The following is a 144,179-nucleotide window of genomic DNA, read 5'->3' as shown; positions in this document are numbered from 1 at the left end:
TCTGCAACTAAGTGCCACCTACTACCAGTCACCGAGTGCACGTCATTAAGTATAAACCACGTTATTTTCACACCGATAACTATCTACGGCCAACCGATGTGTCGAAATGGTACAGTCGCGATATATCGCGGCACATTCAAACTGACATCTAGATAACTCGTTGAAAAAATGTATTCTCGCAAATCGATACAACTTGCAAAAACTCTCTCTTATGTGGCACTTGATGAACATATCTGTAGAGTCATGCAGAAATCGATGTAATTTCACAATGATCACCCGACTGACAAATCAATCATGGGCAAATGTCAAAGTACTTCCCTATCCTCATGGCTGTCCATGATGGTGAAGAATTTACATGCCAACAACAAACGCCATAAATAAATTTGGTCGTAAAGCTCACGCCGTGGTCTGTTATTTATATATTATGGTTATTTAAGCATTGCATAAATAACGATTTTGACTTTACCAAAGATTTGTATTAAAGGACTATATGACATTACTATATTAATATTGTATTCTTTTATCAAGATATACTTTCTTAGTAAAAATTTAATTGTTATGTAAAACATACAAGAATATCTAACAGTTTTGTTATATTTTTGTAATTAACATTTTCTTCAATAATTTGTATTTTTATATTTTTTGAATAATAATTAATAATTTATCCGATTTTCTAATTTTATAATTCTACAAAACATTTCTCTTTTTTGACTTTTCTTGAAATTAATAGGTGCTTTCAATTAAAAATATTTTAATATATATTTGAAATATTAAAAGTAATAAATGGGAGATTAATAAATTTCAATTGTTTATATAAGATGAAGTGAGACACTGACGAAAGTTGAAACGTCGCGTAACAAACGGCGGTGAGTATACCAAAACATAAGAGGAAATGAATGAGAATGGAGCAAACAGGATGGCGTAGAGCGAACAGAATGAGTAGCGCGGAATTCGAGGGTGAAAGTGGGCTAGAATTCAGGGTAAGGGGTAGTTCGGCTAATGCGTGATGATTAAACTAACGGGTGCTACCAATCACCCTGCCACGAAAACCCTCTGATCTTCTCTGCTGCACGTTCAAACTCCGCCTCTGCTCATCTTTCGAATATTCATTCTCTTTTGTTTCTATTTTTTTCCTGCCGCCATCCTTGACACGCTTCCCACGAAAGTTTCTTTAAAATCATAGGATTTATAGTCAACTTATTAAGCATTAATTATATATATTTTTACAATATTATTTTAATGTACATTGTATAGAATAATAATAAAATTAAAAGATTAAATTGCAATTGTTTAAAACTTATTCGTTTAATAATAATTATGATCTCTTCCTTTCTCTCTCTCTCTCTCTCTCTCTCTCTCTCTATATATATATATATATATATATATATATATATATATATAGAGAGAGAGAGAGAGAGAGAGAGATATATATATATATATATATAGAGAGAGAGATATATATATATATATATATAGAGAGAGAGAGAGAGAGAGAGATTGATTTGCTTTTAAAGAAATATATATATATATATATATATATTTCTTTAAAAGCAAATTAATAGAAAAAAGAGAACAATAGAAAAAAATATGATTCAAAAAAATGATTTAAAATCGTAAAGTTTTCTTTTAGTTTTTCAATCTTTGTGTCAATGTCTCATGTCGAATTTATAGTTATATTTATCGAAGTGGCATAAAAGATATCAGAGAAAGTACGTCCCCTCGAGTGAGAGAGCGTCGAAGTCAAAGCAAGAACGATGATAGATGTGATATGTCAAAAATGTTCTATAAGTTTGTGACAAAATCTTTGGATAGATTTACATTACACATTTCTATTTTCTTGTGTATAATTGTGCAAACAAATTGGTACAAAGTGTAAAGCAGATTAGACAATAAAAAAATACATATTTTTTTCTTAAATTTAATTATTTATAATCTTTACATAAGATATGCTAATGAAAAGACAGCGTCATATCAGTATCATAGATTTGATACAATGAACGTATATAAAGCAAATTGCATAACTGATTACATAAATACATATATAAGTATGTGAAATTAGTTAAAATATAATAAATTTATGATGATAATTTAAGGATGAAAAAATTGCGTAATATAATATAATTTTTAAAGAATATAATTAAAATTATTATTTGTCAAATTAAAAAAAATAATTTTAATATTAAGCTCTTAATTTATATTTATGCATATAGTTATATTGCATATTGTTATTGCTTTTAACATCAAAGAATTACTGTTATTTTTTTCTTTCTACTCATAGCATATCCTATGTGAGGATTACAAACGTTCGTAGAACGAAGCTCTGAAAGGAGAATACGTCAGAAGAAGATGGGAACCGGAGGTAGAAAAAGATGAGGGAAGAAAGCGTCATCTGTGGTGGTTCCCAATCCTTTTTCGGCCGCAGTCTCCACGAGTAGGAAAGAAAAATGGTTCTCCTGGATTTTCGACCAGTTAGATTCTATCCCCTCTTACGTTTACCTCTGTTCAACCAGTTTTCAACGTAAAATGCTATGTCCATGGTTTTATAACATTTCAGAAATTATGAAATTTTTAAGAAATTCCTCATTTTTAATCTTATTATTATTATTTAATCTTTGTAGTCTTATTATCATTAATTTTTTATCTCGCAAAAAACTGCAATACTTGAAACTTTTTTTATTCCATACCATAATAATTCAAACGTCCAAAAAATTTATAAAATATCTCATAAATATCTTGAATTTTTATATTTTTTTAATAATTCAGAAGACGTCTCTTTCGTTTTTGATATATTTATAATCTGTGTGATATTTACTAATAAAAGCATATATATGTATAAATATGCAAGATAGATCAAAATTAAAATATTTGAATAAATATAGTTAATAGCTGTTAATAAACGCGATGGTGAGATATTTATAAGTATTTGAAAAAGATATAGTCATGATTGAAGTACAATATATACATTTGCAAGAATATTTCTCGCTCACGTCGAAACTTACAAAGTAATGTATCCACCACGTCGCAGTGTTTTCGTGGTAGTTACAGTGATGGGGAAAGAGCGAAGTAAAGCCAGCGAGTTCCCCGGCGTTGTTCGCTTGTGTCCCAACGCGTAACAAAAGCGTGATAAATCGAGTACATTAATTCGCATTTTACCTTTGTTTGCGTTATGGAATACAATATTAAATGGAATGGGCGCACAATAGATAATACTGGGCGCCATCATTTACGTTGGAGCGCCAAGCGGACAAGAGCGAGATGTTGCTTAAGTTGTCCAGGGGGTTGTCTGGAATTTCGCTTCAGCAATTGCCTGTTTACTTTACCGCTATTATATAAAATTTCTTCGTTTCACTTGACGATCGTTAAAAGTAATGCTCAATGACATTCCGATATTTAATGATTGCTTATTATTTTACTTATTATTTTAGATATTATTTAGATTATTTTAGATAATCTCAATATTTTTTCTCTTGGTATTTTTGCACAAGTTTGATCCTGCATTATTCATTATATCGACATATAACAACGAAATACATGTAAATATATATATATATATATATATTTCTATGTATAGAATTAAAACAGATTTCGCCATTCTTCTATAATATTGTATAAAATACAATTACAATTCGTTATAAGAAAGAATTTTAATTTGTATTTTATTTGTCAAACAATTGCCAATTTTTACTCTCTGGTGGATGACATTCTGCTCTGAGTCTGCCACCGAAACTTAAGGTCGGTGGAACTCGCTAGCTGCAGATGGTGTTGGCAGGCTTGGGTGACGCATGGATTCGATTTCTGGGAGCTCGTGATTCCGCTCGGTTAGCTCCCGCGTCACTCCCAGCAAACCCCATTACCCGATCCCTCGCCTCTGCCGTACCGCCATTTCTATCCCGCTCAGTGTCGTGGAATCTCGCTTCCTACGCAGCCTAACATAGTATTCACATACACCTAATGTACATACGAATTATGTCATTGCCACAATAGATAGACAGTTACGGGAAAGAAAGTCTTGAGGAATAAAAACAATAATAACATTTCAAACATATACCGTATATCTACAACTCTCTTTTGAAAAATTTAATTTAATTAAAACGATTCTCCTACATACCATTTTGTGAGACTTTTATGTATACATAAATTTTGGATATATCTAATTCTTGGCGTATATCTTATATAATCGTAAAAAATATAAACTAAGAAAGAATTACAATTCTATTAATTATACATTTTAGCGAAGTTAAGGCCATTCTTGAAAGTTTGATTTTTTTTTAAAATGAAGTATCTATACAATGCGTAGCGGAAGTAATTGCAAGCGACACGACTCATTATATGCACGAATAAACTCAACTTTCGAGACCAATCGATTATCTGCCCGCTCCCCGCAATGCTTGTCGTTTAGAATCCTCCACCACTTCCTGCCACCCCACCGATATTCATTACTCCCAGCAATGGTGAAGTAATTTAATTTGTTGCAAGATTTGTGGAATGTTAATGAAAACAGGACAGGCATCCCTATACCAATTTCTGATTAAACTTTAGAACGAATTGAATATTGGAAGATGTGGTAAAATAGTTTGCAACTTTCGATAGGCTATTTTCTTTTTCTCTTTGTAAAATTATATTATATAGTTACTATAATTTCTTGAGTAGCTATTAAAAAATCTATTTAATGTATAAATAATATTAATAAATTATTAAAAATAATAGAAATAATTTAATTAAAATAAACATAAAAACAGTATGATTTATAAAATTTTACTGTTTATAAAAGATATTGTTTAATAGATTTGTCTAAAATAATTTTCAATCTTAAAAGTAATTTGAGAACATATTAAATATAAAAGATATTAAATATAAGATATTCGAATGTAACATATAAATATAATATATAAATATACTATATAAATGATATTTTAACAATAGAGATTCAAGAGATAAATCTAATGTTTATCTTTGCTGGACCAAAGATTGTAGATACTAGTTTGCATGTCGATGTCTGGTTGCGTGTATGGGCGAGTTTGGGTCGAGAACAACGTAGCTCGACGTCCGGCAGTTCAGGAGGGTGGAACAGGGATGAGGGTACTCGCTCAACCCGGTAATGGAATACCTTCGCGAAGGAACGCAATCACGCTGATGTTTCGGAACCCCAAGGCTGCCACGAGGGATTTCTGCGTTCATGAACAGATCAGGCCTGCGCGTCCCTTCTTCCTCTTTACCACTTGTTTCTCTAATTCTTATGTTTTTCTTTATTTATCCAATATTTATTTCATTAATAAAATATAAATCACGAATATTATTGATTGTTAATATTATTTTTCTTCGCACGTATTAATATAACTATATTTTAAGTAAGTAAATAATGAGTAAATAATCTTGAGAAAATGAGAGTAATGTAAATCTATAGTACTTTTCTTGTAAAAGTTTTTTATAGCATTATAGTAATATTATTATCTTAACGTTCTGCTCAATTTTTGACGAATTTTGTACTTTCGTGATTATGAATCATCAAGTCGCTTAGAACCGCTTCTACCGACTTTTTCCTGGCATTTTTCTCCTTGCGTTGAGCAACACATAACCCATCTTATTCTTGAGATACCACTACACGCGAAGCGCGAAATCTTCCTTACTAAGACTCCGTCAAAGTTATGAATTCTTTCGAAAATCTTGGTGGTGATCCTTCGAAGTTGCGCGCTCGACAGGGATCAAAGAACTTGGCGTGGCAATGTCTGAAGGATGGAAAGGGGGTGGATCAAGTCGCCTTAGGATGAAGCTTCAGGCATCTCCAGCAGAAGAGCTGGACGACGACAAAGACAACGAAGAAGAAAAACAAAAGGGTAAAGGAGGAAAGAAGGACGAGGACGCGAGTATAAGATGAGGGTTTTTGGTGAGAGGGACACAGGAGGGGTGGCAGGGAGATCAGTGGAAAGGGATGAGAGAATCGTGGAGTTTGAGACGACGTTGAGGAAGGAAAGGGGAAGGCGCAAGCAACGCGGAATACAAAGCAGCGGCCGAAGAACTATCGGGTAAGAGGAGGGAAGAGTGGAAGAGGGACGAGATGGTGGAGAGGGTGCACAGAGCGCAGAGCGCCTTCCCAAAGACCAGACCTCCTGCTGTCTATTCAAACCGCATGTGATTTACCGCCGTGGATAATCTGTTAATATATTTATTTTGATTTTGTACACAACATGATTTTATTTCGTCGTCTTACGTGTGCACACTCTTTTTCCTTTATTCTACTTCAAATCTACTTTGAGAAAGAAGAACGGCAGCATTTATTTTCGAACAAAATTTGAAAAATGATTCTATCACTTTTTAAACTTAAATTAGAAGGAATAATATCGTTATGAAATAAAAAGCATTTAGAATAAATCGTGAAGTGAGATCTTAGATGTATGTTTACCAATATAATATTAATATTTTTTAATAAACTATGTAACAACTCAAAATTAAATGTATTTGTATAAATCAAATTTTGTACAAAATAAAAATAAAATGCTTATCTCTTTATTGTTATACATATTTTCTCGTTCTTAGAAAATACTTGACTACTCTTAGAAGTTAATTTCTTTTTATTCAGTCTAATCGTTTATATAAACAGATAACGCCTAAAACCATTTGCGGGATTCTGTCTATAAACTGATCCTCGATCATAGACGCTAATCAAAGGAACGCCAGATTTATCGTCCGCCATTCCACATTTGCACGGACACTGTGCACCCGTAGTTCCCGCAAGGACGGTTTGACGAAGGAGATGCGAGAGAAGGTCGAATCGAGGGCAAGGGGATGAACAGAGACGGTCCGTGCGACAGCCACGAGGGAACAGAGAACAGGGAGACGGGAAACACAAGCGGAGGGAACGAAGAGAGGAACGAAGGCCGCCATGATATCAGTCTTGCTTGCGCCGACAGTTCGTCATTTGTCACTGTCGCGGCCATTAATAACTCCGCCATTCTGTCACTGTGGATAATACGAGTAGGTCTCCGCACTTGGGCTGTTGTAGCTGTTGGATCTGGGTATGGGTGGTGTTCCGTTCAATTCAGTTCAGTTTAAGGGGTCGCTGCGACGGATTGGAAGGGCATGCTATTTAAGGGGATGTCACTCATATCGGACCATCATGGCGTGCAAGTCTCCGTGTCCAACTTGGCCGACGTCGCTGATGCGAATGATGTCCCGTATCTTCTCGGTTGAAGTGCGGATTTCTTTCCCTCCTTTTCAAGATATCCCATCGGACCTTTATCCGCCGGGATCAAGATACGCATTAGATCCGAGTCTCTGTACAGGGTTTCTATGCGAGTTATAGGCTGAAATTTCCGCACTGCGGTACCTCCCAAAAAGGAAAAAAAAAATTATGAGAATTCCTACATCACACTTGCACGCCAAACTGTCTCGCTAGAGTTTTTATTGTGTCCGAATTGCGAAAGGTGCGGAGAATTATTGTGAAAGCACCAACGTGTGGGCGTTAACGCCAGAGAGCTCGTGTGGTACAGACGAGAAGGGTTGGGGATGGTTCTGCAGCTTGTTGGTATTATATAAGCGTGCTCGACGAGCGGCCATTTCAAAAATGAAAAAAAATAACAAAAAAAGGTTACGTCCTGGGGTCTTCCATGATGCCCGTTGCCGACACGGCTTTTTAATTAGAGCCGGCAGCGCACCAACACCTGACATTGTGCAACACCAACTCCTTTATCAAAGTATCATTCTCGTTTCGTCGAATTTCAGCAAGAATGGTGTATGCATCAGGTCGATAAAAAAAGAGAAAAAAAGGGGAAAACATTTTATCGGTAACAACTTTCGATTGAACATTGATCGCTCTAGCTTTTCATGGATGAAAGGTAATCGTTTTACCAGTCCATTTTCCTGATGAAAGAAGAGAGTTATTATTTTTGAATGTAATACAAATTTGCAACTTTAATACAAAATAATTGCTTTTATCTTTTTTACGTAAAACTTAAACTTGTTTTTAAACTCTTACTGAATTTAATTATTACGTAACATTAATTAAGATTAATATATATTAGTATAATAGTATAAAATGTAAATCTCTTTTAGTATATAAATACATACTGGATGAAATTTAATTTAAAGAAAAAGGTAGAAATTATTTATATCAGATATTTCATACTTGACTCTGTTTCACTTGCCGTATGAAAGCTCAGCATGATTTATCATGGTTTGTGATTTTCTTAAAATTTTCGCCGCTCTTCCGAGGGTGGTTCGCAGATGAAAGACGGTGGTGGTAGTATAGGATTGGTTCATCGGGGCGTGTAGTGCGCGGGGAACCCCCCGTCGATTCAACGTTCGTCCGCGACGCGGAAGCGAAGGGAAATAAATTACACGGCGGCGTCCAGCGGCTACGTCTATTCGCTTCACCCTCCCGAGGCCTCGGCAAGACTCTCCCCGTGCCGCTTTCCCTTCATCCTTCTTCACGGTTCATCCGAGCTCCCTCCGTGACACTCACCCACCCGCAGATCATTCCTCATCCCACTTTTACCTCCAACCTCCCACTAGAGCGCGAGTTCGACCGGGCAATCCAACCGTTATTAATGCTCTTCAATTTTCAGACTTTACCGTTATCCCCCTGTAGAAACAAACGTGCGAGCAAATAATGTAATCAAGACCCATCTCTATCAATCCGATGCTGAATTACAGCATCCATTTTGACTTTTTCATAGACGATATATGGCACATTTTCAATTTTGATAAAGATTATCGTAACACATATGTAATTAATAATTGCTTTACTACTTGTCGGCGTTTTCCCGTTTGCCAACTTGTATTTTATTATAAATAATTAATATTGACATATTTCGGCTTGTCGTTATCTTGCGAAGCAACAAAAATAAAATAAAATAAGTCAAACTAAAACAAATTCCTTAAAAAGACACATTAAATTATATACATTATAATCTACTATATAATAATAATATATAATAATAATAATATATCGCTATTAATTTTTAACGTAGATAACTCGTTACATGTTAAGTTAATTTATTGTAAAGTTAATTTATTCATTTATGATCATTTTCCATAGTTTGGACTGTGGTAAGCGTAATAATTGATCATTTTCGATCAATTTCGATGTCCCGGTTGATTTGCGACTTTCGCCAACCTTTTTCAGTTTATATATTGATTGATTTTCTCATTATCTTTATAAAATATTGATCGTCAAATATTTGCGATGTCATTTCTCGGGCTTATTGCGAATGCAGCTTCTATTTTCGGCCGAGTTACAACAGTATCATTAAGATCTCATTATTCAAATTCGACCCTTGCATATTTAATGACGCACTGTATCCCCTTTGTACCGCGCATATAACTACTATATAAGAAGTGCTACTGAGATAAAGCATAATATTGCGATTCCTGGCAACGTAATGATGATGACCGGTTTGCTCCTGCGTGGATAGGTAGGTAAGGCCGGATACATAATATGCCGGATACATAATGTGAAAAGAACCCATTTTGTTCATGCCCAAAGCAGGCGCAAGTAAAACAACTGGTTACTAAATTTCAGTTATCAAATCTAAAGAGGCGGCTGATATAAAGATGCCAGAAAGGGAATTATTTCGCGACTCCGAATGATTGGCAGATGCACATTGTAAGAGATGATATAAAAATAAAATAATTAATATAGAATCACAAAAGAAGAACTTAAAATAAAGTTAAATGCTACGTACAGATTCATACATATAAGATTGCGAAAAGTCTTCTAAAAAGTTCTTATCTTTGTGCCAACTATATGTCTCTAGTTAAAAGTTTGTGATGGTATTTTAGGACATCGTAATTACTTTTCTTCAGTTGCAGAGCCAGAGTAGAAAGTAATTAATAGTTCTCCTTCCGTTGAATAAAATGTTCTCCGCGTCAGTGCGGTTGTAGGACAAAGATCATACAATTAATAAATTTGTATTAATTTTAATTTTTGACTAATTATATTTACACATAAATATGGACTATTTATAGCATATTTATAATTATAGTTAGCTACGTTATATCAATTGTCGAAACAAAATTATTGCTTCTATAAATAATTATAATTATATAATTATGGTTTTGTGATGGAATGAGAAAGTTTTTTAACATTTTTTAACATATTTATTCAAGATATAGATAAAATAGATAAAAAGAATTCTGAGATGGTCCGGTATCAATCAACTTGATATCTTTGTTCTTCGGCTTTATGACGCAAAAGGATAGACAAGCGTAGGTCAAATCGACCGAAGGTTGAGCAGCGTGGAAAAACAGAGGCATTCCTTTGTTATAGTAACAATCTGTCAAATGTCACCGCATTGGTTTTTCTCAACAGTTCGCGCTCGAACTCACGTCGCTACGAATCCGGTGTTTTGGGACCAGCTGCCGCAACCTACTTCATCCGACCTTTATCTTCCGTTCTTCCAGGCAGCTGATGGAGCTTTATACGAAATCCTACGAACTTTGACGAGGATCGACAGACTCAAAGGCAAACGCGGTAGAATCTGTCGCGTCGCTTCAATCTTCATGGCATATCTATAACCAACCGCCATTTTTCAAAAATGTCATCCAACATGATAGCTCTGGTCTTATAAGAGCTACCGACATAATATGGACAATTCAGCTTAAAGACGTTCGTGTATAATATAAAACAGACATGACTGACTAATAAATTAAATTATTTCAAATATAATAAAATTCAAAAATATATTTGAAAATAGAAAATAATTGAAAGATTATTTTTTATTTTTATAACATATTAGCCATTATTTATTGATTTTTATTAATATAAAAAGCATATAGTAGTAGACTAATAGAACTTTAACTTAGCTTTTTTCATTTACGAGAGATAGCAATATTCTTTTGTCGCTACGGCAAGATTAATATACAATGACGACTGGAGCGGCGTTTGTAAATGTTTGTATTTGTCACACGCAAGAATGCTTTAAGAACCTTTCACGCTCGTGTACCCAATAAGGTCGTGTTTCACCAAGCGAACAGTAAAAGTATCAAAGATTTATTTCAATAAAAGACAAAATTTTTTATACAAACATTATTTATTAAATCATTATAAAATAGATCAGCCTTCTGAAACTGAAAACTTAATAAATTTTGAAAAATTTTATTTTGAAAAAAATATACAGATTACGCTTGTAAATATATCATTATAATGTAAATATCTTTGCGATTTAAATCATCATTATCATATAGAAAAACATTACACTGCAGAATATATTTGTCATCTGCTACCACCGTATCATTGTTTCGCAACATTCAAAGTCATCTGATAAATGGCGTGTTTAAAAAACATCTCTTGTACCCGCGAACATTTTAGACGCTCTTTTGGGGTTGTGTTTGCTGAGCGCAAGAGTGTTTGGAAGCAGCCGCCTGTGCGACGAGTTTGCATAGGGGACACGGGGGCGAAATCGAGGGGTGCTGCTCTGCTGCCAACACAGGACAGAACCGTATGAGAGCGGAATACGTAATATGGGGAATATTCGGAGCTCTGGTTCGTAGAAGAGGGATCCGTGGGGTCGCGGGGGCAGATAGTGGGTGGAGGTGCTGAATGTGGGCTGCGGGGGCGGTCGAGAACTCCCACGGGGGGAAGACTGGAGAGGGTAACGAGCCGCGGCAATTAATATCGCCGGGTTTCCACAATGCGCTTGCAAATGAAAGGCCTTTGTGACGTATGATTGCGTTACCGAGTGAATAGTTGAGTAATGGCGGTCGGTGCTGCCACCGCCCGAATCGCGCGGACGATGCAAAAGCTCAGTCTCACTGCCAGCCGATAGTCAGACTATCCTCCCTCATAAGTTTCGTGAGAGTAATTTTGACTAAAGCTATTCACATAAGTGATTACTTTTATAAGAATTTGAAAAAATATTGCGCCATCTTTATAACGATAATCAAATAAATTAAAAGAAATAGAAACTATTGATTATTATTACTTTTGTTTTTCTTAGAAATAAAAGAAGAATATATCATAACAGTCTACTTATTAGATATCTATTATCTTTTTAAATTTTCATTTTTCGTATAATACCTTATATGACACGAATCTGGAACAGGACTATAAATATCCGTATATATATGCAAAATGGTTTAATGATATTATGACAATCAGTTTTGGATTACTACAGATGTACCATATATCTTGTGTTTTTAGTTAGGATTACGTTTAAGCTGTCGTTCAATACTTTCCAAATTTACTGATCGAGTGAAAAGTCAGAACCGTAAAAGCGATGCGTAATTCCGATCAGTACTCGTAGTCCAATCATACGTTCGGCAAACGTGTCAGATGGATGACGGGAATCCGCTGCAACGCAAGCTTATAATTTATCGGATCAAAAAAGGTAGGTGTAAAACGTATGGGTTTTGCATCAGACAACAAATAAATATAGGGATTTGTTGGTGACTCGTTGGCTAACAGATTTGTCGTATAACGTACAAGATTGCACGACGAGGCAAACATTTTTATAACAATAACGTATAAAAGAATTTTATCACTGTCATCGAAATTTTAACTGAAGACATAAGTATAGATGAATATAAATAAATCACACTTCATTGTTTAACGGATCAAATCAGTTAAGTGAATAAACGATTTATCATGTAACTTAACATTAATGCGATAATGAATTAATTTTTTATTAACAGAGCTCTTCAGAGCTATCTAACTTTATACTACGAGCACAGTTACGATGGCGGCAGATGACATATTACTTTCAGAGAGAATGTTCCCTCGCGCTTTCATCGAAAGTTCCAAATAGCGATCCAAAGAATCGCAAAATTGGATGTTTTCAGTTATTTTCAGAAAATCGACTATGAATAAATAATCTGGACCTAGAGCTTTCTATCCTCCATGATAGCGACGACGATGGTTGGAGGTATGGCGAACGTAATGCGCTACGCAGGAGCAACGGAGACGGGGGAAAAAGGGAGCAGCAGAGAGAAAAGCGAGGCCCACCGACTATGAGTAATATTGCGGGGCTTTTCCACCCCTGGGAGCGCGAGCCTGAACGTGGAGGGTGGCTCACAGGGGTGGAAGCCGGCGGGGGTTGGAAACGAGAGAGAGCCGCGAGGGGGTGCAACGGAGGGAGGAGCACCGATCCATCAGCGTCCCTCCACCCTCGCCTTTCCGCCACTCTCATTTTTCTCCACGGTCCGCGCTCCATCATTCCGCGTCACATCCGCCCTCTTTCGTCCCCCTTTCCTTCCTGCTTCCTCTCTGCCTCTGAAACGTAGCTACTTTACCCTCCTCGTTTTGTGCGCGCCGCCGGAGAGCAGGGCGCTGCTTTCCGACTCTGAAGACATCCCTGCCGGCGTGCGCTACTGATTGCTCTTTCCGAATTCATTACCGAGGCCCTTGTCAGAGGTTTGCCAGAGTTTAGGTACTAGACTGCTACCGTCAGTATGCAGATCTAGGTGAGTTCGCACAATCAGGACGAGTTTAACGTTGGTTCCGCGACATGCGTCGAGCATTGTTTAAGACAAGAGTTAAAATTAATTTTGGGAAGTTTACATCTCGATGTATGAATAAGAACAATTTTATAGGAATAATAAACGCGATAAATAAAAATTACAATCGATTAAATAAAAATTTTTATGATTAATCTGAAAGAAATTAGCAGTTTATACGTTGATACTAGAATTAATTATTTAAGCGATACGCGAAGAAGAATCTTCATTTAAATGAAGGAATAAAGGTATTTTATCAATATGCTTGCGTCACTCTGAGTTTAATAAATTCACGATACACATATATACACGATACATTTCGCCCACTCTAGGCAGTAATTATAATATCATCACTCTTGAATGGCCCACGGTCGGATCCCGATGTCGAAGTACATTTATTTTCATTCGAGTTTAATTAGCTGTGTGTGTGTGTGTGTGTATGTGTGTGTGTGTGTGTGTGTGTGTGTGTGTGTGTGTGTGTGTGTGTGTGTGTGTGTATTGCATGCTGTAATGGCGAGCAATTAAATTAATAAGAACAGGCATCCGTTAGTATATCCAAAATAATGTTCGCCATCTATCTTATCGTGCTACCGTCTTGGATCGCTTTGAAGCCGTATACATAACCGACTTCGTAAAATAATGTCTCTTGTTTCAAATCGTTTCCTTTTCGCTCGTCCACTGACATGCCGCTGATGCAAAAATGTTTCGGTTTCATTCGCGAACGAACGATTATACGCTCGCGGGCCCAAGTTACAACAATCAGGTGGGAAGAGGAGCCATTCAGATTCAAGGTACGATTTACCTGTTAATGGACGATCATCTTTTATACGTCACGGGGAATGTGTTTGGGAATGCATGTTGATGCGCAGTAATTCACTTTCGTACGTGTTAATATTGGCAGCTCGACGACGGAGAGAAATGCCCTAGACTAATGTACAGATAAATCTTGGCTGTTCTATTAAAGTGGTATACGCATTTAGCATTCGATCTTGCCACCGACAAATTCTATTATACGGCGCAAATAGCGCATTCACTCGGGATGACAAACTAAGTAATAGATTAGAGACTTGAAATACCGCAAAAAACCAGCGCCCGCATGCTTTGCGGCGTCTAGTAATGCCTTTATAATTATGTGGCGTAATATAAGAACGAAAATGCTATAATATCCCACTTCATAACGTAATATCAAATATTTTGCTGCGTATATAATAAATCATAGGCGCGCATTAGCGAAATTCCTGGCGCGTAATGTCTCCTTTTTCAAGTTGTAGCCGCGGAAATCACGGCGAGTTAACATGGACGATGCGCCGCCATGGTAACGATCATCAACATTATCATCATTATCGCTCCTTCTCTTGTCCCATTTCGCTTTATTCCGTCTGGTAGGAACATCGCACGTTGTTCGTGGTCATGGCTACTATGGCAAGAAATCGGTTAGATTTCTACAAAATTCTTTAATATTTCTCGTTAATCGATATTTGTAAAGACTATAAAAAAATTAATAAATATTATACATTATATATTACATTAATAAAGTATATAATATAACACATAAAATGAAAGAAAATAATTTTTTAAACAAATTCTAAATTTATATAATATATAAGAATGTGGCACTATTAAAATATTATAATTATAGAGCAATGATATTTTTCTTTATTCAATTACATTTATTGAATTTATAAAGCATGCAAACAATCAACGGGAATCAGCTAAAATGACTGGTCTGGTAAAGTTAAGATTCCAAGCGCTCTATAATCAAATGTACATTACCAGAATATCCTCCCCACGTCGCGTGCCTATAACCTTCTCTATTCTACTCTGTATTTCTGTAACGCAACTCACATACGATAGATACGTATTCCTTGAGTACCGCTTCTATATGTCTGTCTACAATATGACGTGAGCGGTCGTGTACCAATAGGCAATAACATGTCTACAGCGTATAAATCTCTGCATGCAAGTCAGCTATCACAGTCATATGTGTGAACTCGATCAGTTTCAAAAAATGAGATATACTGTGTCAAAAGTATCTAAAATAGTATTTATACAAATAATTTATTATATCTTCTTATTCTTGTTATGAAAAAAAAAAAAAAAACATGAATTGTAATACTTTTATTTGCAAGTGACACTAAAGATAATTCAATAAAATGATTACAGAATAAGTAGATATAATCAGCTAGAGCTGAATAATTTCCTTCAAGCATCGGTTTCATATATGTATCTACAATACGACGTGTTTCATCGAATTGGCGCCATATACCAATACACGATAACGTGTCTACGGTACATAAATTGTTGCACGCGAAGCAGCCATTATCATCGTGAACTTAGATCAGACATGAAGCGTTGAAAGAAACGTGATAAAATATTTTCAGGAAAGAATGGAAAAGGTTACGTGCTATAAAATCGTTGAGTGTTCTAGATATATCGAGCGCAAAACGTGTGATCTGCTATATATAGAATTTAAGAGAAATTTGACATTTTTGAAACATTTCTTAATCATTTTATGGAAATAAATTTCTTGATTTTTTTCTGTATAAGAGAAGATAATAAAATTTTGGATTGTTTATGTCATAAAAATTGTTAAAAAAAACGCATATCGAAAATTATGCAAAATTATTTCTAAAAACAGCAATTCTTTTCTCTCTCTCTTCCTTTTTGTTTATATTTACAAATTTTTATGTTATTATAGTATATTTTTGGAATTTTAATTTAGCTGATGTGCAGAATACACTTTTGAATACAAAGCATTATGTCATTATTGAAAAATACGAGTCATATTTAAGATTGATATTGTACACGCACTTTCTGGATTATAAGGACTAAATAAAAACGAAATTGTGCGTTGTTGAAGCGCAGTTTGAAAGGCATGGCGCGTGCGATCGCGTAGAAAGTTAGCCTGTAATTACTTCACGCAGGAAAAGATTCGGCCAATCCGGCGATTTCGCGATTAATTTCACTACCCCGCTTGGAAATTACTTTGATGATGTGCTTCGTAACTTAAGTTCATGGAACATCTTTTCTGCATGCTGCTACTTAACAATGTGCAAGTATAATGAGAACTGTTATTAAGCTGGCTTGTAATATTTTCTACATATTTAATAAGCAACTTTATTATTCAACGTACTGTAAAAATACTTATAAAACGACTTATGGACGATAACGTATCTTATCCAAGTTAGACTAATAATTATGTTTATATTCAGTGTCTATACAAAGGAGTTTGATTAAAGATAAGATTTGTTGTCTCTTTCTTTCTTCTTTTTCTTCTGCTAGAGTTTTTAGAAATAAGATTCACAAGCATTGCTTGCATTCTTTCTTCTTTCAAATTGCCTATCAGTTAACAACACAACGGCGTGCTCGAACAACAAATAACAGGTTAGCCATCGCGATATGAAATATGATTACTCCGGTTCGGCGTACGGATCGCATTGGTCAGCCGCGTTGGAGTTTTCAGCATGTCGGTTTGTCAGGGCGTGCCGGTATCCATGGATGGATCGGTAACACGTTCAGAATTTTCAACCGTGTCGCGCATTCAACGAGAGAGAGAAGCAGAGAAAAGGAGAAAGAAAGGAAGATAGAATGAGAGTAAGAGAAAGCGAGAAAGAGTAAAAGACCGACAGAGGAACAGAGAAAGAGGACGAACGTGTGAGAGAGTGTGAGATGAAGAGAAAGAGAGAGAGAGAGAGAGAGAGAGAGAGAGAGAGAGAGAGGGAGCGAAACAGAAAGAGAGATAGAGAGAAAGAGAGACAGAGGGAGAGTAGAGAAGTGATACGAGCAGGCATCGTGCGCACAGCACACGGAGTGTACACACAGCACGAACTTGTTCGGGTTGGGATAGAATAGGATAGGTGGGGTCGTTATTAATCTGGTGTCGAGTTGAGCACAAAGTTATATAGGAGCTCAGGAAATGAAACACGAGAAACCTCCCTCTCCGCCTCCCGCGGCCTTTCCCCTCTCTCCCCCCCCCTCCAGCCATGTCCACCTACTTCACCACTCTCCTATCTCCTCCTCTTTCCAACACCTCCATCCGAGGAGAGTCACCGCGTCCCCCTTTCTATCCCTGCAGTCCCTACGTCCAACTTTGAATGTATTACCGGACCACCACTAACCCTCTCCATCCCTTCCAGTCTCCGGTCAGATGGAGATATAACGATCACCGGCACATGAGCCATGGGCCCGCGGAGACATGCATATTTATGTCGCCTGCCTGTATTCTAAGGCCGCCGGTGACACTCGGCTTGTCCTTCCTGAACTCTTCCGCCGCGCGCAAACAATGGTAGTTGTGCAACTGTCGCGGTCAATGTGCTCGGGACAAATCCAGAAGCAGTTGCTTTGGACCAACGATTAATGTTCGATGTGTTATTAATGTGTTATAACGCATGGAGAACCTCCCCCTCTTTCACGATAAATTTTTTTCATTGGAATTGTAATATTCGATATGTTATATATTTGCGCAAAAAAGCCGTTTTAAAATGATGGTAGAATAATGATCGAGCGATCACAGAACCTACCCACGGAAGCGAGGTTCATCATTCTTAATTAATTCACTCCTTTGCCCCTAATTACGAATAATAAAAGATTAACAGAGAGAGTGTCCGAGTAAAAAAATCATGAAATATGAATGCGTGGGTTGTCACCCGGCTTTCAGGAGTTCTTTTGATATCCGACTACGCGCAGGGTAGAGCAATGAAATTAATCGGTTTTACACCGGCGTGGCGAGGGGGTTGGACTTGGAAATGTTGTTGGCAGCCCTCGGCCGCGGGCGGAGAAAAAGCGAGAGGGGTGTCCATGATTAAAATCGCATCAGACCGTCCTTGATGCACGAAATGCCCGCGTTACCGTGTCGCTGTGCCTCTTGAGTAGCCAGCGTGATCGGTGTACGTGCCCATATATATGTATACCACACCATCAAGTACGTGAGCGTTATCTCCCATGCTTTCGTCCTCTCTATCCGCCTTATTTCCAGTCAACTCCGTGCCAGCCGTCACAAAAACACGAAGCTTCGTTTGCCGCTGATGGGCTTATAATTGCGGAAACGTTGCTTGCTATGGCTGCCGCAGTGGTGGCATGAACGACTTGCATGCCGTCTATTTTATCTTCCAGACTGGATTGTCATTTCCTCTTTTTATAGAACATGTAACGTTAGCGAAACCTAATATCGGTAAAGACTTTGTCCATTTCGAGTAATTCTCGCGCTTCCGAGGGAAGCACTTTTTAATGTCTAAACGATTGTCTGAAATTTAATGCATGGGGGTTAGTTGAGCAGCGATTGTGACTCCAGCAGCAGTCGATCGCGCTTTTTCCCTGGGGTGACAAAAAAAGCGAAGGCGGGAGTGAAAGGCGCGTGTTCGGAGATCGAAAGAAGGAGAATGGGGAAGGAACAGAGTGAAGACAAATGCGAGGGCCATCAGAGCACCAAGCCATTTCTGCCTCATTGTGGACTCCATTTGCGACTCTTAGATTGTCGGTGAAATATCTCGCCGCGGTGATGGAAAAATCGCTAACGTAGGGAACTGGCAAAATAAAACTAGCGGCATTTCTCACTAGTAGGGACTTCGAGTACTTGCTATCCGGCACAGTAAGGAGAGTATCATTGCAAAAACGATAGAGTGACTCGGGATACAGCTTAACCGAAAGAAGTCAAATAAAACTTTAAAAAGGTTGATATAGATTCATGTTCGTTTTATATACACAATAAATATTCTGCTGCTCTATACATTATCTTTTATTTTAGAATTGCAACTTTTTTTATTCACTTCGAGTAATTGTACCTACTATACATATTTGATATTTAAAGTTATTAACAAAATAGTTATTAAGAAAATTAAAGAATGATTCTCTTGTATAATAATATTAATTATTTCTATACATTTCTACACAATTTCCGATAAGAAATTATATTATTATTAAATTACATCTACAATACGTATAAATTATAATGAGATTTTGTTTTAAAATGCGCATTGTAAAGTTTCGAATACGAGAGAAAGAAGCAGAAGAGAGTACCGGTAATAGATGACAACGTAGAAAGAAGCAAGCGGCATCTCTACTAGCACGATATAAAGAGACTTTTTTCACCTGGTGATGGATCGCTCGTGGCCAAACTGGTGTAACAGAAAGAAGAGAGGAAGAAATCACGAGCGAACGAAGGTTCCCTATGGGGATGTGGTGGCGTCATTAGGCTGGTCCGAGCGAGCTAATGCACCATCCGTCGGATTTCGCCGGAGGCCTTTGGAAAAACCAAGTGAGGTCAGCATGTAAGTCCAGCATGAAGAACGATGAGCGCGTAAATGGCGTCTGTAAAAGTTGCCAGTCTTAGAGATTCCTACTATTGCTCCATATTGAAAGAAATTCTTAATTTCAGAACATGGAGCTAAAGTGAAAGAAGCGCATCGTATAGCTATACATAAATAAAAACAGTGATATTAAATGCTTGATTATATAGATAAAATAAACTTTTCACGTGTAATAAACGTAAAAAAACAAACGAATTTTTAATCTTGTATTGTAATTAATTTTTGTCTGTTTATGTTATGTGTGTTTTTTCTCGCATGCTAAAGAAAAATATTAAATCTTATAATAGAACACAGAAAAAAATTATATTCTTGTTAAAAATGCCTGTTATCTACACGGTTATCTACAGCGAGATTTCAACGCGTGGATGCTACGTTTTCCTTCGACAATAGAACAATAAGTAAAACCGTGTGTTATTCGCGCGATCGAAAGACGAAGATAGCAGACGAATGGAGAAGAAAGGAAGGAAAAGATTGTCGGGGTTGCGTAGGGGGTTAAATGTTGAAGGGATACGAGGAGGAAAGTGTAATCCCAAACGATCAGCGTGCGGCAGATTCGGCCTTAATGAGCTCCCGCAATGATAAATGATACCGTGGGCCGCGCCTCTCTCTTACCGCGTTTATCCACCAGTCAGAATAGGGTGTATCCATGTACGGGGTACAGGTCGGCGTACTACACGATTCCTCTGCGCCTGTACCAACGTACGACGGCATCCATCCTACCAGCGAGAAGCTCCGATCTCTCGTTCTCGTTCCATCGCGCCGCGTGAAGCCTTCATCTCCGCCTACGATTCCTCAAACGCGGCCTCGGGATTGACCACGGAAGAATTCAAAATGGCAACTTTAAGCTCGGTCGGACCTGTCTCGCATGAGTGACAACTATTCATCCCTCGTCCTGAACGTTTCAATTGGAAACGTTCTTCGAGCATTTCAACGTGATTAATTTATGCGGAAAAAAAAATACTTTCCGCGATTTAAGATTTATTTTAAAATGACATAACATTTTTGAAAATAACATGAAATATTTTTACGCAAAAAAATTTCACAACTATTAAATAATTTTTAGAAAATTTAATCTTTTATAGTTTTTTCCTAAAACAATTTTTATCAACAATTAATATTTAATTTGTTAACTACAATATTTCCTTATATAGGTTATCGATGCAAGTTACGGAATTAAATGATTAAGAGAATATTCTTTTTTACGTAAAGAATATTATCTTTACGTAGGCTTGTCATTTCTCGAACGCTATTCATCATGCAGGGCTCATCCTTTTCTCAAAGATCGAAGCGCCTGTAGCTATTAATAGTCCACTTCTGAACTGACAACGAGTTATCCATTCTCAAGACATTTCAATTTTGAGATGGTCCCTTGGCTAGTCAAGAGACAAAGATAGAGATCAATTGTGTTCACTCTTTTAAAATTACACACTTTGAGGTAACGAATTCTTAAAAAGATACGAAACCCTCGTCAAATCTTACCTGGATGACACGCAATGTTAACAAACGTCAATAAAATAAGCAATTCTTTCCCTGTTTCTTGGGGATCATTTTTCAAAATGTCATATTTAAGAAAAGCAAACAATTTTTATTATTAGATTCGTTATCTTATTATTAAATTCTTATTATTAGATTTCGTTATCGCAGATAATACATTAAACTTAATTTATGATTTACTTATCCAAAAATTATAATATTATAATTATAGATATGTATCAATCAATAATCGTTATGTCCTTGTGTTTATCTAGTGACATTAATTGTCAATTATAATCTTAGTATACTATTTAGATCGCCATTATAACGTTCTTCTTAACCGCAGACAACATTCTGCGAATCAACCTGACGCAGCTGCCGTCGACGACTAGCTGACAGGTGATTTCGTCTCGGTGAAAGAAGGTGATTGCCTCATTACAGCGACTAACTATAAGCGGGTAATAATTCCACAACTTTGTTCTTTTCTTTTATTACTCGTGCAATAATTATATACAAGCAGTAAAGTAAGTGAGTTGTCAAGTACATAAAACTGGAACGCTCGTTGAAGGCTGAAATTTCTTTATCGAGAAAGAAAATCTTACATCGATGAGAGCGCGCGCATTTATAGCTACTCGCAATTTGTCTTTTTATTATTTATGCAGTTTTATTATATTATCGTATCATCACCTTATTATTATTACTATTAGTATATTTTAAATTAACCATTATTTATTGCCAGTGATCGCAAGATTTGCATTAATGTCTAATTTTATGACGACATAAAAAATTGAATTTTTTAGTGAGATATAAGAAATTATCTATATATATATATATATATATATATATATATATATATATATATATATGTCTATTTTTATGTAAATTATGGTATTTGCGTACATATTATATTCAAAAATTCACTCCTCACTGGATGTAAAAATTAATGGAAATATTAAAAAATGTAGGTATATCGAGAAATGTCTCGGCGAACGGTACCAATACGATGCGAGTCACGATGACAATTTCTAGCACTTGCCATCATTATGGTAGAAAAGCCGATCGCAATTTCCGGCGCATCGCCTTCCACCGCAACAACGTACAAAGAGCGAAGAATCTTTTCGTTCCTGTGAATGCCGTGCATTAATCAAGCGCCGCGGGCGCCTGACGTCTTAATCTGCTTAATCCTCGGTGGCCTACGCAACATCCTGCACGCCCACGATTCTATGTACGTACTAAACGCCAGGTACGTCCGCGATGCGGCCTTTGTCAGGACGTAAGGTTCTTGTCGTGAGATCGGTTATAACAACGTGCACGGTAACGGGACTCCGCAGTGGATACAAAGTTGCATGGCAGATGAGTAATCGGCGCGATATCGATATTCGCGTGGAATGGAACGACCGAACGTGTACGCGCGAGGAGAGTATTCATCGCTGGGGAGGAACAGTTATTCCGTGTGGATTCGAGAAATGATTAAAAATATGCGTGCAAGCGCACTTATTCGACTTCGCGGTAATGAGCTTGACTGTCACTCTATCTCTAAGATTAATATACATATAAAGTAAAAATAAATTTGATTGAATGTTATTTATATATATATATATATATATATATATATATATATATATATAAATATGTATATATGTATATATTAATGTCTATATGTATATATATTTGAATCTGGCGTGAAACGCGGCGCTCATAAACGGTTGCTTACAAAGTGGATAAGTAAATCCCGATAAATGGGTGCTTCTGCTTCACAAGTACATTTGTACTGTATTAACGAGCATGGATATGAATCCTTAATTAAAGAGTCCCTTTAAGAGAATCGTTTCTGAGAAACGAATTCAATGATTGGATGAATAAAAAAATGCCGCGAAAAATTGAACGGGAACCTAATCTTACATACTACCGACATCGTTTCGTGGGTGTCGTGCTTTCACTTCAAGGCAGGTTGACTGCAGGAGGCGATTGGTTCTCGCAGGGCTCCTCCCAGAAGCCATTAGGAGCCGAAACGGAGAAACAGCATTAATTTTAAAACCAATCCTGGAAGAGAAATCGAGCATTGGCCGCCATTCGTGCGAGTCCACGATGAGGAGAAAATCTTCCAAAAGAAGAGCCGTCTTAATTGCTCGATCGTTTTATCTCTCGCCTTTCGGAAACAAGCAATTCCCCTCGGTCAAGAAATTAGATCGCTTCTAATTTTTGAAATTAGGTTATCTCATCGGCCACATCATTTGACTACATATAGATAAAAAAGGTATTTTTTATAAAGAATTAATTTTCCATATCTTTACTACATATTTCTAAACAAAAACAAAATCTTAAATAACAAATTTCTGTAGAAGTTGTACAGTTATGAACCGTCTATTTCACGACCGTAACATTATTACTATGTATCATTATTATTGCAAATATTATTACAAATGCTACATTTCTATTTTTTTATAAATCAACATTTCTTTTAAATACTATTAAATATATAACAAAATGTAATAATGTAGTAATGTAGTAATGTAATTTTGTAATAAAAATGTTTTATTGATTTCTGTTAACACTCATACGTTCGGCTAGTTACTACTTTAATAACTGTAAGGTCGATCGTAAAATATTTAAGGAGCAACGAAGAAAATCGATGATAGAGGAAGAGGAAGCGTATAGTCGAGTACAAGAGAGATGAGGAGGGATAAGGAACAGAGACATGGAATAAGAAGAGAGTAAGGTTTAGGTAGCTACTCTCGGGTTGAAACGGAGGGAGCCGCCTTGTGTTTGTGCTCTCGCCGGGGAGCACAAAGAGAAATGGCGAGGTATTTATCAGTGCTCACCCCCTCTATACCCTTTTGTCCCCTTTTCCATCGGCCCTCCGTTTCTCTCTACCGATCTTGCCATCCTTGTCCGTCTCTCCTACTATTACCTTGCCTCCATTCTACATCCAAATCCATTCGCTCGGCTGCCAAACCCCTCTTTCCTCTCTTCCGTAAGCTCTCTGATGCCCTTTCGCGCACCACATATATGAGTACTCCATCTTCTCCTACAGAGGACTTTGACAGCTGTCTAATTCACGTTTCACATACGGTTACCTGGGTACGCGGATTTCCTCGTGTGTTTCCCACCCGTGGGCGGTTCTCGGACATTTCGATTTACCACACAACGAGGGTTGCAAACTTGTTTTTCAAACAAAAACTTTCGACGCATTTTGATTGGATTTTACTATAGCAAAGAAAAGTTAAACAATACATATCTACTTCAAATATCATACAAGAGGAATGAATTTGTAGCGGCTATTTTAATAACTTATCCATTTATTTACTTTACATCTTTTTTTTCTTCATTGAAAAAAATCCAAGATATTTATATTTTTGAAACATGCAAAATTCGTGAAAAGAAATTACAATTTGCTTGTAATTACATTATATAATTTGAGGACATATTTAATTTGAGGACAAAATAATGATATTACCTATTATTGAAAATAAGAAAGGTTGTCAATAACAGTTATACGTCATCATCTCAGTTACAATCTCCCTATTAGAAAAGATGTTTCAGTAACAGGCATTTTTATAGGTGACCTAAGATGAATGCAGTGATCCAAATCCATGGGGTGAATCGAAGTGGTATCCAAAATGATGTGAATGAATATACCGTGAAATCTATATTTGCTATGTAAGAAATACTTTCAAGTACCTGATGAACATAAAAAAAAAATATTCTCTAAATATACATTAATTACATTTTGCTATTTGGTATTGACAATTTCGATTCATCACAAGTTAACAAATAAAGAGTGGAACAATGGAATAAAAGAAAACCGGTATTTTTAAATCACCCTTTTTAAAGGGGTGGTTCACTAAATCGACTTTGCCGTACTATAATTTCTTATCCCTCCCGCATTGAAAACTCCCAGCTTTCTTATGTTCACCACCCTACTTTGCTAGAATTTCTCTTCGACCCTTGGTCTAACCCCAACCAACGAAAGGTCTTATCGGTTTCGATTATTGTTTGTTATCAGCATTTAAACATTTATGGTTCTTGGGCTTTGTTGCAAAATGCCCTGAAATAAATTGTGAGCCATTGAGCTTTAGAAAGAATGAGATATTGTCCGTTTATCGCAAGTATCACAATTCAATTATTCAATATTACATTATAGAAAATCTATTGTGTGTGTGCTTAGACATTATACTTTTAAAAACAATTTAATTTGTTCGTATGTATAAAAAGATAAATGTAAAAAAAATGATACGTAGAATATCTATTGAATAATCTAAAAAACGTAACGTAAACAATAAATTGATTCATACTGTATAGTCAACCTTACCATTGCAAAAATTCAAACAGAGTCATAAAACTGCGTGTTTGCATGGCGCTTATTTGCAGCGACATTAGCAAGGCCCATGCGCGAGTCAAAACATTACACAAAGTTTTTGGGAAGAGGTAGAGAAGACTAATAATCTCGAAATAATGTAAGCATAATAAATGGCCGGGCATTAGCGAAGCGCTCGGCAGCCGGCTCATATTTTCGGTGGCGCTGGGTTTGACGTAACATTACTCCAAAGTGCGTTACATATTACTACCATATATATGTATTTGTATTTTCGCTCGTGTACGCAACATATTCTTTATTCCAACAAGTCGTTCCAACACGATATTATATTTTGTTTTTCGTTTTCTTCAAATGGCTTCTACTAACAAATATTTTCCAATCAGGAATAGTAAAGATGAACATTTTTGCAGTATATATAAATGATATGTACATGTACATACACACACAATACGCGTGCGTGAGAAGACACACACGCACACATACACATACACACACACACATATATACATCACTTGATCATATTGTATAATCACGAAAAACTTCTGGTAATAAAATTATGAAAATAAATTCTGTGATTGATGTTAAATTTTCATTTGATCGAGAAATAATATTATACCAAATATTTGGAATAAATAATTAGAATATATTAATCAAATATTTATATTTTTTTTTTCTGTGTCAAAAGTCAATTATCTCCAGCATAAGAACTGCATTATTATTAATGTAATGGCATCGAGTTAATCTTTGCCAACTATACTTTGCGCATCTTTCAATGCATCTTTTTGTGATGTATTAAAGGTAACCGTCACATATGGTTACCTTTAAAATTTACTTAATTGTCCATAATTAATGCGCCTGTAATCAGTTAATAATTATACGCTCTTAACGAATTATACAAGCAGGAAATTATTTCTAGGTGCGCAAGTAATTATGTTAGGAATTTCTACGCCTTAATTGATTCGCGGAACTGCAGAAGCACTCAGGGTTTATATACCATATCGCGGAATCAAGCATTAAAAATTATTGCTTGGATTGATTACTTCCGGGTTGTTACGAAACACAAATTTTCCTTAGTGTGCTTCCCCTTCCTCCCTCTTTTTCTCATATTACAATTTATTTTATTTTGCGAAAAAAAAGCGAAAAAGAGTATAAAAGAATATTTTTTATTTAAAAAATGACTATTTTTTAAATAATTCCTTGCCTTATTCTGTAATTTCTATTACATTATTAATATAATTATTAATGTAATGTAATTACTAATAATTAAATTTTGATGTAACAAAAATTGAAGACTTTTATTTCGCTTGCGTTTCATATAAAAAGAATCATACAGTGGATGTTCGGAGAAACAGAAGAGCAAGAGAAAAAGAAGAAGGATAAGGCTTTCTCATAAAGTCGCGTTTGCATTACGCACGCGACTTCTTCGGCATGGTCGGAACGGAGGGCAGCCGAAGGAAAATAAGGCTGGGGAGGAGGTGAAAGAGGAAGGGAAGGCAACGGGGCACGCAGTCAACGACTATAGAGACTATCCGAGGTGCTGGTTGACAGCAACAAATGCCTCGGTGCAGGCAAGACGGGGAGCTCGCGCCCGGGACGCCGGTTGCAGGACCGGCTTGAGATATTACCAGGCAGATGCGGTCGCGCGCTGATCAAAGAAACGCTCCTCACTGAGAGAGATTAAATGGATGCTGGTGCGCGCCGGCAACCACCGCACTGTGGCTACAAATAATAAGTCGGAGAAGAAGAAGGAGACTGCGCACCGCTCGCGCGCGCGGGGCTCGGCTTGGTCGGGCCCTAACTCGGTCTTGATGCATTCCCATCTTGCGGAGCGTTGCTCCTGTTGCCAGCTCTGGCTACGGTAACTCTCACCCACGTCACGTCATAACATCATTACGCTCGCGATTGGTCATGAACGAATGATTCCCGTATTATTCCAACGTTGCGCGACATGTTACGAGACAAGCCAATGCATCTCGCCGAGACGTCGGATTTCAAAAGCACGTGTAAGTCCCGACTTCTTACATATTCCGGCGATACCTCATCTCCAAGAGGAAGCTTAAGATTATCGTAGCGCATAAGACAACGTTTGTTCCTGATGCAACGAAATCTGCATCAGGAACAAATGTTTTTCACAATAAAAATGTCAACTTGATTTGGTATCGAATATTATCAAATATCAACGTTTATATTAATACTTATTTTATATATATATATATATATTGCTAAAATATCTACGATTTTTTTAAACAATTTTGTAGACGGAATTCCAATCGATTCGAAGAAACGCATGGACGCAGCATCATCGATCGAATCGAAATGCGGATGCGACTCGAAAATAAGACCCGAGAATATCTTTGTAGCAAAAGAGAGATTCTCCCGCTTAAAATTCAATTAATTTGGCGGCGATGATTATCTAGTAGAATAATGAGAGAGTGCATCTCAACAAGTGTTATCATCGTCGGATCTTCCTGACATCCCCCTTATTTAAGAGATAACGATGGCTGTTCACTACAGTCACTCTTCTTGAATGGTGTTGTCATTCGTCGTTTACTCCCTACCGTTGTCTGGATATCTAGAGGGTCTCTAGATGCTGAGTAAACTAGCCAATGAGAGACCCTCGTGGTACTTCTTGCTTTCTTCCTCCTACACTGCTATTTCTCCTATGCCACGCTATACCTCTTTCTCGTTCCCTTTCCCTGCTTTTCTCTCTCTCTCTCTCTCTCTCTCTCTCTCTCTCTCTCTCTCTCTCTCTCTCTCTCTCTCATACCTCGCGCTGGATTTCTCGCGTTGAGATATGACTGCCACATTATCACCTGATTATGTTATCACTTTGCATCGCCCGTTCTTTTACCACACCGGCTGAGGGCACCGTCCATCACGGCCATAAGAATTTACCATTCGTAAACGCAAATTAAAACACAGTTTTTAATACCTGAAGAATATTAATTATACTACGTTTTATTCTTATCAACGCATTTCATTCCGCATTGAGGACAATTTATAATAACTCCATTACCGATATGCATCTGATAAAACAATAGAGTTTAATCAAATCAAATTGTCGTCGAGGACAAAGGACGACGAGAAAATTTCTCATCGCTATAACATTATTGCCTCAATCTTTTGCTTTATTCACCATTATTAAAATTCGCAAAATTTAAAGCTTCGAATGCGACCGAATATCCCGGAGGTTAACGCGGAATAAGCATAGACGGTAACTGGATCCGGTATAGTGTCGGGCAGACAGTTCAGGCGGGCATGGTACCGCTGCGGGACCATCAGGTCGCCCACAGCTCATCGCCGAGCGATCACATCTCATCGCCTCGCACCATCGCGGACTATTACAAACAGAGCTCCCTTTTGCACCTCGTCCTCTCGCTCCGCCGTACCCAATTCCGCCGTGCCCTCTTTCTCCATCGCACTCCGACTTGTTCGGGTCCGTGTTTCAACCCCATCGCGATTTCACCTCCGGTCCGACGTATCACTGGCGCTCTATCAACATATCCGACCGCTTAGCACCTACTTCCCAGGAGTGCGATACCGCTCGTAACTCATTTGAATTACACATTTCCCTCAGTCCTGCGAAATAATACGTACGAGAATCCGCATCAGCCGCGAGAATGCAAATGGTATCAGCCCGCGCGAACTGAACTGAGCGCTCTCGTCCCACTTGTAATCACCGATCGTGAATCCGCACAATTTTAACCGGGCCCAAGCGAGCATGGCGATACCGCACCGTTTGGATTTGATTCGACTCCACGGAAAGACTGTGCGATACCACAAACTGTAATCCAGTTGTATAATTGAATCGATGTTGAATAATTCACAATGAATCGTTGAAAATTAATCCGCTAATATGCTTTTACATCCAACTTCTGATAATATAGATCTGCTAAGAAAGATTTGCTGAGAAAAATAAGATAAAAATATTTTTAAAGGCATTTAACATTTTTAATTATTTAAAATTTTTCAAAGTATAAGATCTAACATTATTGAATGCAGCGCAAATTTACACGCTGTAATTATTTTATTAAATCAAATGGCGTAGAAACATTTGATAATATTTGATAATAAACAAATTTTTATGTAAAGAAATTTATGCAGTTATTAAATATTCACTTAATATTAATAGTAATATACGGTAGGTAACATTATAGTTACAATGGCTACATCTAATGAGATAAAGATATGTACGGTCTTGTAGCCTTCTCAAGAAAATTGCACATTCGGCTGACATGTTCTGCACGGAGTAAAAGGAATATTGATCATTAATGTAGCAAGTAGAAGCTGGCACATTAGAGATTCTAAGAATCTACGAGGAAACTTTGTGCTCCCAAGAGTATTGGTAACGTCGCTCGATCAAGAAACAGAACCGCGAAGGATATGTGAAAAGTGGTTTCTCGAGATTCTGCTGTCTACGGCTCCCTGGCGCCTCACTTTGCTAATCGTGGCCCATTAAAACGCCCTTCTTCCGCTCCTGAAATCATGAGTTTACCGCGCCGCCGCTTCCCCGCAAATTTTCTCGCCTTAATCTTTGCTGTAATGTCCTAACTTTCTAAACCTCAAAGACCAAGCGAACTTTCTCGGCTTGCAATAATGGAAGAATCGGACAAGTAAGGTGCTCTCATTTCTTGCAACAGTTCACGGTTATTGATTCTTCTCTGGTTGTATATCTAATCGTTCGATAATCCTCTTCCAGAATCTTTTAATTATTGAACCTGAAGAAAGATATGATAGCGGTATAGATTTCGCAAAATTTCGCAAAATAAAATAAACTTGCTTCAATATGAAATTGATAATGTTACAATCTATTGATATTGGATAATCCTCTTTTGTTTAATATATTAATATATATATATTTTATTATAATTAATGTGGTACAAGACAATCAAATGATATTTGAATTATTATTAAACTTTGTTGGTAAAGTATACATCTAACTGAGTCTTTTTGAGAATATCTGGAAATTTCGATATCGATCTCATTGATTTCATGACGTATATTATACGTAAAACTATCAGGGCACACAGAGTTTCTTCCTTAATTCCAAAGTTTCACATCCAAGAATTTCGGCCATCATCGAGTGGCGTTAAGCCGCATAATTCGATGAAATAAAGCGAGATCGGCAACGGGAGAAGCTTACTTGCAACGAGGACCAATTTCCGACGGCAAGAATTTCCCTAATTATTATTGACCATTAAGACGATGAGCGTTATTATTTTAACGTCCGTGTCTGCCGACCGGCCCCGGCTAATTTGCCTCCGTGAAATCGATTGTGCCGCGTGCGTTTGCACGTTCATAAATAATCAGAGCATGCTTATAAGATGAAAGATCGAGCAGCAACGCTAGCGTCAGACATTATAATAAATTCGCTCTTTCGCGACTCTCTAACGAATATTAATTAAATGGATGTCAATTATATTGATTATATTGAATCGAATATTTTCTCGAGTCTCTCGAATGAACAACAAGATTCCCAATTTCGTTGCGGCTTTCGATCAAGATTAAAGTATCGCCTACGCTACATATGTTGTCTCTCTCTCTCTCTCTCTCTCTCTCTCTCTCTCTCTCTCTCTCTCTCTCTCTCTCTCTCTCTCTCTCTCTCTCTTATATTTCTTCTTTATGATTATAGTAAATTGTGTGTAATATAAATTGTTTGAACGCTTATTTCACGGACAAAAATTATTAATGATTGCTTTTAACATGCGTTTAATCTAATATGTTGGATGGTTAACGAACAATCCGATAAATACGTATGTACAAAAGCGTCGCGTATTGATCGTTATCAAGCGCTCGTATAATCCTACGATTCTCATTAACCACCCACCGATACACAATCCGTGATAGCGTTTTACCAGCCACAGGACACGCTGAAACGTTTGACAGCAGTTTCACGCGATGCCCGACAGATGGCCATCGATTAGACCATCGCTGTTTTCAACCCTCTAAGCCACATCCTCTTAGCGGACCGTCCTCTTCTGGCCTGTCTTGTGGGTCTCAATTGGACGTGTGCCGGATGAATTACCGACGCGACGCAAAGACGAGGGGATAAACATCATGGCTCTCATCTAAATAAATATGTAGTACATTACTCCCTCTCTTTCCCCGTCAACTGTCAGAGAGAAGTGGTTTTTTTTTCGATTTAATTTGCTTTTACATCTTCTCATTTGTATGTTTAAAGTTGTCATAAATTTCGCGTAAATATTAAGACATTACAATCCAATAATAAACTAAATCGAAAATATTTATTATTATCGGATGCATAATCTGATACGAAAAATGTTTTAAATATATTTTGCAAATAAAGCCACTTTTTTGAGACATAATTAGTTATTTTACTTTTTTTTTTTATATAAAATCATTTACTTTAAACGATATGCTAAAGTTTTAATATTTGTGTTTTAATAATGCAATAAATACTGGTATGTAGCTGATTTAATTTGAATTTTGAATCCAAATGTGCAATGAAAATCTTATTGAATTTATCTAAAGGTTATTACTTGTTCTGAGATAATAAGACTTTAATGTTTATTAGGCATTCTTAATGATTATTAGGCATTCGTTATCGCGAAGTATTCTTTGCAGAGAATATAGCCTTCGAAGAATATATTTCAATAAACATACATGCCAGTTAAAAAGCTCTGTCAATATTTTATTGTGTTTTTTAATACGACAGAGAAATATTATTTTCTCACGCATTAAATATTCAGATAGTCGGTCTCAGGCTGGCGGAAGAATACGACGGCAAATTTCTTTGAAGATCCACCGAAAGCCAAAGACTTTAACTCCTCCCCCAAGGCGCTAGACCGCATGATTGCCGTAATTTTGACTCATTACAATTACGCTAATGCCCAGCTATCAATTAGCGGAGGCTAAAGAGGTTCGCATTAAATATAATAGATAATATCGTCGTCGTTGCGAATCGTTCGTTCGTTCATTCGTTTGTTATGCCTGGGGTCAGTGCGGGAATGAACGATGATAGTAGCGATGATGATTGCTATGAATTAAGTTTCCACGGTAAATCTTAATAACTAAATTATATATGTTTACAAGTAGCAGATGTTCTATTTTACAGGAAAACCAGAAAAATATTTTTTGAATATCTGACTCATTAGCTTAAAGAGAAAGATACATATATCTTTTCCTTTAAACTATATATATAACTATATATATATATATATATATATATGTGTGTGTGTGTGTGTGTGTGTGTGTGTGTGTGTGTGTGTGTGTGTGTGTGTGTGTGTGTGTGTGTGTGTGCATGTGTATTTATTATTTTTATTTGGTACATTAAATAAATTAATGTAACATATATAATTGATCGTATATATTAACTGTTAATTGCATTATATTTAGCTACAATTAATTTGAATAAAATTAATATTATCATATGCCGGATATGATATACAATTTTTATTTAAAAAATAAATTATTTAAATAAATTATATAATAAATAAAGATTATAAAGAAACAAGAAATAATTTTTGTATTCGCAAACTAATTAAATTGATATTCAATGTTGAAACGTAAATAACGAAATTCTACGCTGCACAAGCCATTAATTTTCAGTACGTATGAATGACGGGCGAGTATCAGAAGATGTTCTTTTTACCACAGTTGGAAGATAAACGGAGAGAGGGTTCAACGTTTCAAAGCACGTGCTATAATTCCATTCGGGCGAAGATCTCGCCGAGTGTAGCGGCATGTGCGGGGATGAACTTGATTTTCCTTGACTTGCCCGCCTCTTTTTGTGCTTTTGCATGTGTGCGATCGTGCATCCTTAAGTTTTATCTTCCAGCATCCGTATAGGTTTTTGTGTTTACCGCGTTGTGTCATGTGTTATAAATATACAAAATTGAATATTTTTTTTTTTTTCGAAAACGCGCGAGTTTTCTCGGTCTTATCGTAGTTAATGAATTTATCGTCATTTTAGATGGATGTCATATTCAATCATTTATTCGTATAAATGCCTTAGATGACGTTAATTCAGGTACTAAACGTTATTTCTTTGCGTTCTATCATCGACTCATATTTTGATGATTTATAGCTTCGCGTATGTGACGCAATACCCTCTCTTGAACCCATAAGTGCACGTTTAAACGATAAATCTTGGCAGTCAGGGTAGAAGGCCCTTTTCAGGTCTCCAGGTACGGTGCAGATTCGTGTCACTTGCTTATCGATACCTTCTCAAATATATTCTGTCCAATGATATTAAATTTATGGAATATACAAAATTTACAATTACATTTTTAATCTTGTACATTTTTAACCTTCTAACTCTTGTATCTAACTAAAAGAAAAGAAATTAAATAATCACCAATAAAGTTAAGTAAAAAATTATTTAAATCTCTTCGTAATATCTTATGTTTTGCTTAATATATCTAAACATATTATAATTTGTAAGATATTTCGTATCACAAAATATAAATTTTATAATTAGTCTATCTGTGTAATTGCTAATTAGCGTCAATGCGGCATTCCATAATACTGGCGATAAATCTGTGGCTTACAACTGGAGTATAAGTCAAATATAACAGTATTATATATCACTGAAACATTAATCAATAAACTGTAAATTTGCTTTGCAGCCTACGTAATAATAACAAGTTTTTATTAATTTTATCACAATTATTTTTCATATAAATTTAGTTCTATACATAAATATATGTCCATTTGTCTTCATGTGTATATAATGTATACACAAAATACATAAATATTTCCTTACGTAATTTCCTTACGTAATTTCATTCAAAGAAAAAACGTACGGTATCAATCGCACGACATATTTTTCGTCTGGCATTCGATGATGCCGCGATTTGACTTCAAGCATCCTGTGTAGGTAGGTATAGATTTTGCCGGGCAAGATTTCCAGTCAGCTCGAAGTCAGGATTGACGTCAGTTGGAGCGATTTATCAGAATAATGCACACGCCATTACCCTCGTGTCCCCACCTTAACCGAGATCTTGATTTCGCGCGAAGTTCCATGTAAGGCTACGGTTTTCTTTACTTACTCCTTCGTAACTTTCAATCTACGAGCTGCAATATTATTGCAGATCGTCTCTCGCGACAAAATGTAAAAAATGCGTCTCACATATTTAGGTGGTTTTGCCGAGATTCGTTGAATAATGTCGGTGTTGTAGTTAAAAGATTAAGATGGTAATGGAAAAGACGCAGCTACTGAGATTTATGATATTTTATTCTTCTGAAATAATTAATTGGAAATATTTACAGATATATGTCGGCTTTGCATTTTTTCATTTTTAATCTATCTCTAATCTTTTAATTCATATTCTATCTAAATCTTTCAATTGATTTTCTCATAATTACTTAATCACAATTATATAATCTACAATTATATAATTACTTTAACTATTATTAATTTAGTTTAAAAAAAATACACGGTTTGTTAATTTTATATTATAATTACTACATGTTAAAATTTTTTCCAGTCCGTACCGAATTACATTATGTGCATACGTGTTAAAATCCGAACGCTCAAGAGCAGTCAAACGAATGGGAATGTTGTCATGGACACAGTTACCGTGTATTTGTTTGGTCGTTTCGTCGACCGGATCATATTAATCTACTGCTAATGAGCAGTCTTGATCAGAAGTGGAGATGCATAGGTTTTATCTCCGAGATACAGAAAACGCCCTCATTATAAAGTCGGATGTACCTCGTGGTTAGCTTAATATTTAACGCGTCTCGTCGAATCACTTCATCACTAGATATTTTTTTAATCCGAAGAAAGAGAGATCCCGTTTATAAAGTTGTTCCTGTTTATAAACTTGAAAAGTAGTTCTCCACCAAAAGTAGTTTCTCTGCCGATTGCAAATAATTTAATAGAATTTGTTGTTTCACTTCAATTAATTTCAATTATTTCAATTAAGACAGAAATATAAACAATTTGCTTTATTATTTTAAGTTTCGATTATTTGTAATAATATATAACTTGAAAGATTCAGTTTAGAACTATATAGTATTTTAGACTTGGACAATTTTAAATACTATATAATTTTATATTAAATCTCTATTTGCATATGCGCTGATCATATCTTGTAACTGCGAAATCTATTTCAATAAAAGTGATAAAAATATGTTTGCTGAAAGATATGTTGTTTCTTTATATCGCTCTTTATGTTATTTTACGAAAAGAACAGCACATATTTTTTGTTGACTGGACGAGTTGCAATTATAGCGATTGATCTCGTTGGATTACAGAATAATTAGTTAATCACTCAGCGGTCGGTTGTTTTATTTAGATGTATGGGAGAACCCACATTAAGATCCAGCGTCTAACAAGCGATTTCATGGCCGATCCGAACTGGCTGAATCTTACCCTGGTCCCCATCCTTTCCTCTTTTGCACGCTTCTTCGTCTCTGTGGGACTTTTACACGTGCCGTACCATTAATCGTTCGATTAAGTCGCCTGATAACTCCCTCTCGAGCTCAAATCTTGTTCGCGTACCACCAGCCGGCGCCATAACTCCCTAGCTGTAAGCCGAGTTACGGCTTTAGAGAAACTGTATAGAGGAACAGCCCGTTGTGTTGTTGTAGGAACTACGACCGCCTACCTGGAACATCCAAGCCGCTTTTTCACACAGCGATTTTTTTTTTACCCCTGCAACGCATGTGTCGCAAAATTATTCTCGAGCTAAAGCACGGAGACAACATTCTAATAACATAAGAATATACTCTACAAGATTTAAAAGAAAAAGGCGTATTGTTGCTCTAAACGCAAATGTTTATTAAGATTTTTGAACATAAACATATGCAGCTAATACAGTTCTACGAGAATTTGAAAAGAACGCGCGACTCCTTCTCTTCTAGTGTATATTCATTATCCGTAGCGTGCACTCCACTGATAGTAGATATAATCTCTCTCAAAGGGTTAATTGTGCATATTCGTTCAAGATACATGAAAGAAAGAAGAACGAAAAGAATTTTAGATAAATATAAAAGCAAAGTGAAACTTAAATGTATATTTTTCTAAAAGTTGATGATTCATTATTCTATGAATTGCAGTAGGTACTTGTTATAAATGAGATAAGTGTTGCGTTTCCGATAGCTGCGTTTAACATTAAGCAAATCTGAAAACGAATATCGCCGGTTGAAAATAGTCTTTCGGAACGGAAGCAACAAATAATCGGTCGGAGGTGTGGATGTAAACTGTGCGCGACGCGTTCGTCATACAGGGGGAGAAAGAAATAGCAGAAGGAAGAGGACGAGAATGGATGGCAAGTGAAGATCGGAAGAGACAGGAAGAGATGGAAATATTCTTAGGAGAGTGTATACGTGGACGCGCCTCATATAATCCCGACGATGCCTCTCCAGTCTTCTCTCCGCCTTGAATATCATCCTTGATCTGCGTCGAGGAGTCATTTTCATGCCTACGAATGCCTGTCATTGCACGTGATTTTCATAAACATAAAACAAATTTCGTAAACTCAGAAAGTTTCTTTTCTACATTGGACAGATTTATAAATATAAATCATTGATATTTATGAGAATTTTAACTTTCTCGAATAAAATATACTTGACATTTTCAATGAATAAAATATACTTGACATATAACCAAATTAAAATTTTAATAATGAATAATGTAATATATTTTTTTTATGTTGTAATTTATGCTCATATAAAAAGATATTGTTCTTATTTATATTTATAATTTATTTTTTTTAAATTATTTAAGAAAAAAGAAAAAAATATTAACAAATTTTGTAGCTTTTTAAACAAAGAAAGTTATAAAGAAACATTTTTGTCTATCTATGTACAGTTATAATCACATGTTCGAATTTGCTATCCAAAGCAAACGTAGCGATGTCCGTATGTCGGACATCGCTACGATTTATTGCGTTGACACGTGTCTCTGTCGCATTTCATTCCTTCGTGGTTCCTCTCTCTTAAAGCGATTAAAATATATTTTTGAGACTAAAAGTTTAGTTTAATTTTTCAAATTTTCATGAATATTTTTCATATAATACATATTTATATTACAAGAGAGAATATATAGAAAATATTAATTTATTTTTTTGTCGAAAAAAAAGTTATTTTACAATCTAAACATTCATTGTTTTATGATCTCTTTTTACACATATTTTATACGTATTTGGTAATATTTTATACATACATTATCGTTTTACTTGATTTACATTAAACTTTATAAATCTTCTGATAAATTCGCAATCTCAGCAAAAAAACGTTATTCATACTTAATATAAACCTTATGAAATATCCTGCATAAAAAAGAATATAACTTTCCATTAATGTTCTATTGGCAACGGACAGAAAAGGTACAAAAAGATAAACGTCTAACAACGAGAGTTGAGTAATGGATTATATTCCTTCCTGATCGTGGGTATTAAAAAATGGTAAATGCTCTTAATGACGACATTAATAATTGTATTCACCAAACCGCCAGTATTGACCTGAAGACACCCATACGTGGCACGCCCGTAGAATACCCTTGTAACGATCTGGTTCACATTCATCTGGGCGGAGAGATCATTTGTGAATGAGCGAACATTCAATGGCCGCACTTTTGATCTCAGCGTTATTAATTATCCGCAAGTAGCTGTGAACGTTTCTTCCGATCTCTTCCTGCCCACCTGAATTTCGTAAATCATCTAAACCCCTGATTTGACGGGTTCATTGGCATCAACCGATTTTGTAGAGTACATTAGTCCAGTATTTATATATATATGTCCAGTATATATATATATATGTGTGTGTGTGTGTGTGTGTGTGTGTGTGTGTGTGTGTGTGTGTGTGTGTGTGTGTGTGTGTGTGTGTGTGTGTGTGTGTGTGTGTGTGTGTGTGTGTGTGTGTGTGTGTGTGCATACATACACATACTTTAAACGTCTAGGTAAACTTAATATTTAGGTATAACATGTGAATTTTTATACGAATATATTTTTTTAATTTTTTTATTATTAAAATAACTTGTACGCAACATCGACTAGCGGATGTAGACATCCTAAAGATTCCAGTTTGTTCCCCGATCATCGAATCGCACTAGATCATCGGCTTGAGATCGCTTAAGGCGGTCAGAAATCATTCGGTGACCCTTATCGCCTTATTAGAGGATGCACTCCCCATACTTTATACAATGGCTTATCTCTCGTACATGCGCGCCTTTATCTCGATCCGGTATCAATACGTTCCTTCGGACGCATGCCCTTCGGACCGGGTATACTTAACACAAACCGTCATTACTTAACGGGGAGTAATAAAGTTGTATTACCAATTAGCCATCGTACAAGCACGCGCATGAACAGCTCGCGCCGATAGTTGGTAGCTTATCGTAGTTGCAATCGTTTACTGCCTCGTTTCGATCTCGCGAGGAGGATAAAATCGCTGATCCGAACGGGTAATCATTGTTATCTTGCGAATGCAGCACTTGTTTCGAACGCAAGTATAGACCGTCACGATCGGCAGGTGAATGTAAATCGCGAACTTAGTCACCGTGAATATTAAATGGAAACCAATTTCCTCATTGCACAATGATGCGCAATAATTGTACAGTGTCTAAAGATGCTCGGTAAAAATCCACTCATCGTGCCGCTCAGTCGCAGCCCGAAAAAAAGAATGCGGAAGTACGTAGGGCACGGGACGAAGGGACCAGGTCTCGACTTGTAGTTTGGCAGAGCGATTTTTATTCACAACGGGTGGCGGTAACTGAGCAGCCGCAGGGGGTGACGAAGGGGGCGCGAGATGGAAAGACAAACAAATGGATAAGTGTGAGTGTGTCCAGGAACGTAATTAATGGGTAGTTTGGCGGTCGGCTGGACAGCTGTCCTCTTTTTTCTATGGCGACGGACGGAATCGTATAGCCGACGGAACGTCGCAGCAACCGAAAAGTGGAGAACGAGAAAGAGAAACGCGGAAACCTCCTCACCAGTCCAACTTAGACACGGCTCCAGACATAGCGGAAGGAACAAGATGGATTACCTGACACTACCGGACAAGATCAATTGAATTTCTATTTGGACGTAACCGAGCCCTCCTCTAGGTACCTCTTCCCCATCTTCTTCTCTTACGAATCCTCTCCGCACGAACGTTAACGTCTAATTCTTCTTCAAACTAGATACTACGACAATCTTTCTCGGTATCTTTTTCACGATGGCAAAAATCGTATTTGGTACTGATCTTGAATAAAAAAAAAATCCATCCTCGCATCGAACCTTTTGTTTAAAGGATATTTATTTTTTATGTAGATATAAATATAAGAAGTAAATATAAATAAACATTTCCTTGACAGTTATTAAATACGTCGGTTATATAATCGTTATTGCGTACAACACAATAACATAATAACTCTTTCAAGTTTTGCACAATACGTAGGCAACAAATAATATTGTGTCTATAATCAGCGTGTATTAAAGTTCTATTTAATATAACTTGTATTATATTTAAAATAAATTATAAACAACTTTTATTAACAAGTTTTCAAGTGATAGTGAACTTGATAACTTCCGCGATGGTCCTCTTAATTTTTTACACACGTAGTAACAACACAGAGTCACGCATCCTTCTTTTGCTGTCTCTGAGTAATAATAAATGACTTTGGTTGGAACTGTCTAATTACCTTCATGGACACCGCACAGATGTACGATGCAAGTACTGATAATCATGTAACTTTTTTGTTACTGGTTTTACTACGTCGGTTGAATTTAGCGTTCAGTTAATTAATAAAGAAAAATTGAAAAAATGTTGTTCAAATTAGCCAAGAGTAAGACACCTGGAATTTTTTTGTGGTTACAAATTCATTGTTTTCTCTTCAATTTTTTTGTCCTTTTTAAAATATTTTTTGATATTTAATATATTATTTGGTATTTAATATATTAATATTTAGTAATTTGTAGGAATATTTTTATGATAACAAATAATGCTTATTTATATTTTGTTTGTTCTTTTTTAATTAATTATATAAATAAAATGATACATTCTTTGTAGATCAATTTGACTTTTGAAGATATAAGCACAGAACTATTTCCATTATTTTCGCTACGTATACACACACACACACACACACACACACACACACACACACACACACACACACACACACACACACACACACACACACACACACACACACACACACACACACACACACACAGAGTACGTACTACACATACGTACGTACTACAATATTAAAAACTTAAAATGATTATAAAATGACTATAGACGTACAAAGATAATAGTACATACATATATAGATCTGGGCGTACGGTCCTAACATAACATAGTAATACGACATTAACGCATCGTCTGAATTTATAATCGTGCCATATTCGTCTATATGCGTCATTCGATCAAATGTCGTGTCATTGGTAATATATCGCGCGCAACAAATGTAAGTGTTTTTGCAGTCAATAACCGATTATAATTATCGCGCGTTCGCTGACCAATGCCGTTTATTGTCTTGCAAAACTATTTTTCTCGACAACATGTACAACTACAAATAATCGTGTAATTATATCTAATAACCGCGATGAAGAAGCGTAATGAACGGCGAGTAACGTCGGTCGTCACAGGCGACTGGCTGGTGTCAATCGGTTGTAATCTAGAACGTAAATGTAAATATCGAATATAACGCGTATGCATATTGATATAACGATACACAAATACATGAATTAGGGTGTTAATGAGCAAAACTCGGTGATGATAACTCGCTAAATGCCGGTACCGTTCGCGCAAACCACTTATTCCTACCCTCAGGAACTTACATCTGCATTTCGTACGAATGCATATCGCGGTGTCTGTATGGCAATGCCACGACTTCGGCCAACAAACCGAAGCAATGCATCGTTAGCCCGACTGGCTGGCAGATAAATGACGTGGTCGCCTCACATCTGACGTGAATGAAGCCACGATGGCTTACCGGCGTATACCTACATACGTATTTACGCGCGCGTGTGCGAGCCTATAGTCGGTGTGCCCGTACAACCTACGCCATTCCACCCGATGATCGCAATAACTACCTAATGGTACATTGAACGCCATCGTCTAGCCGTCGTGCAGCCTCGACTTTCCACACGCAGATTTCGTTTAGATCAATTAAACGTTTTGTCGATCCCGCAGCATTTTAGCGCGAAGTGACCGCGCGACGTCCGCGCGACCGTTTGGTCGGTCCCTGTTAACAAGCGTTGATGCACAGGTATAGCGAGCTATGTAATGATAATTGCAAACGCGTAGCATAGATAAGCAGGTTTAATAGAATGTTTCATCAACCTTGAAGTACTAACTCACTGGCGATCTAGATCCAGTTGATCTCGTGTGCGCATGCCAAAATGACTTTATTTAACGAGAATGGATTTCATCGGAAAAATATCGATCAGTAATCACTATTATTCTTCAGAGATCATATCCGGTCGTCGAAACGTATGATTTATGTAATGGTTTTCCCAACGCGCTTACATCACGGATTCCCGCGAGCGTTATTTTTGCATTCATTTACGCTGCAGCTTTCCTTTATCGATAGTTGTCTTATAAAAAAATCTTAAAAATTGTATAAACAGATAAATAAAATTTTATAAACAATATAAGATAAAAATAAAAATAAATCTATACCAATTTTTACATATACTTTTTGCATAATACATTTTACATATAATATACATTTTACATATTTTACATATAATTTTTGCATAATTTTCTGATATGATATTTTTTTGCCAATTATTCTCATAGATTTTTTGTTGTAAAAAACTAATTTTATTTTACTTGATAACCGGTATATTTATATTTATTGTACTCAATGATATAAGGTCTTGCATAAGGTTATGAAATCATTAGCGGTCAAATTAAGTGTCGTAATTAGATTATTATCAGTATCTTAATCGTGTGAAATTATTTTTCGACAGTCAGATGGCAGTTTCTTGAATGCATGAAGTATTTAACGTGCGTGCAAAATTTGGGAGTGGCCGTTACACACGATACGCAGCTTACAAGAGAGGGTGGAAGTTGTCTTCCCTAGCAGCAGAAGAATCCACTGGTTTCCGGTACACGCAAAAGTCTCATTAACTTTCGCCATCCGATATCCCGTTTTAAAATGGAGCTACTGTTCATCTACCAGTAAGAAACGGTAACCAACTAAGGAAAATATTCATACGTAATAAAGATTAATGCTGACCGCATCCGAAAAGCAAGTTTAATATTTTGCAAGTATTCATAGATTAATGGCTGATATCGCAGATAAGTCATTTTAATTCAAGATCTGTTGTATCATTTATAATTGATTGCATACCAAAACCCGGTTTTATCTTTCAGTTTGTGACATATAATCTAATTCATGGGTTTATCTTCGATATAAATTACCGATTAAAATTATGCTAATGTACATATAATGAGTTAACGTCACGTATACACCAATGATCGAGCGTGTGCCGCTTTAATTTACAACGTTATGACGGAACATCCTACGCACGCCGCGATGAGAAACGTCGACGATTCCACGGCGGATGAGCAGCTAGCGAAGCATCGTGACGTCGGTGGACTATCATCGTATCAATGCGGCGGAGATTGACAGTCCTGGCCGTGATAAATGATATTTCCAACGTCCTACTCCCCTCCCCCCCCTCCCCCGCTCTTCTTCCTCCCTCGTACCACTGCGGATCCATCCCCGCTGAGTTCGGCTCGGCACGAGGGTGCCCCGACCGAGCAGACTGAGTAGTGAGGAGGGAAGATATTCGCGGCGAGAAGTAAACACGTTACGCAAACAAATGCTGGATCGATAATATCCCCCCCTATCCCCTTTGTAAGTATATTCTATACGTAAGATTTTTGAAAAATATATCTAACATGTGAATATTTCTTTATTGAAAAATCTCGCGGCTTTTAATTAATTTATTGGATTTTCCAAAATTTTTCAATATAAAAAAACCTTGGGATATTAAACAACAAATGCGATACAGTGTATAATTAATTTGAAAAATTAAATGCTCTTAATTTGTCAATACTTGATGGATACATGACTTTTCGATTTTTATAATATGGATTATAATTAGGCCAAAATTTTTTTTTTCTTTTCTGTGAATATGTATACAATGATACTTGAAATCTTTATGTGTTTAAACATAAAGCTATTTTTGAAATGTTAATGTAAATATATTATAATGAAGAAAAATTCGTCACTTTATAAAAAGTTCTTACATCAAAATAAAAGTCAAAACTATAAAATATAAAAGCTATATAACTTCACAATTTATTTATATGTATGGTTCTGAATTTTATTTTATATAATCATTTTGATTTTTTAATAATATCATTAAGTATGTCGTGAAACGATGAATTTTACGAAGTTTTGCGATTTATATATTATTAACATAACAGTATACATTTTTTGTCAAAATGCTTGGTATATTTTTGACGTAATAATTAATCAGGTATTCTACCGGAAATAAGGAAAAACTACATATGAATAGGTCACGGAAAAATACAATGCCACATTTCTTTCTATATTTCAGCATCTTTTACGTAAGGTTACGAAGGCCGACAAAAGATGAACAATTGACCGAAAGTTTTACTACTCCGCCCGGAAAGGCACGTTCTTGCACAGCATGTTTCAGCACGTCTCAGCATGCTGCAAGGCCTTCAAGCTTTGATAGTTATTCATAGAAACAAGATTAGTAGACTCAAAATAACGTAGTCAGACTAACACATTGTCAAAGATTTGTAATCGATAATATGAAAATATTAAAATGTTATGCAAATTATTTAATTCTATTAACATTTTTAAAACAAGTATATATTTAAATTTTATGAAATAATCATGATAACAAAACTTTTTTAATAAATTGTCGCTTTTATATTGTATATAAAAACATGTATATACTATACAATTTGTCGCAGAATGGCATACCGCAAACGGAGTATAAATCAATCGTGCAATAATAGATACCGTCTGGCTTGATCTCGATACTCCCAATTTTCCCAAATGGCTACAAATGTCTCTTTCTCTCTCTCGTTTTTGCGAAAATTCCTTATTTCGTTGTTCACATGGCGGAGGATTGGATAGGGACGTGAGCACATATGTCACTCTATGAGACGTCATTCTACCAATATAGATTTATACAATCTACTATATTTACTAACAATTAATTCAAATATGTTTCATACATTCGGTATAATTTCATATTTTGTATGGTTTTGTATGGATTTAATTTTTATACGCAATATTTTTAAGCATTTATTATAGTATAGTCGTTTCAAAAATTAAAATTGAATTATTGAAAATTATATAATTTATTGTTATATTTCTATACATTTCTGTTTTGTATTGTTATTACTTATCATTTATTAATTAAATATTTATTTTTAAAATAATGAATGTCGCGACATATTACTTCAGCAATATAATTTAAATCGGACACTGTTATATAAATTTTTGTTTAGTTACGGAAATAATATAATTCAAATTGAACACTGTTACATAAATTTCACTTTTCTTTTTTCTTCCTTATTCTTTTTAAAATATTATAGAGAATTGAGAATTTATTGCCGTGGCTAAATTGTAAAAGTTTTTATTTTTTCTACCTTTCGTCTTTGTTTATGTGAAAAAGTTACAATGTTATTTTGGACAATAGACAGGTCATAGTAAATTTCTTAAAAGCATCTGGTGAAAGTTGAAGTATGCGTGAAATAGATCGTTCAATAGATATCTTGAGCTTTTCGAAAGAAAACGGTACATGGATTTCAAAAGATCCCAAAAGATATCATCCGTCGTGATACAAAATTGTGGAGATAAAAAATATGTAATAAAATTATTTTGTTTGCAATATTTCAAATTAGATTTTTAGATGATTTTGCCATATACATATGTATATGGCAAAATCAAGTAAATGTTATTTTATAATAATAAGATAAATTTAAGACATAGCAAAATAAATAAAATTTCTAAAATATATAAAATTAATAGTACTTTCATAAACAGAGTGTTAAACAAGAAATTGCAATTGAGTAAACATATTTTAACAAAATTAAATTAAATTAAATTAAATATTAATGTACGATATATATATGTACAAATATACATATACGTATACCACTCTATTTCAATTTTTATAAAGTGAATGGGATTTCTTGCGTATAATATATTATACATTGACAATATCGATGCAAGCCAGCGAAAATAAAGTCGGTAGCCAAAATCATTAACGAAATGCTCCCAACTCCGGAACCCTCGGCCCTTCCCACAAGTATCGCCCGTCGAGAATTATTATTTATTGCTATCGTCTCCCAGTCGGCTAACACAGAATGCATTTCACGTCCACACGCGTGAGAGCGCGGAGACATTCTTCTAGCATCGTTTGATTCACCGTGTACACCTAAATTTAACTGCATACGTGTGATGTGTATGATATGTGCACGCGTGTCCATTTGGATCGGCCGTTTAGAATCCCCAACCGTAGGATTGGTCACTATTTCAAACTCATCCATCAATCATTTTTTTCGACCGTGTTTTACTATTTATACTTTGTCCGCAAGGTCGTTTATTATCTTCCGTTAAGGATAATTGTTTTCTTTTAACCCTCTAACCCTATCGTTGACGCCTTGTCATCATCATGTTTAATTAATATGTCTTATTTAAGCATCCTGACGTTCTCGTTGCTTTGTAATTTGCAATGAACGCTCGGTTACTCGACAGAATTCTCTATGTGAATATGTTTGTAAATTAGAAGACTATTGTAAAAAAACTATTTATTTTTATTATGCGTTTTTATTTATTTTAATAATAGATTTAATAATAGATTTAATAAAAATATAAGAAATAAAAATTAAATAAATTTTACACATAATTTTGCGTATAAAGAAATTTATGCTAATAATCACTAATTTTAAAAAGAGATATATATATATATATTTATACAACTTTTAAATTAATATAAATTTTTATTATTTTTTCGTTACATATTTATTGCATTTTATATTATTTTAATCTTTTGTCAAACTTATATTCAATTTATAATAGTAGTTGAAAGTATTCATTACTTGCGTAGTTAAAATTGCAATTATTTTATTTACTTTACAAATAAATATTTTAAAATAAAAATTAGCCGATTCCACTGGAAATTGTTACTGGAGTAACGATTCTGTAGCAAAGATGTTCAATGCGTGCACATGGTAGCGCGTATTGTGTCAGGTCGGGTTGGAAGGGAGAGGCAGCATGGGGTTTTGTGTCAATAGCGTTAATAGTGGGAGGGGACTGCGGCATGAAGCAAAGCAGATCAAAAATCGAATATATTCGGGGGTGGTCTTAGTAGTGAATGAGAGAGCAGCTGACAAAGACAGAGCCCCCCTGCGATACCTCGATTTGGCAAGAGACGCCTATGGAAACTTTGCTAAGGGTAACATATCCCCTTCCATGTCTCCATAGATGTGGTCCTATGGTCACGTACCATACCGGTGAAAGCTCTGCCAGAGTTTTCGGTAGAAGCGTAAAACCTCTCTCCCCTTCCCTTTATACCAATAGACACCCCAGAAGAATAGTTCAAAAGTACACCGGACCTCAGCAGTTACATTTAACTAGCCATAGTGTATACTTCGATTTCGAAACGAAAAATAGTTGAACGAAATAGTGAACTTACAGCTTGTGTTAAAAATATTTTATTTCTTATATAATTACAAAAATGTGACAATTTAATATATATAAATTCATGTATAATTATTTATTTAATTATGCGATTGAAAATGAGCAACTGTCATTAAATTGTGATACTTGATATGAGTATACGTGATGTGCATTTATTTATAATAGAATAATAATGGATATGAGTTCAAACAGCTATCAGAGTGATTATCAGAATTTTAATCCGAACTACAGAAAGGATGTACTCTGTCAATCATTACAACAATCGTTTTATGAAACCTGCAATGAGTCTGAATCTTTATTGAAGAATACTTTATTGCTTGGCAAAGATGCAGTTGTTACGTCAAGTTATTACGAAAATTCATACGCGAACATGAATTTATCTTCTTATCAAACCACATCAAATGATCAAATTGTTTCGTATAATCAACAAAGCTCTCCTACTTCAAATTCTGTATCTTCTACATCCTCCTCTGAAGCCTCGGAACAATTCTCAACTTGGCAACAATTTAGCGATTTACAAGGACATCTCTCTCAACAACCGAATATATATAATCAATGTAACCAAAGTTATTCGAAAAACGCTGTGCAATTATGTGATTATACTTCATGTGTTCCTGGACCGTCCACTATTTCAATGCAATGTGAACAGATCAAACCAAAACTTGAAACAGTTTCTAATGTTCAACAAGAATTGCAGAAATACAATTATAATAGAAGCAATGATAACATCAGGCAAAAGAGACTCGATACATCTTACAAATATAAGGAGACACAAAAACGCACTTATTACAACACCGCACATTATCAATGGATGCATAAAAGAACTAATGGTGAATTATTTTATTATATAATATATACATGTAATGTTATAAATGTCGTTAATAAAGAAATAATCTTTATTTACTTTATTTTTTACAAATAACTTATAGATATTTTATATAAGTTTTCTCCTATTTCAATCATGTAATTTAGAATATTTACAAAAAATAAATAGTAAAATATAGCTTATATGTCAAAAATGTATGTAGCAGTAAAAGTATTAAAAGATTATTTTAATATATATGTGTGTGTGTGTGTGTGTGTGTGTGTGTGTGTGTGTGTGTGTGTGTGTGTGTGTATTAAAATAATATATATATATATGTGTGTGTGTGTGTGTGTGTGTGTGTGTGTGTGTGTGTGTGTGTGTGTATATATATTGCTTTAAGAATATTTTTTATTCTAGAAAAATGAAATAATTATTAATAATTTAGATATTCAGATAATCTTTTATTTAACAGATATTTTTAATATTATTAACGGGAGAAATAGAATTAACGGGATCGCTTGTGAGAATTTACATTGAATTTGAGAACTTGTATTGAATTTTTTTAATTGTTATAATAAATGAATTAAATAAATAAAATCCACATAAAATAAGCTTGAATTTATGAAATTCATTCTTAATAGAAATTGCTTATTAATATGGGAAAATTATTGATTGCAGCTAATCCAGGAAGTGTAACCGAACAAAAACGCACAAGACAAACTTATTCGCGTGAGCAAATCTTAGAACTGGAGAAAGAATATCATTATTGTAATAAATATATTACAAAATGCGGCCGTCACACGTTAGCTGATAAACTTAATTTGACTGAGCGTCAAATTAAAATTTGGTTTCAAAATCGACGAATGAAGGAAAAAAAGGAATTATCAAATAATCCATCTACAAATACGGGCATCTCAACAGTATCCAAACCACTAGCAATGACAGCCAACGTTCAAATGAAAATTCACGAAAGACAAGTATTAAATCCAATGCAAATGCAACAGCAATCAGTAGTGTCAAAACCTAATATGCAGGTGAAAATTCGCGAAAATCAAATATTAAATCTAGAGCAACAAATGCAGCCACAACAACAGCAACAACAAGTTTATGAAGGAAATCAGAATTATGTTACTAATCATTCAAATTTATGGTCTAACTCGAATAATTTTGTTGTTGAAGATAATAACAAAACAATGGTAAGACAGTCTCCATTCCCATTTTATTAATAATACAAATTATTTCCAAATATGTTTAAAAATATAATTTCTAATTAACATGTGTTTTCAATAAAAATATTCGATATTAAAACTCAATCCTAATTAAATAGCGCATGCTAAGTTACTTCCAAATACAGTTTTAGTTTTATTTATTAATTTTAATTAATAAATATAATATACTTTATTTATTAATTCTAATTAATACATAACATTTTTTATCAACTTTAAGAGATACAAATTAATAAAATGTTAACAGAATCTATCTAAAAATATGCTTATTTTAAACATTATTTTATACATACAGAGAAATAGTGTTAACATAAGACATATATTTTAACATAATAATTAGAATTGCAGCTATTATTTTCCAAACACTTCCTCTTTTTTAAAATACATTTTATATGATATAAATTACGGAATAAATTATTTTATTATTTTTTGAATATAGTAATGCCATTATTATATATAAAAGTATAAGTATTTACAAATTGAAAACGTAATGTTCATATATTGAAATTGACTTATAATAATAATTATGGTGCTATTCAACATTTTTCATTAAATAAAATTTTGATCATATAAATATCAGATATGAAATTTTAAAAGATATAAAATTCAGATATAAAATTTTTAAAAAGTTTTTTGTAAAATGAAAAAATTAAAGGCGTTTTAATTAGTCAATAGTCAATAGTTTTACATTAATATAAACCGAGTATTAATGTGACGCAATAATTTTAATTAGGCAATAGTTTAAATGTAAATATCATTATTAATCGGATTATATATTAATTTTACTTTATCGAAATATTTTTGTATGACGTATGCAATATTCAGAAATTTTATTTATCTGTCAAAATGCAAAGATATAAAATTAACGTGATTAGTTTATTTATTATATATTATTATTAAACCGGGACATATATAATCTAAATTTTATTGGATACAAAAATTGATTTTACTATTTTTTATAACACAATTTTTTATAATTTTTATAGCAAAAACTTTTTATTACAAAAAAATTTTTAATATTGAAAAATATTATAATAAATATTTTTAGATATTGTAACAATAATTTGTAATTATTTTACATAATATCAAATTTTATTGCGAACATTTGCATGTAATAGTGGCTTTATATCACATATGCAATATAACAAGTATTTGCGTTTAAAATCAATATAATTATATACTCAAGTCAGACTTACATTGATATTTTAAAGTTAACCGAGATAGTCTTAAGAAACGAACTTATAGCGAACTCAGGACAAAGTTGGTCCTTCACGCCAGTTTGTAAAGAGGGAATGCCGCCACGGCCGAGATCGGGGCTGCTGACCTTGCACTATGATTTATGGCCAAGCTAAACAACGAGTATCCTATAGCTCAGGTACACGAAAGCTTGTCCGTTCACATGGCATTTTCTTCTAAGCATTCTTTTCCTAATTTTGCATCTCGGCGGTAGATTTTTCCTATGAGTATTGCATACGTCATCCAAAAATATTTTGACGTATAAAGTAAAATTCATATCTAATCTGATTAATGATAGTATCGGCGTTTAGGCCTTTATCGTTTAATAGAATAGAATATTGATCTCATTTTCATTTACTTTTTTTTTATATTTTCATGATTTACAAATAATATCAAAATTTTATATTACTTTAAGTTCAAACACAAATGGTATATATAATTTTTTCTGTATTGTAAATAACATTATATGACGTAAAAATCTTGTATAAATAAATAAAAAAAAATATATATATATATTTATACATACAGAGAAACTGTACACAAATAATATATATATAAAAATTTATATATATAAAGTATTATACGTATATATATATATATATATATATATATATATATATATATATATTTATGTATTACTTGTATATTAATAATTTTTAATTTTGTTTATTTAAAAAATAGAAAACAAAATTAAAAATTACTATATTTCTATATTTCTATATTACTAAATTTCTATTTATTAATATTATAATTTTTATATTAATAGATATATGTGAGGTGTGTGTGTGTGTGTGTGTGTGTGTGTGTGTGTGTGTGTGTGTGTGTGTGTGTGTGTGTGTGTGTACAAAGTCTTCCATAACAAATTTTAAAACAATTTTATATGTAATTATATATATTAATTATAAAATATCTATACTTGTACATTAGAAATAGTGTTAATTTGAAGCCATTTGGCAAACATAGAACGTTAGAATTTAGGGGATGACCAAATAGAGTGGGGAGAACAGCTATGCAGCTGCGCCGTTCACACAAGATGGTTGAAAGAAGAAGCGTGCGTGAATGAGTATTCTTCTTTTAATCTTGTTTTTCAATATTTTAAGTGTTTTTCGCGCAAGAATCTTTTCTCTTAAATTTTCATGGTTTTGGAAAGTGGATAGAAAAATTGTGTAAGTGAACAGTGCTGACATAAAAGAGTCTACTATCAGTTTTATTGGCTTTATATAACTTGTATTAATAGTGGAATAGATTTTATAGTTGAATAATAAGAAAACATTCAATATTTGTCTTCCATTTATATGATATTGTAGAAATATTAATAAATTAATTTAATATAAATAAATTAATAAATTAAAGGATTATTTACACACACACACACACACACACACACACACACACACACACACATATATATGTATACAAAATATAAATTATAATTACATTAAATTATTAATTCAACACAATGCTTATATCTACTTTCTAAATACACAATTAAAAATATAATAAAACTTTGTTTTATTATAACAAATACACAATATCAACTTTACAGTACAATACAGAAAATTAAAAGAAAATAATAATTAAAATTATAATTATATAAAATTGTTAAAAATATACAAGTAACTTTATAATTGTAATATTGAGAATGTAAATGTATTATATATTGTACCAATATATTATATATTGTATCATTACGTTATGTATTTAACATTAAACATGTTAAATATTTTTTATTTTATATAACAAGATATTAACAAGAAGAATTAATTTTCTATTTATAAATAACATGTATTTATAAGTATATATATATATATATATATATATATATATGTGTGTGTGTGTGTGTGTGTGTGTGTGTGTGTGTGTGTATGTATGTATATTTGGATATGTATATATGTATGTATGTTTGTATGTATATATATATATGTATATATGTGTATATATGTATATATATATATATATATATGCACACACACACACACACATACGCGCGCGCGTATAAAGTAAATATATATATATATGTGTATGTATAAATATAAATATAAATGTTTAAACATGTACTTTATAAATAGATTTACACACACACACACACACACACACACACACACACGCACGCACGCATATACATATATATATATATATATATATATATATATGCGAAATAAATCTTTTTAAAATATCTTGAAGGTAAATTCTCGATTATAAACTATATATTTTGACAATTTTATATAATTATAGTTTACGTTCTTCGATTAACATATATAAAATACTTATTTATTATTATTTGTTAATTTATTTGTACTAACAAGGAGATGGCACGAATTGGAAAATCGGTTTTAACTCAAAAAATTTCTATAAGTAGCTCAAAGTGTCTTTATTAATTAAATATTAATTAGGTATATCAGTATCAGTACATATACTTTGTTTTTCTATAAAATGTTAATAAAATTATTCAAAATCAAATCACAATCTTATGAAAAATTTTTTGTGTACATTTTCGAAATTTTATTGTAACTATTGTAGTAATAGAGTGCGAGCGTAATTCAAATTTCACATGCAAATTTTTATTTCTACTAATTTTTAAATTAACTTCTTTTTTGCAACATTATTGTTTTGTGATTTGATTCTGAATAACTTTGTAAATTTTTTATAGAAAAACGAAGCGCTGTTACGCGCGACGTACTGTTTTACTTAATTAATAAGGATTTAAGCTACTTGTAAAAAGCTACTTTTTGAATTCAAAACTAATTGTCTAATTCATCTTGTAAATTAATATTTTTGTGATATAAATTCAAAAATTATCTTGAAAATATTTTTTTTCTTCATGGCCGGGTTATTAGAATTTAAAGGTTAATATAATAGAATTTAAAAATTCTTTTTAATGTTCTTTTAAACTCATAAATTAGCTGAAAAGATTTATTGTGTTATCTTTAACGAATTATCATACTCATATCGAATGAACAATTATTTTTGTTTAATTATTTACAGTTTAATCCAGAATTGTTAGATACAATTCCAATTCCAATTGTATCTGATATAACACTTATTAATTTGATACAGCTCTTCTTTATACATCACTTATTTTTAATCTTTAATGTTACTTGCTGCATGTATATAGTCGTGTATATTATACCCGCAATACAGATGCTGATTATATCGCAATTCAAAAGTACGTTACAATGTATTGAACATAAGCAAAATTGTATCAAAGTGTACATATACTTTGTAAAACTTAAAATTATATTATATTTTTTAACTAAATATTTAAAAGGATCAAAATTATGATCTAAAATAATCTCTTAACATATCCGATTATTATTCATTTTAATCTAAAATTAAATGACAAACCTATGTATGTTTAAATAAACAGTCAATAAACATGTATATGCGCAAATGTTGAGTGAGTTTTTCTTATAAATTTGAATATCACAATAAGTCTGCAGTTATTGCGTTAAGGCATGTTTTCAGGCAAACAAAAGTCTATAAAAGAAGAGATAGGTTATTCGCGAAATGGTCGAAGATTTAGGCGAAAACGGAAAAAGAGGGGGAAGAGGATGGAGCTGAGAAAGGTTTGTATGGCAATGTGTAGGTAAACCTACATTGCAGAACGCACCCCCCCAGGAGGGACGGCAGCAACGAGAGTGAACCCCGAGTTTGCAGGGGTTGGACAGAGAGGGCGAGGGTCGATATTGTGCTTGACAGATAGTTTCCCATAGCTCCGACAATCCATCATGGCCGGCACGCGGATACGTATTGGTTTTTGTGCAACGCGTCTTAGCTGTGAACCTCGAATTGAATATATTTTTTTCTCTGCCAATTCTCTTGCGTAAAATTTGTTTTTGCATGCTATACGGAATTTTAGCATAAAATAAATATACGTACATAACTAAATACTTTATGCTAAATTGATATACATATATGTACATACATCAATTTTAATTTAAAAAATAAATAAGTTTATTTTTACAAATTCTACAAAACAAATTGCATTAATTATGATTGCAAATTCACAATTTTTAATTGAAGTTTTCAGATATATTATCCAGATATTCGAGTACTTATATGTTCTTTGAAACTCGAATTATGAATTCAAATACAATACATACACACACACACACACACACACACACACACACACACACACACACACACACACACACACACACACACACACACACATATATATATATATTTAAATTTAAATACAAATACTAAATCTGTATCAAATATTTTTTTTCTTGATTAAATAAATATATAAATTACGAGTTATTGATTACCTAGATAACAGAATTATTTTCGCTAAATTTACAAAAGCATATAATGTATAAATATTATATACAATCATAATTAAATTATCTTTACATATGCTTTGTTTTACATATTTATTTCGATATTTAATATTAGTTTGCGTTTATTATATGTGTCCGTATGTGTATGTGTATGTGAAACTTTTTATCTCATATAAAGATCAAAGATATAATCTGTATTTCCATATTAGATCCATAACAAATTATTAATTCATAGCACGTATTGGCTCAAAATTATATGTAAACTAACTACGATACTTCATGAAATCTAATCTTAACTTGATAATTACAATTAATTTGATGTAATCTGTTAAATTCGTAATTGTCGAATGAATAATAACATTAATCATAGGGTTCTTCAACAGAAAAATCTTTCTCATAGAAACTTCAATAAACCCATGTGTCACGTTGATGGAAAATAACATAGTGATCATATCATTCAAATAGAATTATTATTAAAATTCTTACTGTTCAACTTATTATTTATTTATGATGTTATATCATCGATTTGCAATTGCTTAGAGGTTGAATATTTACAGATAATTCAAATTATTTTTCATATCCGATTGAAATCTAATTTCAATGAAAATAATTGCTATCACAGAATCATCGAACCGTTGACACTGAATGGATGATGGTGCAGGACAGATTATAGCGATGCAGAAAGAGAGATACAGAACGGGTGAATGGGTGCATAAACCATCTCGCGAATTACTGAGAGAAAGCATAACAGATACACGTGTCCTGGTGGCTCCGCTTTACGACACATGATTCATGGAGGTCTTGATACGTTTTTTACACCTGCGATAGCTTTATTGGAAATTCTAATGTAGAGGGTCCGTCGTGAAGAGTGACACAAGACCTCAAGGCAGTGCATCTTGGATCGACTAAAATAGGCCGGTTAGGCTTTACTTCTTGCCGCAGAATCTTGCCGTCATCAGACATCAATTGCGTTAAATCAAACCACATTGACCCGTTGACACGCGTGCAATTGAGTAAAATAATCTTGGCATTTGAAAATAAAATATAAAATATAAATAAAAGAGATATATTATTTTATATTATTTTTATATCCTATATTCTTTTCATACACACACATACACACACACACACACACACACACACACACACACACACACACACACACACACATACACACACAGGAGCACATGCGCATATGTCTTTAATTAAAACACATTATAAAATGATAAATTGGTAATTTTAAAAAAATATATGGGATCTAGAAATCAATATTAAGTCAACAATCTATACAATAATCATATATTTTTTAAATAAATTTTGTTTACGTTATATATATAAGAGTTATTATTTACTTCACTCTTTTTCTCTTTCTCTTTATTGCGCGCACTCTTCTTTACCGTATCTTCTTAATTTAATAAAAAAAAAATATATATATATATATATATATATATATATATATATATATATATATTATCTTGTATAGGATCAATATATCTCGTTAATAAATATTTTAAAAAGTGCTAATGATAATGAAGATTGAATGAACATTGCGCATTGAATGATAAAACAATAGTTCAGTCCATCGTTTACTTGTTCGATCGTCTTTGAATGATGATTTTTTATCAACTGCGCGAAAGAAGAAGCCTAAAGTGATAGTTCGTGCAGGACAAACAGCGGACTCTGAAGTGGTGAATGCTATGGAAATGGTGGGGATACGGCCGTACACTACAGAGATGCGACGACTCAAAGTAGAAGAGATAGCCAGTTTCGACTGAGCAGTGGGGTAAACTATTAAGTGGTGGGGAAAAAGAGGAAAGGGTAGGATGGTTGGGGGCGGGCGCGCGCCACAATTCAACGAGAACGGCTGCACTCACCACATCTGGCGAGCAACTGCCACACTATCGGCCTATATTCAAAATTTTATTCTTCAAAAAATTTCTGATGTCGTAAACCAATTTAGAAATCTATATAACGATAGAAGTATACATTTGATAGACATGCAAATAAAAGAATAAAATTACATAAAAAGTTATCGAAAGATATTTAAGATGATATTTCATAATTTTATTGTAATATAGCTGAAAAATTGTTTTTAGAAAATTTTACATTATTTTAGTATAATAATATGATAATAACCTCACGTTATTTTATACATTTAGCAATAATAAGATAAGTAATAAATAAGAAATAAAAATTTTGAGATTTTAGAAAATGAAATATCGGGAATATAAGTTCTGTAAATTGATCATAGGACAAAAGTGCAGCGGTCGTACATGCTAAAATGTCAAAGAGATTTTGCATAAAATTATAAAGAATTTATTTAAAGTCTTATCTGCGATGAGCAAAGAGAGCTCCGCCTCCTCAGCCGTCCCCTCTGCCCCAGTGCTACCCCACAGTGCCCCCCGTTTGACCAACTGGCTACTACGTCACACATGCTTCTGCTTAGAGCCGCCAACTCCGAAGGCTCTCCTCTCAGGCCGGTTCAGTGAGTTACGAGTTGCGTCCGGGTTCGCCGTACGAGCGATAACGGGGGCGTCAATCGAATCGCGATTGGGAGAGGATTCTACCTCGCACGCTCTTCCCTCCTTGTCTTTCTCGGCTACAGGCAACAGGTTTGAATTTATGGGACAATAAAGAGTGTGGTGCGTAGTGCGCGTTTCTCTCTCTCGCTCTCTGCCTCTCTCTCTCACCCCCCCCCCTCTCCCCCTCTCTCTCATCTCTTCCTGTTACGCCTTTCTTTCCTGCTCTACATCGCACTTTCTCTCTCGCAAACATCTTGTCCTTTCGTTGTGAAAAGAGGAGTGTGAGTGCGGCGAAGACTATCAAACTCTCATAAAACTGTCAGCCGCGGCCACTGGGCTGACTTATGTGCGCCCCTTCCTCAACCGCGCTTCGAGAACCACACGCTGTCAGGTTGAGTCTGCATCTCCCGCGACGAGCACGTTTGCCCATCGCAAACGTCTTAACGAAAGATCAGACGCGCGATCTTCATGATTTAGGAAAAGAGATGGTCCCGAAAGTGGATTCGATCCGCTGATATCTGCGAGTCGCGGTTTCTGCGTTACAATATGCAAGTATTACAATTCACACTTGTAAAATATACTTTTCTTCCGTCCTCTAATCAAGAAGAGATACGATACATATGATCGAGCTAAAATGGATTCGCGACGGATGAAATCAGCGGAGATACGGTGATATTAATGGGCGAATCGTTTTCGGTCGATCAGTAAGGAACAATCGCGCCTTCGTGTGCCGTACCACCCCTTTTCTTTTTCATCTGTCTTCACCGCGAGGCTATACAGTAGGGGGCGCGTGCGCGCGTAGCCCCCCCTCGCAAAGCGGACGGAAGACTGCTTCTTGGTGACGTCGCGGCTAGAAGGCTGCAGAGGAGAACGAGAGAGCGATCGAGATACTTCTCCCCCACCAAACGGTTTCAGGGCTCCCGAATATCTCTCCATTAGCCCCCCTGACGGTGCTATCCCCTCTCCTTGACCCCTCTCTCGCTCTCTTTCTCTCTCTTACGCACACCCCTCTCATCGGTTCCTGTCACGTCGGGTAGCAGCCGGGCAACACTACCACACGACGAGCGCCAGCGGCAGCGGAGACTCGACGGAGACGCAAGGAACGGGGTTGAAGAATCGTACGCCGACGGAGAGACCAATCAAGGTTTGACGAACGGCAGGGATTGGTCGAGGCGCTCCTCTGACACGCAGAGAGCGCGGGCACGTGACAAGCTACCGCACACACCGGCCTTCCGTTGGATCGTGGCGAGGCCTTCAGTACGATACCAACCACCCTTCGCGTACGCAACAGGAACGGCAAACTCGCGCGCGGGTACACTCTTCACCCTTTATCGTGATCGAGCTTCTGTCGTTGCCGCGATATAAAGCTGTCTGTTAAGTGCAACACCTGTGACAACGTTGAAGCGCTATTAATCACCGCGTGAATAATTTTAATGCGCGCACATCGTGTTACCTCGCATGTTATTTCATTGAGAAGAGACTTGGCAAGGTCATCTTCAATGGGGCGCCTCGATAAGCTGTTTGTTACGCGCTACTGCACGGTAGGCCCACAAGTTCTCTGTAGGTAATCGTGCGACTCCTGAGATCGTAAAGAAGCAGAAGACAGTTTTATAGCCCAGGCCCACGTGGCCCTCGTAAACTTGACTCGCAGGTCGGTTCGAATTCAGGCTCGACCCGCCTGCCGCCAGACGTCTGCCTCTCTCTATTAATCCTGAACCCCTCGTTCATTATCAAATCGCTTAGGGACGTGTTTCTCTCACGTGTAACAGGTCGTGATTGCTGTGAATCGTTCGACGAACAAGGTGAAGCTTGTCGGAAGAACCGTCCATATGTGTCACGCGATTCTTGTCATTGCGATTCTCGTCACTGCGGTACGATGACAAGTTTCTATGCTTAATGACGACACGCGTTGTTCAGCCGCCTCAACCGCTCAAACACAACGTCAGTGTTTTCGTGAATGACGGAACGTAGACGTGAAAAATTATTGATATAGTGACGTTGAGACGGCAAGTGAAGGTACGTGAAGAATGAGTTCCTATCAGTTCGTCAACTCGCTCGCATCATGCTACGCGGGTCAACAGCCACAGCAACAGCCAAGACCGACCGCGAATTCACCTGGAGAACCGATGCAGGCAGCATCGCCGGCCGGTGGCGACTACTACAATCCAAATGCAGCGTCTACCAGTTATCCCGCACCTTGCTATTCGCCTCAGCAGCATTATCCTCAGCATCCTTATGCCACGCCGGCATCGGGTATGCAGCATACAGCACCGACAGGAATGATAGATTATACTCAATTACAACCTCAACCTCGGTTAAATGCGACCACGACGTCACAGCAACATGGTATGCACGCTCAACAGTCGCAACATCATCAGCAACCGCACCATCCTCAACAACAACTTCACGCGGATCCAACGACGCCTCTTCTGCAAAGCGCCTCGGCACCGTCAGCACCGTCAACGTCCAGCTGCAAATATGCTGATTCGACATCGTCCACCAATGTGGCGTCTCCTCAAGATTTAACCACATCCACTTCAAGAAATAGCCCAACGCCTTTAGTGGCACCCGGAACGAGTAAAACCGCATCAGGATTGACTTCACCGCCTGGTAGCTCGTCAAGGTCGTCTGTGGCTGCATCTGCCGCATCACCACCTAGTGGTAGCTCGAGAGGTGTCGGCGAGGGAAATTCGACGTTGACAACAGCATCTTCCGCTTCGTCGCCCGCTTCCTCTACATCCAGTACCTCGAGCACGGGTAACAATTCGTCCAACAAGGGGAACCCCTCTGGCACTAACCCGCCTCAAATATATCCATGGATGAAAAGGGTTCACATTGGTCAGAGTAAGTCGTTCATTTATCGTATCTTTTATCGTTTAATTCTGTTTTTATCGTTTAATCTTGTTACTAAAATACTTGTTACTACAATTTCTCAATATATATATATATATATATATATCTTCCATTTTCCTTTTTTTTTCGTTTCCGAATGAAAAAAATTCGCTTTTAATTTTATAAAAACAGCAAAAAAGGAAATTAATAACAATAAAATTATTTGGTTTATCATGGTTGGGATTATAAACGTTTAAGATAAAAATCCCTAAAAAGTTTTGTGTTTTATTTTATTTTAAATTTAAATATTTAGACATAATATACGATTTAATATACGATATCTTGGTTAACATATTAATATATGTGAATGCATATATTTATTCTTTTTAATATTCAAAATCCATCCATCCATTAAAAATGTAAAGACACTTCATTACAACGAAAATATACGATTTCGTAGATTATAAATCTATCTAATTTTGATAGTAATCTCTATTCATTTATTATGTTTCGTGTTTTAACGGTAAACAGGAATATATGAATTTTGACATTCGAAAAATATTACTTAATTTAAAAAGCAAATCTATTTATTTGTAGATATTTACATTTTATCACGTTTTAAATGTAATGATGTGTTATTAATTTGTGTAATATGCTTTTTTATAATGTGTAATAATATTTTTGCAAGAAAATTAAGAAATGATTAAGAAAAATATATTAGATTACAAATAGCTTACGTGTCTAAAGTATTCGAATCATCGACATTCTAATGTCTAAAATTAATAAAATTAAATATTGCATAAGAATAACAAAATAATATTTATTAAATTGTAGTGCATTTATTAAATCTGACATAAAAAAATTGCATTTATTAAATCTGATATAAAAAAAGTAGACTTAAATATTGCTTAAAAGTTATACATAATATATACATATATATATTATGTATAACTATGTTTTATTATGAGATAACAAATATTTTGTAAAAATGTAGAGACATGGATTCTTTGCAAAAATGCAATGCTCTGCAATGTCTGAAAAACTGTATTAAATTATAGAAAAGAGTACAATTGAAAATCTCTTTTACACTTATAAAATTTTTCATGTATTATTAAAAATAAAACTTATCGGGAAATAGATATAATCAAATTTAAGATTATTTTATTGAAAAATTTAAAATATTTAAGAAAGATTTGTTTGTATAAATACTATAAGTACTATAATTAGACAAAATATGAATTATTAAGCGCGAAATATTACTATGTCGTTCTTCTTGCGTATCTTTCTTTGACTTGAAAAGAAAACACAAGATTATGGAACGGATTTCTCGCGGAAAGTAAGAAACAATTAATAACGATAATACTATTAATCGAGGCAAACTTAACTTTACATAAATATCAATCCCCCCCCCCTCCATTGGCGCTTTATAATCACATCAAAATTGCCTGTACAAAATGTCGCGACCCGTGGCTTCAGGCTCAATCACATACGTATGCGGAAATGAGTTCACGTTTCGAGATACGGACGAAAAGCAGTGCGGGGATGCAGTCAGAACGGATAACAGTAATTCAGCGGGGACCAAGACTAGATTCACCTGCCCCCATGGTTCAAAGAAGATAAAACAGCCCAGCGCGCTGGTCGCGCTCACATTAGTCGCCCCGCGTGATTTACTGCGCGGCCAGTATGATTCAGTCAGCGGGGAATTTGACGAAGAATTAATGGTATTATGATATCGTGTGTAACTCTATGTATGTGCGCCCGGGCCATAAATCAGACTGCATTGTAAGGCGCGGGGGGTTGCCTTCTCCTTCTAGTTCTCTCGGGTTAGCTCGAACGAGGGCCTCAGATCGACTCGGCCCCCAAACGGGATACGCGGCTCAGATCTTTCTTGTACAAGTTTCGGCTTCCTCTTCCAATCGCTCGCATCATGCCCGCCTGGTTAATGTAGCATCCTTTTACCTCGGCTTACGTCTCTCGCGCGATTATTTCGCGTGCACGTCGGTGCCACGAGAAGCGAAAGGTATGAGCGGATTCGCCGCTTTATACCGGTTATGGCAATATCATATTATAAAAACAGGATCTTATAATGTATATATTTAGCATGATATGGATCTCAAAGGTCCCAACAATTAACAACTTCCAATTCTGAAGTGAAATTCCAACTGTGATCGTTAAACTGTTGAGCAATGTTTGATAGCAATGCAAAAAATTCAAGATTACCTGTGAATTATAATTAATTAATTGCTATAATTAGTTAATTGCGCTGGTGATTGACAAAAATTACGACAGAAAATAAATTTATATGTTAATATAAGATAAATAAAATATATCTTTTAAAAAGTTGAAAAATATTGCGTAAATAGTATGATCTATAATGAATAATGATTGGAATATTCTACTCTAACAGAAGAATAATTACTAAAGCAAAGAGAAAAGTGAAGTAAAATCATAAATCTTGTGTAAACGCATGGAATGCACTAATCCTGAGCAGTATGTTTGAAATAGTTATCAGGCACTATTGACCTGTTAATTTTCGAATATCTTTAATAAAAGCTTTAGCAAAAGCTCTTTCTTCGTTTGAACTTTTAATATTTAATTACTAATAATTTTTTTATTTGTATTTGGTATCTTGAAATAAATTTCAAGAATATTTTTTTATGAAAAAAGGGAATTCTTTTATATGATCTATTTTTATCAATCTAAATCAACTATTACAAAAGTCATATGTTTAGATTATGATAGATTTATAAAAAAGTATTTGAATAAATACATACAAGACAAACGTTGCATAAAAAATCTGTGATCAGTTACAACAATTACAAATGAAAATAAATAATGCATATTCACATTAAGAGGAAAATAATTGATTTGTTGAAGTTAATGTTCACCAACATAAGACATTTCGTTTAGACTTTATCCAGCCGTTCCGACGCTTTTGAACGCGCTGCTTCTTTTGATGCATAAACGTTTGAATACTAGATTTGAAAAAATAAGCTACTTATTAATAGCCAAAGAAACGAATAAGAGAATTTGGTTTACTCGAAGTAACAATAGTATATGATTTTACTACTTTGCTTTGTGCTTTGCGAATAAAAACATGTTTTATTAAAATATATAAATATGCAATTACATATATGTATATAAACATATTTATTATGCTATTTTGTAATATTTTAACATAAAACAAAATATTTATCATGTATGACTTTTATGAGAATACGTTAATAATTATATTTTTTTAAAATTAAATTTAAAGTTAAATTTATACAAAAATATTTCAATAGTATCGAAACATAATATATTTTACAAATGATTTATTTGGAGTGCTTATGTGATTGTGATTGTTATAATTAATTCTGGAGGATTTGTTATTATACAAATAGCAGCATAATTATTTATATTGTTATTTATGTATATTACTGTTTAACGTATAGATGACGTTAGATCTAGGGAAAGTAAGAAAAAAATAAAAAGAATGTGCATATTTTAAAAATGGCTAAGTGAATTAGGCAAATAGAAAGTAGATTTACTTTATAGAAAATATGATGAAATTATATACAAATCATTCTTCCATAAACGATACTAATGTACATAAAAGTATATAAATCTCGAAAAAATTATTATTAAAATAATTGCAGCTTCTGATTTTGATAATTTTATTGTGAAAGGTTTAACTCCAATTATTCGTCAGTATTCAATGTCATTTGTCAATGTATTTTGAATCTCTTATTATTTTAAATAATTATTTTAATTATTTGTTAAATAGAAGAAAATACTTTTTATTTAAAGTTGAAAATTATTTAGTAACTCTAATTTTTTGTATCTTCCACAATTTATTATTTGTTTGTTTGAATACTGTAAAAATTATCCGGAATACGTCCTTGCTGCCGGCAAAATCATGCAGCCAGAAGCATGTGGGTCATCCTCGGGATAAGTAACAAGTCCGAGATAGATCCAAGATAAGTAGCTATCATCTGACGAGCAGCAAACGCGAATAAACATGCAATTGATGCGTGAAGTGAATAGTTCTGCAGTTTATTTCCGAAATATTGACCTGCATGCATACGAATAAGCGCTACAGCCTCTGTTTAGATAAGCAGAAGGTCGTTTTCGTCATGGAGTCTGTAATTATGGGCCGATCATTCCGCCATAAATAAGGATGTGCGGAACGCCGCGAGGAAAGGCACGTTTCTGTGTCCCGATTGATAGATGGTTACCAACGTGATTCCCAACGTACGAATCCCCCACGCCGGAAGGGTAGACAGTCGAACCAGTGGAACTGGATCTCACTTAATGCCCTTAGCACATTTACACGTCATAAATATGTGATAGTTGGCGGAACAATTTTCTTGTCAAGGAATGGCGTCTACAAATGATTTAAATGAACCATGATATTATGTCAAGCTTGCTTGATTGCCATTTTATTCTATTAATTTGTCATAATTCTATATATGTACGCTAATGTTCCATATATATATATATATATATATATATATATAAAACTATTCATATATATGTATATGTATGTGTATATGTATAGCCATATACATATATATCATATGTAATGAAAAAATAGAAAACAGCTTTTCATTTACTATATTCGAATTTAGATATGATGTAGATAAATAAATACTATATAGTGCCTTAAGCAAACACATACGCGTATGTACATACGGTTACGGCGCACTGACAGGAGAGGGAGATACGAGGACGCGCTTCAAAGAACTGGTTTTACTAACCACATAGCATACTGCATTTTTACGCCGACGAAAAAGTTTTTATTCCGAGACGCTTAATCAATCCACGCCATACATATGACTGTTCTAAGACATTAGAGTTAGCAAAATGTAGATTGTTCGTCACCATCTAAAAATAATTTTATGATTATCTCTTTAGAAAATCTATGCCCAGCATACTTTTTCTCACGTTAAATCGTCACATAAATATTGTTATAAAATTAATTGTTGGTTCATAAGAAAATAAATAATAAAATGCAATATAAAGAAGAGAAATATATACTCGCTATTTACATTAAATATACTCACTATTTTATGAAGTTTAGGTGGTATAATCCACGTCATCACAAAATAATGATGAGAGTGATCAAAACATTGTACTTGAAGACTTGAATACTGTATTTGAAGACTTAATAATTTAATGATGATTCCGTCATTTGTTGCTCACAATTCTGAATTATGTGTAAGGTCAATTGAAACGAAATACGTGTCGTAGACAAAGAGAAGAGAGTTACCACCGTATTGTAGTTTGCGTATAACCGCGGGAAGAGCGCGAATCACTTATTAGGACATAAATTTTCATTGCAAGCGCCTAGTGCAAACGGGATGAGCCGATGGGGTAATGGATGTATGCCGGAGGCGAAGTGGGCCGCCTGTTGCTGCGTGGCCCGGTCGCCACGGGGATCCTTGATCCTTATGCTCCTGCAGTCGCCCTTTCGGCCGACAAACCCTCCCCGAGGAGAAGATTCCCTCTTCTGAAAATTTACGAGCCAACGCTGAATGGCGTAGTAAAGGGCGATGCCGCCGGTACACACATCTCGTGGTTTTGTCACGACGCGTGAATCGAAAAACTGCCCTGCAGAAATAACCGCAAGTATTTTGCTTCCTTTCACTATATATCATGAGGTTTTTCCGGATTTTGGAAAATTTTGGAATGGAAGGAAATATTTTGTGTGTAATGCCGCATTAAAATTATATCCGTAATAATATTTGTGCTAAAGCAAGATGAAAAGGAAAGGTACGAGGTAAAGCAAATATTTAAAAGATTGTTGGAATGGAACATCATATTAATGAAAATTTCAAAAGCACTGATAACAGATTTAAATAGTCCTTAAGATAAACCAATTCCGTAATCTATAATTAATTCCAGTACCTCTTTTTTTTTACATTGCAACAGTAAAATAACCACATAACATAAACATAAATGGTCACATATCTATAATTTTATAGTTCCCCACGTGTATTAATAATATAATATATATCACATTTCAGTATCTTATAAGAGTTTCATTAAAGATTAACAATGTCCGTTTCGCGCGGCGGACGATTATAGCGAGCCGCGGTAATGCAAGAATCGTGCGGGAAGCGTCATCGTCCGTCGCGACAACTCGATTTAGAAGATACACACAAGTTGCATGCAATATATAATAGTCGCGTATATACAGAAACTCAGCCGTGCCAGTAATAAATAAATCACGCAAAGATCAACGGTTTTATACTCTTACATCATCCTTTTAAAATGTACAGCCTAATGTGATGTAATCAAATTCTCAGCCGTTTTGCTCTGACCGCCGCGAAACAAACTTTACTGTGAAATATATCCTATGTAAATCAGATGTAAATGTTGTCGTCATTTGTTGTATAAGTTAAGGTATTCTGATGTATGTTCTTACGCATACAGAAAATGACTTCAAGTAATTACATTAATTTAAATAATTTTTAATCTTTGTAATTTATAATAAATAGATAAGTAATATTATATATGTAGTATATATAAAAAAGAGAGAACTTTTATTAGTCTTATTTTTCCAAAATTATTTTATTCCGTATAATTGATACAATAGTATCTCATGTAAAAGTAATATAATAATTAAATCAAATTTTAATTTAAATTTAGATGAAAATTAAATATAATGTAGTGATTGTATTTATGATTAGTATATCTATTGATAATCTATCTATCGATAAAAAAAATAGAGACTACATAACATATTTTACATACAGTAATTTAACAAATATATTGATATATACTTTCATATCTTCTTTCTTATCTTCTTGTAAAATCTGCTGAAAAAATTAATATCGAGTATTTGTTCAAAATGATATATATTATCCATGCTACTTTATTAGATGTATGCGAACATTGTCAATATCGAGATTTTCATTGTACTTGAATGTTGGAATTTATTTTTTAAACATAAATCAACAAACTTCTTCCACGCCTCAATTACTTAATTACTCTGATGCTTCAATTCTTGAAAGTATAAACGCACATTTTGTCATGGCAAGTGCCTCGCACGGAATCACGCTCGACACACAACTCCCCTTTTTGTCTGTGGTGTAACTATTTTAGTCCTCGTTCAACTCATCGAAAGTAACACGAAGAGGAAATATCTTCTTCTAGAGAAGCTTTTTATGAAAGAAATTTAAAGAAACTCTTTACACACATAAGAGAAATATAACTAATATAACGATATTCTCATACGTTACTCATACATTATTTATTCAAATAAATGATAAATACATTTAATTCTTTTAATAAGATAATTAATAAGATAATTAAGACAAAGATAATTCATATTAATTTTTATCGCTATTAATAAAATCTCGTGAGATGAGTAATATTTATGAAGAAAGAAATTGGATGATTACCTAAAGATATGTCGCAATCTCTTTCCACTATTATGCTGTAAGAAAATCAACGGCGAAGATAAATTTTGGGCGGAAACAGCTTTATTCCGTGGCTGATGCTCTGGGCAAAGCGTGTTTGGGTGGTGTAGAGGCGGTCCTACGTACACCCCAGCGACTCGAGACCATAAATAAATGCTTGCGCGAGGCTTATGTACTAGCACTAGGCGTTCTGAAGGCTTGCGGCACCACTCGTGTGGGGTAACCAGGAGGAACGCTATGGACGATCGGAATGGACAGCCTCCTAAGAGGAGCAACCTAACATAGGAGCATAGATACTGCATGATTCATAGAGGACGTGGTGTAGAGTCCGGAAAGGGACACGCTCTTCCGATGAGATTTATCCGCTCGATACGACGAATGTTACGCGAAACGAGAGACAAATGGCGTTTGTCGCAGCTGTCGATGGTCGATGGGACCAAATTTGAGACATTGTTGGTGAATAATATGTTACCACCGTGTGTAGTAATCTCTTGCATATGGACATTTTTAAAATATAAAAAGTTGCGAGTTGTATTATTGCTAAAACGTAATTTAATTATATTTACCAACGCTTTCACTTTATTTGCAACGATACACACGATACACGCGAAATGAGAGGCTTGGCGCGTCATTGAAAGAAATACGTAAATACGCGCATACCCGTATCGCGCGTATGAAAATTACGCATTTGCATTTTCTCCTAGCTCTCGATGGGAATAAATCAATTCGCATAGGTGACACGCACAAAGTGTAGTATATACGTATGCACATAGACGTGTACGCGACTTCGCGCGCCTGTATGTTTTTGTTCGACCTTAGGCAGCTCGCATCACCGCGACGCACTGTACTCAGACACGTAGAGAGTCGCAGCTGACTGTATTGTTCCCGCTGAAGGTAAGTCATTAATTTTCCAAGCGGCAGGAACGTTCTATGCGGTCCAATACACGGACGTCGCGAACACACGCGTACGTGTGTCGAGTGCCCGTACGAACATTTATGGAACGCCGATGCCTACTTCGCGCGGTAATAGCGGTATACGGTTCCTGCTCATGATTGTTGTCAATTAACAGTTCAAGAATCTCTAAATCTCGGATTATTATTCGACTCCCGGGATCGGGGGGCCGAGTTCAAAGTTTGATTAGTCGATTCTTTATCGGTAGACATATCGATAGGATTGATGAAATTTCCATGATCTCTTTTTAATCGTTATTAATCGCAGCTGTATCTTTAAATTTTAAAGAGATCGCTTCCGGTATTCTAGAGTGCCGCGGTTATGAGGGATGATGGGACTTATCGCAAAGACGCGGTAAAATGGAACAACGTTCGAGAGGGATTATCCGAAATCGGACAAGAAGAGAAGACCATCGGTCCAAATGATATGCGTGTGTACCCTCGAGGGAAGATAATGCATTCGGAAGGTTGTCGGTTGTAGGTTTGAGTCGCGTGTGTCGGACGCGGCGGTCGGACCGTCGCCTGATGGATGGAGACGCGTAGCCTCTATCCCTATTCTTCCTCAATCCGTAGACCCAGTCCTCCGCTCTGTCCCTCCTCCGATATATACGCGCGATCATGTCTTATGCCTCTCTTTCATCCGACTGTATAACGTAACCCCTCAGAGAGACGACAGTTTCTTGTACGAGCGAGCTCGCACGCGCGCACATATAAATACACATACACGATATATATATATATACACTCGCGTGAATTCAATCCATAGGGAATCCGAGAGAATGGATAATATGTTATTCTCAGTTCCGTCAATCTCGCAGAAATGACCCAGTGTATAAAAGAAGAGAGACTCTAATTTTAGTTAGATGAAATGGTTTAGCGAGGCACGGCGCTTCGCGACGAGAAATTTATCGAAAAACGATAGAGATCAGCACACATACTTTTGACTGCTCATTGTGATATATAAACCGACCAAAGCTTGAGCTACTTAAATTTCGCATAGCATCTTCGCGCAACGAATACTCGCTACTTCGCATTCGGCAGGATATTCCGGAGTTCAAGGTCATCAGGACTTCGAGGCACGTACCTCAATATTCTCATGGTTCATGCGCCATGTATAAAAGAGACGAAAGAAAGACTGTACTGGCTTTTGTATGCTGTCAGCGAGTACAAAGTGCAAAATGAAGGAAGGGAGGTAGACGTGCACGACGGTGGGGACGACGAGGCGTTAATTGAATTTGAGTCCGCGCGGATTATTGTGAAGCGTTTAAAGCGGCCAGAAACAAACCTATTTGCGTCAGAGAGCTTTCTCGTGAAAGATAACAAATGATCCGCGGAACGTCCGCTGCGCAAACTTCGGCATAAAAGCTTCAGCAAGGCTGCCACTCTCTTTCTCCCCTTTTCTGCATTCCCCTTCCTCTTCCATTTTCACACCCTTCGTTCTTTCGTCACCTCGTTTCCAGCAGCTCTTCCAACTGAATCCAGCCCTTGAAAACCACTTGCTACCCCCATTCGAATTGAAAAGCAATAGTTTTTGAATCTATTTATAACTGTCCGATGCACACACCGATGCGTCTAGTAGATGACGCCGTTGACCCAATTCAAATATCGCATCCTTCTTTTTGTAAATGAATTTTCTGCCGTAGGAGAATTCCTATCAGTTCTATCATTGCCATTCTTCGTGACAGAACACATCCGCTCGACCTACTTACATCGCGTCTATCTATCTTTTAATTTTAGCGACGGTTATAAAACGTCACAACATAAAAATAACAAACATGTGACACCCTCATTAACGTACGAAGGAAATCCTCTGAGCTATGATTGAGCGTAACAGTCGCCAATAAAAGGATTTCCATGCTGCGCGAGTAGAGCAGAAATTAATAGATCCTTTTGAAAGAGCGACTAGTTTCGTGTACTCCCGGAGATTTATAACCGGCAACTTTCCGCGGTGTGGTCCGGGCGTGTCAGCTGTATATCCGATCGAAATAGATCCCGCGGATTCCGGTCTGAGCTCGAGGCGACAGGTCTCAATGTCCGAACGTTTGGTAACAGGTGGATCTAGACACCTAGAAGCCCGATCAACTCGTCGTGATCGTCCAACGTCCAACGTTTTCGCTCGCCTTCCTCGTCGTGGAATGTTGGACCGTTGATTTCGCTCGAGGAAGGCCGATCTTCGGCGTGCGATTGGTCGTCAGCTGCGCAAGTACGGATAGATCACAAATCAGCTCCGAACGGAGGCTGACTGACAGAGCGCGCGGAGCCGCGCGTAAATAAATTTAAATTGTGCGTGGATTACATTTGCTATATATCGCTAGACCCGACGCGATATTTCGACGAAAATTCATGAGCGCCACTGGCTACTCACACTGGCGGCGAGCCAGATGGAGGCGTGCGTATCGGATAATCTCCTATCATTGCTCCGACATCGGTGGGCCTTACATATAACTAAAGTCTTTACCTCGTGTACAAATTAGCACAAATCTATGTTCTAGGAAGGACAAGAATTATGAAACAAATTGTTGTGAGAACAAATTATTATAGCGTTCATATTTTAGATAATTATCTGACAACAATACGCACGTGACTACAATGCGATTTTTCGTAGAAATGAAAATTGTTAACATATTTCATGGTTAAGTAATGTTATTTTTTTTTTCTATTCATATGTTTCTTATACGAAAAACAAGAAATTAATTCAGAAATTAATTTTTGTAAATAATTTTTACTGTTTAAAATAAATAAAACAAATAATCTCTCGGGAGCAGAACAATTGAAAAACCATGAACATGTTGAAATGAAAATTATTTGATTAAATTTTTAAAAGATACACACACACACACATATATATATATATATATATATATATATATATATATATGTATATGTATATGTATATGTATATGTGCATGTGTACCATGAACATGTTGAAATGGAAATTATTAAATTAAATTTTTAAAAGATACATACACATATATATATATATATATATATATATATATAAACAAATAAGATACAATTTATCTTATTATATTTTATGAAATTCGCAGAATGAAAAAACGGATTAAAGAGAACACAGACTACAAGACCATCATTAGTAACATAGACAGAGCAGAAAACGAAGACAGAACATGCTAGCCACGCGATGCCACTAGCTGAGCGTCTCAGCTGAAATAACGACAACTTTTAAGGGGACACTATCTTGTTCGGTCGAACATGAGATCTTGAAGCCTTAGACCACCTAAGCTATAGAGATGTAATCATAATTGCATAATAACCATGGTGAACTGCTTGGGTTATTTATGAATCTCTTCTTTCCTTTTGTCAGTAGTGCCGATGTTATTTTGATGCAGACAGTGTTAGATATTCTATTGCCGAACATCGCCCGTTCTATCACAGGATTTACATTGTAATCGTGGAATTATCTCATTACACAATTAAATAATGTTTCTGTTTAAATGCATAAAGATTTGAATGAAGTTGAGAATTATAAAAAGCATTCCATTTCCTTCTCGCATTTATTCTTTTGCGAAAAAAAAAACGTATATTATACCGCGTAAATATTAATTCTGATTACGATAAATGTATAATTTAAAAAAGAAACAACGATATATTAAAAGATACAAATGCAAAATATATCCTTTGAATATTTTAGAAACATCCCTCAGTTTCCTTTTACATATTCACATAAGTACTTTAATGTAAAAATTTGGAAATTACAAAATGGACGAACGGATCTGTACACTGAGAAAAAAAAATGCTGTTGAATCAATAGCAATAGTTTAATTGAAAATAATTTTGTTAATTCAATGACATCATTAATGGAACAGTATATCATGCTCTTGTTTTAATAATCAAAATCTTCGTTTCATTAATAATGTCATTGAATTAACAAAATTATTTCCAATTAGACTAATGCTATTGATTCAACAGCATTATTTTCTCAGTTTACGTGATTCATTAATCCCTGTGAGAAACTAGTGTCTGATATAACAATTGATAACGAGATTTGAAACAATTCCCGCTGTTCATTACGTCGCGAAACTTACAGATTTTTATTGGTTTCTTTGGGATTCTTAAATCGATCGTAGAGATGGAAAGAATTGATATGGCCGTACTTGAGCTCTCTGGTATCAGATAACCATTCAGATATATGCCAGGGGTTGGGGGTAGCACAAGGGTTCTATATATACTTTCGTGGAACTTGCTCCCGACCGACATACTGAGCTTATACGTGTACGTCACATACCTATCCACTCGCACTCGCGGAATGCAATACAGCTTGGTCGCGATCACGAGATATTTTGATTCCTTTCTCAGCACCTAATCTATAATCTATCACGAATAATATTGTGATATATTATACCTCTGACCTACACCACTTGCAAAATATTAAATACCCACGCATTACATCATAACAAGCAGACAGACAATAAGGAATAGTAACTATTATTGTTATCTTTTTAAATTTATATATGTGAAATTATAAATTAGATTACAGATTTAATGTATAAGTGATGTTGATTAATTAATAATCTTCAGTACAAAATTTCTTTTTTTTCTATATATTATAAGTTGCATTTTAATCTTTACTTTCAACATTTAATATTCCCTCTTTATTATATTATTCAATAAAGTGTATATTCAATTCTTTTAAATATGTATCGTAGTATATATATATATATATATATATATATATATATATATATAGTACAATACACATTTAAGAGGATTAGATATATATACTAGTGAATATTTAAATATAACTATAATCTCTACGATTTGTTTATATTTCAATTAACAAGAAATTTCTTTTAGCTACGTCATTTCCTTCATCATGAATATGAATCACATATTGCATATGTGATAGAATTTGTGTATTCAAGAGCCGAAGGAGTCGCAAGACAAAGAAACGTTGAAGCGCGTATTAAAAACCAAGGAGATCAAAATCCGGGCATACCGGGAAACACGCACCATGAAGTCGCGCGGGATTTTATCCCAGTCACGTGTTACCAGTCAGTCTTAACCAGCCGATCTGTCAGTCAGGCAGACTGGCAGTCGGTGACACGTTTGGTACAGGGTTCGGTGCAAATACACGCGCGCTCCGCGTTCTATTAAGAGCGAGGCACGAAAAGGCTAGACGACACGAGGTGACATCGAGATGGGTGACACGACATGGCCCTGCGCTTAAGCCCGGCTCAGTCTTACAACGACGACGACTATGCGCAGCTCGGCCTCTTCGGCCTGCACATCTCTCATTGCATGATAGACACGCTGAACGCTTTTATTTCAATTTTTATCCGCTACTAAAGCACTTTGGTACGTCTCGATGAGACACTTGAGGACTCTATACGACTAATTTATAGCCGCGTTTTACTCCATTGTAGCATCATTAAATGTCATTTAATTTAAAAATTTAAGTAATTATTAAAAGATAATATAAGGAAGAAGATAAAAGATATATAATAATGTATCTTTCTATCTGTAGCCTCTTCCTAATTCATATATCATATAACTTTGAATATTTAAAATAAGCTAATTACTGTGATTCTCTTCATAATTACAACACAGCAAATGTGAAAATAACACAACATGATTGATTGATTAACAAAACATAGATTGTTGATAACGAGGTAATCTCACGAGGAACAAATATATGATATTCTCGATCAACTTCGTTAACATTATATAATTAATTACTTTCTATCACTTATGTAAGTAATATATTTCTAATGATTATATCTTATCCTTCCAATCAGTCATGTTCTGAGGAAAGTAAAAGTTCAAATTATAAGAGAATCTTCTGCATCCTTACAGAAGTGAATTGACGAACAAATTGCTCCCATTGCATCTGCTTAAAATGCAACGCGATTATGAAATTTATTACCGAGAGATGTATAACGTAAGTCATGCGTATGATTACGGAAATTCACGTTACAATAACATATTGGCTCGTACTCCCCTCGATGCTTTAGAATTTATAGTGCGAGAATAACTACTGAGATCGCGCCAGATAGAATCTAAATGCTAATTAAACAGGTGTGCCTGACATGCGTGAAATTTAATCGGGTCAGCGATTATCGCGGTACTTTAATGCATCAAAAGCTATGGTCACTAAAAATAATAAATCATGAATACCTCGAAGATAAAATAATATTCGATTTAACACACGTACATACACACTCACAATTATATCATTCTAAAGATTATTACTCCTGCGCATGTTTCTCTTCAGGGATGATAAAAACTTCGAACCTGTAATAGACATCAAGCAAAGCGTTGTGAGCGTATCGAGATCTCTCTTGTGGTATTAGTTGGAAGAATTAACATGGCGCGTCTAAGAAACATATTTCAATCGCATATAAGCATCGTCGAGAGCTTTCTCACCAGCCTTTACCGAGTACATTCCTTTACACATCAACGTGTGTTGTATCGATGTCGGCGAGATACCGATAGCAATTTATCACCAGAAAAGACGAGGATGCATGTTTCAAAGAAATATATTCTTATAGTTCACATTTTAATAAATAATTTTATTTAATCAAAGAGGGAGAAGAAAAAAATAAGCGAATAGCGATTATGCTTAAAATTATTATTAACGAAAAGTAAATGTATCATCAAACAATAATAAAATAAAATGAAATAAAATGACGCGAGTGACCGAAAAAAAAGGAATTCCATTTGTCTGTTACAAAACGGGTAGGTGCGCCGGATAAACGATATGCAGACCGAACGAGTCCGTGTCCAGACAACTAGAACACTATTTATTAAAAAGTCAGGCCGCACGACCCAGCGACGTGTTACATCGGGAGGAAAGCGATAACACCGGACGAAGGGTCCTGTCATTAAGCCCGGTAGGAGCTTCGTTGTTCAACGCTCGCTGGTTGCCGTCCTCTGCGAAAACGCTTTTCACGCTCGTGAAAGTGCCCAGTCTATGTTGCTCAAAGTCGCGGAACGAATCTTCAACGTACTGTTATCAATGTTATGCGTAAATGCTCGGAATACCGGATAATAATAATCATACCTGCAAAAGAGCTATATACTTTCCGGACAACAATGGAAAATATTTATTCGCACACGAAAGCACTTCTTCTTTAACTTATCATGCATTTTATCGCCATTCATTTTTACGCGCATACACATATGAGTACGAGTTAGCAAAGAGATTTATTTAAATGACGCATTTGTTGCGCAATTATTGTCATTCGCGTACCTAGCTTCCTACTTAGCTTTATTTCTACGACTCTATTCATATAATTTTCCTCAATTTCTCCCTCTTGTCTCGCACACTCATTAATGGCTATCTATTATAGCTGTAAATGAGCCGACTCTTTAATATCCGCAATGATCCATCCACAATGAAAACGAACGAACGAACAAACGAACGAATGGCACCCTTGCTCGCGCAACACCTGCTGAAGCAACGAACCGAAGCCTACGTTAGTGCTTTGGAGGAAGGGTAGAAATTATTATTAGTATATCGACTACATTAAAATATGATACGGGTGCTATATTTAAATTTACACCAATATTTATTTGTCCATAAAGAAATAATAAAACATCGCTTGCATCAAGAAAATTTAAGAAAAATATTTATATTACTTCTCTACGCTTATTTTTTAAACAGATTATACACATATATCGTATTATCTTTCCACTTTTTAGAGTAAATGATTTTACGTGTTTTCTATATTTTACGCAACATTGCAGTACTAAAATGTACCATTTCTTTTATATCTAAAAATTGCTATCTCTCATTTAAACAATAATTTACATAATGATATATTAAATTATGATTACATTAATTTGTGATTCGTGCAATTTGTGTTTATATCATTATATTACATGTGGACATTATAATCGTCGCACGAATCGAAGCTAAGTCGAGGCGTTATTCAGTGTAGTCACAATTTTTGCAAATAGGAATTAAGGGAAAGGAAATAAGGGTAATAGGCAGATCCTACTCACATCGTAATAATAGCGTTGCAAAATTATTTATGACCGAGGCGTGTAAAGCGAATAGATAAAACAGCTGCCAAGTCGACCAGTTTGCAATCCAGTAGCACTGGCAGAGACATTAACTACGACTCGTTGAAATAATTAACGAGATCGTTACGCGTTGCACGCACGTGGTTCTTTAGTAATGCATTCCTATGCTTTTTATTCGATCTTCCGTTAACTTTTCCACTTGTGATTTCTCCGCGATAAAGTCATGATAAAATACAGTTTGTCTTAAACAATAGTCTTCATACATAAATTCGTATTTGATACGTTTGTAAAAAAAAAAATAACAATTTATCTTCATCGATTTATCAGTTTTCGTCCATAAAATTCATATTTATATTATCTATACTCGTTTCTCTAATGAAATGACGAAAATTTTTGATTTCCAGGTACGGTAAACGCGAACGGTGAGACAAAACGACAAAGGACCTCGTACACCAGGTATCAGACGTTGGAACTGGAGAAAGAATTTCACTTTAATCGCTATCTGACGAGGCGGCGTCGTATTGAGATCGCGCATGCTCTTTGCCTTACGGAACGTCAGATAAAGATCTGGTTCCAGAATCGGCGTATGAAGTGGAAGAAGGAGCACAAGATGGCGAGCATGAACATCGTACCATACCACATGTCGCCATACGGGCACCCTTACCAGTTCGCGCCCCACCCCGGCCAGTTCGCTCACTTGGCCACATAGGACGAGTTCTCGCCCGCTGAGCTCGGAGCACACGCTGTCCGGTTTCCCGGGATGTATGGCGAGCAGAACTTTTAAAAGGCTTTTTCCGCCTTAGACCCCGCGGTACGTCATGACATTGTCACTCGTGACTTGGCGGGGTCTCGAGCGGGACTTCACTTCCAGTAGGACACGTGGTGCGTTCCGCCGATTCCGTAATGCCCCTCCGTAATGGCTGGTAAAAATGGATTGTCGCCGAAGTAGCGAGAGATAGTAGATTCTTCTTTCGCATGCCCCCAATAACGTACTTAAATTATTTACGTATATTATCGGTCCGCGTGTTCAATTAGCTATTGGAAAGAGAATTTCTCAATCAAAAGACACGAGAGAAATATTATTTTCTTTTGTAAAGTTAAGCGAAAACAATCCATTGTCATGCCGCCTTTGGTTTGCGGACGCGCAAATACGCGCATATCACTGTACGACTATTTGAAGTTGAAGGAAAGCCAAAATTTTCTGCGTATATATCGCCGTACGCCCGATTTAATAGACTGGACGCGCTCCGAGGGACTCTCACGCATGCGATCATGAGATATTAATAATAATAAATAATACTAATGATGCGAATGAGAGGTCACCTCAGCGGGTGAGATAAAATCGAATCTCTAGTTTAAGGTGTAGAAATTAGCGATCTAAATAATTAATTAATCAAATAATGAATTAATTAATTATCTTGTCTTGGCTGCACACTGTTTCATGTGAAATCGATCGCCGATTGAAAATGAAATTATAGAAGGTGCTTGTGTATTTATTTATTATTTTTTTCTCTTATCGTCATTCTCTTATTTGGCCTTCCGAAAATATATTTATAGGAAAAGACTTTGCGAAAGACTTGGAGCAATTTCAAAAGAAACACATATTTTCATGTTAAAATTTCTGTATCATATTTAAATACCTATTAATAGTCAAATTATTCTTCATTGGTCTTCATTGGAAGGGAGAAGTGACCTTTAGAAATCCATGTTGATTGCGTATAAATTATGCTGGCTCTATGAAGTATTTCTAGAAAATAAGAAATTGTTGGGACGCGGCAACTACATTAGTAAAATAACAACGAGATATTCGTGCAGCATAATTTGCATGTGATTAAAATAGTACGATTATTGTAACTAATATCTGCAAAATTAACTGTAACTAAAAACTTTTACACACGCATCCGAAGTATTTATAATATTTATATTTATAATATTATAATATTATAATACGTATAATATTTTATAATATTATAATATTTTTTATATCAAATACCTGGATGCGGACATCTTACCTTCTCTTTATATATTCCATTTGTTTTATATCATGATGCAATCGTAGAACTTATTAAAGAACAATGATACATATATTAAAATAACAAATCTTTTTGAAAATTAATTTTTGTGTCACGTGATTTGCGTATGTTGTATCTCTTACTTTATTAACGAAACGGTGAACAGCTATGGCCCTGCATCTCTTGTACATAATTTACAGCATAATATAACCAATGTCTCCCTGGAGCAGCCACGTTGTTCCTATATTGTCGATACGTAGGGAAATCTCGCGCGGAACTTAACGTTCATTTTATTCTACCGCATCAAGCATTTTATCGTGATTATCGATGATTAATTACAACAAATGGACTACTATTGTTTCTCGCGCATCGACTATAGTAACTTTAATCCACATAGGAACCTAATTAGTTTTTCCATAATCATAGTTTTTAAAAATCCAAGTTGTAAAAATAAAAAAGAAAGAAGAAGAAATGTTTTATGCGGTCGAACGCGGGGATAAATGGCCCCGGATGCATTGTGAGTACGTCTGACTTCGATGGTGCAATGTATGTGCATGTGCAGCGCTGAATATCTAACGCAAAATTGCATGCACGTGCTGCCTAATTACGCGTATTTATCGGCGCAGAATATACATAAATGTGTGGTTGAATGTAACAGGAAAAACGTATTATTACCCCGCATGATTCGATACGAGAAGGATCCAAGAAGAGAGATCGGGTATTGACTAGTTAACCGGGAAGCGAGCGCAAATGTGTAAACTAATTAGCTAGTATTCGAGTAATTGAGTATCTTGTGATATGACAGAGAAAAAAAAAACAGTCGCTCTAATGCTTATTGAATTGTCATAACCGCGCGTTACGCGATGCAAATTCGGAAGAATACAGGGAATTTAGTATGTGTGTATGTTGTTCGAGATTTTAAGCGATATAAACGAGAAAGGAAACAAATAAAGGAGAGACCTTCTAGCTAAGCTAGCATTGAATTGTACATAATTATTATATATGTATAATGCGATATCGAACGAGAACGTTATCATTATATGAGGCGTTAACGAAAGATTTTCTTTTTCTCATATGAATCGTGAATTGATAAACGAAATAATCTGCTTAAACGATAAGTTACTCACCACGTTAGATGATATTCTGCGTTCACTTAATTGGAACAAGGAATATAAATTTGATCTATCGCGGGATATGTATTTAAATTCATGATTCAAAATGTACAGAAAATTATTTGTTTCTTACAAAAATACTGTTAGAAACTACATAATTTTTTTTTTCTTTTCGTTATCGCCTCGTATACGGATTAAATACGGATATTTAATAAAGCATAGTGAGCATTATTACATTATTATTATTAATATTATTATTATCATTATCATTATTGAAATTCTTGATATTATCTTTATTATTGTATTGAGAGTGAGTCTGTTGCTTATGATTTGGTCGAGTGTTAATATTGTATTTTATTTGTTTCGTTATTATTATTTTTTGTTGTTTACGCCGCGTGTCGTACAACACGTCCCGTACCTATGAATGATGTGCACAAATAATGCAAGATTTGCATTACTCTTTTACACGAGATCCATTGCGGGATACGTAGCCGTGTTATCTCGATGCTTATCGAAAATCGATTTAGAGTCGTTCGCAGCCTGCCCGCAGTTTGACGAAGTAAGAGACGGAATGGAAACTGCAGATATTTACTATTTATTCGTCAGGTGCAAATAAATGCGTTCTCTCCAAGTTAAATTAAGCTCAAGTATTACGTTCGCGTAGCATCACTCAAATGTTATTTCATTCCATGTAATATACGTAAAATAGCCTAACTAAAAATATTTACTTATTACATCTACGTAACCTAGAGCACCGTACGTGTAAGATCCGTATAATTATATATAATTTAAATTGTAATTATTAAATGGTATGACGTACAGAAATCATCAATGTCCATTTCTTTTCTAGAACCTAGACCAGAAGAATTTGTCGCTCTCGAAATTAAATAAAAAATTTATATAAATTGATAATAGCGCGCGCGCATGTGTGTGTGTGTGTGTGTGTGTGTGTGTGTGTGTATGTGTGTGTGTGTGTGTATTAATAGCTATCCGTAACAAAGAGAATTGTGCCGGCGATGTTAATTATGACGCACGACGATAATTATTATGTTTATAATTGCCGATATGAAACTTTAACGCGTTCGCTTTATTGCTCAAATGTGAAACGCGATAACGTTCACATTGAAGAATTGCGTGATGACCACACGAGGTTATCTCACAGCGATACAGATTCCTCTTTACTAATAACGCATCTCATTATTTTAATTAGGCAAACTTATGGAATTAAATTATCCGCGGAAAATCGGATTATTAAACAAATTTCAATTAGTGCTGTTGACCTCGTATCGCATTAAATTATATATAAAATTAATTGGAAACTAATCGTGTAAGTTTAAAGCATCATCGACTTACGTGCATGAAAATGTATACGCTTGACCGACACGAAACAATTCACATTTTATTCAATCTGAAAGGAATCACTGATAGGAATCGCATATCGGCAGCAAAGGGTCGTGTTGTGTGATAAAGCAGAGTCACACCCTCGAAAACTACCGAAGCGGACAGGAGTCATGTAACAAGAAAACAAGAGAAGTAACAAGACTTAACGCAAGTCACGATCCGTCACAAGACTCGCTCAAACGACTAAGATCGTCTAAGCTACCGACGATGACGATGCGCATTCGATCGGTTTCGTAGGTGCACCTTTGTTAGGGACTGCGAGAAGGTAATCGTAACTTTCGGTGTATAGTCCGTAACGGAAGACTGGTATAAAGAGGAAACGCGCTGTGGCGCCAGCCTACCGTAAGGTCGTGACCTGTCGATTAAATCAGATTGCTCTTCTATCAGAAAGTATAAGCGCGGATTGAAACTCCTGAGTTGAATATAACTTCGACATCGCGATAATTAACTTGCTCGCTATGCCTTGCTGTGTCGTGCACGTAATTACGTACAACGGCAAATTTAAACAATTATGTTAAGACACTCTTGTCTCTATTTGATTAGCGTACACTTTTTCGCTTTGCGAAAGCGTTAACATTAAGAAAATTACAAGAAAATGCAGCATTCTCGAATAAGTTATTAAGTCCTATGTGGAAATGGGAAAGGGGAAAGTACAGGAAAGTTTTCAGACAAGGCTCTCTCGTCAGTCTATCAGAGACGAGAAAGATCCCCACGACGAGCATCAGCATTCGCGCGAACACCGTAAGTATATAATACCTCTCGCCTGCCGTCAGTCACTCAGTCAGTCATTGATACCACGGGGTGATTAATGAAGAGTCAAGGTTCGGGATCACAGTACCGTGTGGCGAGTAGAGGGGATCGCGGAGCCCCGAGCACGACATCGCGAAGAATGTCGATACCACGCGGCTCCGAGAAATGAGTGCGCGTAGGTCGTCTATTGTGAAATTAAGTCTCGTTCAAGGTGTGGGATTTATCGAGCAATCACGTCGGGTGTAATTCGACATGGAAACGTTTAGTAACAAAAGACAAAGTCGGAGGAAGTCCATAGAAAAAAAAACTTCATTGTTTATAGATTTACTTTTTTTTTTGTTCGTGGAAAAACAACTGTGGTTGGTCTCGTCACCAAAGAATTTCTTTCTGCATTATTATTCCGCATCCATTCGAACAAAATACATTCTCACTCGTTTAATATCTTCAATGACGTATTCTCTCTCAAATCGCCTATATTTAATTTAAGAAAATAGAAAGACATATCAACTGTAAATAAAGGAAACAATTTTACAAACATTTTTTTTTTTTATTAACAGAGCCAAGCAAGCAGCGAACTATCTGCGTACGAATAAGATCCCTTTTCTACGTACTGGCTGTCTGACAAGCGTGGCAGGGACCAGAACGCAAACTTGAAACAGACTATTCACGTTTATCCATCTGCGCTCACGTTCGTTCCGTCTGTCCGTTCGTCCGTCCATCGATGTCCGAGTCGTCGATACCCGCCCTGTCCACAAACGGAGCGGAGCAAGACTTCAGCACTTTTATGTACGGAGTCTGAATAACAAATCTGTCCAATTCACATGTCGACATCAAAGAAGATAATATAAACACTACATCGATACATCGTCTACAAAACCTTAATGTTTTATTAATGCGATCACCATTCCCGGCCCGTATCCACCAAGTATGTTTCATCCCATTCTCAGTTAGGCGATTCAGCGGAACCTCCGAAGACCTCCGCACCTCGTGGACAAGAAGAGAGCTATTCGAAGAGTGCAGAGTATCGCGCTAGTGGAACACCCCGAGCCTCGGGTCCGCTGCCTTTACGTTTTGCACGTTTTGCCTTCGCTGTCCATTCGTGACCGCCCGAAATGTTTTGGTCAGCTATCGCGCTGCAATATCAAGATTCCCATCTTGACACCCAGTATATTTTCTGATGATCGCATGGCGGCAAATATGAGACAAGGAGGACAAACGTTGAGTCATGACTATTGAATCTGAAGATACAAATTACAAATTTTTGAATTGTTAAGTTAAGAAAGATAGTCACTTTAAATATTTGTTATTATTATTAATGTTACTAATATTAAACACGTAAGAAAGCTAAATTAAAATATTATAGCATAATCCCAAGAAACAAACAATTATCAATATATATTAATTTGTATAAATCTTTACAAATCAGATCGATTGCTAAGTTTTCATTATAATTTGATAACTAAATGAAATAATTATTCTGTGCGTGAAACTTGGCGAGACATTATCCGTATCTTTTGATATATCTATAATCTTTATTTGTTATAATTGTTTGACATTTTAAATAGTTTTTTTTTTTTTTCAGAAAAATCAGATACCTACTTGCATAGTCTGTCATGGGTAACTTTTGATATCCTCTAAAATATTTCGCAATATTACTTTGAAAGTGCAAAGTATTCAGCCTTACTTGCTAAACAAGTAAGCAAGCGTTACGGACGAAATGTATGTACAGCACAGCTACGTGTAATAGTATGCAGGAATGCAGGCAAGGTAGCGAAGACAGGGTGTAGGTGCTTGCTGTGTGCTGTGGGGAGGTTTGAAATCGAGAAAAAAAGGAGAAAAGAGGAAGAAATGCCGAGGGAGATAGAGAGGAGTACTGATCCGCAGCTGATGTGAGAGAAGACTGAGGAGAGTCCAGAAACTCTGAGTGACAGCCTCGCCACGTACGTGGGAGGCGAATCCGCAACAAAGGGAAGACGATAGCCTTATGCAAATGCAACCGATATCGGACGCGTGCGCTTCTTCTTGGCTCTTGCAAGATGGGGCCACCGGATGAGCTCGAATTTGAGATGAATCTGATTCTGATATTACTTTTAAAATTGTCCAGTCCAATGAAAACGTATAATGCAATTCCTGCTTATTCACACAGCAACTGATAATTTACATAGTTTTTGTATACTTACGTTATATATATTTTATAATATCTACTTTTTTTATAATGCATTTTCGACGATTAACAAAGATGCACGTAGATAACATTGCGACGATTATTAGAAATTTCTTCAATAAAAGAGGATTATTAAGACAATAAATATCCTGATTAATTGTTTCACAACATTAATTTTTCAATATAGCTAGTGTCCAGTGTAAGAGTATTAACAAAAGCAGCGTCGGACATAGTTTCCTTTAAGATAAGAAACCGAGTTATCGGTTAAAGCACCGGCTCCCTTTAGACGTCACTTGGAATTCCAAATATCCGCGAGTTTCTACGATGTAATAACGAATGACACGGGCGGAGAACAAACGAAACGAGAAAGTCTGCCAGTGGTAAGAGAGGTTCAGAGGGTTGAGTGCGCGAGAGGAATGAGGTGGTTGTATGAAGAGCGAAGAGGGCCAGTGTGGAATGGGAAAGGCGGGGGTGGCGGGGACGCTACAACCGAGTTCCAAAGGGTCTAGCGCTTTCCGACAAGAATTAATCATTCCTGGCAGCTCTCAATGTCCCTACCTACTACTTTCTTCGCATTCCCAATTATACGCTTATCTACCAAATCCGCTTTAGAGTTGAAATATTAACAACTTTCTCGCAAACGATATGGATTGCCATGAATCGCCAGTGATTAAAGTATAATTACAATTATCGAATGCGATTCTAGAAATATAAAAGAAATCAGACAGAAAAGACGTATCGCATAATAAAATATACGATACTGATTAATAATTATAGAATATGAATGCGTAAAGCATATTTATACTTAAGGTAAAAATAAAACGAATATTTTAAAGCGACATTGGATATGTAAAAACATTATATCTTAAAATAGAATAAGATTGAAAATCTTACATATATGAGTTAAATATTACATTCTGTTTTTAAAATTGTGTTATTATCATATATTGCAATCACTACGTAACAGAATATTGACAAATGGATTTATACATATATATATATATATAAACATATGAAAAACTATAATTGTTGGATGACATGAAAATTATATTTTAGAAATAAGTTATAAAAAAGAGCGTAAATAAGAAGTAAGTGCTTCTATACATGGATGCGGGGAGGTAGCTGCACGGAATTTACGAGATAGCTACCCCACTTCATCCCTTCATCCTACTTTCCTTGTCCTATCCTCAACAGGTGGTCGTTTTGCTCAACTTCTGTATAGTAATTTATAATTTAATTGATTTATGCTCCCAAGCATGCTCCTCGCAGTCTCGAAATACTGCTTTCGAGAAATGTATCACTTCATTCATCGACATATGTAATAGTTCCAATTGCAAATTCAATTTGCCGTTTTATTTTACCAACTATCGCTATTCTTTCTGTATGATTTTAATTCTGAATGCCCCATGAATTGTAACGGCTATTTCAAACGGTCGTTTTTCTATAAAATATTACAAACTCAGTTATAACAGTACAATTAACTTTAAACTTAATAACGAATATAACGGTTTCATAGTTTGCTTTATTACAGTTACAGTTGAGATATATGCAATGTTGAGTTCAATAGGAAAAAAGGTTTAAGATTTATTAGTTTATATATTGTACATAAATTTCTAAAAATCTCGTGACCCTGACATGTCGGAAGAAAACAAGAAAAGATATAGTTCCTTTTTGACTTGACAAGACCTTGAAATTGGCAAAGCCATGTTAAATTTAAAAGGGTTTCTTGCATAAATCAATTACTTAGAAGAATTGTAAAAATCTTCACTGCTGTCTATCTGGATTCTATTCAATGAATGTCATATATCGTGGATTTATATTTCTTCTCTACAAACTTTTAACAAAAATTCTTTTATCATTTATTTATATTAAGTAAGTAACATTTATATTAAAAAATTTATATTAAAAAATGATATAAAAAACTACGTTATGTACATATAAAAAATATATTAAAAATCATTTTTATTTTGCTTGATTTAACGCAAACAGGAAATGATATGTAAATTTAAAGAAAAATTGCCCTAACTTAAATAAATTTATGTGACCTTATACAGCATTGTACCTGGTATATATAACTGATAGCATCTTTATCGATGTAACATCGGTAAATTAAAGGTGCTCGCCATTCGCGACGGATCATTAGGAGATAGATATAGAACGCTAGTCGAATCATGAGCGTCTTATCGAGCTCCTAAATCGCGGCAAAGAAAACAAGACTTGCCTCAATCCAACTTACTTGATGAACTCACCGACGAGTTCATAGTTCACGTGCGACGACGATGCAGTCGACACCTGAAAAGTTTTAGGTCTTCTTGTTGCTTCTTAAGAATGTCTACTTCCAGTTTCTCTTATCGTAATTTGTTTGTGCCTTATTTCTTTTACTACTTTAAGATTAAAAACTCATTTTAGGGAAAGTAATTTTACTAAGTCATTAATAACATCCTCTTTAAATAGCAAAAGTATTAAAATTTAATTATTTGAGTACAAATTGAGAAAATTAACTAAGCTTTCTATAGTCTAATTTTTATATCTTTATATATTTACAATGATTGAACTGCTGTATTTAATTATTTTTTTAAAAGAAGGAATCGTCAAATTTTTATTTTAATTTTATTGAATTTTTTGAGAGAATAAACATTTTGACACTTTTTCTTCTATAAGAAAATGTCGCAAGTAACAGTGAAAATTGCTTTCACAATTTTCAAACCGCGACGGAAGGGTTCGTTCGCATCCCCGCATAACGCGAATCTTGAGTGACAGACCTTAACAAAAGCGGAAACATCCCTCAGTCCGGAATGGCACGGACCAAGACAGAGCCACATCGTCCGATCTTCGGGTTCTTTCTATTCTCGCGGGGGCGCTCTTGCACACACCGCGTTAACCCCTCTAGCAAAACTATTACAATTCCTGGTATGGCGAAACGCGTTCCTCCCTCCTTTCTAGCATCCCCATTCCGCTGCCTATCTACGCCACCTCCCTTCCTCGCTCTCGCAGTTCCCCGCAACCCATGTCCCGGCCCCTTCCTCTCCATGTTGGCATCGCGCCCGTCAAGGGAGATTTATAGCAACTCGAATTCCTCGACTACTAGTCGGCCGTAGTTGAAGGAAGAGAGGCCGAAGAGAAGCAAAGAGTGAAAGGGGGTGCTCCGCGGTTCCGGAGAACCTGGAGAGCCCTCTGAGGGTATGTGGCTGGCGGCGGTGGTGTTGGGTGACGTTGGGCGGACGACGGGTGGATGGGTTTGGTAGGTCGGAGGGGAAGGCACTCGTCACTCCGACGTGACGGCCGCAGAACTCGGCTGGTACTCCATCGCCTACTCACCTAACCCGTCGACGTTGCTACTTGCGCTACCTGAAACTGGTGTTGGTAATCGAAGCATGCTAGTTTTCGCGATGCTGTTTCATGAAACAGCATGAAACGATCGCAGGAACACTTTTACTACGTTATTATATAACGTATTTATACGTATTACTGCAATTATTTTAAAATTTCAAATTGACAACGAATCTATCTCTAAACATCTTAATTTTGCATAATATCACATTTATTGTCAGATTATTAATATTAATGTCTTATTCAGATTATTAATATTAATATTAATGTCTAATTAAAATGAATCATTTTCTAATAAAAATAACTAAGTATTTTACAATTGAACAGAGCGAAAATTTGATCGCGAAAAAAGGCGCGAACGAAATAGTTTCCTCTCTTCGTGATGCGAATTGTACAGATGAAGAAAAGGGGAAGGCAGATATCAATCACACGGGTAGTGACGGGCTGAGATTTGGTAGCAGCTTCCAAGCTGAAGAGTAGCATGGGGAAGTTCTATCCGCAAACAACTCCGTCTATTCCATCATTATTTTTCTGAGAAGCTCGCTGTATTGATTCACGAGTTATCAACATGTCAGCACGAGCGCTGCTTCTTGCGAATGCTTATTATATTATCACCATAAAATTACTATATAATTACTTATATTAATCTAAATCATTATAAATAATAATACATGTCATTGTATTTTTTAAACGATATTTTTGTAGTATATTCTTATAATTATGTTTTTTATTGAGATTTTAAAACACAGAATAAGACTTTTTGTACATTATTTAATGAAATAAAATTTAAATAAAACAATAATTTTTTTATATATATATATTTATCTTTCTTGATATTTATATATAAATATTTTCACGTTGCGAATTTAGTCGATGCCATCTTTCATAAAGAAAGAACCACATTTCTACTTTGATCAGTTACATATTTCAGAATACTGAACCCATGGGAGTTCAACGGTTAGGTAAGACAGACAGCGAGGTTGTGCGCTACAGAGCTTCCAAATGCGATATGACGTCTGCAGGCAGTTTGGTCGAGAGGAATTATTATAATACGATCTACTTTAGATATATCTAACCTAAATGCCTAAAATAACTGTATAAAAATATCTGGATATATAATAAAAAATTAATTAATTCTATTTTTCTTTTATGTGTTGCACTTTTATTATATAATAAATTACTCATGTGTAGATCATTTATAGAAAAAATTAATATGTTTTCTTTAATCTGCATGTCTTACCATCAATATAAATTACTTTAAAAAATTTGACTAAATCATCGAATTAATGTCACAATTTGTTTCAATTTTCAGAAATCAAAAACTATGCCATCTATAATAAATATCTGAACAGTTTACTTCTGAAATTCTTTTAACGTATGGTCGGTAATAATTTATCGAAGATATCACTTTTAATATTCACAAATTTCACAATAGTTCATATAATATCTAAAAGATGGCAATATAAGGTGAACGCAGCCATCATGAATCAAATTGTGTCGAAAGAAGTGGGGGATGATGGTGACGAGAGGTGGTCCTTTGTTGGTTAAGCCTACTACTCAAAGGGTGGAGTTTGCCACACGCGACCTACTACCTGCAGTTGCAGCATTGGCGTAGAGCAGCAATTTTATGATGTATTTATTATGCAAATAAATAAAAATAAAATAATATATATATTATATATTTAATTTAAACATATCTTTACTGTTTAAATATATCAAATAAATTTATTACATAAGTATATTAGTATATACAACTTTTAGCATTTTAAATATGTCTATTAATATTTTTTATAAAAAATTCTTTTGTTATTTCTACATTAAAGAAAAAACAAACTATTTTATTCTGTTTAGTAGGATATAACTACTATTTAAACATATTACCCATTTTTATATCCTATTACTTCTCAATTATTAAATTAAAAATAATTATTTTTATTTTGATATGAAAAACAATATAATTAAACACGTTTTTATTGTCTAAATTTATAGATTTTTTAAAAACATTTTTAAATACATATTGATGCAATAGTTTTGAGATTTATATGTACTGAAAATTTAATAAGAATAAAGTTAATATAATTATATTTCAAGTTTTATTTAAATAAGATATTGTATAGACATTTCATATAAATTATAATTTACATTTAATATTTTTAATAATTACAGATTAACATCACATATATGTAAATATTATATATTATACATATGTATTGCATAATAATTATGTGTATTCTAAGATACTGTTATACCGATGCTCAATCAATGTTTCTGATGGTATTCTATTATATCTTCTGATGGTATTCTATTATAATTAATTTGCCTTAACTATTAATTTAACTTGATTTTACTTGTCAAATTTAAATAATTTATTTACTTGATGATTGAATTTTAAAATTATAGCATTTATATAATATAAATACAAAAATTTATTAAGTATTTTATGTCGATAATTTATCATTGGATAAAAATTCCTGAAAAGAATTATATGATGATAACTTAATGATGATAACTTTTCTTCTACATCTACAACCAGTATCCAGTAACTATTATTATAACTAAATAATTGAATTATTAATTATAAATTACTAAATTTAATTTCATTACTTAATATAATTAAACTTCAAATAAAACTATTTAGTAATTAATTTATATTAAAACAAATCATATCTTCTTCAATCAAAACTTGTGTATGTATTACAATGAAATTATTGAAAGAATTCCACAAATAAATAAAATTGGATATTCTATAAATATAATACATTTATCTTTATTATACATTTTAAGGTAAACATATTTTTGACATTAAAAATAAATATTCTGTATGTTTTTGTCAGATAATATTTATCAAGTTTAACTGACATATGAAAGATTACTTTATTTAATTATATTTAATTATATAATAACAAATTTTTATTCTTACTTATTTTTTAAACAACAAATAATTTTTTAATTTCATAATCTTACAGGAAGTTCTTAAATTAAATTATAAAAATAAACTTGAAATGATAATTTAATAAAATTTAATTTTGCAATATTAAAAATAATTTTATAATGTTAAATTATTATTAATATTATTATTAACATAATCGTTAGCTATATTACTAATATTATTATTATCATTAAAATCAACGAATATTTAGATATGCCAAACTGTACTGTAAGTTTTAGAATATAGCTTCCGACTCTCAGCGTGAAACATTTTACCTTTCGGACCCGCATCATAAACTTGAATTATAATGAATGTACAATGCGGTATACCTGAAGTTGGAAAGCTTTTTCAACAATAGTTTAAAAGAAACGCCACCGAAGAACTGCTTCTTTTATAGTATAAATAATAGTAGTAAACACAAAAAATTATGTATAACTATGCTAAGCATAATTATATAATATTGTATATTCAAATATTGTAAAAATAATATTTTAAAAAATAAGAGAAATGTAAAAATGTCTTCCTTTGACTATCTTCCTTGTTATACAAATAATGCACAATACATCTGATAAATATATCACTTTTTTATTGTTTTTAATATAATTTGCTTTTTTTAAATAATTATTTTAAATATATTAGATAAAATATATTTATGTTCCATACAAAACAATTGGCTACAACACGCTTAAGATAATTTAAAAAATTATTATTATGTGTTAGAATGTATTAATTATTGATTAAAATTTACATTCTAAATATTATTAAATAAATATTGACTGTTGAATAGAAATTGATTATCTGTACATATATACATATAATAATATTACGAATGTTCCTATTTTGTTTGATATTATGAAATGGTAACTATTATTACAATATGTATAAAATAATTAAGAAGTTATCCCAATAGAATTGTGTGCAAAATGTTAATTTACACTTTTAAATATTACTAAATATATTTTCAATAAAAATTGATTACCTATAGATAAACTACAATATTACGGCTATGCCTATTTTATCCGATACTATAGAGAGATGGTGGTGGTAACTGTCACCGAAGACAATTTATGTTAATGACTGTTCGTAACCGAGGAGAGCCGAGGTCGCTCGACAGAACAGTCTGCAGGTCGCCGTAGCAGCGGTCGGACACGAAGCTCTTTGCTCGACTTTCGAATCCTCCCCACTCTCTAACCCTGAATTCACCACCTTGCCGCGTCCTCACTGTTCCATCCCTACGATGGCGACGCCCAGCGTCGATTTGTGCGCATTTTCATCCCCAATTTGGAGATTCGTTCTTTTATAGACGCCTGTGCGTTCATGGAATGAAAGTAGTTTTGTGATAAATCAGTGCAATAACATAAAATGTCTAGTGTCGTTAAGGAGATATATTTACAAGTAATTACTGGTGAGTTTTCATTTTCTTTTCTCTTTTTGTTCTTAAAATCAAATCATTATTATCTGTGACAAAAACGGCGTGTACCAAAATTTAGCGATATGCCAAACCAACAAATCACACAAAGCTCTGTATTAAGGTCTATAAAAATGCAATATATTTTAATTCCTATGATAAAGCTATAATAAATGAATTTAATCAAAAGAAAAGAAAAGTTTGTATGCGCATCGTATTATTATCTATTCTATCTATTTTTATCAAATGAAAATTGAAAATAGCAGCTACAAACGCAAAAAAATAATTTGTTTTTACACGCAAGAAAGATTATGCACATGTTAGGACTAAATAATAATGAATAATATTCTTTGTCTGATGTATTTCTTTCAAAACTTGTATAATGAAAATTTTTTAATTTGTGTAATTATATTATTGATACATAAATAATATGTAAAATTTATGTATTTATTTGTTGTATGTGTTTGTTTCATAACATACAAAATCAAGTAGATTTATTGTTGCATTTCCTTTTTTGATGAATAAAAAAATAACGAAATTTTGATTTTATTTATCACAATACATTTAATACAATATGTTTACAATAAGAATAAACTATTATATATGCTTTGCTTTACAAATAAGAGAGCTAGAATTCAATTATTAAGTTAAATACTGTCAAGTCATTTATGACATACCAAAGCGTGACAGATCAAAGTACAACTTAATGCTTAAAATCCTGTATTAATTGTATAATGCATTATTTCTCAGGTAAATTAATCAGGTAAATTAATAACATCAAAAAAATAATTTTATTTAATTATCAATAGTTAAAATATTCTGTAATTCATAAAAGAAACAAAACACAAATCTTCCCTCAGTCATTCAAAATTTGAAATATGCAAGATTATGGAATATAATATTTGAGTTTTCTCTTTATTAACATCTCTCAGATGTTGTACTGGCGTACCTTAGATATGAAAATAAATATCATTAGCATGATATCGGTAGCCATACGAAATATATTCCGACATGTAAAAGGTACCGCCGTGGTGGCGCCGACGGTGGCGAATTTTGCGATTCCCATATAGCCTCTCGCAATCTGGCGGGATGCCGATCGATTTGCACAGTGTTCCTCACCCACAACACAATTCCGTTTTAGTTTGTGGCTTGCAATAGTAATATCTATATATGTATACTTAATTTCACAATGAAAATTATTACAAATCGTTATATACTTTCATGAAATTTACAACGAATCCGTATAGAATATTTATGATTCATTTTTATACATAAAATAATATTGCAATATAAGATTAGTGGAATTTATAATTAATTTAGTTGTATAAAGAGAGAACTATGAAAAAAATCTTGGACGTTACAATTTATTTAATCTGTTTGTTTCAATTCTGTATACTCTGCAAGTAATTAAAAGTATTGTTGTATATGAATAAATTATTGATTCAATTGTGGTTTTTAATACTCTATCATATTCATAATATAATAATATAATACATAGATTAAATCTCTGATTATTTCAATAAACACGATGTTAATTCGATATATATTAATCTCATATATATATATATAGAGGAATTTATTTGAATATTATTTTTTTACAAAAAATTTGAGAGAAAGCAAAATATCTTTTATATATTTAAAATATTAATTTATGTTATATATTTGTGAGTTTTTATGAAACACATGTCTAATGAATGTGAAAATAAATGAATGTCCTTCTCAATTCTCTACAAAAGCGTGTAAAATTTGAAACAAGCATGTGTGCACAACCGGCTGTGAATCCGTAAGTCCAACCAAGGACTTACAACATCCACATTCCATATCTAACCTTCCAATCTCTAAAACTTGTTGAGTATCTTACTAAAAAAAAATTTATCTCTAGAATAGTAATTTATATCTTGTAACTGTTTTTAAGTGAAATCTCTCTAAAATATATAATACATATAATACATATTATTCAAATATAAATAATTAAATAAAACATATGATTGCAAGTTAATTAATTTTTTGATAATTCTGTCTTGAATTTTCTCATATCAATATTCATTTAAAAAAAATATATAATTTATTAAATGTAGAAACATCTTATTTTGATAAATGTCATTTTTTTAAAATATAATATAAATTACATCGAGAGAAAAAGAGAAAGCGCGTATGTACATATGTGTGTTTGTGTGCGACTATAAAGTGGCAGTGAATGAACAAGAGGTAGCGTGACACGACAAAGCGTTAAGTGATCGATGTCTGTCTTGTGAGAAGTATGGTCACCGTGATTGCCATATATTTAATGGGGATGTTACCACTAAACACAATCAAATAGCACGTGTCAAGCACGCATGTACTCTAGTTTTTTTATCATTCTTATTTTATATTACTAAAAATAATTTCATACTAATATATAATTAATATTTTAAGTTATTCTGAATTTAATTTCTGATTTTTATAACTTTAAATTAAAAGTAATAATAATAATCACATAATTTGAAAGATGTATATAAATATATTATTTCGAGATTTAATTAAAAAGTTTTTAGAAATAATATAAAATAAATTAGGATTTAATATAGGATTTAATATAACTTAATATAAAATTACTTGATACCTGTAACTTGATATACTATAACAATTTTCCACTTATTAACGCTCCATTCACTTTGTAACTCCCAATAATGGTTAGATTAAAGCACTGGTATCATAAATTAACACATTTCCGTAAGGAATGATGTCATACTGTAGATAGGAGATGCAACAAGGTCTTGTTAATTTTTTTACTGGCAACCATACAGTTGACTTTATTTTTTAAAACTATCATAATGATATTATTTTCTTACTATAATTGCGGAAATTTTTTTATAGACATAATAAATATAAGTAATCTTGCATATTGAATATATAAATTTATATTTAAGATATATATATATATAAAACTACGTATTCTTTTTAAATAATTATTATTAATTATTAAACAATAGTATATGAATAAATTATGAATAAAATACGAATAATTAAAATGAAGATATGAATAACTTTGATACGTTCATTCAAAAATATTATCCAATTCCTCATAAGAGCCTCATAAGAGTTATTTGAAATTTCTTTATAGGGAACAGCTCTGTTCTTTTGACATTTTTCTTTTTTCGGTATCGGAGCAGGTATCACGGTCCGTAGGTAATAGATCTTGGATAATGGCGACCTATTTGACCTTCGGTTTCATAGTCAACCTGCTGCGTATTTTCAACTTCTTTAAAGTTTTTGTCTTCGAGATCCTACACAATTTGTGCACGGAAAGAACACTTTTGTTGGCAAATCTAAAAATTTGACAGATATAGATCTGAAAATAATTTTGTTGGCTCATCAAAATTATTTTGTAGAACACTTAAATATAATGATAATACTGCAAAAATGTTTGATCTTTTAACAATCAATTTGAACATCATATATAATAATTTTGAAGGCCCGATTTACAAAATTGTTTTCAGATCTGTATCTAGCCAAATTTTTAGATTTGCCAGCAAAAGTATTCTTTCCGTGTGCATACGCGAATGCTTCCTAAATTCTTGCTCTTACATTATAAGATAATATTTTATGATTATTGTTATGTTAAAATTAGTATTTTTTATAATTTTGATATGTAATGATATTTTCTATATATTAACAAAATACATCATAACATAATATTATTGAACACAACTATTTTTATTAAGTGTGATAGACAAATAATTTTAATTTTATTTATACATTATTATTTATCTATCTCAAAATGAACAATTAAAAATTAATCAATGTTGTTTTCTGAATTTATATTACGAAATACATTACTTATATTATCACAAGTTTTCACTATTTCACAATTATTTTACAAGTTTTCATTATTTATAATTTTATAAGAATTATGATATTTAATAAGAAACGATAATCATTGGATTGATTAAAAATTGTCATTCTTTGACTTAAATGTATCAAGTTACTTTGATAAAGGTTCACTATTGTAGGTGGATTCGCTTATTATCGTGGTACAAAAGCCGTGTGAGTTCTTTACGGATGCTGCAAGCCCTCACGTGGATTTCATTTCAGGATCGCATAAAATGGTGTTGAAGGAGGTAGGAGGTGAAGAGGGACAAAGGGGAAGAAACACGAGGGGAGAAGAATGGAGCAGTGGAACGGCCAGGGGAGCAAGAGGAAAGGGAAAGATGCCGGCTGGCAAGCAGATGGTTGCCCCGTTTATTGGTTTATTCGTTGGTTCAGCCATGACGTTCCGTCCGGCCATGAAACAAGCCGGAGGCTTTCCTTGTGTTAGAGAGTAGTAATCAAGCAACGATTACTCTTCCTATTAAAACGTATCTATGAGCTACTTACTCGCGGAAGAATATGTAAGTAATCGTCGGCATAAACTATAATAAACGTAATATAAATATGGTAGTTATCCTCAGTATAATAAATTTATGAGAAAAATATTTACTATATTCATTCATTTTTGTAATCTGATTTATCTATTTGTCCTTACAGTATTTATAATCAGTAATATGATATGTTGCATCAACCAATACTTTCTATCATTTCGCGGATTTTTAGATATTTCGCATCTGATACCGTTCCTGTGATGGTAAGTTTATTATATGAAGCTTTATAAATACTATACGTAATAAGAAAAATTTTAAATATACATGTGCCTAGTTACAAGAATATTTTTTATACATTATGTATGCTGTCACCATGCATGCATAAGAATTATTACAAAAATAATTTAATATTTATTACAAGGATGATTTTCAAATAACGTATATATTTGATAAAGAAAACATTTGATACATTTAAAGAAATAATAAAGAAAAGTCAATTGCTTATGTTAATTAAATTTTTAATGTAACAACATTTTTCTTTTAATAGAAAATTTAGTTTAAACTACATATTTTTAATGTATATAACATATATTTTAAAAAATATCTTATAATTGAATTATTATATTGAATTATTTATTTAACAAGCTGATTAGAAAATTTTAACGATATAATCATTTTTATGTCAAAAATTGTACAGCAAAAGATAGAGATTTTGATGTGTACAGCAAAAGACAGAGATTTTGATCACAGGGTGTAAATGTACACGTCATGTAAATGATATTCAGTAATGGCGTCCTGGGGGCGGACGAAATGCTCGGGTCGATAAAAGGAAGGCTGCTTGCCTACGAAACTCAAATACGCTCTCGTCTTATTGTCGATGATCATCCCCACTACAACTTTTCTGTGGCTTATCTCCACGGATGTAATGAACTCGAAATCTAATCGATTACTTGAAAATAGTAAGTATATGCTATTTTAAAGATGTATTTATTAAATGAAAAAAAATTTTTGAAAAAATTAAAACAAATAACTTTAAAAAATTATAAAAAATAATATGATAAAAATCTTTATCTAGGGAATTTTAGATTCTTGTGTTACGTCATGTGTCGGTAAAGTCAGCCGCAGAATGTTACATAAAACATAAACTACATATTATACAAAAACAACATATTATTAGTGGCAAAGATTATTTATAAAGACATATTAATTAAAATAAATTTTTTAGAGATTATTAGAAATATTGGTCAATTCCATAATTTATTTAATGAAAAATTTAATTTAAATGATAATGTAAAGATATAAGATTGATAAGACAGATTTAACATTATTACAATTTTAGATAATTTTTTCAAACAACTGAATATTTGAATATCTTGAATATTTTTCAAACTAAATATTTAAATATCCAGTTTAGCAAGTTAATTTGTATATGTTAAAGATATATTTCTATTATAAAAAAAAATTATTATATTATTAAAACAGAATAATATTATTTTTCTTTTCAAATTTGTATTTCTATTCTGTTGTGATGATTTTATACCTAATATTACTTCGTGTGTGTATAACAACTTGATCCTTAAAATAGACACAATTCTCTTATACCAGTAGCTAAGTTTACTATTATAAGCTTTATAAGTTGAAGGGTGTGAAATATTTTGAGTAAGTCAGGTATTTTCGAATTCCTTAATCCGGATTAGAATTCGGAAGCGGTCATTTAAAAGGATTAACATCATCTGCCGATTTTATTAGGATACTTGACGCATCTTTAAGAACTTAATCTCTTTTATGATATAAAAAAGAATTAATTTATTTAAATATTATTGTGCTTCTTATTTCATATTCCTTATTACGTAAATGTATTAGAAATAATAATATTATTGTCAAAATATATATTTTTTAAATATTATATTGTATATTAATATTTTTAATGATGATATTTATGTATTCTAATAAAAGTATTCTTTTCATTAGTTACGTTCAAATAGCCTACGTACGCGACATGACCAAGTAACCTGGAAATGAAAGGTACGTCGACACGCGTACAGGAATAAAAGGAGCTGTACCGCTAAGAAGATGAAGAAGAAGAAGAAGGAGAAGAAAATCAAGGAGAACGCGACCTTGCTACATTCAGCTGTGTCATCCTTGAGCCGTTAACGCTCAGGTGGTTTCAATCCCAGGGACGAGCATCAATCATCATTGGTAGTGCAGGTGTAATGTGATCATTGTCACTGAGATAACCCAGTACGATATTCACTTACGAAGCGTGTCAAGTGACATAACAGAGTTTATCTATAACAGCGTATCTAAATACTGAAAGCAACGGTTACAATATTTGTCCCTCGATAGCGTATAATTTGTTAAGGCAGGTCTTTGAACGAGAGCTATCACATAACAATTACTTATATGTTGCAAATATTACATACAAACATAAGATTACATATATTTATACGCTATCAATTAATTTGCATATTTAATATAAATATTTATAAAAACATTTTTAAATAAAGTAATATAAATATTTATAAAAAATATTTTTGTAGCTTTTTACGAAATTTTCTCTAAAAAAGACAAATTAAGATTATTAAGATTAAAAAAAAATAGATAAAAATAAATGTTGTGTCATTAAAAATAATGAAACATAACATAAACTATTGCATTAATTGTATTACGTAAAAAGTAACAGCGGTAATACATTGTATAGCAACAAATATTATTAAAAAACTATTAAAATAAAACTATTAAAAATATTATTTAAAAATAATTTTTTTTCCTCTTATTAAATTAATATCAGAAACTAAAGCATATAAGAAATAATTAAATATATAATTGAATATATGATTGATGAAAATTTAGTGTTTTTATTATAAACTTACATTACTTCACGTAATATATGTAAATGTATTTCGAAAATTAATTTTATTAAAAGAAAGGACATCGCGTGCCTCATACAACGTTCACTGTGATTAATTTTATTAATTTAACATTTTTGACGATAATATTTTTCAAAGTTTACCTAGAGTTTGTTGAAAGTAGGCTCTACCTCATTTTCTTGAGGAGTGACTCGGCATACCTAAGCTTCCATATGACTGTGCACTTCGTAAACCTGTGAGCACGTTAATTTGAAATTAACTATATTCTGTATAACTTCAACGATATTTATTCCTAGAAATATACACAGAAACATCGCTAATCCAGTATAAATTATTGAAAATATAAAAATGTACATGCATATTTATAAATGATTGCAGTACAATATCGTGGAATACATAATACATTCATAACGGAACTTAAGCTTTTATGATATAATTACATTAAAAGCTTATAAAAAATGTTATACAAGTTGTATAATAAGAAACGGATAAAACTGTATAAAAATGCATTTGGAATAAGAAACTTTCAAGTGTATCATTTATAATTTTTAAATTAATATTAATTAAATAATCTGCTCAATGACCAAAATTGTTATACTTACTTATTCTGTGTGTTTGTTTAAAATCAAAGTATAGAAATTGATATTAATAGGGAAATATTTTCAGGTTCCTAAGATGATACCTGCGAAGTCTACTGACGATCACATACTGGGCGGAACAAAGAAGTTAAAAGCACGTATACGTTAAGTATTTTTAATATATAAGAAAGAAAATGATAAAGCTATAAATGACGTGCCGTACAAGAAAGCCCAGTTAATGCTCTACATCTACCCTGTAGATCCGAATTTGTTTGATAAGAGGCGACAAATTCGGTTCTAGAGAGGTTTGTGTGGTGCATACAAAGCAACAGTGATCTTTAAATAAGAGAATATCAATGTTTATTTTAAATTATACAGAAATCTAAAACATTATCATATTTAACTTAAAACATTAAGCATTTAAATATTACAAATAAGCATTCTTAAATTTGATAGATTTTTATTGCGATAAATATTAATATTAAATTGCGATAAATATTAATATTAATATTATGTCATTAAAAAGTTTTTAAAATGTTTATATATGTATGTTGTAATGTATGTTGTAATGAATATGTTGCATGTATATATGAGAACTCTAGCTCGCGATTATATCAATAATATAAATCGACTGAAAATTATACGAACTTTACATAATTATATAATTATACAAATATTTCATGTATCCGCGCGCGCGCACGCGTATGTGTGTGTGTGTGTGTGTGTGTGTGTGTGTGTGTGTGTGTGTGTGTGTGTGTGTGTGTATTAGTACATGTTACATGACTAAATATACTAATTAAATAGTTACATGACTAAATATACTAATTAAATAGTTACAATTAGATCGTTAAAATATTTTTGGATTTACTTCTGCATATCATGGATGAATTAATAACGACAAAAACAACAAATATATGTAAAAAAGAATTAATGAATGTCATTACGTCCATGGATTTGGTTGCATGTATGTAGCATGTAGCACTGTTGATGATGAACTGCTACGTCTAGCATGACCTGTTGCACATAAGTTCACTCATACAACGCGCGTATTAAACTGTACATTCTCCTCGTTCTTTACATACAGGTAGATTCAAAATTTATATATAATTAATATTTATACTAATTATATTTATATGTAATTAATATTTATAATCAATATCAAAAAAAATATTTTTACAATATTTATAAAATTTAAATTTGAAAATAAGTAGTAACAAGTGTTCACAGTAAGGTGTTTTAAAAGTAAATTATTTAACAGAATTTACTTACTAACAATTAGTTGCTAAGAGGTTGCTTATTAAAAGGTTTGGAATGTTTTTACTATTATATATTATTTTTAATTTATTATTTAGATTATTTTTTATAAAAAAATAAAATTTTTTTATAATTTCTGTATGCAAATTTTATAATACAATATTTCAACAATTTATAAAATTACATTATTGCTTTTCAATGTTATTTAAATACATGTTGTTCAGTTTTAATATGCTATTAAACAATTTAATTATAGTTAATGTAAAAAAACAAGTTTAAGATTACATAAGCATACTTTAAAAGTTTTATTTTTAATAAAGACATATATAGTTACACATCACTGTACAACATTAGCTACGTAATTTTCTTTGATAAATATGCTGTAAATATTGTTTAATATTCCAATCTAAAGATACGACATGTTTTTTTTTATACTTTTGTATCATATAATTTTATCATCTTACATCCTTCCAACGACTATGTATTGAATAGACATCTATCACATACGGATGCACGATTTCTTGAATCTTTCTGTAAAGGCTGAAGCAAATCCATTAATCTCTGATCGTGTTCATATTAAAATGACATGCCAGTCGTTACGCAACTACTCATAAGTGCTAATGAAGTGCATACACAGGTGTAATTACCAATCGAGTGGACTGCCCACTTTTCACTCGTAGCATAATTTAATGGATAAAAAAAGAGTAGTTTCATAATGACACGATGGGGAAAAACGCTACCGCCTCACGTAAATCAGCGATTCCCAACTGATGGCAAATACGAGTTAAAATTTCTTTAATTGTAAATAAAGATGCTGATATTTATTTATACTGATATGAATTTTTTAAATAATAGATAACATATTTTTTCTTAAACAAAAAATATTAATTTTAATAATTTGTAATAGATATAAAGTAAAAAAGTGTAAAGATATAAAATACATTTAATGCGTTTTATTTAATTATTTATTAAACATGTATAATTATAATATAGCAATTATGTTTATAATGAAATGATTAATTTGTAACTTAATGTTGATATTTTTTACAGCTTATTGCAATTATGTTCTTACTTTATTTACTTTATTCTAAATTAATATTCAATTAAGTGATTTATGTATGTATATGTATGTGTGCGGGTATTACATGAATGTTTAATTTTCATAGAATTTCTTCAATGAACAGAGGATAATAACTTCGTTACAATACGATAAAAATGTAACATTAATAACCAGTTATTGAAATTACCCCCATGTTCAACGAATTCGATTATACACGACAAATCATTTTTGCAAGTGATATTCTATTAAACGTTGTTTTAATAACTTCCATTTCTGATTCTGACTAATAACATGACGTACATAGAACCAATGTGAAAGATTCAATCGCGCTTGCATGTTCTTCCCGGTGCAGGAAGCATCAGTATCAGTATACCTACCTACATGCAAAGCATACCTCGCACCGGGAGTTATCGTTACGAACATCGGATCGTGATGTTCGCCGGACGTTCCCGTCACCAGACTCGCCATTCTGGTTCGAGTGGCGGAGTGGAGGAGTCGCTCAGATGGAGACAAACGGCCGCGCGGCGTAGATACGGTTGGACGCGTTTACGTACGTTTCCAGGGATCCTCGCGCAGAGTCTCGTCTCGAGTCTAAATCCACATTCGAATGTGCGAGAAAACATAGCAAGATTAATGATTTTGTGTGACACGAAGGGAGAGGGTGCGCAGACCGCCAGCCAGCCAGCCAGCCAGCCTGCTTGCCTGCCTGCCTGCCTGCTTGCCTGCCTGCTTGCCAGCCAGCCAGCCAGCCTGATCGTTCGCCGACGGCGGCGGCGGCGGCGGCGGCGGCGGCGGCGGCGGCAGCGGCGGCAGCGGCGGCGGTAGCGACGGCGATAGCGATGACGACTACGACTGCGGCTACGGCTCCGTGAGGAAACGCCAACTGCGGCGATAGCTTCGCTACTTTTCTCGTAGCGCATTGTTCGTATTTCTCCGTCACGCGGCAGCAAGTTGGCTTACGAAACTATTGACCCGATTCCATGAATTCCGCACCACTTTAAACGACGTTCCGCGATTGATCGGATGCTGAAGGAGGGAGAGGAGCTAATCGGTTGAGAAAGTGAAAATACTAACTTACATGATCTGTTCTTATCTTGTTTCGTGTAGAGGAACGATTAATTTTTATTTCGTATTACGAGAAGGCATTCACCGTTCTGCGCATACGTAATATTCAATTTATGACGACGAGATAATCGCTTCCAAGCGATATACTGATTAAGATAACGCAAGTGCAGGAACCGTTTTCGCGTTCGCTTTAAACGTCAGATATATATCGACGGGAGTAATTACCAATTTCATCAGCTGGAGGAAGTCAGACCTATCGATTACACGAATAAGAACAAGAAAACATCAGAGGAAACAATATCTTCGTCGCTTTTTGCAATATGCTAATTATGTCAATTATGAGTTCTATCCTTCCCCGGTTTCTAACGCGCGGTTATCTGATTAGTTTTCGTAAATTACATCGTTCCATATTTTCTTCGTAGTAGTGATTGATGAATTCTAGCCGATTAACATTCCAGCTTGACACGAGGCATTCATTAGCTGCCGGGATTGTGCGGTGTATAAAAATAAAAACCTTTAACTTGTATTAGCAATAGATCGAATGCGTTTTTACTTTGATACGATCAAAAATATTTATACCCCTCAATAATTACATTGTTTTACTCAATAGTTTTCTATTTAATACATTAAATTAATATTAAGCTCACACTTTGAAAATTTTGCGAAGACGATGTAGACATAGTAAATAGTACTTAAATATCTTCAGGTTGGATTTTAACGAAATCAAAATGGAAAAATATGAAAAGGGTGGAACTAAACGAGTCCTTTGTACAAGCAATGCAAACGGAGGGGTATTGTTCGGACGGATTCGTGTCTCTATGACTGATGAGATCTCTTCAATCACGAGGGGATCTTTGACGGCGTTTCAAATATTCACATCGTCTCAGGAAATGAAAAAGTACATTAGGTATGCGTAGGCACGTTCGATACATTTCATATTAACCATCTTTCGATTTAATATTCACACGCGAAATTACCAACGGTCACTATCCAATTGAACGCCGGCTGTTCCATATTAATATTCCGTATCGCCGATTTTACTGTAATCTTGTTCATGACTCTAGTCGAAGCTGTCAGATTAATACAAGGTATGAAAACTCGTTCCATATGAGAGAATTATTGACGACACGGTCAATAATAAATTCGAGATAGTCCTGCATCGTGAAATCACGAATGGTACATTTGAGTGGCAGTTATTTGAACCTGATATCACAAAATTGTGAGGTTGGCACGTCCATCAATTTAAAATTGTGATCTAGAAGGTATAACGAATCTGTGGTCGATAAGGCGCGCCGTGGCGTAGGTCTAGTCTGGTAGACATACGGAGAAGGCAGCCTTTGATGCCTCTAGCCTTCGGTCCAGTCGTGCATCTTGTATCGGATGCGGACAGAAAGAGGTCGGCATAGATCTGACGCCCGCGATGAGCGCCGCTGCAGTATAATATTAATGATGACTCGCTCGCCCCTTGGAAGAGGCTGTCTACTTGGTCTGTCGTGCAATGTCCTTTTTCTTCAGGCACGGATGCATTTTCTTCATAATCGGTTTATGCACGTACCTCTATCTATTAATTTGTCTGGCACTGTGATAAACTTTCAATTTAGAATTTTCTTTTGCATATGTATTCGATGCAGTAGCACTTCAGATTTTTATTAATTATCTTCTAATCTAACTAGTTAATCAAATCCCTTGGATATATTTTTTGCATGTATCATCTCTCTCTCTCTCTCTCTCTCTCTCTCTCTCTCTCTCTCTCTCTCTCTCTCTCTCTCTCTCTCTCTCTCTCTCTCTCTCTCTCTCTCTCTCTCTCTCTCTCTCTCTCTCTCTCTCTCTCTCTCTCCCCTCTCCCCCCCCCTCTCTCTCTCTCCTCTCTCTCTGTCTCTCTCTGTCAAAATATTTCTGATTTCAGTTAACCAACAAGTTTACTCGTTGCTCAAAATTTCTCATAAATCTATTATTTTACAGATTGCTTACATAATGTATCTTTATATAACGTATTTTTTATCTTAACTAATATTTTTTATCACCATTTTTATTTTGAAATTAAATATACATATTTTCACACACGATGAAAAAATATTTTAAATTTTTTATAAAATTCTTGACATAAATATATTATATTAAATTTCTAAACTTTTTATTAAAAATAAAACTTAAGATTACAGTTTTTAATAAAATAATTTACTTTATTAGCTTTTAGAATGATTTTTTAGCAATATGGCGGAAGAACGTGGTAGCTTGAAGAATACAAACCAGCCGGTAAAGTATATCCCGCGGGAAAGATGGCTGTGGCCCTGACCACCTGCTGCCTCTTTGATTCCGCCGCTAGAATCTCATTTAACCGTGTAATCCCGATGTTCATTGACGATGGATCACCCCGTCTGCCGAGCATTGTAGACGTACTAAAACATTATACGTCGTCTAATACATCATCGATCGAAAATAAAGAGTAGATCGGCAATATGCGCTGTTACCCATATCGGAACGTCCAGTGGGAGAGAAACAATCTGTATAGCTTTGTGTACATGTTGCACACATGAGAGATAGAGAGAATGAAATAAAATATAAAATAGAAAATTAAAAATATTTTTAAAATATATTAATATATTATATTCTCTTCTCCACCTCTTCTCTCGCCATATTCTTTTCTCTTCTTCTTGCTTTTCCTTTCCCTCCCTTTGTTTGTTTCTTTCTTTCTGGAATATATATTAATTATAACGTCCAAATTACAATGCCATGCAAATTTCCTCATAATTTCTATAATGTCCTTAGATGAGAAACTATTTAAAAAATATAAAATTATAATTACAATAATATAATTACAGACATATCATTTATTAGAATATTTTTTTTAATTACAATATTTTTAAGCATTTACAATTATTTCAATAGATCTTATAGAGTTTTATTACTAATTATATGTGCTATTTTAATTAACAAAATAAATAATATAAGAGATATATACATAAAAGTTAAATTTTGAAAAATGTAAACTAAAATATTTATAAATAAATATAAACTATTAAACAATAACTAGAATTAACTTTGAAGCTTATATTTATTTACAAATAATATAGATTAAATTAACATATTTATATTTCTCATCACCAATTAAAATGAAAATAAAATTTTTTAAACGAAATTATATAACTAAATTATTTATAGTTATTTTTTAATTTATATAAATATTTTTGCAATCCACGTGATTATATGTTTCCTTTTGTCTTTAAAAATTTAATATATTTAATATATTTAATATATTTAACATAGTGTTCTGCCTTTTTCTAAATAACATGTTCTTGCCCGATATATTATATTAACAAAATATTAAGAAATACGATAAGTCTAATGAAAATAACAGTGAAAAATTAAAACAATCAGTAGCTTAATATAGCAATACACATATTAATTAATGAAAGAAGAACATGATATACATCGAAGTGTTTGATGAGTTATTAGATATAGTAAATTGTATCTCGTAATCCTCGATTTTCGTAGGAGACAGTGATTTGGCTTTCCCGACTACCGACAATGAATAGACACTGATTGTTTGCGCCGTGTCACGGTTTTAGAGTTGCATTTAATTCAATTTGTGAGTGACTTACGGTGCCTGCCCTTAGTCATCGTGTAGTGCGCGCTTTACAGTCGGCTTCTTCTCGACTTTTCCATGGCGAACCAAGTATGAGTAGTGGAATAAGAAGCGCTTCTTACTCTGCTTACATCGACATCGCTATCGGTATTCTAAAAGAATAAACATCATCGAATAATAATGCGTAAATAGTCGAGTTATATCTGTTATATTTCTTATCAGCTAACAGATTGATTCAAATAAATTCCAATGTTTCTCTCTTTCCTTTCTCTCTCTTTTCTTTTCAAACGTATTTTCTTCAATTTAACGTCAGATAAATAAATGTGAAAATTTTTTTATAAGTGGAAGATAAGCAAGAAAAACTTGGACCACCCAGAAATACATACGCATCTTTATTGCCACTCTCTACTATTTGTTTATAACGCAGATTGTTAGGCGGTAACCACCAGAAAGCCGAAAGAAAGAATTATCGTTGAAGCTTTGCCTTGCATCTTAGCCGCCACGGAAAGGCAAATGATTGGTATCACAATAAGACGTGTCGACTGAGGATGCCGCTCATCAAGTGAATCAGCAGCAAATAGTAGCGGGCTAATAAGTGCTATTATTCCGTCGCCATGACGGTTATACGCACGTGATACTAGGCACGTAAATACGGAAGAAGAGAGGAGGAAACGAGAAGGAGGTACTGTTACGTCGATACAGACGAAAGAGAGAGAAAGTTACTGTTAGGCACTGAACTCCCTCGTCCAGCCGCCGATGACCAAGCACATTCGTGCCCAAGTCTAGACTCGGGCAGACCGTCGGTCATGCACCAGTCCAGGTTGCCCTGAGCCACGGTTGAATGGCTATCTACGTACATTGCCAGCTTTGGCTGTCCAGTTTCGCCGCGCGGCATTTGGACTTTTCACCACGAGCTCGAATATAACTAGTGTTATTAATATCCACCTACTATTATGCCCAGTCGAATAATGAATTCCATTTCTAATCTAATGGCAAGTCCGACAGGGTATATGGCAGGATTTGTATAAACATCGTATCGTGGCGTTGATATGAGGTGTTGCAAGTTTGATGCAATCTTATACAAGAAGGTTCGTAACTGCCAACTATCATATTGTTTCAAGAACACTCTTTGTATGATGGAAAATAAAAGAAAATTTGCGATGACTTCAGCAGAAAAATTTTCTTGGTGTTATTTCTTTGTGCCCACATTGAAACGAGCATGTGTATGGTGAGCGTTATATGGCTCTACGTGATTCTGCGGTAGCCAGATCACCCGGTATTATCTCGACTATTCGCACAGAGCCACGTAATAGCGGAGATACGAATAGAAAGAAGGAGACGTGGAGCCGCTGGTGACCATTTCTCGAGAGTTGCCAATAGAAGAGACGGAGACGAGAAACGGAGGAGACGAGGACGGAGATGGAAAGGAAAGAAATAAAGAAAAGAGGAAAGAAATGAAAGGCTGTCAGAGCTACGGAGAGCAAAGTAAGAGAGAGAAGAAGAGCAAAGGATGCGATTGCAGAAAGGGAGCGAGAAAACGGGAAGACGAGAGCGAGACGGAGGTCTAGGAGGGTATTAGCCGGTCTGAAGGGTGGATGCGAAGAAAGAGAGTTCCCTCTTTCTTATATATTTTTTCTTGTATTCTCCAGCGTTCCTTGGGAAAAGTTTGTTGTTTGAAGCAGCGCTCTGCCTCTCACCGATCATTAATCATGCCGAGTTTTGGTTTGACTAGCAGCAGCGTCGGCATGGCTCTTTCTCTCTCTCCCCCTCTTCTCCTTCTCTCCCCTTTACTCCTCTTATATTCCCTCTCTATTCCACCTTCATCTCTGTGCACTCTACTCCCCTTTCCCCTTTCACTCCCGGTTCGTTCCTGTTACGTCGCGTTCCTTGAGCCAACCTCGAAGCTTTCTGGGGGAAAGAAAGAGGGTTGCTGGCTAAGCGGCGGTGGGGTTGGTTCGCTTCTACCCCTCATCCCAGGCCCCTAATCTGTTTCCATCCTGCTCGATCCCACTGTGCATCCCTTCGTAGAAGAGGGGTCGCTATACGAGAATATCATAGAAGGGTGCCACCATAGAAAAGGAAAACCCTCGTATTTCGTACTTTCCTTAGCCCCTTAAAAGCACTGTACGCCAACTGGGGCCATTTCTTCCTGCGTTTTCTACAAGAGCTTTCTTCGTGATAATAGATTGTAAATCCTTTAATTCTATGTGGCGTTTCACATACGCCACCTTGACTGCTATTGTAATATTTGTTACATGGCTATCAACGCATATTTGCACATTGCAAGAGAAAAGACTGATTTATAATGTAGCGATAGAATTTATTTTTATAAAAAATAAGTATAATATCCAATCATTAAAATAAAGTACAGTTTAATTAGAAATAAAATGTCTGAATCATATTTAGCTATCTGACACTGCGTTTGGGTGGAGATATCGAGATCGGAGGAAGAAGGAGGTGAAGCCATACCTGTGGATCGGTACCTCGAAAGTTACGGGGTCCCGCTGCAGTTGATTAACGATGTGAGCGTCCAGGTCGAGGTGGGTGGCGCATGCCTTTGTGACAGCACAGCCGCTCCTCCGCTCCTCGACATCGCCACCGTTGCTATCACGGATTATTATAACTCGTACGTTTCATCTGCCTTCTTCATCGGCTGTTCAGTAGACATCGAAATGGTCACTGGTTATCGTCACGTCCGTTTATCTACGTGGTGGTTCGAAACTTAACTTTCTACTCTGTGAGAGAATAATAAATATGCGTACAAATCAATTTTTGTATTTTATTTTCACAATGAATATATTCTCAAATGCAAGGATTGTACTTTGATAAACTTCCTGTGTCAGAAGTTTCTTTTAAGTATAAATAGTATAAAAATTAAATGTGTTAAAATGATTTTATAACATAATAACAATAATTATATACATATTTGTATTATATATATTTCAATTAATTATAAAATTGTATGATCCAACTTTCATTATCATATGTTCTAATTTGTAAAATATATTGCGTATAATATTTATTTAAATAGATCATAATCATAATAAAACAATAAGAGATAGAATTGATTAATTTATATAAAATTTATTTAAAAATTTTGATATAAATACATATTATATTTTCTATATCTATTTATATTTAATGAAGAAAATAAACATGATACGTGTAATAATGTTATTTTATATATATATATATATATATATATATATATATATATATATGTCCAGCATCGGTCATATTACCTCTCGTGTACGCGGTAAGACTTCCGCTCGATGATCATCATTGATAGGCGCGTGAGGAATTGTTTATTTCAAACGACAATAGCTACGCACGAGCCGCTTAAAGTAAACAATTCCTCACGCGCCTATTAATGTTGATCCGCCGGGCGAGCGTATTTTGCCGCCCGCTTGCATTTGCCGGTGGGCCGGGCTAATACGGTGATTTTTAATAATTAATAACTCGATAATTATCGCGAAAATTGCAAAATGATAGAGAACTTTTCTACTCAGTTTTACTACAGCTCTACCTACACATGAGAGATGATATCCAGTAGGTGACACCCTGTATATACATACACACGTGTGTATGCGCATGTGTGTTTACATGATTGTGGTTACATGCTGTATTAATATAAAAGATTTTTATCAATTTTTATCAAAAATTAATAGTAACACTTATAAATTTTATCATGTCAATAATTTGTCTCATAAAATAGACATTTTATTTATTATAAATAACATAATTTAATATCAATAATAAAATTAAATAATACTAAATTGATCATTGTAAATTTTATAGCTATATAATATTGTGTTATAAAACATGGTGGTCCATCGCTGGAAACAACCAAGCGGAATCCATTTTGCGAAATGAGTTGGGTCCAGCAAGAGAAGAGAAAAGAAGGAAGGCGGGTAAAAAGGATAAGGGTCGATCTGACGAGGGTACCTACCCTATATTGGCAGGCGTGGCTGCGGGCTGCAGGGTGCAAGAGGGTTTTGAGGGATCGCTGATTGGTTCTCTCTACCGGGATCGACTAAGAGAAAGAGAGAGAGAAAAAGAGACAGTGTGAAACCTAGTGAACATAGGATCTATAGGGCTGAAACGTCGAAGGAAACGAAAGCGTACATTCTCCGTCTCTCTCTTATATATTCAAAAATGGATATGTAACTTATTTCCTTATTCACATATATTCTTTTAAAATGCGCATTTATGCAGGTATTGTAAACAGATATTGCAGAATACTATTTTTTATTTCCTAATTCACAATATTCTAATATAATATTCAATATAATATTTTATATAAACTATATTCTTATAATATTTATGTTTAAACGCATTACTTAATTTACATATATATATATATATATGTGTGTATGTAAATTAATTACATAATTAAATCAAATTTTGTATATATATATATATATATATATATATATATATATAAAATTTGATTTAATTAACTAATATTAATAATATTAATTAATATTAATTATTAATATTAATATTAATTAATATTAGTTTAATGACACTATTAATGTAATTTATATAATTTTACAAAGATTTATATTTTTGACAAATTTCATCATATTCTTGAGATTCTTTTTTGACAAGATACGAAATAATTTTTTGTAATATAAAATCAACTAACACAAAACTGTTCAATATTGTTTTGGCATAAAATACAAGTAACGAATTCAAGAATCAATTGAATTAATTTAAGTGCAAGTAATCATCAAGTATGAATCATTTCAAGAAAATACCAAAACTTTAATGAGGAAAAATGTTATTATGTGAAACACAAAAAAAATCTTTTATACATATTTTATGCTTCGTATGTTTTTATCAATATAATTTAAAGAATAAAAAGGAGAAAAAGGAGAAAATATTCGCTTTTGATAACGTCATTTGGTGTCAGGTCTACGAGTGAACTTGGTATGAGGAACACTAAAGTTTTCTGGGTGACGGCGACTGGAGGGTGACTGGCGCGATTGCAAGCTTCTAGATAGGTGATTGATTCACTTTGAATGATTAAAGAACGCCGAAAAAGGGCAGAAAAGTGGGGGCGAGTACAGCATTCGATAGACTCATCAAACTTTCAGGGAAAATATTAAAGTTCTTTGAAGAAGGTAAGCTGAATAGAACATTGTAATTATTCATTTCAAGAAACTAAACTTTCAAATTAAATAATTTGATGCACCTTTTTGCATATTTAATAATTATTTTAACAACACAACTTATATATATATATATATATAATACTTATATATATATATATAAAAATATATAAATAAATGTGTGTGTGTGTGTGTGTGTGTGTGTGTGTGTGTGTGTGTGTGTGTGTACATATGTATATTAGGAGTATTTTTTATGTAATTTTTAAATAAATATATGAAAAACATATGTTAAATTTATATCTTTAACGTCTTTAATGTTGCATTAGTTTTTGTTAATATTTCGGAAAATTAAATCAATTTCAAAGGCATATTCTTTGCTAAAAGAACAATCTTTCAGAATATGTGAATATATACTAAACACACACAGCTTTTGGACACATGTCAAAATTCTTCCACAAATTCATTTTTCATCGAAAAAAATTTTATATATAAAAGGAAAAAGGATCTTTAAGATGTAAATAATTTTTAATGAGAATATAATGAAGTGGAACGAAAAGCTTATCACCGTGCAGTTGTCAAGAAACATACCAGCATATTATTGTGCCAAATCAAAGATTTGGCATTCTTTATAGTGAAAAGATTAAACAGTTGATTTATTACTATATGAAATATTTTTTCCTTTCTTTTTTAATGACAGATGAAAAATGAAAAATGGAAAAATGTCCCTTTAGAAATGTAGAAATTTTAGAAATTGTTCGATTGTGTACAGGTAAAAGAAAATAATGCTGAATCATTAGATAAATTTCAAATCTTATATATGTTATATAAAGATCTGAAGAAAAAATGAAATATATATGTCTATATTTTAATGTTTAAAATTAAATATCTTCTTAAATTAATTATTCAAAATATATGATATTATCTAAAGTACATAAAAGATAATGCATAAAAAATAAATTTATCTAAATCAGATCTCACAATCTCAGTAGTCTTTTACAATTTTATTTTAATATGAATATGAAATTTATTGATTTTTACAGTAAATGGCTAAGAATTAGATTAAAATTGCAGTAATCGTAATACAAAGTAAAGTATCAGTCATTAAATATAAGTTTTTATAGTGAAAGAATAAAAAGCAATAAAGCAATGAAAGAAAACGATTATCATAGGCGATATCAATCATTTATTTACTTGTATAGTTTTTTGCATTATTCTCTATGTTAAGTAAAAAAATCCTCATTGAGAAAGCATGCTGGTTTATGCTGAAGTTAAACAATAAAAAATGTAACTTTGATTAATTTGCATCATCTATATTTTTTTCATATATTTCATCTATATTTATGCATATTTGACGAAGCTTTACAATACTTTGCTTTTATATTTGTAAAAATAACTTTTATATTTATAATCAAAGATCTTAGTTCATTAATGGAAATGAATTGTTATTAAAGTTCTATTTTATTTTGTATTTTAACTATTACAATTTTTAATCTGATTTTTTGTTTTTATTTACTATTGGAATTTAATTAACTATTTCAAATTTGTTATTAGCACAATTTTAAAATTATAAAAAAATCATGAAGATTTGGTGAAACTTATGTACCATGACACTGTTACCTATTCATAATGTCATCTTCTATCAATAATATGATTTTAATAAGTACATATTTATTGAAATTTTTAAATTACATGTTTTAAAATCATATTTTAAAATAAATACTTGTTAAAATAATTATGATCGAAATAAAATAAAATATTACGTTTTACAAACCCCATATTTATCTTATAAATTAAATTCTTTATTTTTAAATATTAAAAATTTTTATATTTCTCTATTGAAATAACAATTATTTTTCAACTTATTTTCTAATATCTACGATTGGTGGAATGTTTGATGTGCTTTTAGACAGATGCTGAATGACAATAATAAATACAAGATGCGCGATAATATCAATCAACAAGAAGGTAAAGAAATTTATCACAAAAATAATGCGCGTTGCAACAAACTTGCTGAATATCAAGGATCATTCATTGAATATATATAGTTACGGTATGTCGATTGACACATTGCATCAGAAATGGAAAGATTGCGAAGCGTACAATCGAGTTGTTGAGAATTTTCTTATGCAGTTGGGAAGCGAAGTTGAAGTAAGATAAAGGTCGATAGCAGTATCAAAAGGGGAATGAAAGATAGCGGTACTGCTTACGGAGGGTTATTGTGCGTCCATCGGTTACGGCTCATCAGCTGCTGTAACTCCTATCTTCGCCTCTCGTAAGAAGGATCGAAGGTCCCAAGGCGCCAACTTCATCCTATTTCTCTTTTGTCACGTTTCTTGCCACTTTTCACACTGATCGGCTATTCTATTCTATTTTCCCTAGCTTTCGTGATTTGTCGTAAATCTTTAAATTAGTACTAAATAGCACAAATCGCTCGTCTCGCGGATTTTTGATGCGCAGACTGAAACAGACGGTCTCTTGCGACTTGTTTGTGAGGATAATCCTTATCCTTGACTAAAGGACAAGAATTATTCTCACAAGGATTATCCTCCTAAACTACACGTAATCTTTTTTCGCATAGATTTAAAGTATTCTAAGCTGACTTCACTTTGTACAGTGCAAAATATCTAATGAAGGTTAAGCATTACAATCACAAATTACATAAGTATGCAAACATTACGCTATATGCAAGAAATTGACGTCATGATTATCAATACCTATTTTTAAACGATCTAACGCACGACTATGGCGGATTACATATGTGACTTACCTGTGCGAAGAGATCACGGTTTAATTCGAAACTATTAATGTGAGGCGAATCGATTGCGATTTCCTGTGAGGCCCATACGCATAGCGGAATTTTTGAAAAATGAGATGCTCTTCTCGATTCAAAAGTGGTTCTAAAACGCTTGAAAAAATGCCGACAATATAAATCCATTAATCTTAGCCTCGCGCTACTATGTGTTCTTTCTTCGTCTCCCGTTCTCCGAACCTTCGTGCCTTTGGGACATCCCTTTGCACTTACCTTCTGCAACAACACTTTTCCAGAGTACTGTTTCTTGGTTTCCAGAAAGGTAGGGTTTGAACAGAAATCGTAATAAATACTATTTGTGTAATTAAATTCTTTTAACAATAAATAAGAAGATTGTATTGTATTTTATGCAAATGTATTATAATGTTATTTTATTAGAAATAAAAATCGAAATGATAATTACATCGCCAATATAATTTTTTAAGATTTTATTTTCTTTTGCTTGATATTCCGTAAATAAAATAATTCTAATTTGTAATGTAAGTATTTAGATATCTTTAATTATATTATTACATATAATACTATATTCTTTGTTCGTATTTATTACTTATTTCAATTCCATAAAGATTTAATCAATTTTTTTAAAATTTCGATAATTTTGCTAATTTGCTAATTTTGTTAGCAATAATTTCAAAAGAAACATTTAAAATGTTAAATGATAAAAGTTAAAACTCTATTTTACAATAAATTATTTTTAAATATTCAATCATTAATTAATTAATTAGAATAATATAATAAAAAAGTGCAAACAAAATAAAAATTAAAATAAACTCCATTTAATATTGTTGCTTATTCCATTTATATGATATAATTAATCAATTATTTAATATTTTATAAGATTGTATGTAAATTAAATCCATCTTACTGATTGACATTAATCAATGGTTTTAATATTATATAATAAATTCAATATTATTTAATATTGTAAAAATAAAAATATTCCATCCTACAGTATAGTTATTTATGTTTTTATTTGCAATTTCATTGTTTATAATATTTGCTACGATTCATTTATAATAAAATAAAATAAAAAATTTTATTAGAAAAAAAAAGATATAGGAATTATATATTAACAAATTAAATATTATTTTATTCAGACTTTATTAATTTCTTAATTTATTAATTTCATTAATTTCTTAATACTTATTACTTTTAAATATATAATAGACTCGTTTGTTTGTAAGAAGGCAAATATTTGATAATAGCTATAACATTTATAGATTGCTATAGATTTATAGATTGCTTGTTTAATAATTTTATCGTAATTAAATTTGTCAAAGTTTTAAAAATGTTTATTTTGTTTAATTTTTTACATTACGTAGTTACATAAATTTTACGTTATGTAGTTACATAAATTTTCAATTTATAATATAATTTGAATAACAAAAATGTTTTATTTTTACAATGTTCTTATTATTACAATGTATAGATGGTTCTTAGAATGTCAAGATCAGAAGTTTTTATAGATTTTTCATATCTTTCGTTCAAAAAAAAAATTTAGAAATGTCCTTTATATTCAGTTGACAAAGATTTATTGGAACTTTACCTTTCAGTCAAAGAATCAGTCAAAGCAACTGACACAGATCTTTCGGAAACAATTAGCAATGAAACAGGATTATTATCTGTCGACCGTAGGGTCTGATCCTTTCCGAACAATGCCGAACATTTGTAGTGTATGCAAACTGTTTTTGAAAAGGAAGATAGAGGGTGTCGAATAATAATTGCCAAGGTCATGGGTGGTAAATGACCTTAACCTCCTTACCTCCTTCTTTCCTTCTGCTTCAGACAGTAATCAACATCATCCTGTAGAACGTGCAAACGTTTAAGTAAATGCCGTCTCTTTAGAAAGATGCTGTTGCAACTGCAAATAAAAACATCAGCAAAATCAGTGTAAAATATATATCCATTACTGTTCACAATATTGCGTTATACTTACAATTTCAATTTATTATGTGTGTGTGTGTGTGTGTGTGTGTGTGTGTGTGTGTGTGTGTGTGTGTGTGTGTGTGTGTTGTGTGTGTATTATCCTATTTCAATTCACTGCTCCTTTTATTTTTATAAAGTAAGATCAGATCAATATATTTAGACAAGATATATTTAGAATATATTTAGACAAAAATATATTTATATATTTAGACAAAAATTTTAGAATTTTAAAATGGATATATGATGCTGTTGGTTTAACATTAGAAAATTGTTGACTGTTTGAAGATCGCATATATATATATATATATATATATATATATAAAATAACAAATAATAAGTTACTAAAAATGCAAATCCATCATTATTATGCTAATAGTAATAATGAAATTATGATAAAAAAGCCACATATCGTTATTAGTATAATAATGTTAGATCTATAATGTTAGATCTGCGTTTTAGTTTAGTAAATTATTATTTATTATTACATTTTTACACAAATATCTAAGTATAATTTTTGATGCTTTTATCTACAGCTATGTGAATTGTAATTTTCCGTATGTCTTCGCGTTGGCTGACCCCGGATTTGTTTGAGGAAGAGTGTCAAGATTGTCAAGAGGGATTGGCGCTAACGACGCTTCGAATTGCAAAGGTAACGAGCCACTTTTGCACCTCTTCATGCGCCGTCAACATAAACGACTACAGGTACTTCTTTATTTTCCACCATCTTTTCAAGAAAGCTGGAAAAGTATGTTGTATATGCAAATTGCTTTCAAGCGGCGATGTCAGGTGGTAATTGTCCGAGGTTACGGATCGAAGGTCGCGTTAACATCTTTACTGCAATACCCAGTCGATAATTATCGCGCTTCTAGTGACTCTTCATCTTCTCTCATCCTGTAAGTGGGGCTACTGTTGGCCAAGAAATGACTTACAGCTGACACTTTCACTCACATACTGCTTCAGACATCGAACTTGGGGCATTCGTCCAGTTGCCTGATGAAAGATGTCATGTTCATTGCCATCAACGTGACTTTGCTTCAATGCCGCTTGTTGAGTTATTGTCACCTCACACGCAGTGCTTTTTATATTTTTTATACAATCATTTTTTCTTCCAAATTATCCAAAAATTCTGTATCAAATATAAAGAAACTGTAACGGTCGTTGTTTGACTAGCAAAAGTAATATTATAATACTATTTCATAATTTTTCATAAAAACAATTTACACATAATTCTCTCTTTGTATAAAAAAAAAATTATATAATACTGATGCATATTTTTATGTTTGTCTAGTCGTGTGTGAAAAAAGGAATAGTCTTGAAGAACGTTCGGAAGGCATCTAAGACATCAGATGTATACTGGATGTCCCCAAGGGGCATGGACCCCTTTTCATGTCGGCAAGCTCGAGATCGTGACTCAGCAGCGAAATCGAATCTCCAGAGACTCATGTTTCTCACCTCGGACAGATCCGCTGCCAACACCTTGAGCTAGAACGAATGCGAAAAACATTCACATTTTCAAATTTTAAAATCTGAAACGCTATGCGTGAAATGTATTGCGCATGACTTTTCCCGAAAGATCTATCGATCATGATCCTATCATAAAAAGTTATATTGAATCGCAAATATTTTGAATATAATTCCAATTTGGAACGAATCATCGATCGATGATTTCCCGAAGAATATGATAGAGATTAGATTGTGCGATTTCCTTGGAAACTAATCTATTTTATGACTTTGTGAAGCTACAATTGAATATTTAACAACTGTATATTCATGTATTACATTCTCTATAAATCATTTCTTATAACTAAAACAAATGAAAATTTAACAACATATTATTATATATAAAAATTTCTTTATATATATATATTTTTTTTTTTCAATATTATATCAACTTTCCTCAAAATATTCTCATCTGTAATTTTCTGCTTTTGGTTGAGATGATTAATCAGCGCTGGGACCTCGCTAAAAATAATTCCGGAAACGCAAATTCGCGCAGCTTCAATATCAGAGACGATGCTCCTCTTTCATAAGCGATCAACAAGTTGAATATAACTGAAACGCCGTTAATAAAGTGATGAAAATGATAAATCGCAACGGTTCCACCCCCGTCCGAGCACCGTATTGCGTTATTAAAACTTTACTAATGGGCAATAATAAGCACCAGCCTTGGCCAAGATTGATATTAAATCGTAAACTGTTTCGTCCTCATTTATCATTATCACGATGCAAGTACGTTGAACTCTTTAAATCTTGAATCCACAAAGAATTCTTGCCAAGCTGGTTTTTATAAAGAGGTAGCATACAGTATAGTTTAAGATCAATTAGAAAGCACATTGTCACTTTAACATTTGTTCCGAGCCGCAAACTTAAACATATTAAATTTATTAAATAAATTTCAAGAAACAAATTTTTAGTCCTGTTATCAATATATTGTTAAAAATCCATTAATATTAATGATATTTAATACATCATCAAAGTTAATTACCAGCTACTAGAAAATATAACTTCTTTTGGATATCAAAATATATAATGCTCTGCGAGACACAAAATTCATGGAACAATATGACAGATCCACGTGTGTGATCTCACGATAATCGTCACTTGGATGATCACACATTCGTCCGGTAGCCGAAAGGACTCGTCGTTGACGAAGCAGGCCCTCTTCGAGGATAGCCGTGGGTGTAAAGGGGGTGTCATGCCGGCGGACTGGGAAAAGTGATTGATCGTGTTTTGCCGGAAGACAAGAGCAGAAGACTCGAGGCAGAACCGGAGGAAAGGAGCGAGATGACGAAAGTAGAGATGGCGTAAGATGGCGGTGGATGAGGAAAGAGAGAAGGACAGAAGTTCCCGAGCATCGTCGGTGATAAAGACGAGGAGGTTGTGTCGCAAAACGAGGAGACAACCCCTTCTAGCCTCCTCTACGTCATTCAGCGGCCCCTTCAACCCCTCTGGACTCTTCCAGATTCCACTCAAAGCTCACTCCGCTCTCCTGCTTGAAGCGACATGAAGTGGCCATAAGAAAAATAGAAATAAGCCGCGATGTATCCGAGCAAAACGAAAAACTAGCTCAAGAGAGAAAGAGAAATCTCATAAAAACGAACGATGCATTTTCAGCCTTCCTAAAACGTTCAATTCTAAATTGTTTTTATTTTCTCTACATATTGCACGTATGTGATATTAATTGGATTGCTTTTAGTAATTAAATACTTTTTGACTAAAAATTTAAATTATAGAATAAAATTTATGTAATCCATATGAGAGATGAATCTTAATCTCATATCGCCTTTGTTCTATAATACCGTTCTACAATATACTGTTATTTCTCCTGGATCGTTTATACAGCACAGTCAATGTAGCTTAAATTTACCGTGCTGTATTGTCGTACCAAGGCAAAACACAGTGAGTATGCTCTTTGTGTAATGACTCGGCGTTTTATATTCTCTATGCCACGCAGCTGATTGCGAGTAGACGTACTTGACCGAGTACGCCGAGACACCAGTACATTAATATGAGCAGAATGTAATCAAATAGCAGATCTATTACTATTAATTCAGCTAATTTAAACTCGCCTTACGTAATATCATACTTGAATGCCAATTAAAGTTAAAAATAGTTAATTTATAATAATTATATAAAATATATATTTTTATCCAAATCTTATTTATTTTTCTATTTTATAATAATTAATGTAAAATTAATGAACACATTATTTTGCACTTAACATATAGAAAATATATACTGATTTCTTTCTACAAATATCGATCAATAGTAATAAATACATTTCATTTCTATCAACTTCAGATATTAAATTGTGCTTTTTCAACATAGAGAAAGAAATTTATCTATTTTATTAGATCAATTAATACCCTGTTTTCATACAATATTGGTAAATGGAGGTGTAATGGGCGATCATGGTAACACCTGCTGATCACGACAAGTAATTCTGAATTAGCGCGATTGCTGTCGCAATAGTACTCGATATCAACAGTATTAACGTTTATTGCCACCGTTTTTCTTAGCATTGACTCCAACTATAAGATGAATTTCAGAAGCATGGAGGCGGGTTAAGGGGATACGTAGGAGTGACTCCACGGATATATAGGTACCCTCGAGTATGCCCCATAAGGGCACGAGATCCACTGTTTCCGTGGCAGGGGTTGGTCTCATGCTGCCGCGAAGTGGGGGGGGTGGCTCTAGAGAAGACGCATGACGAGAAAGAGGGGACGTGGCTCTCCGCATCGGCTCAAAACCAGCCGGCGCGAACGGAGCTGGAGGGAGTCAGAAGCAAACCAGAGTTGCCAGACGAGTTTCTGCCGACGCGGGACGAACTCACTTTCAGAATCTTCCGACGAAGTTTCTCACATGACTCAATCTTAATTAATAGAAGTCATTTACAATCTCAGATTAAATAGTGACAAGTGCAGTGCGCAGACGGAATACGTGTTTCTTAAAAAAATATGATTCATATGGAAACACTTAATTCATCCAAATTGTTTGCAAGAAAATCAGTCTGATACTCTCATTGAGTTGATAGTGTGAATAAAAAGTGAAAGTTTATGAAAAAGATAAGTGTATGGTGTGTTATACAGAAAATAAAATATTTGGAGAACATATATAGAAATTAATAAACTACAAATATCCATGGAATCTCCAATGACAATCGAATGAAATAGAGAAGCAAAGCAAGAAGTTGCTGCACCTGCCGCAGTGGTTCTCGCGGCGCCACTCACGTGTTGCATGCGTGCCGTGGTTATCCATCATGGTCGCGGACTAGGAGTAGCTCCGATTGGTCGGTTTTGTGGTCACGTGGTATGGTAATTGGGCTCCGGTGGGCGGGAAGGAGCGAACGAGGTCGTGGAGGATCGCGAAAGTGGCGGAAGGAGAGGAGAGAATAAGCAGCTGTCCACCGGGAGTCCTGTGCTCGTTGTGGCCCCGCTCTTTCCATTTCTTTTCTCTTTTTCTCCCTCTCCTTCTTTCTCTCTTTTCCTCCTTTCGAGAAAACGTCACCCCTTTTCGCAAGAGACGGTGAGGTGTGGACGATGGACCACAGAACAGTGTCGTGCAGTGTGAGCTTGTGAGAATGAATATTAACACGAAATGGTGTACCGGATCGAAGAATTGATGCAAGATAAGAGGGCAAGATAAGAGGAAAAACCGAGAAGTGCGATTGTTTAAAATTCATTTAGACTATTGTGCGTGTGTGTTTTTCAAAAGAAAGTATTCGGGAACATGAATTCCTTCCTTTCATCCGCCGCCGGTGGATGGAATCACCATCAGCATCAACAGCAAACTGGAAATCATCATCTAGCTGCCACTTCCGTCATGGTCGATCCGAAGTTTCCTCCCAGCGAGGAATATAGTCAAAATAATTATATATCGACCGGACCAGAATTCTTCCCAGGCGGTAGTGGTAGTCATCATTTGAGCCATCCACAATCTCAACTGCAATACGGCTACCATCAGCATCACCATCAAGCGGCGTCGACTCCTTACGGGGCTTCTTCCGCGGTACAATTAAACGGAGGATACGCGGGATACGGCGGATATTACGGACCTCATCATCCTCATCATCAAGTGCACGCCGTTCATCACGCCAGTTTACATTCTCATCATCACGCGGTCGGCGCTTTAGCGATGCCGCCGGAAGCTCAACAACCACCGCTCACGTGTCCGTCGTCGTTACAGAGTCAACAACAGCAACAACAACCATCTGTACCAACATCAACTATCCTTGGATCCACGCCTCTGTCACCATCTATAATGCAGAATCACGTGCAGCAGCCGGATGCTCTTCAGCATCATCAGCAACAACACGAGAATAATGCTTGCAGTCCCGCCGGTTCAGGTCAGCTGCACCGAGATAATTCACCTGATCTTCAAACGCAACAATCGTTGTCTCAGCAATCTCAACATATACAGAGCGGTCAGCAACAAACACCGCAGCAGCAACAACATCATGTCGAAGACAGCTCGGATGCGGATGATGTAGAAGATGGTCAGATGGAGGGTTCACCAGGAATGATGGAAGAAGAAGAAGAAGACGAAGAAAACAGAGATCGTACGATTTATCCATGGATGAAAAAGATTCATGTTGCGGGCGTCGGTGAGTTTGTAGATGTGTAGATCTATAATTAATTCTAAATTGATTTTTATAACAATGGGATACGCTATTATCATTATAGACATATTGAAATTTACTTCATTTCATTTTCATTACTTATATTATAAAAACAATAATAATAATGAACAACTTACATTGTAATTACATTGTAACAATCCGTTTTTCGGATTGAATTTTATTCTTAAAAAAATTCCTAAGAAATTCATAACTTTCTGTAATCAATTTTGAAGCTGCTACTTGATATTCATAAACGTAAATAATCTAATTAACGAGATACAACTTATTCTCTAATACAACTAATTTCTCTAAATACTTGCTCTCATTTAATAAATATTATTAATATTTCCATTGTGCTTGTATTTTATCATGAAGCGTATAATTAACTAATGTAAAAATATACTCGACGGCTTGACGATATTATGATATTTTATGTAATATACTTTAACAATCTTAAACATAAAATCATTATACATCATTATACATACTTATCATTCTTTAAATTACTGCAAAGTAAATTAATATTTTTATTTGTTCCGATTCTTTTTTAAAAATTATTGTTTCTTTTATATAAAAACAAAAATTTAAACAAAATCTCATCATTTATTTTTTACTTTGTTATTTATTAATATTATAATATAATATAGAGATAAATAAATGCAATTTCGAATGAACGTTTGTTTGATGACAAAGGTATTGATCTTGGAAACTGTTTTTTTGAATGCGACAGACCTGCCGAAGGTATCTGTTTGTGTATTTAATGGATATACATTATATTATGTGCGTACACAAGGTGACGAGCTTTAGAACGGTCCGAAGAATTATGAGTTGAAATTTATCGTTAGCACCTTGCGATCACCTGCGTTGTAGCGGCACCTCATTTTATAGATGAATTTGGTTATGCCTAATATATCTTCATTCTTCGTACAGTAGCGAACATACATTACAATAATGGGACGTCCACAGCACACAATTCAGTATTGTAGACAAAAATAAATTTCAAAATTCGACATAGAGATTCTACCGCGTAGAATCTTTCAAGTAGACGTTCATCATTGTGCAAGGTTCGTAGCGCTCGAGAAACAGATGCCGGTGATGGTATAACGCTCCTGGTTGTTGTAATTAAGGCAATTAGCGCGAATGTAGTTCTTCTTTCATAATTAATCAGACAACTACTTCCAGAACTAATATACGCGTGTTTCCTATCTTCATAAAGATAGAAAGATGTTTTGAGCGTAACCACAACACACAGGTATATTAATTAATATCTCACAAATTATAGAGCAACGCGTCTGTAAGCAATATATCTATAACGCATTCGTTTTTCTAGGATTTGTTATATCTCATATATTCATGCTAAATCAGAAACCTTTCACAGATTTCAGAAACATTTCACAGATATATGAACCATTCCCAAAGGTAATTTTTGCAAGTAATATCCCTTCAGAATTAGGCTAGCTTTGCTGCCATAAAAATTTTGATTCCGCTTGACTGAGGAAAATGCTGCTCATTCCACCTTGCAAATATTTCTTTTGAGCCGGTTGCACATGATACGGTAAAAAATAAAATTTTATATTATACTGCAAAAAAACTGAATACCAATTTGTTTCCAGGGAAATTATCCAACAACAAAAATCTATTATTTTTTAAAATATAATATTAATAATATTATAAAATAAACAAAAATGCAATGTTTCTCTTTAGATTAACTTTATTATATAATAAGAAAAAGTGATATTTTTATTGAATACTATTTTATTTTTAATATTATTTTTTAAACATTTAATATCCTGTATTGATTTATAAGAAATTTAATAGCCACTAACAAGAAAGTATTGTAAAAAAAATTAAGAAACTTTTATTTTGATAAAAAATGCTTCATATAAATCATGAGAATAATAACATGAATCTTCATATAAAAAAATAATTATTAACAGATTAACGCATATGTGATATAAATGTAAAACGTATTTTAATCATTTTAAGATAAAGAAATATATGAGAGAATATATATTAGAGAATTCATATGTTAAGCTAGCGACACTGAAAACTACAGTTTTCAATCCTATCATAAAAGTTTGATTTGTAGGAAGATAGTAAAGTCACTTATAATCGTCTGTAATTATTCTATTAAAATGAATGTTGTAACGATGATTACACTTTCCGATGTTAGAAATCGCACGATTTAATATTTGAAATCTCTGGACTTTGGTATGCTCGTCCGTCGGGCTGTCAGAGACTGCAATCTCTCCCCTTTGCTTGTCGAAGTATGGTCGCCGGACGTCGGAGTTAAAAGGGGCCTCTGCGAGACCGACGGTCAGCTCGGAATGGAATGTCTGCACGGATTCTAGACTGAACTCGTTCCCATGTTTTCTCTATTGAACTGAACGGACCACCACGGATTGCTACTAGCGTGACTCACAAATATTAACATCAATGTGCTACAGCAAGATATTTTTTTCTCTTCAATCTACTGTTCAGTCGTTCATTGCGAATGCATATCTGATTATTTTCTAAAGTACCTTGGACATTTCGCGTTTAATTGATATTCACCGGTTTAATTGCATTTTTACATATTTCACAGAGATTTCTACCAAACTTTAATCAGTTGAACGATGAAATTTCATATTTCAATCTTTGGATCTTGAAAAGCTTAACAGACAAGACGATTATCAAATTATTTGACCTTGAAACTAGTTTGCAAAGAGTAATTTATTATTTCTACATTTCTTTAGATGATGCTCAGCGAGACTAACGCGTGTGTATACGCTTAGTATTTTTTATCTTTGTAAATTTGCATATGCGTATTCTGCCTTCTCAATTCAATTGGCGTATCTCATGGATTGATCAGATTACAAAAGTCACTTCAGCCGACTTTGATGCTATTCAAAACGGCCATGACGTGACGAATGGTCATATGTTATAAAAATGTTATTCGCGTTTAATATCTTTGTAGATACACAAGGATTATTTTATAGTTATAGTAATACAAAGTACGACGAATACTTTTTTTTTTTATTATTTATATTCAGTCACTACTTAAGTGACAGTCATTCTTCATGTTTTGTATCTTACTACATTTTAACGCCTAGAACAAAAAAACATATTTTTATAACGAATATTCTATATTAATCTTGTCCACACTATGTTGGACACTTATCTACAATATGTTGGTCGAGAAATTTCAATACTACAATATCTCTATCAAATAATTTTCTCTCAACACTTCACAATTTTATCATCAGAATTGAGACGGTTTGGATCAAGCTTGATCGTACAATTGTCTTTTTGAAATTTCCTCCACGAGGATCACAATTGCGACCAACTGCGCGATGCGAAGTAATCAGTTTATACCGTCGAAAACCGTAAGGCAAATCATCTTTTTAGAATAAGTTACTGCGAATATATTGTCGGTTATTATAATCCAAATTCACACATTGATGAAGACCACAGTAAGGCTCGAAACGTTTATTTTTATTTCTGTTTATCACGATCTCATTTGTAATTTTATATTAAAAGAATAAATTAGTAATTGTCATCCAATTTGGCTCGTATAGTCCTTTATTGTATTGTTAGATGTTTATCTACCGAGCCGAATTTGTTATTTTTTGAATTCTATATTAACTTTTTTTTCATAAAATTTGATTAGATTAGATCTTTGTAGATATATATATCATAAAAAAAATCACGAAGAATTTTTCATAGATGTAATAAAGATACAATACTTCATGTTTAACAAAATAAGTCTAAAAGTCTAAAAGTTTAACAAATATTTGATTTATTTCTAATGACTAATAAGGATATTAAAAATAAAAATATTAAGAGAGAATATTAAGAGGAATAAAAGTAATCATATCTAGGTGTAAATCAAAACAAGGTTCTGTACAGAAACCTGAGCAATATCTACAACATACATAAGATATTTTACATTAATATTACATAACTTAGTACACATATATATTTACAATAAGATATAATTATGTAACACATAATACGAAATACAGTGTTTCAAAATATTTTATTAAAATAATATTAAATTAATATAAAATATTGTATTAATAAGTTAATACAACAAAAAATTAAAACTATATTAATGTAAATTTTGTTAAAAATTATACCAAAAATAACACGCATTATTATTTTTTTGTCCATTTTCGAAGCTTAATTTATGGGTAATAATTCATTATCAATGACTCATAAAACTATAAATATAATTAGATTTTTTTCGTAATTGTTCGAAGAAACATAGATAAAGTTTATTAAATAGATCTGCAGGATATTTTGTACAATATAAAGATACCAAGAATATCATGTAAAATTGTGACTTCTATTTAATGTTTTTGACATTTTAGATATCAATTTATCTTTAACAAAAGTATTAAACTACTAATAATTTTTATATTATAAAAATCAACTTTTCATAAAAGTTTTATATAAAAAATTCTATCTAAATAACATAAGTATATAACAAGATGTAATTTATATTTGATTTTTTATTTATTTTAAATAAATTTCAATGTAAAACTTAATTACTAAGATATTTAATTTACTGTAATCTAATATTGAAAAAAACTTTTGGAAAAAAAGATATCCAATAAAATTTATGCTAAAGAAGAATTAACTTAGAATTCTTTAAGAATATTCAAAATTAAAGTGAAACTCATATTGGAATATATATTCTGTATGGTCACATATTTTTCATTAGATAAAGAAGAAAGTAGTATCTTTGGAATTGAGAATTTGCCTTCTTGAGAAACTGCCCTTTTTATAGCTTTATACAGTATTAATTATTTATTTTAATTTCTGTTTTCTTCTTGCAGCAAATGGTTCGTATCAACCTGGAATGGAGCCAAAACGACAGAGAACTGCCTATACAAGGCACCAGATACTTGAATTGGAAAAGGAATTTCACTACAATAGGTACCTGACGAGACGACGACGAATTGAGATTGCTCATACTTTGGTCTTGTCGGAAAGACAAATCAAAATATGGTTTCAAAATCGTCGTATGAAATGGAAGAAGGACCACAAGCTGCCGAACACGAAGAACGTACGCAGAAAGAATGCGAATGGCCAAGCGCCACCAGCAGCGGCTAAACCGACGAAGACTTCAGCGACACGGGGGAAGTCCGGTACCGGTAACAACAATAGTCAAAGGAAAAACAATAACTCGCCTTCCAGTGGTATGGAGAACAGCCTGGACTCAAATATCGGTCATGATATGAGTGAAGTTCATGGGGTCAACTCCAGTATTCCCGTTGGCGTAGTTCATCCAAGCTTTCAAGGTCATCCTCATTCTCTGGCTCATCTCCAAGCACAGCTGAGTCATCATCACGTGGGAGGAATGATGGACGGTCCGACGGGAGGACCGTTGGGACACATAAGTTCCGGAAGTATCAGTCCTCTCGCTCCGGCTACCAGTCCTCCCGGATTGTCGCAAGTATCAGCTCCTGTACCGCCATCGGCGATAAAATCCGACTACGGACTCACGGCCCTGTAACATCCATTCTGTGAGGTATATTCAACGATTTAACTTTTTCGATATATCAATCGCTCTTCGTGGATAATTCCACCGTTTGACTGGATATTTATTGCAAATTAGATAAACGTAGTTTGAGTTATAATTGCAGCGTGGACAAAGACAATAGTCTGCAAAAGGCAGTATTACTTTTCTTTTACATACACAAAGATAGCGAGTATTTGAAACTGCAATATATTAACTGCAACAAAAAAATGTTAGATTCAAAATTATTTAGCTTTCTTAAATCTATTATATGTAAAAGTGTTCTCTGACTTATAAAATTCAACTGTGTTTGAGAAATTTATTATAGAATAATAAAAGATAGAAGGGGACATAATTCTATAGTAAATGAGATATTTGGATGACAAATAAAGTACTATTTCAGATCGTTAAATAATAAATAATGAATTATTTATTCTTATAATTTATGACTGACAATGAATCTACTTACCAAAATAAATACAACTCTTTATTTTTTTTTATTTTCTATTATGTATAATTGGATTTATATACGTTTATGATTTTATAAGTATTGATGATTATCGAATTGGATGAATTGAATTGAACAAATACTTAAACAGATATAATAATGACAAATCGTACTAACATTATTAGTATCCGTTTAATTATTACATCTTCCACATTATATATTTCAATATTATTAGTAACTGATAGTGAAATTCAAGATTTCTGATTTATATATTTCAGTTTGCAGGTTCAAATAATAGACAGTAGACATATATATATATATATATATATATATATATACATATATATCCTTATTGCATAAAGTTGAACATTTTCAATGCATGTATTGCAATAATTGGATATTTATGCATTACAACTAGTAAAAATTCTAAAAAATTACATTTTTTTACAACAACAAAATACATTTTTTTACAACAAAAAATTACATTAATTTTTTATTGTTTAATTTAATATTTTATGACTCATTCGTTATCATTACTTATTTTTCAGTTCATACTTAATCATTTTCACATGTCAAACACACTTACGCTTGTCAAACTGTTAGGTTTAAATGTAAAGCATGAATATCTATATTATATCCAAACATGTCTAACTTTATGTGATAACTTGAATATATAAATATATATATATATATATATATATATTCCTACTGTACAATATAATAAAATGTGTATGTATTATGTGAAACGTACATGTGAATAGATATTTGACAAATTAGAATTCTAAATTTGACAAATAAAAGTACATATACGTGCAAAAGAAATTATAACATCAAATGGAAACAAGCTCTTTTAAATTATAAATTTTTTTTAATTGCAATTGTCGGATAATACTAGTTAAACTTGTAAACGCCGTTTTAATACTTTCTTTATGTCTCCAAGTAACCGAATATTATTTATTACAATTTATAATTCGAAATATTGTTAGTCATTTTGCTATTATTCACATAATAATATCAATATCCAAAAAGAAATTAATATTTGATGAAACGTGAAATGTATATACTCAATTTTATGTATGTATATAGTAGTGTAAAGAGAATTTTATCGCAATACGATTAAAGTAATGTCCATATTTCGTGTATTACTGCATTATATGTTGGTACTAATATGTTGGTTTTATATCGTAGATAAAAATAGGACTTTTAAATAAAAATTTTAATTATTATGATTGCAGTGTTTGTTAGTAATATATTAGTAAGCGGCAAATTGTCTTCAGTAATATTATAAATATAATTTTCATATATCACATTCATTCTGAAAAATATTCATTTGGAGCATCTTATTGGAAATAAGATATATATATATATATATATATATATATATATATATATATATATTCAAAGGATCTCTTTAAACACATTTTAAAAGTAAAACAAGTTGATTGAAACTTGAATTCATCCTTCTGCAATGGGACATTGTAAATAATTCGAAATGAATAGTCTATATTTTTACTGAAAGCGAACGAGGAATGACCAATAATAATTAGGATGCAATTGCACCATGAATAAATTGGAAGTTGTATTATTAAGTGAGTAGTAATCAAACAATTAATGCACAGAATCGCTGTGACGATATACCAAAACAATATTATTAGATATAAGAAACAGAGTTATGAACGTTAAGGTATGTTAATTCTAAAGGATCGAATTAGTGTAATTAGTGAAAGAACATAAGAAGAGTACGTGTATGAGTTTCGAGATCTATAAGTGTGACATTGTATCCTCTTTGCTATAATTATTAATTGTATATAGCGTGTACGATAAGGACATCATTGGGCACACTTCAATGCTTATGTTTATATTGATCATAAGAACCGATGAACTATACAACTGTCAAGTAAATAAATAAATAAATGTTTCGTAATTTACAATAACGTCGTGTTTCCAGATCATAGTCCCACGCATACCTTATTTAACCCTGTCCATCAAATTTTTTCATACAATAATTTTTTTATGTATTTGTACGATATTTTCCAACTTTAATATTTTTCATAATCTATTTACACTATTTATTATTCTGTCAGGAAACACCGTTAATCAACTAAAGCTAGCTAGACTTGTTATCTTAAGTTTTGACATTATCTTTTCCTTAGGTGCATTCGCATTGAGTTGTGTATGAGTAATATATCCTTTCTATTTTAACTTTGATAAGAGCTAAACTAAAAACGAGAGCAATATTGCACATGAAACAGTTTAAAAAATAATATATAAATTCGATAATATTATAACTGATTTTATTGTAGATAGTAAAATTTCAATAAAACGAGACTGCATATTAAACATTAAAGTAATTTTATGATATTAATTATTAAGATATAGAGCAATTATGTGTTAATATATATAAATATATAAAGAATTTATTTAAAATTAATGATAAAATTAATATTATATTCTTTGCAAAATTAAATTTTAAATGATATACCGTTATACGTACGTAAATAATTAAAATACATATTTATTAAATTATGATAATCTATATATATTATTATATCTTTATATTTAACAATTGCAATAATAAATTGTAGTAACTTAAGAAAAAATAACGACATAATTTATAGAGCAACAACCGGAAGTATCACACTTTAGAAACACTTTTGCTTAATAGAAAAATAAGCACTCTTGAATGCATGCGCTTATCAAACTCATAATTTACAGATATCACAGGAGGCATTATGGTGTATATCATAGGTATATATTTACTGTTTTCTTGTATCCCCTCTTGCGTCCTCATATAATCGTGTGAGCGCCCATGCGTGCGACGTTGCCGTAGCAGCGCATGCGCAAGCATGTGCGTGATTGCCGCAGCCCGGGGCAAGGGATACCTCACAGCAGCTCGAAAAGAAGGGTGGCACCCGGAAAGCGAATGGGGGGCCGCCTGTGCAGTCCTGCCTCCGCCCATACCACGAACATCCCGGCCAACTGCCTAGATATGTTGCTACCAACCGGGTTCCAAAGTCAGACATATTATGGCGTGAACCAAGGTCGCTACTCAAACAACACATATACTGTAGAATTATTGGGGGATTTTGAAAAAATGTTAACAATCTGTATATGTTTTGTATAATTGTCTCTTGCATCCTTTCATTCATTTGTTAATTATTACTTGCGTAAAATACATCTTGGAAATAAATAACTTTGGCTGACTAATAACTCTATTATTCCTTATTTTGTTGAAATAATGAAAAAATTGTTCATCAATCTTTTTAAATTTTATATATATATATATATATATATATATATAAATAATAGATATATTTTGCTAAATATATATAACATTATATATATATATATATAAAATATATTATATAATATCTGGAAATTTATATTAGCAAAATATATTTATTATTTATTTATATAGGATGTGTGTGTGTGTATATATGTATATATATATATATATATATATATATATATATTAATAATTTTAAATATTAATTTATATGCAGATTTATATAAGACAATCTTTTGAATTAACTAACATATTAAACATTTATGTTTTATAATGTCTAATATCTATCAAAATCAATGAGTAATTGTATAACATTTCTATATAATATTTATTATAAAAATTCTAAAATTAGAAGCTTTTTTAATCTATTTGGAAATTAGAAAATATGCTTTCTTATTTTTTAATGACTTTAAATATTTGTAATTGTAAGATAATATGATAATATGTGTAGATAATATGTGTACCCTATATATTTTTATTATGACAAATATTTAATTGTTAACACTGCTGTGCACAGAGTGTAATTTTTATAATAATGTTGTAAAAAAACATATTTTTAATATAAAAAATATAATCTAAAATACGTAATATGCTCTTTGCCAGTTAACTCTAAAGTATATGTATTCTATCCAATACAAGACGATACGATTAATAGCAAGCTTCCAAGCGAGTAGAAGGAAGGAAGTATACAAGAGCCGCTAATTGCAAGATCTATGTACTGTTGTCTGCTTGCTATCCGTGAATAGATAAACCATAGGGTTCGATGTTAAACACCTTCACTAACTTCTCTAGGATGTGGATTAGTTGGAAATTATTGTAGACATTTTGGTCAGTCTATTGTTTCAAAATAGAACAAGATATAATACAAAATTGATTATAATTATAGTTTGTATTAAATATGTGTTAACAGTACCGTCACAATAAAGAAAGAACGACAAGGACAAAGAGAAAAAAGAAAAATAAGAAAAAAGAAAAAAGTATCAATAACTATTTAAAATGTAAAATAATATTGATACATTTATTTCATTTATTATTTAAAAAAAAAAACAAATATTATGACAGTATATTATAAGATTAAATCAATATTTTTTTATGTGTCCTTTTTTGTAAAAGAAATAATTTCTAAGCAATATTTTATCATATTTACTTATAAACATGCATAATTCTTTGAAATTAGAAATCACATAGCCTTTGATACATTTAAATTAAAGAATACATTAGTCTAGCTAAGTAAATATTTTTTAAAAAATTAATTAAATATATTTATTAAATATATTTATAATAAAGTATTCTTTCTAAATATATAACTTATTAACTATTTAAATTTTGAAGAGAGACGAAAAAGAACCAATAAAAGCTACAATAGAAAGCTACAATAGAATTGTTGACATAAATATTTATGTTGAGTGATTGTTTCGATCGATATAATTAGAGATAAAATGATTGTTATTAAAACGATTGTTTATGCTATAAATATTTATATATCAATAATTACGTTCATTACTGGTCTATTCTTTAGATTTACAAATTTTATATCAAAGAGCTTTTCCTTTTACTTTCCTTAGACTATTATTTCCTTAGACTATTATTTCTTTTACAGAAATACTTTATTGATACATATCCAAACTTTCTTTTCGCTCTCTGTCGTTACACCTACACATCGCGTTTCATATCCGTTCTCTTAAGACAAATGATGCATACACGCTGGTCATTTCGTCTATATCCGCATCACAATCGCTCCGATCTACAACCTGTACAATGCTGAACGTGAAGTGGGTGGTCGTTGAATTGCTCATTTAACGAATGCGGAGACATACAACAAGAATTTCGCGCGCTAGCTGTGTCATATCTCTTATTATCGCAAAAGACTTAACTATAGCGCGACCACACATTTTGCATTCAACATTAACGATGCATTGTAAAAGTTAGGTGACAATGTTCTACTCACTCGACTAGTTACTGATATGGTTGTAAAAATTATTCTTATAAATCTGAATTATTCGTGACTACAGTGTAACAAAAATTAAATTTTTAGTTCTATAAAATTACATAGCTATTGCTTGCATTCAAAAATTCCAAAAATAATGCAAGATAGATCTGGTGTGAACGGTCCCCATCAGATGTAATTGGAGGGGATTAACGAGTCACGACTCCATTTATCAGCCACCGTAATTACAAAGCATCTCTTCCTCCCACCCCTTCAGCAACCCACCCTTGCCCTTTCGCGCGCTCGCCGCATCGCTTTTCGCTCGGTGCTCGCTCCGCTGACTGACTGACATCCCCCAAAGACAGTTTCGCATCTCAAATACACATTCGCCTGTAACTAAAGATAACAGGCACCACCGTGTCATCGAAGGGAACCGACACGAAATTGGATTTAAATCCTCCGTACAGACGTAGCGCGGAAATGTTTGATCTTTGCGCGCTATTAATTGTCGCTTCCGTTGAATGGAGATCACAAACGAAAAGAGATAGGAGGATTCGAGAGGAGTAGGCGGGGGAATTATTTTGATTTTGAGAGAACAGATAATGAATCGGCTGCCGTAACATCGGCAGCACAGTAGCAGTTTGACGACACGCGCCAGTGATCGAACGAAAGGATCCAAAAGTTGACATGGGCGGCCACGTCCATCTCTGGAATTAATTAAAACCATCGGCCCGAAAGGAACATGTATTTTTATCTACGGCTAGCCTTGGTGACGTGCTCTACCTCCGAGTAGCTGGATATAAAGGGAAAAAGTGTGCTGTGTTACTGTCATCACGTTCCGCTGCAGATAATCTTCCATGCCAACCCCAGTTCACAATGTCATATATCTCAAACCGTTAATTTCGTTACACGTCGTCTCATGAATATTACTGAGATACTTAGTAGCGATGTAAACAACATTAATGTATAAACTCACGATCATTATCGGCATACCTTAAGATTTCATTGAACCAAATACGAATTCTAATTTAAGCAAACTCAAATTTAAATTTAGAATATATATACATCGATTAATTATATATCTATTTATTTCTCGTCGATTATGTTGTTATCTTTTAAAAGAAATGGCATATTTTAAAAGAAATGGCATTTTTCTCGTGATAACATTACCTGGAGGTTGCGCACCAGCAACAAGCACCACGAAGTGCTACTATTACAAGAAGCCGTCGACGGTACCTGTCGCTAGTCACTGCCTCTGTATAGAAAAGGAAAAAGCGAAAAAGAGAGAAAGAGAGACGAAAAGAGAGGGGGAAGAGAAATAGAGAATGAGAACGACAGACTGGGCGGCGCAAAGGCTTCGACTCGCAAGCCGCACGTTCATTAATCTTGATCGGATCAGTCGAGATAGCGGCGAGCTGTTTCGGAAACCCTCTCCTACCACCCCTTCTCATCAAGTCCCCTAGTACCATCGCCTCCACCTTCTCCTTCACCTCTTCCTCCCCGTCCTCCGTGTCCCTCAGCTCCTTTTTCTTCTGCTCCTCGAACTCTTTCCTGCAGGACCCTGCCTTCAGATCGGTTCACCCGAAAGTTAAGAGCGAGGAAACCCTCGGAACGGATCGACAACGCGCCACGCCGAGAATGCTCGACAGTTTTAATTTCAGTCCACATGCTAACCAATGTCTTCCATCCGAATCTCTGAATATAGATTCTCAGAACTGTGACGTCAGATTTTTTAATTATACAGATGCACTTTCAAGATTAATTAATTACTTTACTGCAAATAGTGAAATTACCTTAAAATTATTACTCAACTTATATTTATTTTGCTCAATAATATATCTTATGTGAACTTTACTTTTTTTTTTTGAAATTTATTTATTTTCTGATAATTTTCAATTATCTTAATTGATTCAAATAAAATGACAACAAAAAAACCTGTCTATAAAACTTAATATTCTATTAGAAATATACGTTTAAATTTACATAGCATATAGATTTATTGTTTATAAATACATATTTGGATATTTGATATACAATTTGATATATAAATTTTTAGAGAAATATTTTATCTTGATTATGTGATTGACTATGTTATTGATAACAAAACTGTTTAGTAATTTAATTCTAAGTAAATAAAATACTAATTTTTCTATTCTTATCCCACTCCCTACTTATAATTCATTAAAATTCTTTTTGCTTCTTTGAAAACGTGATGGATCTTGTTTTCAATTTAGTAGAGCCCCAACTGCGACTACCATAATGCTCCGCACGATCTACTCGCGGAATAGCAATGAGCTTCCCCACTCTGGTTGACAGCAAACTATGAATTGCGGCAATGATTAAAAAATTTGTGCATAAAAATTGATTATATACTACTATAGGATATTAAATATTTAATTTATTACACATAGATAAGTAGATGATAGAAACAGATACATTATATATATATATATATATATTTACATAGTATAGATATATATTATCCGTTATTGTCTACCTCATTTCATACTTTTTGCGAAATATACAATGCAAAAATACATAAAAGCATTAATTAATTTTAATTAGATTATTTTAATTCAGCAACTATGTAGACTAAGGATAACAATTGTTTTACATGGCAGATTCCTCAAAGCTGTTGTGACAACTGTTAAGTGACCGCTAATATTATTGCTTTAGCCCACTATAAGCATCCCTCTTCAACACTGGCCGAATTGGGTATTAACGCCCTTCATGTAATTAATCCTATAATCCTGTAAACGTGTCTTGTGTTTTGTAGAGAGAAAAGGAATATACTGATCTGATACTTTTATTAAGATAGAGTTAAAAGAAAGAATCTATTATGACATGTATTATAATAATTTATATTAATTTTTTTGTACAAATGTAAATGTAATTGTACATGTAATTTCATAATGGCTAATAAATTAATAGCTGCTTATAAAAAGGAAATATTTTAATAATTAAAGTAATTAATTAATAATTAAAGTTATTAATTAATAATTAAAGTAATTAGGTTTTTTAAATTAATGTTTAACTTTTCGTAAAATTAAATTTCTTTGTTAATCGTGCATGGTAATAAATAATTCAGGGTCACTGTCATCGGATAAAGAGAAATGCCATGTATTTTGTGATGTGCAGAGAATCGCCATTTCGAGGTTCTATTCATAGCTATTCTTATTTCGTCTCACTCATCTTGATCTTTTGTGGCAGTTTATTTGAAATACACGTTGATAATACAGTCAGCAATTACAATTATTCACGCTAAGCCGAAATAAAGTTGTTTCCAAAAAGACCTCAATTAATCCATATGTATAATTCGATATAAAAGTTTAATAGAAAAAGAGAGAAAGAATTATAAAACGTTTCTTTCTAATGCTCTCTAATCTTATGATAATATATCATTTAATTTTACAGTCACATGTACTGTATTAGTTAATTTTATAAATAAATTTTAACTTTTTATGATTAAACAGTAGTTATTAGAAAAAACAACAAAACATTTAAAAGCAGTATAATATTTATAATGTATTATCTTAAATTATAGAAATATTTAAAAACATAATAAAACAAAAAATAAAAAAATAATTTTTTAAATATAGAAATTAATAATGTATTTTATTGATAAATTTAATTTAACTGATAATTCCAAATTATTCTTTTTAAGATTTTGCATCTCTTGATATAATATTAAGAACAGTTCTAAGATTCGCTTAAACTATTTTCTTTGGCATGCAAAAACAGCTTCTCTTCTTTTTCCTAAGTTACTCATAATATGGAATTAGCATTGAAGTGAAAGGAAGATCAATGTTCTTCTAAATACTCTATTATTTTCATATTTTCCATTTTTATATCTTTCATGAATGATGAAGAAAAAGTCAAGAAAAAAATTATTTCATTATATTTTGAATAATCATAGAATAATCTTCAGCTTTTCATCTTTTCTTTCAAAAATATTTCTAAATTATATTACATAAAAATAAAATGAATTGTGTATTAACATTAGAAGATAATAATACAAATATTATAAATGAATTCTTTCGAGGTAAATAATCAATTAAGATTGGGAGATTCTTGTTCTTGGATCGATTCCCCTTAAATTGTCAATTTTATCTTGTTATCCGGATAACGAACGAGTTCGTAAACAGAGCCTGATAGACGCTTAAAACAAACCCTTAATTGAATTCACACTTAGTCACTCTGCTTCGCTTACGAAAGAGCACAGTCATCCGACACAGATTTTTTTCTGCCTTCTGCACCCCCTTGTTTTGAATAACCTACTGCATCGCTACTACTTAAGTGAAATACGAAGTGATAGTAAATTAAATGTCAAATTGCTACATTATAAAGACCTGTTTTACATTTGATGATATAATATTTTAAGAGTTCAAGCAGCAAAATTTTTATTAATTTCTCTTGTTAACAGTTTATATTAATATATTAAATTTTATTACTTTTATAATTTTTAGTTTTATGCATTTTTTGTAAAAATCTTATTTAAATATAATTATTTATATTTTTTTAAAATTTGTTTATATTTATTATACGTATAAACATTGAAATTTAATTACAATATCTCATTTATGTAATATTTTAAAATAATGTAATTTTAAATTTACATTTAATATTTTTTGGATATACACACATATACTCATTTTACTGTTTAAAGATAGTAGATAGCGTAATTTTTAGATTCTTTTAGGAAACTTCTACATTTTCAAATATTATAGGTAAATAATGTTTTCTGAATTAATGTTGTTTCAAACTAACTGTATTTCTATTAAACTACTTGTTTACATTTCAAATTTTGATGTACTTCTTTTTGTTATTTTACATGCATTTAGGTATCTATATGCAACACACATAAGTTGTATATTACATTAGATATTAAATATAAATGTAGTTATCAAGTTTTCTATAAATATAACTTCTCACAATGGCACTAACAGTTATACTATTTAATGTCAACGTATTAAACAAAAATGCCCATATTATACTATCTTACGTATGCAGCATTCTAGGTCTTATCGTACTCGCTATTCCGCGTCTTCGTAGCCGAGTCGTTACATTATTCATGTTTAATATCATCAAGTATTTCATCCCCCTGACTAAAAGCAACCAGCCAGCCACCACCAGTGGCGGCGCTAATATTGCCAGGAGGGATGGACTCTGATGGACGGACAGCAACGATAACACCTTTGCACGGCATGTAAAGGAAGCTTTTTTCAAAGGCGGCCCTCGAAATATATTTAAACCTTTTTTCCTCAGTATGAATTATTCTAGGTTTCATCGATCTTTCGTACTCTAATTCTATTTTAAGCAATTAAGAAGCTCATTCAATTACATAATCATTATTTAATTATATCTTAATAATATTTGATATATTTTTAAAATATTTGTAATTGTGATAAATAATATAATTAATGAAAATAATTATTGAGCTACCTACAAGTTACAAACTCTGTTCATTTTAAAATCGCTACATACCAAAACAAGATTGTTTTTTACAGTGGAAAAACTAATTTTTAAAAATTATAAATATATAAAAGGCTAATAAATACAAAATATTTTTTATCATAATATTTTTTAAGATATAAGATATACCTTTTTAAACATCAAACTTGTAATTTTACTACAAAATTTTTCTCTGTATTATTATGTTCATAAAATAGATTTCTTTAGAAAGTTGATTTCTATAAAAATATAAACAACAAAAAGCCCCTCTTCTTCTTTTGATGATTGTATCTTTGCGTAAAAATTTTGTAAAGAAGACATGTAGAAGAAATAGAAAATGCACGTCATTGTCAAGAGCAAACGTCATAAGAGCTATGGGTATAATACACACGGGAAGAAGCGAAAGCTTTTAATCCCGGTCGCGTCAAACAAAATGCGGAAATAGAGTCGAGGGGGGGGTGTGTGTGTGCGCGTCGGTAACGTGGCACGTCGTCAGCGTCCCGACGTCGCCGGGGACGAGTCGCCATCCTCCGCGTCCCGTTCCAATTCTGTCTGTGGCCCCGGCGACCACTATCCACTATCTCCCCCTTTTCCGCGCTATTCACTCGCCGCTCTGTGCAGGGACCGACGGCGATGGTTCGGCATCATCCAACCCTGAACCGAACTCGCCGACAATACGCCGGAAATTTCATCGAACCGCTCGCACACCCGCACACCCACCTCGCCAGCGAAGCTGACACCGAGCGCCGCTGATTTCCGCGGGGAGCACGAGGTCTGATTGTGCACTGGTTAACATCGGAACGATGCCCTATCGAAGTACACGCAATTGGATACCATTATCGATTGCAACTTGTAACGGCTATTCGATCGCGATCGATTTCTGATTTATTATTAATTGCTTCTATGTCAATTAAAAATCGCAAGACAAAATTTTACGCGAATAAGAATTGCTAAAAAAACATTTAAATAATTGAAACATTGTTTATATTAAAGGTACTTTTGTGTTGTTTTCTAAAAATTCTTTTATTAAATTTAATTTTTTACAGATGATATATAAAAAACATTAATACAGTTTCTTATTTTTTGAAAACTTGATATAAACGTGATACAATATTTATGATTACTAAATCAATCATTATGCATTGCAATGCGAATTGATTGTGATGTTGATAACTACGTTTGTCAGCTTTTAGTTTAGTATCAATGAACATTATTACAGTCATTAGTCAATTATTAATGGCTAATTATTGTCTAAACGCATATTACAAAAAACAAGTAGTCACGCATATCTTGCCAAAATAAGATAAAGTTAATAATAAAGTTAATGGTTAATATTACATTCCAACAAGCCTGTAAAAGATATTAAAAAGATATTAAAAGATATTAATTGACTTATATATAATTTTTTTACGTAAATAGAATTTGTTTTTATTTCAATATTATTATATTAATCACGTAAGAGAAAACGTTTGATAGAAAATGTGAATCATTCTATTATAAAATAAAGACGTACCTGAGAAAGATTGGCAGGAAGTACATCGACAGATTCAAAGTCATCCTAGACCGATGAAAGATTGACTGATTTCTTTGTCGATTCTTGCGATATTCTCATTTTCCTATAAAATTCCTTCATGAATATCTTCATTTCATACAATTTGTAAAGTATATAGGTAAGAATCAGTTGATACTTTCAAACAAAGAAAATATTTTATTATATATTATCCGAAACGAAGTACAAAAACGTAGAACGGAATTCTTAAACTTACAACTTACATAATTATTAAATAAAAATTAATATTTTATAAACTAATTTATGTATTTCAGTTAATTGCATATTTTATATGCCGTTTAATATATCATATTGTTCTGTGTAAAGTTTACAACAAATTCACTATTGATCATTTTTATTGAATGTTAACAAAAGACTGAAAAAATTGATTTTTCATAAATTTTCCCGTCATAATCTATGATACTTCAAAAACTTTTAGAATAACTAAAATTGAGTTAGGCCGTAACACATGCAAACCCAACGTCGAATAATCAGCAATGCCCACATCGATGAAAGAAGAAAGGAAGAAGAAAGTTACCAACAAGAGTTCAATCGCAGACTCGGCATTGTGCTCGGGCGGTTGCAGCGGCAACGGCAGCAATGCCGTCGGCATCACTAGGGGTTGCTGAAAGAGAGAAGAGCAGGAGAGTGACGGTCACGAAGAAAGAGGCGGAAAAGAGGAGAAAAGAGGAGAAAGAGAGAGAGAAGGATATGGGGAAACAGAAAGACAGAACAACGAAGGCAGAAGATGGGAGAGAGAGAGAGAGAGAGAGAGAGAGAGAGAGAGAGAGAGAGAGAGAGAGAGAGAGAGAGAGAGAGAGAAGAGAGAAGAGTGGTACGCTGCATGGCTCTCCGTTGCGATCATTAATCACGTTCTCGTGTCACGGCTAGCACCACGCCGCCAGGGGTACCTTACTAAGGGTATACGGCAGTGGTATGAGGCTACTAAGGGGAGGGCCAGGATGCTCCCGCTCTTCTGATCACGCTGAAGACCGAGAGCAGCCAGCCTTCGTGGACGACACGGAGACAGGACGATTACCATTATCGTCGCCCGCAAGAACCGAGCGCGTGAATAATATTGCACGGAGCATTATCACGCTCGTGTGAACGGCAGATGATACCGAGATTACTCGGTAGAGCATTTCATCGAACGCCGCCAGATCGAGAAATAACTTTGAATGGTTTTAAAAGGTTGCTTTCTGTAAAAAAAAAAAAAAAAAAAAAAAAGAAAAGGAGAGAAAGAGAGAAATTCAAATATCCCTATGTATCATATATAATATTAAAGAATTATACAAATACAAATACAAATTTATTAATTATTATAAATATTATGAAAGAGGATGCGTTGTATTATGTGATCATTATATTAAGTGAAAATGTAAAGGTATTTTATGTATTCATATACAACTTATTTTGTTTCAAATCTTAAGTATTTATAACGGAAGTGCGAAAGTGGGAAAATTAGCAAGCGTCACGATATTTGATTCGACCTCTCCTGCTGTTTTGGTCGCATCAAAGCATTGTCGGTCTAGCCATTGTTTCGCTCTTAACCCTTTATCCATCCCTTTGCTTAAGAAGACGGTCATAAATAAGTCAGCGGCATGCCATCGTGTCCCCGTTGCAGAAAGATTTATTTGCACGTGCAGGTACTTTATATATTTCCATGACGGAAATGAGAGTTAATGGAGAAGCATTCTTCTTTCTTAGATACTCGTACGAAAAATATCATTGTCGTTTCCCTGTTAACCGGTTGCAAAAGTTTATAATTCTTTGAGAGAGAAATATTGTTCACGATCTTGATATTTAATTTATATACAAAACATTATTCTTAATATTCATAGAAGTAATAAAATTTAAGAATTAAAAAGAATAATTTTTTTTAAAAATGGTGATAAATCTTACTCGTAGTATTGCCGTGCATAATACAAGAGAAAATTTCGATCTTCTTGCAGATAGAAAATTTTTGATACGAATAATAGGCTGAAACTAAATAATCATTGCCTTCGGCATTATGCATGGAACAGGGCAACGGGCGTTTTGCCACGGTGAAGGATGAGCATGCGTGATTCCAGCCCAACTCCTAATTACTTGGAGATAAATATCACTCGGCGCTTGCGAATAGCGTGCTCCTGCAGAGCCGTCTGAAAGATCGTCAGTCAAACCGGTGAGCTGCGCCTGGATGTTATCGCGGGTTGTAGTAATCTTTAATTATACTGATTTTCGGGGCTATAGACGCATTTAAAACAGCAGGTAAAAGTAATTTAACTTGATTTTTCTCACACTAACCAACATTGATATTAATATCTCGATTGCATAAGTGGAATAAATGCATTTGATACCACGCCAATTATTTTACATTAGAATCATTTTATGCATAAATTGTGTTTTTAATTTAACACGAATACATTTGAAATTCTACTTTATTTTAAATAAAATTAAAGCAATAACTAAAAGTAGCACAGCATACAAATCGTTTGTTTCGTAAGAGTAATATACACTTAAACATCGCTTTAATTTCGAATTGGAATTGATTGAAGTAGAATTATATCTTTTTATTTTAAAAGTTTAAAAACATACTTCTACCTAACAGTAGTATCAGCTTATAAGGTATTGTTCTCCTAATTAAATTAATAGTTAGAGTAAGCTCCTGCATATAACATTAATCCTCATGGTATTAGTAACACGTTGAAGACTTGAGCCGAGATCCTGAAGAGAAAGAGGGATGTAGAGAGATGCCGCAAGAGAGTTGAGAGAATTGAGAGAGAGAAAGAGAGAAGAGTACCGAGAGACTAGAGGACGACGACACTAAGAGTTCAAGCCACGTTAAGGTTTCAGGATAGCAGGATATTACCTTCAGAATAGTAGACCAACCGGAAGGAGATGAGAAGTAGAGCATAGCTGAGGATATTGGAAGAGGCACTTTAAAGTGTCCAAGAAGGGAAGATTGTACTTCCTCCTCTCCCGTCTTATTCTTTCTCTTTTTTTCTTTTCTCTCTCTCTCTCTCTCTCTCTCTCTCTTGCTCGCTCGCTCGCTCTCGCTCTCGCTCTCTCTCCCCCCTCTCTCTTTCTAGTATCTCTACTTTTTTTACCATGCTTCTCTTTCTCTTCATGAATCTTCTTATCTCAATCTCAAGATAAAAAATAAATAGGTTTCACGGATTTTCGGAATGCTGACAATTTGTAATGACAAAGTCATGCTATCTTATTGATATATCGTTAGAGCAATTTTCATTGATTCAATATCTTCGTTGATTTTTATGTTACAATTGTCTCTTCCAATCTCTCTGTTTGATTTTCAAAAATTTCGCAACAGATCCGAGTTTAATATAGGTCGGGTAACATAACAAAGCGATATGTATTATAATGCAATCTAACGTGAATGACTTTTTTAGACAACTATGTTAGCATGCAACCCGGTAGTACCAGGAGAACGCCGGATATTACGACAGCTGATGGGGACAGAGCTCGTGGAACGATCAATAATATAATACCACGTCGCCCCAGGTACCACCATGCTATCACACCATCAAACATCGTGCTTCCCATACATCGTGATCTGCTTGCCTTTAGCCTTTTCATCCACACGCGCACTATTGCACGCTCTTTTTTTTAGGATTCGTACGAATCTGCAGATCTGTGTATTGGTCCAGAATCCCAAAAGATAGATCTTCGTGCAAACTGTACAAATAAATAAAAAGGAAAGGAACTTTGTTATTTACAAAACGAAATATCGCGTCAGAGATACAAATTCATGCCGTATCATATAAGTTAATTATTCAACGTTAAACTTTGAATACTTAACATTTTTAAGCGTATA

General features: G+C 33.5%; 2 protein-coding genes and 3 long non-coding RNA genes across 15 annotated transcripts in view; 4 read left to right on the top strand and 1 right to left on the bottom strand.

The window, feature by feature from the left end:
• The window catches only part of LOC105428451 (uncharacterized), an 81,326-nt gene extending 36,902 nt beyond the window's left edge, over window positions 1-44,424 (top strand). The window contains exons 5-7 of one of the 2 annotated variants that reach the window (XR_016139335.1): window positions 42,396-42,616; window positions 42,802-43,288; window positions 43,998-44,424. This is a non-coding gene — a long non-coding RNA (uncharacterized LOC105428451). Of the gene's footprint in view, window positions 1-42,395; window positions 43,289-43,997 lie in introns of both variants that reach the window. The other variant, XR_016139334.1, reaches the window with a different exon arrangement.
• A 12,688-nt stretch (window positions 44,425-57,112) lies between these two features.
• Window positions 57,113-80,321, top strand: LOC105428452 (Sex combs reduced). The gene is made up of 2 exons (XM_011640787.2): window positions 57,113-60,041; window positions 76,777-80,321. The coding sequence occupies exons 1-2, from the start codon at window positions 59,225-59,227 to the stop codon at window positions 77,079-77,081; spliced, it is 1,122 nt and encodes a 373-aa protein (XP_011639089.1). The 5' UTR covers window positions 57,113-59,224; the 3' UTR covers window positions 77,082-80,321.
• Window positions 80,322-91,191: 10,870 nt separating this feature from the next.
• On the top strand, window positions 91,192-97,908 carry LOC148936677 (uncharacterized). Of its 9 annotated transcripts, none has more exons than XR_016139161.1 (5): window positions 91,192-91,475; window positions 95,553-95,848; window positions 96,051-96,081; window positions 96,604-96,777; window positions 97,790-97,908. It is a non-coding gene; the product is annotated as an uncharacterized LOC148936677 (long non-coding RNA). The 9 variants fall into 9 exon arrangements; XR_016139160.1 differs by having other exon boundaries at window positions 96,569-96,777; XR_016139159.1 differs by having other exon boundaries at window positions 96,544-96,777.
• A 6,640-nt stretch (window positions 97,909-104,548) lies between these two features.
• Window positions 104,549-107,199, bottom strand: LOC148936676 (uncharacterized). Of its 2 annotated transcripts, XR_016139236.1 has the most exons (4): window positions 106,618-107,199; window positions 106,248-106,383; window positions 105,117-105,338; window positions 104,549-105,044 (listed from the first exon to the last, which is right to left on the bottom strand). It is a non-coding gene; the product is annotated as an uncharacterized LOC148936676 (long non-coding RNA). The 2 variants fall into 2 exon arrangements; XR_016139235.1 differs by having other exon boundaries at window positions 104,549-105,338.
• Window positions 107,200-120,334: 13,135 nt separating this feature from the next.
• Dfd (homeotic protein deformed) lies at window positions 120,335-130,083 on the top strand. The gene is made up of 2 exons (XM_011640789.3): window positions 120,335-122,183; window positions 127,019-130,083. The coding sequence occupies exons 1-2, from the start codon at window positions 121,310-121,312 to the stop codon at window positions 127,696-127,698; spliced, it is 1,554 nt and encodes a 517-aa protein (XP_011639091.2). The 5' UTR covers window positions 120,335-121,309; the 3' UTR covers window positions 127,699-130,083.
• Window positions 130,084-144,179: the final 14,096 nt, after the last annotated feature.

The sequence above is a fragment of the Pogonomyrmex barbatus genome, unplaced genomic scaffold (assembly GCF_055798465.1).
Source record: "Pogonomyrmex barbatus isolate J1 unplaced genomic scaffold, ASM5579846v1 scaffold2, whole genome shotgun sequence".
NCBI lineage: Eukaryota > Metazoa > Arthropoda > Insecta > Hymenoptera > Formicidae > Pogonomyrmex > Pogonomyrmex barbatus.
This window is presented reverse-complemented; position numbering and strand designations above follow the sequence as displayed.

Coding starts and splice junctions, on each gene's coding strand:
- LOC105428452 (XM_011640787.2), top strand. CDS start 59,225: ATGAGTTCCTATCAGTTCGTCAACTCGCTCGCATCATGCTACGCGGGT. Junction 60,042..76,776: donor AAGGGTTCACATTGGTCAGA/GTAAGTCGTTCA, acceptor TTTGATTTCCAG/GTACGGTAAACGCGAACGGT.
- Dfd (XM_011640789.3), top strand. CDS start 121,310: ATGAATTCCTTCCTTTCATCCGCCGCCGGTGGATGGAATCACCATCAG. Junction 122,184..127,018: donor GATTCATGTTGCGGGCGTCG/GTGAGTTTGTAG, acceptor TTCTTCTTGCAG/CAAATGGTTCGTATCAACCT.